The sequence below is a fragment of the Culex quinquefasciatus genome, chromosome 1, assembly GCF_015732765.1.
Source record: "Culex quinquefasciatus strain JHB chromosome 1, VPISU_Cqui_1.0_pri_paternal, whole genome shotgun sequence".
Taxonomy (NCBI): domain Eukaryota; kingdom Metazoa; phylum Arthropoda; class Insecta; order Diptera; family Culicidae; genus Culex; species Culex quinquefasciatus.
In genome coordinates this window covers 6,316,734-6,438,629 of record NC_051861.1, presented here as the reverse complement: position 1 = coordinate 6,438,629, position 121,896 = coordinate 6,316,734, and the positions used below count along the sequence as shown (strand labels likewise).

Below are 121,896 nucleotides of genomic sequence, written 5' to 3'. Positions count from 1 at the left end.
GTCTCTTTTGTGTCTCTGTTCGAGTGCATGGGGTGATTGGTCATTATAATTAAATAATGGCATCAGTAGTGCGGTGCCTGTGTGGACGCGCAGTCCTGTTTTTTCGTGTTATTTTCCATCTCTTTTGTGTCGCTATTTGTGTACATGGGGTGATTGGATTTCTTCTGATTAGTGTTGTTTTCATCTCTTTTGTGTCGCTGTTTGTGTGCATGGGGTGATTGGTCTTCTTCTTCTTCTTTTTTTCTTTATTTTTAGTTCGCGCGTTCGTTGGCCAATGAGTTTCTTTTTGTTCTATTTACATAGTTTTCGATAGAAACGATCCGAATTCTTTTTTTCGAGACAAGCAAGTCGTATTGCTGGATTAAGTCCTTTCTATATCATCTATGATCGGAAGGCACGCCGACGAATATGTTTTAAGGCTTATGATATAAAATCATTTTAATGAATAAAGCCCTTCTTACATCACCGTTGATCGGAAGGCACGCCGACGAAGAATTTCTGGAGGATCGCGGTCGAATTAATACTATATTTAAAATTCTAGATAGCTATCTTTCGGATTCGATTGTGAGTAGCGGGACTTCGCGGTTACTATGCAACGTGTTTTTGGAGTCTTTTATATTTTAAATTTATAAGTCCTTCTTTTATCATCGTTGATAGGAAGGCACGCCGCCGGTTAAGTTCGTTTAAGTTATTGTTTTAATTTCATTACAATCGGTTACGTGGTGTCCTGTTTTCTTTTCGTTTATATTCGTTGATCGTAATAATTTATTCCAACTGGCAGCTTTAGTATTAACTCATCTTCTATTTTTGACATTTGCTCGCGTTATTTTGATTGTACCAACAGTAAAAATATACTGATAAGTCCAGCCCACAGCACTACCGCTCGGTTGGCACGCGTTCGATTAAAACAAACTTTTTAAATAATCAATTATTTATCTTTCCGCAGCCGGCTGCCTAAGATTTAAAATTTCAACCGATAAACAAAATGCTCATGGTCACATCACTGCCACTCGTGAATCCTGACCTCATACCCATCTACTAACCCCCTCAAAACTCATGTGATACTTTGTCGGAGAAGCAGTCGATTGGGCGGTCTCTATCACTCAAGTATCGGACTAACATTCCCATCCACTTCCCCGTGACCCTACCACTGGTCGTGGCCGGCGCCGGTATTGATCAGCATGATAGGGGCCTTTGAGAAGTTGCGAAGCGAGGAAAGATAGCACCCACTCATCTTCCACGGCTCGTGGATGTAACTTCTGGAGGTCCTGGTCAATAACGGAGTAGCAACTGCGGGTGGGCACCTATGCTTATGCTTATGCTTATGCTTTTGCTTAAATCCAAATATACGCATTTTTTGTAAATACAAAAACTAAACAATAAATAAAAAAACACTTCAAAAATGGTATTTCATTATTATGATTCAGAGTAGAAACACAAACAGTTAGTCTTTGGAAAAATAATCAAAAGTTTAACAATACACCCAAAATTCAGAGTCGAGATAATCGTTCTCTCAAAATTTATTGAGGGCTCAGTGCCAAAATCGATAGAATAATGGTACCAACTCACACCATCATAACAAATGAGTTCATTCGTTAGTTGAATCAATAAATCTCCAACAAGTGTCATACATCGACTTCTGACTTCTCCTTGGTCACCAAGCTATGGTGGCCGAGGTAGCTAAGTCATTGGATTGGTTTGTCAAAGGTCTCTGGTTCGATTCCCGTTGTCGATACTTTTGGTGTTTTGTTTGACGGATGAACTTTTTTTGCAAATGAACCTCGAGAGAATAGTTCTATCGCCCATCTCGAGCTGTGTTCTCTGCGTCCGTGAATGGTACCACTATTCTCTCGACTCGAGACCATCATTTTCTCGGACTAGCGCTGCCAGTTTTGGGTGTACTTATAACTTCCATGTTATTTTTTAAATTGGCAAACGTATAGTTTTTGATACTTCGTTTCAACTGAAAATGACAAAAAGTTAAAGATAACTGAACTTAAAATAGCGTTCATTTTAAATCAAAGAATGATTGAAACATAATTGCTGTTATTATTCATTCAAAGGATTTAGAAAAATGTCAAGGAATTCATAAAAAAATGTTTTTGACAAGTTCCCTTTTTAATTTTGTAATTTTTGATATTAAATATTCTAACCAATTTTAATTTATCTAGTGGTCAGTATTTAACTGTTTTTTTTTTCAATGAAAATTAAGTTTGATATGATTTTATGTTTTCCCACTTATTTGAAGCAAAATAATTGAAGAAACAATTTTTTTAAGCAATTTTGCAATAACTAAAAATTTCTTGAATTTTTTTTTGCAATTTCAATATTTTCTTAACGTTTCCAAAACGTAATTTTTTTTTTCAATTTTGGATTTAATTCGATATTTGAGTTTTCCGAAAATCGAAAATCAAGCTTTATCTATGGTAGGTAACTTACCCATACTCACAAAAAAAAAAAGTTCAAGGGCAACATTTGGAAAAAAATATTTTAAACTACTAAATGAATGTAGTTAAACAATTAAAAATATTAACCAAAAAAAACCATTGCCAAACTCAAGTTGGAATCTGTTACCAAATATCCAATTATATGACAAAATGAAATAGAATCATAATTCTAAGCTGGCCATTAGGCTCTTTTTTATATTAGTTTTTCATTAACTTTACCGCTTGTTTGATGAACAAAAATTAAAGCGATCATTTGATTCATAAAAAATATTATGAAAATCTGTGTCAAAGACTCCAATATTCATTATGATTTTGAATGCCTTTAACAGCTTTTCTACACTCAAATATATTGAAATAGTGAAAAGAACCTTAAATTTAAAGTAAGTTACTAAAGCAGAAATTAGTGAATTCAATTTGAAAATTTTACAAAATATTACAAAATTATTCATGAGTTAAAAAATAATTTTCAATCAAGTATGCTCAGAATTCCCGACTTTTCCCGACTTTTTGACAAAAAAACATAAATTCCCGACTTTTTCCCGATTTTTGGCGGATTTTGGCGAATTCCCGACTTTTTCCCGACTTTCCCGATTTCCCGACTTGAGTGGCCACCCTGGGAAATAAATCAGTCTTGTAGTCAGTTTTGGACAGCAAAAGGGACCAATTTCTAGCGCACATCCGAAACAAATATTTTGCAGACGGAAAATTCCGCTTCAGTCACGACAATGGCGCAGTTTATTCCGGATTTTCTCTTTTGAGGTTAGTCAATTTTCTTTTTTGAATTTTTTCAAGCATCCAACATCCGGCAAACAATCTTCTCACCCCAAAAAGAACCAATCCAACCCAAAATTCAGAAAAAATGCACCGACCATACCCAATGTGTGTGTGTCGACTTCCTAGGCTGGTCCGCCCCCTCCTCCCCCTCCCTCGCCCCTCCCCAAATGGGCGAACCAGTCACACCACGACGAGCGCCGGCTTCAGTTGAGGAAACGAATGCTCATCTTCTGCTCGACGTCGGTGCGCTCCAGCGCGCGGCAAAAATCATCGAACGTAATCTTGCCCTGGCCCATCGAGTCCGCCTCCACGATCGTCCGCTCCGCGATGCTGTTCAGCTGGTCCTGGCTAATGTTCGCCCCCACCATCATGTGCAGAATGCTCAGCAGCTCCTCCCGCGAGATGGTCTCGTCGTCGTCCAGGTCGTACATCTTGAACGCGAACCGCAGCTTCTCCTCCCGGCTGTTGAGTTTGTTCTCCTTGCTCGGTTTGATCGGCCGGAAGTGGGCCAGCACTTGGGTAAACTGGCGGAAGTTGACCCGATCGTCGCTGCTGTCCGCGAAGAAGGAGTGCACGATGCGCTCGCACAGCGGGTTGATGGCCAGCTCCGGGATGCGCAGAAAGTCCTCCCGGGACAGGGTTCCGCAATCGCTGCGGTCCAGCGAGGTGAAGCGCGAGTACAGGCGCTCGATCTGGTTCGGGGTGACTGTGGGGAAGGGATTTGAAAAAAAAGCATTTTTCCTCTTTAAAAATCTCAGCAATAAAACAAATAATAATCAAGGCATGTGCGACGAGTCTCCCCCCAATCGCCACCCCGCAGATAAGAGCGCTTTGATAGCGGTAAATGAATTACCTCCTACCTACATTATCAAAGCTAGAAAACTCGTCCAAGTACACGCTTGGCAAACAGAAAAGCACCTTTAACTAGCTCACCGTTTTCAGCGTGAGTTTTATCAAGACGGCGACGTCAACGACGACGCCTCCTCGGTGCTTTATCGGTTCCGTCGCTTTAATTACCTACTTCTAGCTCCTAACTGTAATATTCAACGAGTCTGTTCTATTGCGATGCAATTATCTGTTTAGTGTTTTTTCCTGTAACACCTGCACGAAATTGAAATTCAATTCTGGAGTACATTTTTAAAATTTCGTATGGTTTGTTTAAAATATGTTTTCATTCTCTAAGAATTTCGCCCACTTGAATGTTTGTTATTGAATCGATTCGTTCCCAGAAGGAAAAAAAAACAAGGCCACACACTTACATCCCGTTTCCTCGTGAATTTGCGTAATTTCCTCCTCCCGGAGCAGCAGCGAAGATTTGTTGCCCATTTTGATTTCACGAGTCAAAGCTCAAAGTGCGTTGTTTCCCCAAATTGCGAGACTGGTGTAAATAACTGTTCTTGTTGTGAACGAACCACCTTGACGGAGGCACACACACAAACACACACGCACTCGAGGAAGCACCGGAGGAGTAATCGGAACGGAACAAAACTTTTGCTTCCAGCTCGTTGCCGTGACTTTGGATGAATGACGAGTCAGCCTGAGGAGGGTGGTTTTTTTTACACACACAAACCGCTCAAAAGCAACAACAACAAACGATGACAGCCGCGGCGTGTCTGTTTGTTGACTCCCTTCGGGAGTTTTGCTTTGATTTGCTGGAAAGAGAACAGTGGAATTTTGAATTAGAGTAATTGGTCAAAATTGTTATTTTTTGCATTTTAGGTAATTAGACTTGGATTTTTTATTGGGTCCTAAAATTAAGCTTTAATTTGTGATATTATCAATTCAATTTGTGTTTTTATTAGAATTTAGCAGTTCTGTTCCAGGATGTTACATTTGCAATTCAGAGATTTGGAGAACCAAGGGCATTTCAGTGAGAAACTCTGGGAGTAACTCCGAGTTTCTCAGCTTCCTCAGCTTACTTTGTCTGTGGCTTACTCCAGAGAAATTTGCATTCCCACCTTAATACCGTACCTTGATTTTTGAAAAGTCACTGTCAGGAAATGTTTGCAAACAATAAAAGAAAATTTAATGACAGGCTGTCAGCAGAAAATTTTGGCAATTCGTTTGGAGATAGATCGGTTGTGGGAAGCTATTTCCTTTCTTCTGGGAGCCGCTGTGAGGTCCGAGTTGTAATGAGGAGTAATCGGTAAATGTAGTTCTGCAACTTATTGGTGCCTCACTGGAAAACGCGGCCCCTACTGAGCTGGAGGAGTTGCAACCTGGTTCTCTCTAGAGCGAAGTAGCACTGCACCAGATGTCGTGCAAGAGTTGATGGAACATCTATATTAGTTGCTGAACTAAATCCACCGATTCTTCCCCGTAACAACTCACGCCCAACAGCGACATAAGGCTTTCTAGGCCCCGTGAAAAAATATAATTTAACTCAAAAATGACGAACTCCTCGTCACAGTGTCCTGATGCAAACAATGATTGAGCTGTACACTGGTAAACAGCATTACACTTTTTTCAGTTCACTTTTCACACTTGTATGGGATTTTTCAGTTCAAGTATGATTACACACTTTCGTGTAATCATACTTGAACTGAAAAATCCCATACAAGTGTGTAAAAGTGAACTGAACAGTGTGTAATGTTGATTATCAGTGTAGCTGTCACAGCCCTGCGAAGTATGTTGGCTGACATATCGGGCAGTCAGTCAAAAAACCCAGCTAGAAGTCGCCTGACAAAAAAATTTTGCTAGAAAGAGATAGGAAACCTGATGCAAACAAACGTCCAGCTGTTATGTAAACATACTTTGAATGTGTTGGTAAATTTCTGACTAGAAAGCCTTATTAAAAAGCGATAGGTTTCTACCCATAATCGAGCTCAGTAATCACCACCCAAGGGCTGAGTTCCATCACCGACACTGTCGGTGGTTTAATCTCTTCCCCGGTGGACCTCTACATTTTTCCACAATTTTTCCAGAATTAACGCTGCATGATGAGATCTTGGCGTTTCCCCCTAAAAGACCTCCTGCTATAACAATTGAAACGAAAATATAGTGCTTTATTATTACCAATCCAGATTCAACTTAAAAATAAACTACAAAATGAAGGATTTTTTAAAATGTATTTAACAACTTCACAATTTTAGAAAATGCTGTTAGTGTGGCTCCCCTTTGGTGGCCTGGAAAATATTGATTTCATGTCTAGGTTTGACTTTGAACCGCCTATATGAAGAAACGAGGAGGAGCTGGGAGTCTCTGGACGGTGGCCTGGTCATTCCGGAAGCCTGAATTGCCGGGCACACGATTGTAGTTTCTGTTCCTCCTTCCGCTCATAGACATGGCACCTTTTTTGGGATCGGGATCTGGTTGGGCAGCGGCATCAGGAACAGATTAAACAGGTCAAAAGCGGACAGGTTACGAACGGAAGGACTTGACCTTTGCACGCTTCTGCCATCGGGTTTCTGCAAAATTCCTTGGTGCAACGGTAAACCGATTACCCCTGGCCGTCCACTCATGGCCTGTCTCCACAAAGAACGTGAAAAAGCCCTTTTCCGGCCAATTATGGCTTTTAAATTGTATGGAATACGGGAAGATTTTTTCGAAAAGTCAGTTTCCAAAACAAACAACAGCCCTAGCAACGGCCTCTTGTTATTTTTTCCAAACACAAGATTCAACTATGTAGGTGGGAACGGTGAAAATCAACTGGAGTAACTCGGAGGAACATTGAGAAACTCTCGTTACTCTGGGCAAAATTGAGGAACTCTTTTGCTCACTGAATTGCCCTTGTGGAGAACCTTTTAACTGAGATCAATTGGGTCCTAAAATGAAGCTTAGATTGCTGATATTATTCTTTACAACGATAAAGCTTATTTTTCTGAGTAAAATAACCCTTTGTACGACCACAAAGAGTTTAAAATAGATTTTAAAATCAATTTTGAAAAATTAACCTCGCGGTCCTTCTTGACAGAAAAGGTATTTCTTGACAGCTCGTTCCAAGGGGACCATAGTTGATCCATCGAAAAAATGTTGTCTTGTCAATAACTTTTTTTGCATAAAAATAAAACAAAGTGATCAGAAATGGTATTTAATCGTGTTTTTTACCGTTGTACATAAAAATTTACATAGGGTTTTAGTACCCAATTCATGCATAAGCCTTTGCAAGGAAGGTACACACAAAGAAAAAATACTCTAAATTTAAAAAGATCGTTCGTTGGATTTAAAGTTCACGTTGGTGAATATTCGTAGAAAGTTTAAACTTTTCAATTTAAAAGTTGGAAAGTTTTTGATGCTACCATGCATTTATGGAACAAAATTGGTGTATCGGTTAAAGTGTGTGGAAAAGTGGAAAAGAAACCTTTTATAGCAAGAATAAACAACATTCAATACTACAGTGATAATTTCAGGAAATTGAACTTGATTCTGGGCTTGATTTTATATTTATTTTTAAAAGTGTTTAACAGTATGTTAAAAAAAATACATTTTGTTATTGTATTTAACGCTTCTGGCCAAAATCCGAGTCCAAAAGTTGGAAAGTTTTTGATACTACCATGCATTTATGGAACAAAATTGTTGTATCAGTTAAAGTGTTTTACTTTTAATTGGAAAAGAAACCTTTTAGCGGGCTGGGGGCGGCTTAACTTGTTGTTAACGTGCGACTTGTATGAGGATTTTCGAGGACAGCTGTGGAGGAAAATCATTAGAGCTGGCATACTTCCGGACCTAGAAGTTATATACTTAAATCTAAAAAAATTGAATTGTATAAATGCTTAGCTCAATTTATCATCATGTCAAACATTGACATGTAATCAAATAATTTACGGAAAACCTGACCCAAAAATGTTAAATACAAGAAGCCAAATAAATAGCGCTAAGGAAAAAAAAAAGAAACGTTTTATAGCCAGAATAAACAACATTCAATACTACAGTGATAATTTCAGGAAAATGAACTTGATTCTGGGCTCGATTATATATTTATTTTTAAAAGTTTTAATCAGTATGTTAAAAAAATACATTTTGTTATTGTATTTAACGCTTCTGGCCAAAATCCGAGTCCAAGCTGTACCGATTCTTAGGGTACGCTACCGGCCACTTCCGAAGACTTGGGGTGGATGGTTCCGGATGGACATTTCGATGCGCAACAGCACTCACAAAAAAATACTATGGTAATGACAAAAGTAACTTACTTTGGAATTGACAAGTGGTTAAAATTTGCTACATTAAAAGTGTTTTTTTTTGTTTTGAAAATGAAAACTTTTACTGCTACAGTTTTTGAAAATCTCCTTGCTAACTGATTTAAAAGTTTTAATTTTTAATTAGACTGTATAATTTCTTTCATTTTGTCGTTCTCGTGAAACCGTGTACGTCTAAGTCCAAAATGTAAACAAACGTTTAGGTGATTCCGGTGGTTAGTGAGTGGTGGTCAATGACGTCAATCAAAACAAACCGCGTCCGCAGCCAGGACTTGAACGCGGATACCTTCGAAGGAGGATGGTGCGGAGCAAGGTTGGGGGATTAGAAGAAAGTTGGTTTTCAAAAGGATAAGGCCAGCTTCCTGCCGGATCTGCAGCTGTTTCACGACCGAAATGGTGTTTTATGGCGTTTGTGTTTGATGTTGTTTGTTTTTGTAGGACGCCGTGTATGCGGGTGTGAATTTGCACCGGTTGTATTTGGTGGTGGTGGCCCGGGGTGGGTAGACGAGATTGAAGTTGGAGCAGATTAATACATCCGCTTTCTGAACAAGTACGATAAAATAAATTTTATCGGTGAGGAGAAGGATCCGACGGAAGAGAGAAGCGATTGGAGGTGGTCAGCGCGGATGTTGCACTCGGTGCCGGCGGTTTACGACCACCACCAGCATTATGTGCCGGAAGTGATGACGGGACACTGTGGGATGTCCTGAGGGTTCGCAGTCTATTTCTCGGTGCGGGACATGTTTGACGAGTATTACCGAGTAAAGCCGCAGGTTCTGAAGCTGTCGTACTCGGATTACTTCTAGAGGTTGGAGCGATATCCGACGAACCAGATCAAGAACATCTATCTGGAATACCGAAGAATTCACCGATGAGTTTTGAGAATGTGTTCAGTGTCTAGCCAATTTCATTTACTTTCAAACTCTTTCAGCAACTCCCGCCCGCAAACGCTCAACTCGCGACGGCGCAGCTTCGGCCGGATGAACTGGCAATATCTGTGTCATTCTCGAAGGATGACCAAGTGATCTGGAACTATCGGTTCAGGCGCTTCACTTCCCAGTCGGAAAACGTCGACTTCCTTTCCCGAATCACACCCAATGGCTAACTCCTCCAAGCCTGTCCTGATGATGACCGGCAACGAGACCACCCTGTCCTCTACATCGCTGTCTCGCTCCAAAATGAAGGCCGCGATGTTAAGCAGCATAAGTAGCAGTTTTAATATTATTTAAAAATAAAAATAGAAATAAAATCCATCACATTTTTCGAAAATCATCACTGTAATGTTAAATGTTATTTATTGTTGCCATAAAAAGTTTCTTCTTATAATAAAAGTAAAAAACTTTTACCGATACAACGATTTTGTTCCAGAAATGCATCAACAACTTTCCAACTTTTAAATTAAAAAGTTTGAACTTTCTACGAATATTCACCAACGCGAACTTTTAATCCAACGAACGATCTTTTTAAATTTACAGTATATTTTCTTTGTGTGAAAGTAGAGAACAGGATGGTCACGTTGCCGGCCTTCATCAGGACAGGTTTGGGGAAGTTGACTGTAGATTCGGCAAAGGCCCGAACGATTGTTTTGATAGTGTGCGTAACCGCCGTATAAAAAGTGACAGTTCGTCACTTTTTAGTTTGACTTTGACCAACCAACGGGGTACAAACTAAAAAAGCGTCAAACGAAAAAGTGACCATCCACCGGGGGTTGAGTGTAGAATCTTGCTAGAACGTCGTGAGTTGGGTATAATAAAAAATATCTTCAAAATGATTACTAAATTCGCCACGATTTTTTTACAACTGCTTCCCAAGAAAAAAATGAACGCAATTTGACAATACCTAAATTATTATAAATTTCACGTCCTTTCACGGTATTTTCCAAATTTCACGGCCAACGGCAAATTTTACGATTTTTTTTTTTTTTTTTTTTTTTTTTTTTATCAGTACTGGCCTCTGAAACCATAGTTTGGCTAAGTTTTCTTTTTTTACAATTCATTTTTTTTGTTATAATATAAATTAAATTCATCAGCCGTAGTCCTACGTTATTTTACTGCGTTGAACAGTCTTCTCTTCGGTGTCTTGGGTGATCCAGTGGATCCGCGGTGGTCGTTTCCATTATCGGGTGAGAGTGTGTCGTCATCTTCGCGGCATGTTCTTTTTTCTTCTGATTCCTTCTTTTCGCCATCCAGCAACGGCCTCTTGGATTTGCCCTTCTTCTGAACAGTAGTAAATCCGTCCTTGCTATTGTCCTCAGTGAGAGGAACAACAACTTGAGATTCAACTACTGTTGGTTCGGCTGAAGGCAAAATAATCGGGGCAGGTGGACGAGTTTGAACAGTTTGTTGATTTTTTTCGTTCGTTTTTTTGGCTGCTTCTGTGCAGCTCTTGGAAACGTGTCGTTTTTTCCCACAGCGTCTACACGTGGCAATCTGTCCCGTAAACGTGGCAAGAGTACTATGCTCGCATACAGTTATGTAAGAGGGGACGGGTTTGGAGAGCTTCATTTTCACCACCCGCACCCCGTTAGGAACGCCGGCAAAGAAGTTCCTCCAAACCTCGTCCCTTATGGTAAGTACTTCCCCGTACTCCGTCATGGCTTGGGCGATCTGGACATTTGGCAGGTCCAGCGGGAGATCGTGCACACGAACGTCGACGGTGTTGTCGTCGACGTAAACCGGGATTTTTATGCCGGGGTGTGTCTTGAACGCGTACTTGCAGTGGTTGTCCGATGCTATTTTGGTGGCGGCTGCTGGGTCCGCCATCTCGATGAGCACGCAATGGCGGATGTTGTGCAGCTGGATGCTTTTCAGGTCGGAGGAAGTTATTCCCAGACCTTTCTCGACAAACCGCTGCACGACCTCCAGCTTTGGGCGTTCCGGGAGAACGCTGAAGTCCACGACGAGAATGTTTTTGCGGACAGAACTCATGTTTCAGAGTCTGCCACAATACAAGCGAACAATAGCGAGAGCTCAGTAATGAAACACGTCTAGTGCAAACGAGATGTAATTGCGGCTTCCGTGAAATTGCGAAAAATCATTAGCCCTTATTATGAGTGTTCTCCCTTCAGAAATCATCGCCACATCGGGGGCTTCAAAAACTTCAACCCTGCTTCTTTGAAACTGTCATTCGTGTGCATCTTCTGAACGCGAAAAAAACACGCGAGTGTCTCTTCAAATTTGGGGAGCGGCTTTTTCCATCAATTTCCCGTGAAAATACTCTGTATTTTCCGGCAGTTTACCTTCCCGCTGGTTCAACGACCTACACCGATGGAGGAACCGGCAAAGGACCAACCGGCCGAGGCGTCGCCCGAGCAGAAGAATGGGAAATCTTCCGACTCGGATGAGGGTGAGTTTTTTTTTCGATTTGTTTTATTGTTGGCTTTTGGGTGGAATAAAAACGGTTTGTCGCAAAATTAACACTCTCGGAAGTTCGGTCCGTTTCGCGAGCGCGCGTGCACGTTAGCTTTTAAGACTGCAGTCACACAAAAATACCAACATTTTTGCCGGAAATCTTTCTTTTATTGCAAGTTGAGTTTGAAGCAATGTTTACACTGAGAGAAGTTCGTCCTGTAAAGTCTGCGAAAATGATGGGTGAGTGTGATGATTTTGGTTTGGTGGAAATTAACTGTTAATTTTTTTTTTGTTTTTTTCCTCTTTAGGGCTTAAACGACCTGCTGAGGGTGATCCGGTGCCGGCTCGTCCGGTTAAAGCGCTGCGGCTGGCCGCGAGCCCGTCAAACATCGCCATCAATGGGCGCTACCAGGAGGTCAAGTTTCGGAAGCAGTTTGCGGAAAAGTGGTGTCGGAAGGAGCCCATTCGGGGGGCTGGATACGAGCTGAAGAACGAACCGTTTCAGTTGGGGGTTTTGGAGAATTTTCTGCGGGAGGACGCGGACCAGGTGGAAGTGACGCGGGAGCTGGAGCGGGAGTTTAGCGAAATGGAGTGGCGCCGGAAGCAGATGGATTTGTACGAGTTTTACCAGACGATGGATTTATGCAGCGTGCGGAAGGAGTTCCTGGCGGGGTTTTATCGGAATCTGCGAGAGAAGGTCATGCCGTTGATGCAGCAGTTGACGGGGATTAAGTTGACGCACGTGTCGGCGTCTTGTTCGATGTACAACGCGGGAGATTATTTGCTGGTGCACGACGACCTGCTGACGGATCGCAGAATCGCGTTCGTGTACTACCTGAGTCCGTGGGAAGGTCATCGGGTGTGGACGGAAGCGCACGGTGGCGCGTTGGAACTGTTCCGAGCGGATGAGAACCTGCTGCCGGTTTTCCCCGTGAAAGATAAGGTCTACCCGCGTAACAATCAGCTGGTGTTTTTCAAAGTGAGCGAAAAGTCTTTCCACCAAGTCGGCGAAGTGACCACCTTCGAGTACCCCCGATTGACCATCAACGGATGGTTCCACGGTCCCATCGATCCGCACCACGTGCCACATTCTTCCATCATCATCGACACGCACTATTTCGGACCCGTTCCGGACGAGATCCAACTCTCCGAGTGGGTCAACAACGTCTACCTAATCGACGAAGTCAAGCTCAACATCCAGAAAAAGGTGGAAATGTTTTCCGAAGTCTCCCTCGAAGAGTTTCTCACGCCAGAAATCTTCACCGTCATGAGTAACACCCTCCGCAAAACCCCCGACGTCAACTGGACCATCAAAGGGCCCGCCCACCTGCGCAAGTACGAAGTCCTCGACTTTAGTTCGCTCAAACCCGGCCCCCTCCAGGACCTCTGCAAACTGTTCACCTGCGAAGCAATGTTCCGCCTGCTGCTCGAGTACACCGAACTCGACCTGTCCGGGCCCAAGGCCAAAACGCCCACCTGTGCCATCGAGTTGCAGCGCTGGCAAAAGAGCTGCTACACTGTCCTCGGCGATCCGTCCTCGTACTCGGACTGCGCGCTCGACCTGCTGTTCTTCCTGAACGCCCAGGACAACGTCGGCGTGGTGACGTACCTGGTGCCGGAAGGTGACCAGCGCCCGAGCAGCAACTCCGCGGGCGATGACGATGACGACGGGGATGAGGACGACCCGGTCCTGCTCACCGTTTATCCCAAGAACAACGTGCTGAACGTGGTTTACCGGGCCGAGGGAACCACCAAGTTTACCAAGTACGTGTCCCGGAATGTGTTTCTGGAGCAGGAACAGCTGCAGCTGAAGCAGCAGCAGGAGCAGCGTCGGGAGGAGGATGAGAAGAAGGAAGGCGACGACGACGACGACGACGACGACGAGCAGAAAGCGGGACATCCGTACACGTACATTTTGGCGTGTAGTTACAAGGAGTGAAAATAAATGGTTTCGCATCGGTTTTTCTTGCGCAAAAAGTTAAACTGGTTGTTTTTTTATCTTTTCCCGGTGTCCAGTACGAAATCCCGGTGGTTTTGAGAAACAAAAAGATATTAAGTCACACTTTACCCCTTCTTCCCACTTCTTCAGACACCATCCACATCTACGCGACGTTGGCCTTCATCGTGGTCATCATCGTGATCGGCGTGCCGATGTGGTGGAAGACGACCGAGGTGTACCGGGTGTCGCTGCCGTACGCCGAGATCGAATCCCTCGACGACACCCCCATCAAGGCCACCATCCGGATGGGGCTGTTTGTGGGGTCGTCCCGCGAGCGGCGCGACATTTTGGCCTTTGAGCTGCGCAAGAAGTTTGAGAATAATTGTGAGTGTTTGTTTGATCTTTTGATGTAGAGTCGATCTTAACCCCATCGTTGGTATTGCAGTTGTGTTCAACCTTGAGCTGGAGGACTTTACCCTGGAACCGGAGGTTGTGAAGGCCGCCAAGACTCCGGCAGCACTCGAAGCGGCAATTTTGAAGCGATACCCACTTGGGTTGGGTGAATTCGTTCTGATCGAGTGGCCCAAACTGGGCGAGGACGTTCTGGTGACCTCCGAGCGATCGGCGTTCATATCCGAGAGTGCAAGTGAGTTAATCGGCTTCGTCTAGGTCAAGTACAATCAACTGACTCTTATTTCGCTACAGCTTCCTTGAAAATCTACCAAGTCCTCTCGTCGTGGATCCTCCAAGAGTACAAACTGAAGGCGATCCTCGGCTCGAAGGACATGCAAACCACCAAAGGTCGCCAGCTGCGTCTCAACACGGCCCCGATGCAACCGCACTACGAAGTCCTGATCTCCGTCATCAACCCCGCCCGGACGTCCAACGAGTCCACTGGAACGCCCGCGCCGCCGCAGAAAACTACATCGTCCCCTTCCTCACCGAACTCTCCACGATCGCCAACTTCACCGTCAAGACCCAGTGGGCGTACCAGGTCGAGATCCAAAACTCCCCCCTCAAACAGGTCCAGGACGACACCAAACTCCGCCGCCACTACGCCATCGTGGAGGACGTCCTGCCGCACGTGATCACCTCCTTCGAGAAGAAGCTCGGCAACCAAATCTCCAACGATCCCGGAATCCACCTGGTCGTGTACGTCCCGCCCTGTGAGCTGGCTCCACTTCGAATCTACCGCAAGGACGGGACGCGCGCTTCCGCCGATAACGTGGAGGCGTTCACCTCGGCCAAGTGGGGTGGAATCGTGCTGGCCAACCCGAAGGACGAAACCATTCTGAACTGGTTGAACAGCTCGGAGCACTCGGAGGTGTACGTGAGCTCGCAGGACGTGATGCCGGCGATGTTGTACCAGCTGAGGAAGATCTTCGATCTGGAGAATAATGTGAGTAGCGAGCATCTTTAAAAATTCTATTAATTTACAATGACATAAAAAATAAAAAAATTCAGCAGAGTTGTAGAAAAATCGTAAATTTTAGATTCAATAATTCATAAAAAAAATTTAACAAATCCCAAAATATGAAAAAAAAAACTAAATTTTATATTTTTGTAATAATTGAAAATTCTGAAAACAATTCAAAAATTTTCAACCAATAAACTATTCTTAAAATTCTAAAAATTTTAATAAAAAGAAAAAAAATAATATTCAGAAATTTCTAAAAATCCTAAAAAACATGTTAAATTCTTTAATTTTTTTTATTACAAAAAAAATCTAAACAATTCATAATTTTAAAAAATCCAAAAATCGTAAAATTTCTAAAAAATTGAATTATTATAAAGAAATCCAAATTTAAAAAAAATCTCAATACTCTTTAAACTTTTTATTTTTTCAAATTAAATTCTTAAAATTTTATGATTCTAAAAATTTCAGAAATTCTTTAAATCTAAAAATTCCAAAATTTCTAAAAATCAGAATTTAAAAAAATGGTTTGAAATCTAAAAATTCTAAAAACTTTAAAAATTATTATTTTTAATTCTAAATTCAATTTCTGACATTCTTAAATAAAAACTAATTGAAGAAGTTCTTAAAATTCTGCAAATGCTAAAAATTTTAAAAACTCTTAAAAAAAATTCTAACCACGATTTTGAACCAAACTGCATCGATAACTCAAAAGCGATAAAAATGCATATGGGGCATTTATGCGATCAGGGCAGTAAACTATTCTTAAAGTTCAAAAAAATTTAAATTAAAAATTCAAAAAAATCTAAAACATCTATTTTTTATTTCTAAAAACTTTTTAAAATTCAAAAAAATAATCTAAAAATTTTAATCATTATAAAAAAAAAAAACAATTATATAAATTCTAAAAACCCTCTGAAAATTTTATTTTTTAATTCAAATTCCTAATATTTTATGAAATGCCTAAAATTCTAAAAATCTAAAAATTCCAAAAATTCTAAAAAAAATTAAAAATCAGTAATTTTTAAAAATCTGGTTTGTAATCTAAACATTTTGAAAAAAATGAAAAAATTCAAAATCTCCAAATTTCTAAAAATAAAAATTAATATAAAAAATTGAAATTTTATAAATTATAAACCTCTGAAACTTTTCTTTTTTTATTTAAATTCCTAAAATTTTATGAAATTACTCAAATTCTTAAAATTTTTGAAATAAAAAAAATCTAAAAATTCTAGCATTTCCAAAAATCAGAATTTTTTCTTAAATTGTGTTGTTTTATTTTTCTAATATTTATACTAAAAATATAAAAATTCTGAAATTTTTTTTTTATTTTCAAATTCTTAAAACTTTTGTATTACTAAAATTCCGATTTTTTTTTTAATTCTCAACATTCATGATTTCTAAAAATGCTAAAAACGAAAAAAAATAAGAAAAAATACTCATAGTTCTAAAAAAAGTATGAATTCAAAACAAAAAAGAAAAATTTATCAATTTCAAAAAAAAAATAAAAAATTAATCTAACCTATAAACTATCCTAAAAATTCTTCAAAAAATAATCAAGAAAAAAAATTCTACAGGTTCTAAAATTCTATTTTTTCCAAAAAAATTAAAAATGATAAATTATAAATTATTTTTCAAATTTTAATTTTTTATTTAACTTTTAAAAATTCTTAGTAATTTAAAAATCCTAAGAACTTCTAATTTATTTTTATTCTTAAATTTATTATTATTCGTTAAATTCCTAATATTCCAAAAATTATCAGAGTTTTAAAAATTCTTGGAATTCTTAAAATTCATAAAAAAATAAATTCTTAAATTTGCCTAAATTCAGATTTTTTTTTCAAAATTCTTTAAATTCGTTTAATTTTTATATCTTTTATATTCTAAAACATTTTAAAATTTTTAAAATTCTTAAAAGAATAATTCTTGGAATTCTTCAAATTCTTTAAATTCGTTAAATTCTTTAAATTCTTTAAATTCTTCAAATTCTTTAAATTGGGTACTAAAGCCCTATTTCAATTTTTATGTACAACGGTAAAAAACACGATTAAAAGCCATTTTTGATCACTTTTTTTCATTTTAATGCAATTTTTTTTTGACAAGACAACATTTTTTCGATGGATCAACTATGGTCCCCTTTGAACGAGCTGTCAAGTAGGAGCTTTTCTGTCAAGAAGGACCGCGAGGTTAATTTTTCAAAATTGATTTAAAAATCCATTTTAAATACTTTGTGGTCGTACAAAGGGTCATTGTACTCAGAAAAATAAGCTCTATCGCTGTAAACAATAATATCAGCAATCTAAGCTTCATTTTAGGACCCAATTCTTTGAATTCTTTAAATTCTATCTTTAAATTCTTTAAATTCTTTAAATTCATTAAATTCTTTAAATTCATTAAATTCATTAAATTCTTTAAATTCTTTAAATTCATTAAATTCTTTAAATTCTTTAAATTCTTTAAATTCTTTAAATTCTTTAAATTCTTTAAATTCTTTAAATTCTTTAAATTCTTTAAATTCTTTAAATTCTTTAAATTCTTTAAATTCTTTGAATTCTATAAATTCTTAAAATTCTTTAAATTCTTTAAATTTATCGAATTCTTAAAATTCTTTAAATTCTTTAAATTCTTTAAATTCTTAAAACTCTTAAAATTCTTAATGTTCTTAAAATTCTTAAAAATTTTCAAATGCTTAAAATTCTCAAAATTCTTAAAATTCTTAAAATTTTTAATATTCTTAAAATTTTTAAAATTCTTAAAATTCTTAAAATTCTTAAAATTCTCAAAAATTCTTTAAATTCTTAATTTTTTTTTAATTCTTTTAATTGTTAAAATTTAATATAATTCTAGAAATTTATAAAATTATTAAAAAGCTTAAAATTTTAAAATTTTTAGAATTTTAAACTTTTAAATTTTTAAAATTCTAAAAATTTAAAATTTGATAAATGCAAAAAAATTCAAATTCCAAAATTTAAAAAAAAATCTGTCTTTTTTATTTGGATTTAACAGTTTTTTAATTCCTAATTTCAGTTTTTTTAATCTTATTTAAAATTTCAAAATTCGAAAATCCAAGTCCACAAAATGTCTTAAACATCCCAACTCCTGTTCCAGATCCCCCTGCTGGACGCCAGCCTGTCCCCGCTCAACTCGATCGAACCCCGCGCCTGGGAGGTGGACAACTTTATCCGCGCCAACACGATCTACCGGATCCACTCGGCCACGCTGACGCTGCAGTCGCTGATCCAGCTGCTGGGCGACATCGAGTACATCGTGATCAACGACCAGGTAGGTGCGGCCATCAAGGACGCTTATGGGAGGATTACGGCTGCGAAGCGGTTGCTCGAGGAGAATCGCCTCGGGGAGGCCGCCGCCGAGGCGCGGGAGGCTTACGTTTCGGCGGAGAGGGCGTTCTTTGATCCGAGCATGTTGGCGCTGTTGTACTTTCCGAGCGAGCAAAAGTACGCCATTTACATTCCGTTGTTTTTGCCGATCATGATTCCGGTGGTGTTTTCGTTCAATACGATTTCGAAGTACTTGCGGAAGCGATTTGGAAAGGGCGGAAAGGACAAGACTGAGTAATTTTGGCTCTGCAACAGTATTGAAATCGCATTTCTGGAGCAACATTTGAAAAGGGCGCGTAAGCATTTTGACAGCTTGAACTATTTTGCAAATTCCGAAACAACAGGTAACTATTTAACAAAACTCGCTACGTTAGATGGTAGCTGAGAAGGCCTGCTATTGTTTAACACATCGAGTTTGGTGAAAAAGTTACCTGTTGGCTCGGAATTTGCAAAATAGTTCTAGATGTCAAAATGCTTATCCGCCCTTTTCTCGTGTTGCTCCAGATTTGACGAGAGTGTCGGAGCTGTCATCATTAGCCTACTATGATCATACCAAAATCCCTTAAGCTTTGAACTCCCTAATTTGAACAAGTTTTATTTACAGAACAGAACAATGTCTTAAATCCATATTGATGTTTTGTGTTTTGAAGAAGCCCTTCTTGTCAATCGCGCATTACGTTGGTGTTGGTGGTGTTGGCGATCGCGTAATGTTGTTGATGTTATTATTTTTGTTATTGTTTAGGCGGTGTGCTACGGAAAAACGCAAGTGACGATAACATTCTCTCTATCTCTGTCTCTCCTCCGCTTCCTCTGTCGATGCCAAGTCCTATCCAGTGGCGTGTTTAGTGTTTTCTCGGTCCGAGGGTTGTGGTGGTCGTGGTAGGTTCGGTCGTGCTTAGGCCGCCGGACGGTTGATTCCCGGGGGTCGGTAGTTGGTGTTGAACACCCGTCTAAATGAAAGAAACAAAACGAAAGGAACCTTTAGAATCGAAAGGTCTTGCTTCTTCGAAATGGGTGGATTATCACAGACACTCGGTTGGCCGCCGGAATGGCCCAGCTCAGGATGGCGCCCGGGCTTCGTTTGGTGGAGACGCGCGGAAAGTACATTCGGCCGGCTACATCCTTGCCCTGGAGCAACGGGTCGTCTAAGAGCAGCGCGTCCGGAGCGTCCTTGTTCAGCATCATGTCTGAAAGGGACGGGAGAATCGCTTTGAATGTTGTTTTGATGAGATTTGGGTCGATAATACGTACTTTTGTACCGGTTAACGGTTCGCTTTCCGTACCCGGTCATGCTCACATCGGAGAAGGAATCTAGCGGAGTTCGGTAGAAAACTGAAAAGGTGCAAACATTTTGTTTTTAAGTGAAAACAAGTTCCGGAGTGTTTGGTACGGTATGTCCACGCCTCCTTTCTCCCATGTAAATTCTGTAAAACGTGATCCGTTTAAAGAAGCTTCGAGTGCGAGTTTGTTTGTTTGCCCTAGTGTAATAGCTCCTTTATTGTTTGTGCTGACAACCTGTCATCCCAACAGACTGAAGGAACTATCAGACTATGGCAAACAAACAAACAAACTCGCAAGCAAACAAACCTTTTGTCGGTTTGGCAGGTTGCCTGCTCTGTTTGTTTGCCTGCATTTGTTTGCAGAAACGTCAGTTTGCTACATTTGGCTTTGTTTGCGAGTTAGGCAAACTTTCGCGGATAAAAATGCTGTAAGCGGTAACACTGTGTTGTTGAATTAGACAACATGGAAATGTTTCCAAAATCGTCAACATTTTTCTCGATTTCGCTGCAAATGTTTTCAAAATCGGTTGTTGTCGAATTCAACAACACAGTGTAACCGGATTTGCTTACAGGATTTCTATCCATGTTCAAACACAAAAAAGTACGAACAAAACAAAAAGTTTGCCATAATCTAATAGCTCCTTGACATTTACTAAAATTTGGCCCGACATTAAGCCAACAACGGATAAATAATCGAGCTGGCTTGTTTGAAAGTGACAGCTGTTTGTTTACACTCTACACGCTTAAGCAAAGTTATTTTTTTTTTTGTAAACTTCTTTAGTTTTTAATTAAATTTAGATTCACATACCTAGTTTTGGCTCATCGAAATCTTCCGCACTGAGCATTGCCGCGTAGTCATCTTCGTCGTTTTTTACTCGAAGCATATCTGCGAATGTAATTAGCACAAATTTCACAAAAAAATAGTTTCACTTTTACTAAAACCGCACCTTTGTAAATATTTATCCCATCGGGAGCTCCCAGCACTAGCACCACTAGCTGGAGCAGTCCGGCCCCAATCCAAAAGTACTTCCCAGCAGCCATTTCCGGCGGCTCAACAATCCAAAAAATGATTCCCTAATCCAGACGCGGAAACCTTGACGCTTCACCCAAACTGCTGCACTGCACTGACCTGTGATTCTGCCGGGAGGATTCCTTTTAAATAGGGGAAGACCCGTTACGTATTGTCCTCCTCGGCGGCATTGTCTATCCGCCGATGGGCGCCCACAACAAGCCGTTGCGCGCGTGTGACCTCGTGAATCTTCTGCAACTGACAGTGAGTCTTATTGCATTTCCTTTTTTTTCAAGTGTAGCATATTTCTCTGCGTCACAAACAGTCGTTGTTATTTTGTAGTTAGTTGGGGGTGGGAGAAGCTGAGAAATTAAGGGCAAATTTAGAATTACGTATGAAATTTCAATTAAATCTTGTTTATTTAAAACGTAGTCCTACGTTATTGTTGAATATTTTTGTTTAATTTTGTTTTAAATGTTAATTTTTTCCTCAAATGTTTACAACTTTTAAAAAACGCACAACTTTAGTTATAAACAAACAAATTATATATTCAAAATTTCAAAATCATCCTAAAGTTTGACAGATGAAATGGCGTAGGACTGCGTTATAAAACATTTTGACTTGCATGTCATTAATATTGTCCAAATATTTTAATTGAACATAAAGATGTTGACACAAAGTAAAAAAAAATAATTTACCCCAAGTTCTTCCCCGGAGACAAATGTCATGACGTCCTTGTTTGCTCCTTGACAGCAAAGATGTCGCAACTGTCGTTTGTCACCAACAGCCCGGGAGCATGTTGACAGCTCCCATACAAACTGAGCGTACCTCTTTTTGTGGGCCCAGTGGGCCTAAGATGGCGGCCCTTGGTATTATCTAGCCAAAATTTGGAAAATGGCGTATAGTTTAAATAAATATAGTTTTTGCCTTGTTTCGGTTTAAAACGACAAAATAAGCAGTTTGAAATCATTTTTGTAAAAACTTGCTTAGAGATACGCCTCGTCCAAATATTAGTCTAGAAAAGTTTAAAGGAGAGTGCCACGAAAGCCGTCACGAAAAAAAAGTTTCCCATGCAAATTTTGAGTTGCGTAATTAATGGGCGGATCCGACGAGGCCCACTGGCCATCTGTCGGTGAATACGCGCAACTCACGAAAACTGTCATCTTAGGGTCCGGCTGGTCACCAATGACATTTACCAGCCACGTTGACGTCACGACCTCGCAAGGACTTTGTTCGGAAACAATGAAAGCCAGCCTGCTTTGATAAACGTTTGTTTTCTTTATTACTTCCTCTTATGTCATACATTTCGCTTTCAATAAAACATATTTACAACTGATTTAGACAGATAGAAACAAAAGAAGATTTCACTTTCCTTACATCGTTTTAACCTCAACATCTCGCCTTGAAAGAGTGTGTGTGTGTTTTTATAGTTTACACTAAAGGAATGATGATTTCTCTAAACAAAATAATTTAATCTAACACTTTTTTAAATCGAAATAAATGATTCACGACGGATGACACCGTCCTGGAGATGAAAATAGGGTTACACTCGAGAATACTGGCTTTGTTATATCGATGTCGCAAAACAGTTCCAAAAAAACCAACAACATTTTTGACCGCGTCGTTAGTTTACAGTGACAATCACAATAATGGCAGTAGTTTTGGTTCGCGCATCTTCGCTCTCTCTCTCTCTCTCTCTCTCACGCCCAACTTCTCCTCCTCCGACGTTCGGATTCTTAAGGAAAATCGCGCTCGCTCCGCTAGGTGAATTAATTTAAATTAATTTAAAATCTATACACAACTGGCAGCCGCCCCACAACATGGCGTCCCGTTTTGACAGCTGGCGCGCTTGCACCAACTGTCAAACGTTTGAGGTTATGCCCGCCTGCTAAGCGCTACCGACTTAGTTTTTCTTGTTCTTCTTGTGCGCCGACGTCCGGCCAAAGTCCTCGATGACGTCGTACTCGGGCACGTCCGGGCTGCCGGTGTCGTAGTACGCGTAGTCGTACTCCTCCTTGTCGTCGGCGGGTCTCTTGGTGCTGGTGGCGTTCGGCGGGATCGTTGGGGCCTTGGAGAAGGGTCGGGGGTTTACCCGCTGGTTGGCGTCCTTGGACTGGTGGTGGGCCTTTTTCGTGGGTGCCGGTGCCGTTGGCTTCACCGAGGACGACGACAGGAACTCGTTGATCTTGGCGGCGGCTTGCCGTGCGCGCTCGAGGATCAGATCGTTACCGCTGGCGGCGATGTTCTGCGAGTGGGCCGTCCGGAAGATCTCGTCTTCGTCGCTGGAGGATAGCGATTGGGACACCGGGGTGGACTGCTGGAAGAAGTTGTTCCGCGAGGAGGTAAGTGGATCTTGGGAGTTCTGCTTGCGTTCCTGGTTGAACTTGGCCTTGACGCGGTTCCGGTAGAAGTCCTTCTCGTACAGTTCCGGATGGTACTGGCCGTCGTCTTCGTCGATGTCTTGCGGACGCTGGGTAGTGGTGGTGGTCGTAGTCGTGGTTGGTCGCGTTGGCTGTTGCTGAGGCTGCTGGAAGAAGTTGTTGGGCTGGGGTTGCTTGCGCACTACCGGAGCTTGGGTCGTCGTAGTGGTCGTGGTGATGCTTACTGGAGGTACCGTTGGTACGTAGACCGTGCTCTTGACTGGCGCTGGGGGGACGATCTTGTCCTGCTTTTCGGGCTTCTGGATCACGAACTGCAGCAGAGCCTTCTTGCTGAGCGCGTTCGGTTTGAAGGTCGTCGGATTGTACTGATCTTTGGGGACCAGCGTGGAGAACTTCTTGATGGTCGAGGGGGTGTAGTTGTCACTGGCGCTTCGCGAGATCGTTTGGTAGCGCTGCTCGTTGTTGGACGCTGGTCGCTGAGTGCTGGTGGTGGTCGTGGTGATCGAGACGGAGGCCGCAGTTGAGCGAGGGTCGAACGGGTTCACGTTGAACGATGGCGGATGTTGACGGAGAGGTTGCTGGGGCTGCTGCTGCTGGCGATAGCTGAGTGGATTGTACGTGGACGGTTTGAAGTCGAAGACGGCGGCAGCTGGCGTCGGAGCGACTGTAGTGGTGCTGGTAGTCGTGCTTGTGCGACTTCCCTGGTACTCGTTGTAGTTGAACTGGTTGAGCCGAGCGGGGTCAATGTTGAAGGAGCGAGATTGGGCGCGGTTTCGCTGGGATTCCTGAGGCGTCGTGATGGGTTCGTTGCGTTCGGTGGCTTTGTTCTCGAATCCGGTGTTGTAGAACTGAGGAGCCTGCGTTACTCGGTTGAAGTTCTGCGCTGGAGCTTGAGTTGACGGGTTGCGGTTTATGATCTGCGCTGGAACAGGGGTTGATGGATTCCGGCTGAAGAATTGGTAGTTGATGTTCGGCGGCGGCGTTGTACTCGGATTGGGCGCAAAGAACTGGTTGTTGAAGTCGGTAAAGTGTTGATTGGCTGCCGTAGGTGTACTGGGTGGTTGGTAGCGTTGCTGGTTCAGCGGAACATTCGTCGTCGTTTGGAACTGCTGGAAGTTCTGCGGCCGTGGCGTCGTGTTGACCTGTTGTTGCTGCTGCTGGAAACGCTGCGCGGCAGGAGTCGTGGTTTGGTACTGCTGGGCAATAGATCTAGCGGGTGTCGTGTTAGTTTGCTGTTGCTGGAAGAAAGCGTTCGAGCTTCGACTAGTTGCCGCATTTTGCGTTGGGCGCTGACCACGAGAAAATGGCGCCGGCGTTGATGCCGGTTGCTGATTTTGTTGTTGTTGTTGGCCAAAGTTGATTTTGTTGTCGGTCTGTGGTTGCAGCACCGTAGTAGGCTGTTGCCGGAAATTGTTGTTGTTGTTGTTATTGTTGTGATGGTTGGCGGAGCCCCGGCTAAAGTTCTGGATCTTGGGCACGTCAAAGAAGTCTTCCGGAGTGGTTGCCTGGAGACGCGTTTGCTGACGGGCCGGCGTTGGCTTGGCTTCGCTACGGACAATGTTCAGGTTGTGGGCACGCACGCTACCGCGTCCGCGGTTGCGACCCCGGGTCTGGGTAGAGCGGGTGGCGTTGGTGTTGCTGGGTGTTGCCGGACGAGCGGTGGTTGTTGGGGAAGTGGTGCTGGCGGCCGGACGTCGCACAAAGTCGTCGTCGAAATCTTCCTTGCCGTTGTTGCGGTTGTTGAAGAAGTGGGAGCTGTGAGAACCTCGGAAGATTTCGTCGTCTGTGAGGAAATGGAAGATTAATGAAAGCATAAAATCTTTAAACAGTGTCTGTGGTTAAGCTGAAACGAGGTTGGTCGATGAGGCATAAACTGTTAAACGAGTATAGAACAAAATGGCGTCTTTCGGTCAATAAGGAATGAAAAAAGCAGTCAGACCATCGGTTCTAGGATAGTTACTACTGTTGTCGCTGGTGCGCTGCGTGGGTTGATGGTTGCTGGGGAAGCTGGTCGGTGTCGTTGACCGGAGTTCCTCGGCCTGACGTGATCGATCTGCAGGTGTTGCGGTGGCGGCAGCGGCCGTCAGTTGCCGGTACTGTTGCTGCTGGATCTGCTGTTGCTGGTTGTACGCCAGCTGTTGTTGCTTGTGCTGCTGGTGCTTCTGTTGGATCTGCTTCTGGTACTGCAGGTTACTGGCCTTGTTGAAGTAGTTTTCCGTGGTGCTGTAGAAGGGTGCCGCGGTAGTGCTGGTTGTTGTCGTGGTCGTCGTAGTCGTGACCGGAGACTGCCGGTGATGATGGTGTTGTTGCTGGTGGTGCTGCTGAAGCTGCTGTTGCTGCTGGGGCCGTTGCACCGGAGGAATCTGGTTCGGATTCGAATGTACAGGGGGCTGCTGCGGCTTCGAGCTCTGGTTCACGATGAACTGTTTGCTACGTCTAGCGTCACCTGCGAAAACAAACCCAACTTCAGAACATCTAAAACGACCTCGTTTTGAAGAACACCCACTAGTCTCAGCCCGCTGCAGGTGGAAGGTCGCTTCCTCCTCCTCGGCGAACGGCGCCCGCTTGCTCTCGAAGCCGGACCCCAGCCGGTACAGGTCAAAGTTGTCGCTGCCGTAGTACAGCGTGGCGGCTTCACAGTCGACATCGCCCCAATCGGCACAGATTTGGGCTTCCTGGTCGAAAGCCGTACCATTGGGGCAAAGGAATCTGAAGTCTTGCACCTGTCATGCGACGCCGTGCCGGTTTGCGCAAGGCCACGTGCGTTTTTTTATTTTTTTATTTTCAAACAATTGATCGCAGCAGGCGTGCGGACGCGACGAGAGGTGTCGTTGGGAGAAAAGAGAAGAAAAAGAGATTAATTCGTGAGAAAATTTAAATTGCCTTCGACTTGGTTGTTTTGGGGAGGTCCGTCGCGGAGTCTGGCGTTGGCGTCTTGGAGGGTAGTGTCGGAGGTGCCGCGAGCAGTGCGATTTCTGGGAGTGTGCTGCAGATGTTGGTGGCGGTGGCGGTGTTGTGTTGTTGATGTTGGTTAAGGTCTCTCCGGTCGACGGCGGATCTGGTGGTCTAGTTACCTACAGAGAGACTGGTTGAAAACAATGGTCGTGATTATAAAATGAGGTGTGAAATCAGCCGGGCGCGCGCGCGCCTCTTGGGTCTTTGGGCCTTTGCTGGTGGTGATGCTGGGAATGTTCCGAGAGTTGGAACCGTTGTGGAAGGGTTCTGCAACTTTGCGCAACGAGCGCTGCAATTAAGTGGTGGACTCTCTTGAGGGGGAGGTTTTTATGATCTATGCAGCGCGCGTGAAGAACGCAGTAGGCTGGTTCTCGGCAAAAGGTGGTTGGCCTTCTCAAGGCTAGAAAGCTGATGATGGTTGAGAGATGGTACAGGTCAGGGGTTCGCAAGTCGATATTAAAAAAATATATATATATATATTCAAAACCCAAAAACGATTATTGCTTGACTATTAATAATATATATGAAGATTTTCAAAAAAGCGAAAATTTTACCACTTTCTGGGCAATTTTCACCGTTTTTTTGTAAGACTGTTTAGCATGCCAAACTGATTCAAAAAACGCTGTCAGCTAAACCGGTTTATGTTGATTTACTTTGGTTCAGAAATTGGTAAAATTATTTTAATTACAAAGCATTTAAAGTGATAATGTTTTTTGAAAAGGTTTGAATTCTTTATCTTGATTTTGTTTCAAATGTTTCCAATTCGTCAAATGCGTAATTTTAATAAATTTTCATTATTTTTCCAGCACTACTGCTACAACTAAAAATATACCTTAAATTTCGCAACGGATTTTGTAGCACTTTCCAATCAATTTTTTTTTGTTTTTGTATTGTTACTAATGTGGCACCCCTGACTGCACAATTATACAAAATTATCTTTGCACCAAGGGTTGGTAGCATTAACCAGTAGCGAATTGTAATTTATGCAAATTTAGCATACTTGTATCTCGTTGTCTCAGACACTAATTACGCAATCGTGACTAATTGATCAAGCGTTAAATGAGTTGTTCGCCAGCAGGTGTGTGAGGGCAAATTGGTTCCCAAAAGTAATCCCATGATTGCTACTAGTACTGTCACATAAGTAGGTGACTTGTCCATTTTCAGTCCCAATGTCGTAGGTACAACTGCGCAAGAGGACTTGATCTGAAAAGGTCTTGAAGTGGCTGATGACCACGGTTGATCATCTCACTAAAAGGTCAACCGAATCTCTTGGGAAAAACTCGGAGTTGTGTCGAATCATCGTCGTCGTCGTCTTCGATCGTCGTTGGTGGAATTCCATTGCCGGGGTTTCTGCTGCTCACGGTGATGTCTCTTGGGAGTTTGACGACGATCCGAACGAGAGTCGATCATCGCTGTGGTCGGTACCTAATGAGACCCTAGCCATCAGAGGGGAAGCGAGGTCAACCCATTGGCGTTCAAATGACAATCGATGATGTAAAAGCTGATTAATGGCGCTCGATCGGTAATCGTTCATCGCTTGTTGTAATGGGAAACCTACTCTGCCGCAGCGGTGTGTGTTCAAGTAATCAAGCTTGATGTCTGAATTAGTTGCGAGTGGTGTTTTGATGGTTGATTTCCGAGCTGGGAGCATGGGACTTACGCCTATTCCGGACACTTTGACGCACACGTGGAACATCTGGCACTGGGTCTCCGAGTCGGCGTAGTACCCGCCGAGGATCTTGTCCCGGCAGCTGAAGCTCGTCTTGGGCATGTTGTCCAGGCTGTAGCGGGGCCCGGGCGGAAACTGGCCGCCCGTGCCCGTGATGGCGGTCAGTGTTAGCGTTAGCGCTGGAAGAGGAGAGAGGGGAAAATTTGCACTTCATTATTTTGTATGACACATTTTCTAAATCAATTAATTATTTTTTAGCAATTCCGTCGTGAAACTTCTTACTTTTCCTGTTATTCTTGAACGACGATATAGCCTACTTTTCTGTACCAAAAATAACAGAATCGAATAGCAACACTTTTCAAAATAAATGCTGAAAAGTTCTACTTTTCAGCACTCAAATGGATGCTTAAAAGTTGAACTTTTCAGCACTTGTTTCGAAAAGTAACACTTTTCAACATTTTTTTTTGATTTAAACGATTTATTGACAAAATACATGAAGATTTGACATAAAATTTCACTCAGTGTGTGTTTTTTGGAATTGCAAAAAATGTTGTTTGGAACTCGTTGCAAAACATGTTTTTTTCAGCACTCTTCGTATTTATCCAACTCGGTGAACCTCGTTGGATAAATGTACGACTAGTGCTGAAAAATCCTCTTTGCAACATGTTGCATAAACTACTATTTTGATGTTTTGGGAATGACATATGGAAAATATCAAACTAATATAAATTTAACCCTCTACAACCCAACACTAGAGATCCTAAATAGGGAGACTGGTCGAAGTGAATTTGACGTACCCAAACAGACACGAGTTTGACGTATCCAAACGAGCATGTGCCTTTACGCCCAGCAAAACTTATCAGTGTTGCCAAGCTCAAAACTTACGTTGCCAGATCGATTTAGCCAGCTTAGACCAGTCTCCCTATTTAGGGTCTCTACCCAACACCCCTCCTAGAAAGGCATCAATTAAAAAAGTCCAAAATCAATTTATTAATCAATTCTGAATTCTGAAAATTTTGAAAAAATATAAATGAATTTATGAAAAAATTTCTGGAGTTTTTTTTTTAAAGGTCCAATAAGGCCGATGCAAATATTTAAAAAAGTTTTTGTCCCTCGGCCCTGGCCGGGGCAAAAAAATAAAAAATATAAAAATTAAAATAACAAGCCATAGTCTTCACATTTAAATGAAAAAAGTGTTTTAAAATGCATTTTACACTAGTTCAGTTGTTTTGCAATCATTAGTTTTCAAAAAATCTAAGATCTGACAAAAACAAAAATTGTATCGAAAAAAAAGATTTTGCATCGAAAATTTTCAAAAAATCTTAAGATTTTTTAATAAACCCAAACATGCTAAAAATGATTTTAAACGCAGAAGAATGTATTTTAATTTGATTTCAGCTGGCTGCACTTGAATTTTCATTGAAATTTTGAAGTTTATTGTAAAAATATTTTTTTGCCCCCTGATTTTTCGGGCCAATTTTGAAGGGGGGGGGGGGGTGTGACAGAAACTTTTAAAAATATTTGTACCAGCCTAAACCAAATTTCCACTTTTAGCTTTTTGGGTGTTTCTGAAACCGGCTTGAGCCAGGGGTATTAAAAACATGCAAAAAGCAAAAACTAAAAATTTAGTTTATTGGACCTATTCAAAAAAAAAACCACATTTCATCCCCTTAAGTTTGTCGGTTAAGCATTTTAACAGTTTGAACTGTTTGGCTAATTATTTAACTTCAGGAAACTTTTTTTCACAAAACTCGAAGTGTAAAACAATATTTTAACTGGGCGCTCGATGGCCACTTAGAAAGCAGACAAACGTCAAAAACCCAAAACAAACCGAAATGACCGAGGGGTTAATGGATGCAAAAATAATGTTCAATAAATAAAAAAAAAACATTTTTCAAACTTTTATTTAATTCCAAGTCACAATTAAAATAATATGAAAAGTAAGCACTGTAAATAAATTTGACTAAATTTTATTTTTATATTTCATCAAAAAATACTATGCATCGGTGGTCCCCTCGTTATTTTTCGTTCAGCCCAGTTAGCGAGCAGCATCCCAGTCACGAAATATTCTAGCAGAGCTGGTTCTGTCAGAATCCTGCTAGAACGGTGGAACATTTCTGCTAGAATGCTCTAAGAATATCCAGCTTTCTAAGAATTCTGCTAGAATCCTGCTAGAACGTCGTGACTGGGATACGGTGACTGGGCTACATTCTCAGCCCAATTGGGTTCTTAAATGAAGCTTAGATTGCTGATATTATTGTTTACAGTGATAAAGCTTATTTTTCTGAGTACAATGACCCTTTGTACGACCACAAAGAGTTTAAATGGATTTTTAAATCAATTTTGAAAAATTAACCTCACGGTCCTTCTTGACAGACAAGCTCCTACTTGACAGCACGTTCCAAGGGGACCATAGTTGATCCATCGAAAAAATGTTGTCTTGTCAAAAAAAAATTTCATTAAAATGAAAAAAAAAAAGTGATCAGAAATGGTTTTTAATCGTGTTTTTTAACGTTGTACATAAAAAATGACATAGGACTTTAGTACCCAATTTCGCAACAACTACTGTAGTTACTCATTGTCTTGGAATTTGCACAATAGTTGCTGCTGTCAATCGCCCTTTTCAAATGTTGCTCCAGAAATTACCGTTATTTATAAAACGTTGTATGTTATAAAATATTTCCAAAAAATGTTAAATTTATAAAATAATTAATATGTTGTTGTTTATTGAAACATGGTGACTCACCGAAATGTGGTCATTCGTCACCTATATGTCATGAGGTCTCCTAAAACCTACTCACGACAGAAGCCACCCCAGTAGCAGCTGTACACTGTTTAGCTCAACTAAAAAAAAGGCACATGAAAACAAACTTGACGACCTAAAGTGAAAATAATTAGCCCGAACATCTTCATCGTGGAGGACGCGCGCGGCCTCCCAGCCTCGCAAGTTGGTTTGTTTTTCTTCGCAAGCCCGGGCCCGGGTCATCTAGTAACCTTCGGCCGCGTTCAAAACTCTAAAACTCACCACCACCCCCCCCTAGTGTGAAAGGTCAGGTCAAAGTGGGCACCACTCGAACGCGTGCCGGGCTACTTTGCGAAATTTGCTCTAATGAGTGATTATTTTTAAATGAGAATCAATTGTTTGTTTGTTTTTCGTTTCGATTGGTTTGTATTGGAAAATGAGATCAATCAGCGGCAACAAGTGGGTGAACGTTTGGAAATCCATAAATTTGGACGCATGTTTTATAGAGCACCCATTCATCTAATGTCAATTAATGGTTTTTTTGTTGGCAAATGACAGCTTTTTTCATTAGGGTGATGGGACATTCGTTTTGGGGCTTCGGACCGGTTATGCTCCAATAATTTTTGCAATCAAAAGCAGACGCGTGGAAAATGCCATCTGTGTGACATAACGCGACATTGGCGACCGTCCACGTGAGTTTGTCACGTTGTTGGAAAGGCCTGCACTAGCTTGGAGTGTTTTCCACATTTATTTCTCCGAAAAAAGGAGTTAATTGGATTTTAGGTTAATATTTGAATTATTTCGATAGACTTTCAATGTAGAAATTCAATTCCATTTCCCTGTTAGAAAATAAATAGATATGGCAATAACGCTCTAATTTTTTATGCAGATAATAAGATTAGAAAATTTACTACACAGCAAAAAAAAGTTGAATTTTGAAATGTTGAAAATTTGGTAGGTTGAATATTACCTCTTTTTTGAGTAATATTACCTAAAAAATGTTAATCTGATGAATATTCACCAGAAACTGATGAAAATTCATAATTTTCTGATGTATACGCACTTTTTTGATACAAAATCTCTTACCATAACCTGAAGAATATTGCCATCATTTTTTCTGTGTGATTCTATTTCACTGAATGAAGTTAAATTTAAAACTGATGGTTTTCATTATTTACATTTTTATTAATAAAATCACTCTTCACTTGTCAATAACTTAAATTACACCAAAATTAAGACAATATCTTAAACGCAAAAAAATCTAAACGTCCAAAAAGTGCTGCATAATTTCCGGCACGTCGGAAATCGCAATCTCCACCCCTGGAATATCCGCCGACTCGATCAGCTCTCTGACACAGGCGCTCAGCGTTTCCTCCGGGATGTTTCCCTTGCCTTTCCTGTTTGTTTCCAAAAAGGCCAGCTCCGGGTGCCGCCCGAGAAACAACTTGGTCCAATCCGGCCCCGGCTTATTGTCCGCAAACCGGGGCACCGTTTTGCCCACCTCCGTGAGGTAACTTTTCACCACGAAGCGCAGATCGTGTTCGTTGACCGCCAGTCCCGAATCTCGCATCACGACCAGACAGTCCACAAACAGCTGTTCCTCCTCGTCGGTAAACGCACGCCGTCCACCGACCTTTTCACCGGTTTTCCCCTGAAGTCGGTTGGTGATTGTGGTTCGCGGGATGCCATACATCTCCGACGCCTTCCGGTGGGTCATCCCGTTCTGGATTGCCTTCAGACATTTCTGCAGTGCCGCTTCGCCGTACTTTTGATAGCCTCGGGCATTTTCCGCCCGTTTGTACGTTCGTGGCATCTAAAACATTGAAAATTAAGTTATATCGATGCAAATTTCACTCAATTTTACCCAACTTACCTTCCCCTTGAGAAGTTGTTGTTATTCTCGAATAGTTCTGTCAAACCTACGGCAGGGTTTGTTTTGCTTCTCAGCAGTTGTCTGTGTTCGTGCGCGTGCCTGGCTTGCTGCGAGTGTTTGTGAGGCTTGCTCTTTGCAGTTTATTATGAGCCAAAGTCACCCCTGACCATGCTGGATTTAGTCGCATCGTTGGCGTTAACTCGTAGAGGGTGACTTTGACTCGAAAGATTGGAGTGATTTTGATTGAAATTGAAATATTTTTTAATGATATAAGGCAAACCCAAGTTTTAGTTAATTTTTTTGTCTCCCCTGCAAAATTTTTGAGAAAAAAAAAACTTTGAAATTGATGTTAAAAAAATCATTTTACGTCTTTATTGAATGGTCCCAAGTATTTTTTTAAACTAAAATGCCTTTAAAGCTTTCAGAAACTTAAAAATATCAAAAATTCTCGAGTGTTTCCCAAATCAGGCTTTTTAAATTTATTATTCAATTACGTAGTATAAAATTTTTGGTCTTGTTAAAATGTTAGTCTTGATTCCAAAATTTCAAATTTTTTTTTTTCGAAAAATCATAAAATTTTTACAATTGTTTCATTTTTCAACATTGAAAATTGGACCATTAGTTGCTGAGATATTGGCATTAGAAAATGTGGGAATGTTTGAATGAGACTTAAAAAACTTAATCTTTCTTGTTTCTTTTTCTTATATTTTCTATATTCCTTTATTTCAGCAACCAGGAGGCCAATCTTCATTGTCTCTTAGCCAATTTTGATGGAACTTTAAAAATATATATATATATATATATTTGGATCTCATGGACAATCATGGACAAAGTTAAAATTAAGCTTCAAGTGGCGATATCTTGGAATCGGTGTATTTACCAAAAAATCAGTACTGTACTTTTCGATTGCAAATTTGATTTCACATTAAAAACTGAAGCCAAAAAAATGTTTGATTAAAATTTCACATACTTTTCTATGGCTCAAAATTTGCGGTGTGAAAAATAAAATAACATAGATTTTGGGAAATTGTTTTTTTTTTTTAAATAAAAAAATGGTCCAATAAACCAAATTTTCGGTTTTTGCTTTTTCGGTGTTTTTAATACTCCTGACTAAAGGCGGTTTCAAAAACACCCATAAAGCAAAAATAAACTGGAAATTTGATGTATTGGACCTTTTCAAAAAAAACTCTAGAAATATTTCTTTTTCTGAAAAATTCTCACAAATACCTACAACTTTCCCGAAGACACTAAGTCGATCAGACAATCACTTCAAAAGTTACAGATTTTCGAATATTTATGTGACATTTTTGTATGGATAGCTGTCAAAATTGTATGGGTGAACCAATGAAACAAAATTGCTTCTTTGGTCATAACGAAAGAATTGTGGGGTTTGTTTGGACCAAATCAAAAAATATAAAATCCATTTCCGGTTTAGGTGGAGAATTGCTCATTTTGTTTTTAAAATGTTCTCCATTTATGTCTTTTTTTTCTGAATGCTGATCGTAAAAATTTCTTATCTTTAAAAAAATAAATTAAAATTTCGAATTATTTTTTAATTTGTTTATGTTTTTCTGGTTTGTGCTTTTTTATTTTAGAAATGAACTTATTTTTCAAACCATCGTATTATTTTACAATCTTACCTGACAAAAAAGCAGAGAAAATTAAAAAAGGTTTTTTTTTTGTATCACGGGCAAAAATGTTGAAGATAGTACTAATTCGATTAAAGATTAGTATAAAATGTGATGTATGCTATTTTATAGGTTATTTCATCTTTTATAAAGTTTCGTGTATTTCGTTATTTTCCAGAGTAAAAAATCACATAGCCATATTATAAACGCACAAAAAAAAAACTGTTCAAGATATCATAATTTTCAATTCAAGAATTCGTGATTATTTGTACTCTAGAGTTTCGTCATACTTTTCATGATTTTATGAATCTAAATTTCTGAAATAAATACTATCATTCATTCATGCAATCATCATTTTATAAATAAGTAAACAAGGCGCGACTCCGATTATCAGTTTCCAATCTCAAATTTAAATCTTCTAAGAGGTTTTAAATCAAGAGAGAAACTCAGAAGCTGCTTAAAAGCAGCAAAACTAGAGACAATGTCTCGGGAGCGTGATTCTTGAATAATGCTAAAATTTGCATGAAACATGACGACGACGACAGCAGCCTCTGGAGAGTTCTTCCGCGATGATGATGATGCTACCTCACCGTTTCGAAAAAAAGGCATACTTCTAGCGTGATCTTCTTCTTTTCCCTCCCCCCGACTAAGCTCAGTTCAACCAAGGAATAGGTTACATTTTGACATTCAACTGTCGTGGAGCGCGAGAATCCTTCCGCGTCCTCCTCCAGCCACGATTTACGACAATGTTCGTCGATCCCGCAGCACTAACGTAGCACTATACCAGCACTGCTGGAAATAGCTTCATCGTGCTCGGAGGGTGCATCTTCTTCGCTTTTTTTTCTTTCTTTCAAGCCGAACTGGCATTAAATACCTGTTCGGAGTTGCTTCTGCGGGGCGCGATCGATCGATCGTGACTCCAAACTTTGATGCCGCGAGTGGGTTTTGTTTGCCTGCTTGTCATAACGCCTCGAAAAAAAAGGAAAAACAGACAACAACACGGCAAATGGCATTACCGGTTGGCGGTTCTTGTTGTTTAAGGGAAGGAATGGCGCATTCCTTCAAAGTGCATAATAATAATGAAATTTGTGCACAACAATGAAGAACCGGAGAAGAATTGTTGAGAGGACGTTGCGGGACATGATTTAGGAAGACTTAGATCAAAACACCCATGAAGAAATCAAATTTCAGAACAAATTAATTTATTCAATGCTTGGTTCCATATAACAGACAATGCACCTTTATTTTAATCACTGCTGCCAAACCCTTCCACAACACTGGTCACCAAAGGCAAAAGATGCTTTCGAGTAACTCTTACGTTGCACTGTTGGAAAAATGATCCCTCCATCATAACGTGATCGTGTTTCTTGAACGCAAAATCCGGTGAAACGCTTGAGGTTAATTTGTTCAAAATCTGTAATTTAAAATTGTTTTAATTATTTTCTAAAATGTCTTTTTTAGAGATTTACCTCTTGATGTAACTTTTCGTTGTTAATATTTATAATTCCCAAATCCCTCTGCACGCTGCCATCCGTCACTTTCATACCCATCAGTACGATAACATTTGAGTTGGTTTTATCAGCAAACTTCCGCAAGTTCTCCCCAACTCCATCAAGTTTGATATACTCCTGAACCAAGATCGGATAACCCGGAATGGCAACCGTAATTCTATTCTTCGAAACTATCTTCAAATCTTTCGACAATATCTGCAGCGAATCGAGGCTGGAAACATCACTCCTTTTCGCAACCAGTTCATCAAACAGTTGCTTTCGATACGCTCTAGACTCCGCCACCCCCAGACTACGCTCAATCAGTGCCGCCATTTCATGGTCCAGCGGTCGTGCTCGGTCAGCTTCTGCGGAAAAGTTCACCGTGTCCAGCACGATGGCCCCGTACAAAAGTCTCAGAACTTCTGCATTCCCTCCAGTAACGTCCTTACAAAGATCAACCTGTTCCATCAATTTGGTCACCAGAGTGGCACAAGAACCGACTTGCTCAATAAACTTGTAAGTCCCACCCTCGAGGCCAGAGTTCCCATCAAAGGGTCGATGGTCCACAACGGCTACGACGTTCCATCGAAACCTGGACACGTGATGGTCAACCAGAACGAACTTGGTCTCACTTTGTCCCTCGGGAAGCTCAACTTCATCCCGGCACACCAAATCGGCCAAATCAACATGATTGGAGCGCAGAAAGTGAACGACTTCCGTCTTCAGCGGGAGCTCTTCGCGGGTCACGTTGAGGACTGGCAGCACTGGGTTGTTACATGTCGTGAGGGACTTTATAATTCCAGGGTTTTTCGCTAGATTGAAGGCCAAACAAAGGCAGCACACGGCGGAGTCCAAATCACAACTTTCGTTGCCGAGGACGATTAATTTTGGCAGCTGAAAAAGGTTAAAATAGTAATATTTTTTTCAATCTTCTAAAATGTAGTAAACTTACTTTATTCCCAAGTATTGTCCTGCATTGTTTGAGAAATTGATTCATTTTGGTGAAATTCACAGCCTAAACCGGTCAATAAATACATAAACTCAATAAAAGACAAGTCGAACGAAATAAACAGCAAAGTAACCCGGCGAAAACTGACTGACGTCCCGAGTTGAAGAGAGCTACACGCTGATTTGGTTCTTTGGTCTCAGTGAAATGAGTTTATCGCTTGGAAGCGCGATTGTTAAGCTAAGAACAAGATTGTCCGTTCGACGCAGTGGTGAACGCAAAACGCTGTGCCAGTTCGATTTTTCCATCAACTGTCAGTCGAACAATCTGCAGGGGTTGCTTTGTTCAATGGTCGATGACTGGCAGGCTATGATGACAGGCGCAAAAATTTGCGTTTGCGTTCAGGCCTGACGGACAATCTTGTTCTTACCTTTACTGCTCGATACGTAGACCGAGACGCAGATGGAATGATTCAGTTTAAATGATGCATAATTAATTTATCCATTCAAATACAGTCGACTCTCTGGTTGTCAATATCCAAGGGACCGTCGAGGAAGAGAATCATCAGTTTACAGAACGATGCAAAATGAAGACTCGATTGAAAATATGTTTTTCTTGGTACCCAGCTATGGGAGAGAATCATGGCAACGTCCATCAAACAAAAACAAACTAATGTCAAACACCCTTCAAAGCTTCGTTTCGCAAAAAAATGTCTATGTAAGCCATGAGATAGTGACAATATTGACAACCGGAAGAGATTTTTAAAGCAAACAGAATCCAAGGGACCGTCGAGGAAGAGATCCTTCAAGCAAGAGAAAATATCGAGGAATAAAGTCAAACGTAGTATGCAGTTTGAAGGGACTGAAGAATTCATCGATAGATGGAGCAATATTGATATCGAGAAGATCGACAGCCAGAGAGTCGACTGTATTCATACAATTTTGGTAGCTGTCCATACAAAAATGCTACCGCAGTGTTCAAAAATTAAATACAGTTAAATTAAATGCAACAGTTTAAAATAGAGCAATTCTCTAAGAAATCGGTCTTTTTTCTTCAATTTTAATTTTTGTATTTATTAATCCGGCTGAAACTTTTTTGGAGCCTTCGGTATGCCCAAAGAAGCCATTTTGCATCATTAGTTTGTCCATATAATTTTCCATACAAATTTGGCAGCTGTCCATACAAAAATGATGTATGAAAATTCAAAAAACTGTATCTTTTGAAGGAATTTTTTGATCGATTTGGTGTCTTCGGCAAAATTGTACGTATGGATTCGGACTACACTGGAAAAAAATGGTACACGGTAAAAAAAAATTGGTGATTTTTTTATTTAACTTTTTATCATTAAAACTTGATTTGCATTAAAACACTATTTTTATTTTTTTTTATTTTTTGATATGTTTTAGAGGACATAAAAAGCCAACTTTTCAGAAATTTCCAGGTTGTGCAAAAAATCATTGACCGAGTTATGAATTTTTTAATCAATACTAATTTTTTCAAAAAATCGAAATTTTGGTCGCAAAAAGTTTTCAACTTCATTTTTTGATGTAAAATCAAATTTGCAATCAAAAAGTACTCTAGTAAAATTTTGATAAAGTGCACCGTTTTCAAGTTATAGCCATTTTTATGTAACTATTTTCAAAATAGTCGCAGTTTTTCATTTTTTTAAATTAGTGCACATGTTTGCTCACTTTTGAAAAAAAATATTATTGAAAAGCTGAGAAAATTCTCTATATTTTGCTTTATCGGACTTTGTTGATACGACCTTTAGTTGCTGAGATATTGCAATGCAATGCACAGTGGGCGAAATGGAACCCAAAATCGGACTTAATTGAACGCGGCTGGTTCCCTTAATTGAACGCGGCTGGTCCCTGGTAAATCCGGGGAATCGATTGGTGATGGTTTCATCCACCGCACGAAACGGCAAAGGGTCCACCCAATTCATTTTTAAAAAAATTTTCTTGAAAATCGGTCTGTATTTAGAGCGGAGGCTTTATGCGGCCTTCCAAAATGCACTTAACTTTTGTGAAAATGTCCCAGGAATCCAGTAAAAATAACCACTTGCACCGCAAAAATCATCTAGGGTCCATTTAACCCCAATTCCGCTATAAATGCATTTTTGGCCGTTTTCAAATGTTAGGTCAGATTTAAAAAATCTGAAAATATTTTTATCGTAAAGATCAGACAATTTTACATAAGAATAAAGATTTGCACTTGATAGTTTGACACATTTATGTTGATAAAAATAAAATGTATGTGAAAGGCAGTTTATTCTGCGTTTGGGAAAATTGGCCCAAAAGTGATTCTTCAATCATTTTATTTAGTTTAATTTCTATATCAACATAAATGTGTCAAACTTTCAAGTGCAAATCGTCATTCTTATGTAAAATTGTCTGATCTCTGCGATAAAATATTTTCAGATTTTTAAAATCTGACCTAACATTTGAAAACGGCCAAAAATGCTTTTATAGCGGAATCGGGGTTAAATGGACCCTAGATGATTTTTGCGGAGCAAGTGGTTATTTTTACTGGATTCCTGGAACATTTTCACGTAAGTTAAGTGCATTTTGGAAGGCCGCATAAAGCCTCCGCTCTAAATACAGACCGATTTTCTAGAAAAAATGTTTAAAAATGGGGAATTGGGGCAAAATGGACCCTTTGCCGTTTCGTGCGGTGGATGAAACCATCACCAATCGATTCCCTGGATTTTTTTACATTAGAAACAGTATTATTCATACCAGGGAACCAGCCGCGTTCAATTAGGTCCGATTTTGGGTTCCATTTTGCCCACTGTGCAATGGTTTAAAAACAGGAAAATTGATGTTTTCTAAGTCTCACACAAACAGCCCACCATTTTTCAATGTCGATATCTCAGCAACTAATGGTCCGATTTTCAATGTTAAAATATGAAACATTTGTGAAATTTTTCGATCTTTTCGAAAACAATATTTTGAAAATTTTTAAACCAAGACTAACATTTTAAAAGGGTGAATTATAGAATGTTTGGCCTTTTTGAAAAGTTTACCCTATTTTTTATAAAAAAAAAAATAGAAAATGACTTTACTTGGTATTATTTAATTTTCTTCAAAGTGTTGTTACAATCTTTACACAAAATGGAAAAAAATACTTTCATAGATCTTAAAATCAAATCTGCGCTGAATCTTGCATGAATTGCTAAAAATCCTCAGAACGACCATGAACAATAATTGTAACCATTATGTCATGCTGAATAATGTAAAAAATAATTCTAGCAACAACTCATCACATTGTTCGCAATTCGCTTCACTTTCGAGTTCATGACCTCACTGGTTTCGCACAAAAGAAGACCAATTGGTGGTCTCGCACCGCATAACAACCATCAACCACAGGGATTCCGTCTCTATCAATAACAATCCCATAATGCAAACTTTGTTCGATTTTTATGAGAAGGCATCCCTGCCGGGCATCTACCTCCAGGTCCATAAGGCGCGCGTGGCCCTCAGGCAATCACCATCAGAGACCTCCTGCCGAGCAATAACTTCATTTTGATTGAGTGTATTACTCCTCGGTCCGGAGACTGACCACTGACTGGGCGGACGGACGCGGGTTGGATCGACCGCCGAGCAGGTCATATAATAGTAAAAATTTCAATGCGCCGAGAGTTCACAGCTTGGAGTACGTTTTTACTACCATACTACCTACTATTGCGACTGAATTCAGACTTTGGCGATTCCACAAGAAGAAGCAGTGTGCAGCGCAGCGTTGAGGCCTCTTTTTTTCGCAATCTCCGCGGCCGGTGGCTGCACGCCAAGCTTTTTGTTCAAGCTTTTCAACCGTTTTCAGACCGAACTCTGAAGATGTTGCTGCAGTTTGTGTTTTCTTTCTTCGCGGCGGAGATGTCTGCATTCTGTAGCATTTACACAGGGCTATTTTGTTGCTGGATGCACATTACGAATTGATGATGATGAGACTCTATACTTTGCTTTACTATGCACTAGACTGAGTTCGAGTGTCCGAGAGAGGTTGGTCGACATTGTGATTGGGTGTTGCAACTGATGCAAAAATGTACCAACCTTAACTTACATTTATATTCAGAACACTGAAATATTAAGGACAATTGACGTGCAGGTACAGATCGTAACTCTTTACAACTTCAAAAAAGCATTGTTATTAATACAAAGCATCCACTTCAAACCAGCAGGATCCAGATCGAAAGTGCTTCGGCCTCAAATAATCAGAGTATGTCAACTTGTTACCATCATATTTTGTTTTCAAAATGGTGGTGGAATTTGAAGACCACGTGATTTTGCCATTTTGTCAAAACGTTACTGAGGGATCACTTCTAATTTATGTTTCACCATTTTATAGATCTCAATCAATATGGTTAATTTTCCGCCAAATCGCGCCATCTCAATTGGCAGTTCAATTTCGTACTTGGTACTACCATTCAGTAATCGAAACCCCTAAATCATTCCCTTTGCAAAACGAATTGCTGTCATCAGAACCACTCACCACGCCGTCGTCTACTGAGCAGCAGTCCGCAGACTGTGTGCAACCCTTCTCGACAAATGGTGGACAAATTGAGACTCTCGGTTGTTTTTTTTTTCTTCTACTCTGTGTTCAATCCGTGGCCACTTCTCGTCGTCATCACGGCTGCCCTGGAGGCAAACTGTCTGGCAAGATCAGCCTGGGCCCCAGCTGCAACAACTATTCAGTCTGCGTTTATGATCCATCATCGCGTGCCACCTCGTCGACCGCACCACCCACCCAGGCTCAAGACTCGCGATGCTGACAGGCGTGAGAAAAAGCCCACAGCAGCTCAGCCCGACTTAGAAACGACTTAAGCGCGATTTAAGCGGCCTGTTGGTTGTCGTCGTCGTGGGATGATTATGATACGCGTGAAGGAAAAGAAGAAGAAAGAACGACAACAGAAAAAGAGGGTGGCTCGACCTTGATGAAACCACCTCCTGCAGAGGGGAGGCTCGAGCGTGTCAAAGCGTCTCTTGATTACTTTACTGTGAGTGAGAAGGTACACAGCTAAAAAAGTAGTATTCCAGCTGCGTGTAAAAGGCCTGGGTGTAAAATAAATATTGCATTATTTTATACAATTTTATGTGATTTTACACCCTGAAATATGTAGCCCATCAGTATGGTAAACCTATTTGACCGGAATGTCAAGCTCATATATGCGTTTATCCGAACAGCTCTTCATCGGTCTGATGGCCGAGTGGGCTAAGGCGCCAGTCCTTACTGTTGGTGCTGGGTTTGAATCCTGTCGGTTGCATTTTTTTTTGTGTTTGCAAAAATTGTACATGCAGTGTGTAATATTTAGTGTTTATTTTGACGAAGGTGATGTGCATGCTTTTGCATACGATTTTACCATCGGATTTTTTGCTGTGTAGTGACGAGTTGGAAAATTAGTTTGTGGTAATTTGGATTTGTTTGTTCACGAAAAATGTAAGAATATCGAGAAGCAATGATTTTGGTGTCTTCGGCAAAGTTGTAGGCAAGGTTACCAGGTCAAAATTTGAAAAATCTGGCAAAGTATCTATTAAAAATCTGGAAAAATCTGGCAGACGAAAATCTAACTAATCTGAATGCTAAAAAAGAGGGAGGATATAAATTAATTCAAAAATGTTTAGAGTTCAGATGGTTTAACTGATTACATGGCCTCAAAAATGTTGAATTTGTTTTTTATTTAAGAATTACACATTCTATTCTCAACTATATTCGTTCATTTAAATCAAAAGATTGTTCAAAATGGGCATAAAGTGAAAAATCTGGCAAAATCTGTCAATATCTGGCACAAAAAAATTGCAGATTTTTTAATCAACTTTTTTTCACAAAAACTCAATTTCCCAAAACACGTATTTTTTGATTTTCGAGATTTTTTGATATGGTTTAGGGGACAAAAATCCGCAACTTTTGAGCTATAGAGAAACATGGTCAAACAATCTGCCGCCGAATTATATTTTTTTTTTGAAAAATAGTAATTTTCGGAAAAAAACGAAGTTTCATGCAAAAACAAATTTGACTTAATTTTTTTTATGTAAAATTGAATTTCCAATCGAAAAGTACTTTACAGATTTTTTGATAAAGGGCTCCGTTTTCAAGATATAGCGCCACCGAAAGTTTGATTTTAGCGAAATATTTGCAGTTTTCTGATTTTTAAAAATAGTCACCAAGAGTGACTAGTTCTAAAAATACATTTTTTTAAAGTTCAGAAAATTTGCCATAAAATTGTCTAAAAGACATTGAAGATTGGACCTGTGGTTGCTGAGATACAGTGGCTTAAAGAAATATAAACAGGAAAATTAAAGTTTTCGAAGTCTCACCCAAACAGCCTACCATTTTCTAATGTCGATATCTCAGCAACTAATGGTCCGATTTTCAATGTTAAAACATGAAACATTCGTGAAATTAATTTAAAATTTTTTAAGTCAAAACTAGCATTTTAAATGGGCGTAATATTCACTGTTTGGCCCTTTTAATATGTTAGTCTTGATTTAAAAAAATTCAAAAAGATCGGTAAATTTCACGAATGTTTCATGTTTTAACATTTCATTTTTTTTGCATGAAGTTTCGATTGTTTTCAAAAATCCCTATTTTTTGAAAAAATTAATAACTCGGTGGCAGATTTTTTGACCATGTTTCTCTATGGCTTAAAAGTTGCGGGTTTTTGTCCCCTAACATATAAAAAAATCTCGAAAATAAAAAAAAATACTTATTTTGGGAAATTTAGTTTTTGTGAAAAATATTGATTAAGAAATTATTTTTTTTCCGTGTATCTATTTTTTCTAAATAGTGCTCAAGAATACCTACAACTTTGCCCAAGACACCAAATTGATTAGAAAATTCACTCAAAAGTTACAGCAGTTTGAATATTTACGTACCATTTTTGGATGAACCAATGACACAAAATAGCTTCTCTGGTCATAGGGAAGGTCCCTACAAAGTTTATGCCAAATCAAAAAAATCTAATAAAATCCATTTCCGGTTTTGGTACAGAATTGCTCATGTGATGAAAAGTTTAATTTTTCAACACTCAAATGGACGCTGAAATAGTAGGTAATGCAACAAATTGCAAAAAGAGGATTTTTTCAGCACGAGTCGTACATTTATCCAACGAGGTTTTGCAATTCCAAAAAACACACACTGAGTGAAATTTTATGTCAAATATTCATGTATATTGTCAATAAATCGTTTAAATCAAAAAAATGTTGAAAAGTGTTACTTTTCGAAACAAGTGCTGAAAAGTGTTGCTATTCGATTCTGTTATTTTTGGTACAGAAAAGTAGGCTATTTCGTCGTTCAAGAATGACAGGAAAAGTAAATAGTCGCACGACGGAAGTGCAATTTTTTTTTTAAGTGCAAAAATATATTTTTAGTGGAATCTGCTTGACATGGACCAGCAAGGGTATCCTTCAAAAAATATTTGAATTTTATAATCATGTAAGTAAGGGCGACGCTGCTCATTTTCAAGCCGGACTGATATGCGAACATTTCCTGGATGGGACACGTATAGGGCCATTTTCAAGATGATATGAACTTAGCCGGCGTTGTTTTTAAATTTTTTCTGAACAAAGTTTTGCAACGGGTTGCTTACAACATTTTTTTTGCAATTCCGAAAAACGCTTTTTGAATGGATTTTTTTGTCAAACATCCATGTATAAACTGAATTCACCGTTCAAATAAAAATAATTTTGAAAAATGTTACTTTTCGATACAAGTGCTGAAAAATTCAACTTTTCAGCACACATTTCAGTACTGAAAAGTAGCACTTTTCAGCTCTGGTATTGAAAGGTATTAATTTTCCATTGTTATTTTTGGTAGGGAAAAGTAGGCCGTTTCGTCCTTCGCGAATGACAGAAAAAGTAAATAGTTTAACGACGGAATTGCAAAATAGTAGTTTATGCAACAAGTTGCAAAAAGAGGATTTTTTCAGCACGAGTCGTACATTTATCCAACGAGGTTCACCGAGTTGGATAAATACGAAGAGTGCTGAAAAAATCTAGTTTTGCAACGAGTTCCATACAACATTTTTTGCAATTCCAAAAAACACACACTGAGTGAAATTTTATGTCAAATTTTCATGTATTTTGTCAATAAATCGTTTAAATCAAAAAAATGATGAAAAGTGTTACTTTTCGAAACAAGTGCTGAAACGTTCAACTTTTCAGCACCCATTTGAGTGCTGAAAAATAGAACTTTTCAGCATTTATTTTGAAATGGGTTACTATTCGATTCTGTTATTTTTGGTACAGAAAAGTAGGCTGTTTCGTCGTTCAATAATGAAAGGAAAAGTAAGTAGTTTCAGTAGTGAAACTACTTACTTTTCCTTTCATTATTGAACGACGAAACAGCCTACTTTACTGTACCAAAAATAACAGAATCGAATAGTAACCCATTTCAAAACAAATGCTGAAAAGTTCAACTTTATCAGATGCATATTTCACAAAAAAAATATTTTTAAATTAAGAGGATTATCTGACAAAAACTTTTTTAAATATTTGTACCAGCCTAATTTGAATGATGGAATTTGTGTCATCTTAAACAAAATCGAAAAAAATAAATAATGTTTTTTAAGCAATTAATATTTCTCTAAACAGTCCATATAATAAAAATTCTTTTTTATTTCTGAAAAAATATATGTCAAAAAAATCACCATCACCAAAATTATTGAAATTTCAGCACAGTTCAAAAGTGAATGCCCCTCGCGATCGAGATCAAACAACAAAACAAACTGACATAAAAATCAGAGCACAAAGAGAGTGAGCGGAGAGAGAGAGAACTGTTGCCGCAGGTCAGGTCGGGTCGAAATTTTCGGTATCGATTTAACGCGATCAATTCGGCCTCAAATGTGGACCGACCATCTCGCTCATCTGGCCAACTGATCGATCGTTGAAAACCGAGAAGAAGAAATGAGGCCGATGCGATAATGTTGCCGGCTCGTCCGTCGTTTTGTGCAATTGTGGTGGAGGGGCTCTTTTGTGGGCTTGTCGCACGAGTGCACGAGAGAGCAATCATCAACCGATCAACGCGCGAATCTTCGCCGGTGTTGGCGGCTTTATGGATTTTGCACTGCCTTTGCAAGAGAGCGTGGGAAACTGGCTCACAAAAAGGGGAAGGTGAGGTGACGAGGTTTTGGCCGCGATTGAGAGATGTCGAGAGGATTTTGTTTGTAGTGTGGGGATGGCGGTCTTTTTGAAGAGAGAGAGAGAGAGAGAGAGAGAGAGAGAGAGAGAGAGAGAGAGAGAGAGAGAGAGAGAGAGAGAGAGAGAGAGAGAAGACAGTCCACTTGATAACATTTTGGAATAGTTTGGAATTTGTTCTATTTTATTTTTAGATCATTTTCTAGCAAAATTAGTCATTCGATCCACAAAAGGTATTGCATACCTTTTTCACATAAACCAACAAATCGGTGAGGAAAAACCCCACGTAGGTGAACTTCAAATCCCACTCTCTTGCAGCTCTGCCACGCAACTGAGAATACTGCACTAATCTGCCTCATAACATCTATAATTACTAAATTACGCGAGATCCGCACCCGCGGCATTAACGTTTGACGATGTTGGCGTGCGCGCGCGCGCGTTCAAGCCCTAGCCCAAAAAGTGTCAATAAGGCTTAGCCTACAGACTAAGTCGCTTGAGTCAGCAGCGCCACCTCCCACCGCGCAAGTCCATGATGAGTCCTCACAGCAGCAAACATTAAAATCACATTGAGGTGGGCACTTTTTTTCACGTTTAATTTTTCTATTACTAAACCGCGCATAATCGTTTGATGCGAGCAACACTGCCTTGGAATATGCGCGATGACGAGCGTGATTAAGTGTGATTTATGGTTGGGTAACCGGCAACACAAATATTAGAGGGAATATTTTAGAGTGCATTTTTTTCGGGGCTCATGTAAGTAGGCCTAGTCGTTGTAATGAGTTAGTTTGCAATACGTCATAAAAAACCATCGCTACCCGCGACATTTTTTTATTTTCTATTTAAAATCTGAATCACGCAAAAAAGATTTTCTGATCGATTTAGTGTCTCGAGTAGCAGTTTTTGTCTCCCCCTCCTCGTTCCCTCAAAAACGCTCCGAAAAACAGAGGACAAAAAAGTATTCTAAATTTCAATGTAATTTTAAATTCGAATATTCGAAGGCCTCGGAAAATTTTCACTTCGGATAGCGTCATGATTCGAAATCCGGACACTTAGTACCATATTATTTTTGTTATAGCTGGCAAAAAATCATGTAATAGGTTGGAAATGTAGAAATAAAATCAGGATTTAGTATAAACAGTCAATTTTAAGAGAATACATGCAAAATATGTCTTTTCTATCAATCTTTCTTCAGAATTTGAAAAATAAAATGACTTGTTGTGCTTCGAATCCCGGACACTGTTGAAAGCTGTTTCGAAATCCGGACACTTTTGCTTCGGATTCCGGACACTCGATTTTGCTTATGAATCGCACAAATTTGGACTGAAATGTTGGTGAATGGCCTTCTTTAGGTCTCAAATAAGCTGTTAACATCAAAACAATCGATAGTTTATATAAAAATGGCTAGAATATAAGAAAATCTAAAACATTAATTTCTGGTTTGCCTTTCCGGTGCTTCGGCGCCTATGAAATATTTCCGTTGAAATGTTTTGCATTTTTGGTAAACTTATAATTTTATTTTATTTAATTGTTTTGGCATTAACTACAGCGTTCAAACAAACTTTAAATGAATGTTGATGTTAGAATACATCAAATAACACAGTTTTGACATTCATAATGCGAACTTATATCCAAATAATTGATAAAACAAGTTGAAGTGTCCGGGTTTCGAAGCGTCCGGAAATTCGAATCATGACGTTAATCGAATTTTAGGATAATCGAATCACGAAAAATTATTGTTGTTGTTGCCTTGAAACTCTCGAGATTAAGTATGACCCCAAAACTACTCTAAAGTGATTATACAATTTTAAATTCAAGATGGCGGCATAAATGGCGGTGATGAAATATTGAAAAAAATGCATTTGGTAGAGGTGGGCAAAAAAAGAGCGACCCGCTCAAAGAGCTGGTTCACTAAGAAGAGTGAACGAACCATGGCTCACAAAAAAAGAACCGCGGTTCTTGTTTAAACTCTGGTCTTTTGAAAGAACCGTTCCAAGATAAAATTATTTTTAAACTTGTTATTAATATAATTTATCGAATTTCGAACAAATTGCATCACAAAATTTGTTTTTCAAATTTAAAATGCAATTATCATTCCTAGGGACCTACATAGGGAAATGAAATGTTCTGGGAGAAATTTCAAACACTCAAAGTCATTCAAATTTAAGGTTGAAAAACTTCTAGTTTTTCTTTGGTGCTGGCACTTTTCTTGTACCGAACAAGCACAAACATAACAAAAGCTATCAGATTATCATCAACCACAGTTTTACAATACTTTTGATTGTTATAAGTCTCGTTTTTTTGCCAAAATGATTTTAAATTGATTCCGACCTTGTTCTTACATGACCTTGTTGCTCGATTGGAACCCCGATTTGACAGTTCGATTGGAACCCTGAGAGTGACATTTCGCCTCTCCATATAGGCTCTCTACTCATTCCCACAATTTATTTTTTAATTTAATCCCAAAATAGCATTGCTGCCAAACACCACTTTAAAGTTTTCAAACTTATTCTCAGTCACCTACTTTTCTTTGAAATGCCAAAAGTAAATGATTTTCTAAACAAAATGAAAAAGCTTTTCTTTATTTAACTGATCGTACATTAAAGTATTATCCGAATACAAATTTTAGAATTTAAAATTGCATAGCTTGTTAAATATAACCAAAAATCTACTAAAAAGCTGAGAGATTATGGAAAAAAAATTCTCTTGCCTGATTTAACTTAGTGTTTATAGACTTCATCGATTAAATCAGAATTTAGAAAAGATGTCGCAAAATCACACAATTTTTAAAAATAACCTTTTTATCAAAATTTTGAAAAAGATCGAAAGAGCCGTTCAAAAGAGCGGCTCTTTTTAGTGAGCGAACGAAAATGAGCGGCTCCTAAAAAAGAGTGGTTTTGCCCACCTATAGCATTTGGTAATTTTTAAGGCAATCAACTAGGGGGAGAGGGGGTAACATGCACCCCCTGCTTTTCTTGGTATTGGGAATAATTTTCTTGGGGAAAAAAAAAACACAAAAATTGGAAGCTTAACATTGTAAAACCTTGCTGGAAAAATGTGAGCATCATAGGATAAAAACTGCTAAAGTTATTTGCAAAACTTTAAAATGTTGTGTTTTAATTGAAGAATTCGACGACGTTTTTTTCCGCTAGGTTCGCTGTTGTTCCAGCGGTGTTCGGAATGACAGCCCCCATACAGTTTGAGCAGTTTTTTGGGAAAAATCGCGTTTACAATGAAAAATCAAGCATTTTCAGAAAAGTGGGGTATTGCAAAGTGTGGCAATTTCGCTAACGATCATAATGCGTGGTGATTTGTAGTGATTAATTGTGACTGGTATTTTATTTAAACGATTTTTCTAAAAAGATGATCGATATTTTGGATAATTTGAGTTAAATGTTGCAAAAGTTAAAAGTAATGATGAAATATTATGTAAAAGTGTTTAAACTTTACTTTTCTTCTCGTTTGACCAAAATATTGACCTCAAAAATGCATTTTGGTAATTTTTTGGAAATTTTTGGAAAAATTCGAATGACTAGCAATTTTTTAAGAAAATTATTGTAATTATGCTGTAATATGCCTCTTATAGTTTGTTCTATCAATAATACACACATAAGGAGCATTATCAATCAAATAAATCTTATTTAAATCATTTTTTCAAAAGATCTTTTTGTTAAATTTGAGGAAAAACCATGAAAAATTAACTCAGCCCCTATGATTTATACATCATTCGATTCGTTTATGCGATTGCCACACTTTTCAATAACTTTCATCGACGTTAAAAAATATTTGAAGGAAATAAAAATCAAAAACTGCAAAAAAAAAATATTTCCAAGCACGCTGTCATTCCGAACATCGTTGCGTAGTGCTTCTACTCGCCACCAGGATGCGTGCACGTTTCTGTCGTATCTCTCAATCTCATTAGCATTGAACTTTCAATATGATTTTCGGACAATATGAAAAGCATTTATTGATATTGTAAGTGTTGATTTTTATTCGTTATTCTATAGATAGATGTGCCCAAAAAAAATAAAAAAATGTATTTTTAAGTGAATTTTATGCAAAAAGCGTGGTCGGGGCAAAATGCACCGCTGTGATGCTCCTTTGTAAAAACAGCAGTGTCATCTAGTTGTGACTAGTGAAAACTGCCTTTATCCGGTGTATCTTGCCCCGTTGTTGTAGTGCATTTTGCCCCAATGTTGTGGTTCATATTGCTCCACATGATTGTTTGAACTAAATCAAAAATGTGTTTAGAAATTTACAATTTTTAAATAATTTTGAGCGTTTTCATGATTTCTTTCACGTGGATGATGAAGAATAATAGTTATTTTAGAACATCTAACAAAATACTTGCACAGAAATGCTGTTATGGTTTAGAAATCACAGTTTTCCCTTAGGGGGTACATATTATCCCCTCTCTCTCTATTAAATTTTGACTAAAATGGGGTCGCAGAGTTTGAATATGATGTATAAAGTAAGAGACGAAAAAAATCCCAACATTTTTTTTTCTTCGTGATTCGATTAACCGAAGTCCCATATCTTCGGATAATTGAACTTCGGATAATCAAACCTCGGATAATCGGAACTTCGGATAATTGAGGCTTCGGATAATCGCGTCTGGACTGTATTAGTGAATTTTCGATGTATAGTACCGCAAAACATTTTTTCCCCAATATAATATTTTCACCGAAAATGAGATTTTTTTAAAACTACTAATTGAAATGCCCAATTCAAAAAAATAGTCAAAAACTATTACAAATTGCTTTATACAGCATTACAGTTATGCTTCTGTAACAAATTTGCAAAGTATCAATTAATTCATGAACATATTTTTTCCCCTAAGTTTCACGTCTTTTGCGATCGGTGGTCTCAAAATTCAAAATTTGTAAAAAGTGTTAAAATGCTCTATTTGTTTCAAAATACAGAATAAATCGTAATTCAATGTATCTTCAATAGCTTACAACAGATTGTACAAGTTTATTTTTAACTTGTTGACTTATTGATTTAGGTTCAAGTATTTGGAAGTTTCTATATTTCAGTTGTTTTCATTGAAATTATAAAAATAAATTATTTTTAAAATTCAGAAGAATAACAGAGAAGATCACAAAATCGAACCATCATTGTTATTGACTTGATTATTAGTGGCAAAAAGCATTGAAAAAATGGCACAAAAGCAACGAAGATATTTTGTAAATAAGGCTATCAAGAATATTTGAATAAAATTTATTCATTTATGTTTTTTTTTTAACTTTTTTCCACTTTTGATAACTTTTAATAACGATTGATTTTTTGAGTATTTTTCATGTTCCATACAAGCAAAAAAAAAAAAAAGGTTTATTAGTCCCTCAAAAAATCTGAAAATGTGAAATTTGCTATATTTCACAAAAAAAGCAATCAAGAGGTTGACAATTGAGATAATAAGATCTCACTCCTTGACTGGATATTATGCCAAAGCCCACAACGCTCGCTTAGGGCGCCGAAAATTTACACATTAACTTGATTGACTTATTCCAATTCAGTTCCAACCTTACTAGCCAATTCTTTCGGAATTAAATTAACAATGTTAACCTGTCATAATCTTGGCCACGCATCATAATGTTCCTTGGAATGTAACTACTTTGCAGATACCTTCTCTTTTTTCTCAACAAACCTTTATCAACGCAACTCTCGTTAAACGCCCAAGTCCATCCTAAACGACACCTTATCCCGATCGTTTACACTTCATCTGATCTAAACACAAACACACAAAACTCCTCATTAGCGATCACACACTTCACGGTATCCAATTATCTCCCCCGGTGTGTAAGCACTGCACTCTTACCATCCCCAGCGATAACTCCAAAGGCAGCAGCAATTTATCCCTTCTCGGCAATTAAACCACGGTGTGCACTTTTATAGGGACCTTTATGACCCGTGACCAAAGTGTCCACCTCCTTCAAGTGGTTGTATTTCCCAGACCTTTTTTCCGACACCTTTTTTCTGTGATGCTGCTGCTGCTGCGTTAGGTTAAACTCCCTTCTACTGGAAGGTCCCCACACCACACGACACGATACCCATAAACTAAGAAGGTAAAAACTGTTGAAGCTGTTCACACATGATGATGCATTTTGCCTACCAACCAACCAACCAGAGGCAGAAGCCCGCGCCGATTGCACAATGTGTTGGTTAATTCGTTTTGTCTTAGTATGATTGAAGCATGATGGGGGCAGCACGTCGGCAGATCTTCTCAGGTTGTGAATTGATTTGCCTCGACGCTACAGTGTACATGGTTAATTAACGTTGCCTGCGGCCACAACTAACCGCTTGGGACGTGGCTTAAGCCGATTGGCATGTTTAGCTAATATCTTCAAATTTCCCCTCCTGAATTGGCTACGCGCGCCTCGCGTAATGAGTGTTGCGAATAGTCAATGAATGTTTTTAGACTACGCGTTTATTTTTTTTCGGGAAGTGATGATGATGCAGCCTAATGAGAGGTCGATTGTTGATGTTTACGAAAGCGTTTGTGGGCTCGATTGCATAAAAATTAAGGCAGGTCTATAATGTCGGATTACACTTAAGGCTAATGACGCCGGTCTTTCCTGAACAACTCCAAGAAACAGTTTGAAAGTATAAGGAAAGAACTCAGCTTTTGACAGTGTTGACAGAAGAGTTTGTACTTACCAGAATATCATTTATGCTTACAGTTTCCAAGCTTTCTTCAAGTTGTGAAGAGCTGAAACTGTACTCACTATGCACACTAATCTGTACTTACCAGAATCTGCAAGCAAAGGTATCAATCTACAAGATTACTAACGTACACCTTGAAGTCCGTAATTGAAACGAGCTTTCCCTTCATACGCCCAAAGGTATGCACCGCAAGCACGTGCAAATCAATCAGGAGGTTCCCGACGAACGAACACAAATTACATAACGTTCCCTAAAGTTCAAATGTCAATCGTACATGGGTGCAAAATCGTCTGTTTGTGCCTCTCTTCCGCGTGGCTCATGTTCATGTGACTTTCCCATCGATTGAGCCCCAACCAGCTTTCGCAGGGCGGTTGGCGCGAACAACGACTTTTCTTTCCATTCTCAGCAGTCTTGAATTGGAGCCCGTAATTTTTCAAAACCCATATCTTGAGCGCCGCCACCCCCGAAGTACACGGCGCAAGCTTTAAGCGAGGTGGTGAGATTTGAAATCGTGAACAGATTCGAATCACAGGCCGGTCGGCCGGTTGGTCTGCGCATTTGAGCATGATTTATAAAACGGTAATCCATTAGGAGATGAAATTCCCCTATCATTTATCAAGTGGATCTTTGGAAGCTGCTGGGCTGAGCTGAGCTTCAGTGGCAGAGCAGAGTATGGCTGAACTTATTACCAACAGTCGTGACGATCAATTTCTTGGTCCTGGTTTTGCTATCTGAGGTAGATTGCATAATTGAAAAAAGAAGCTTTTTGCTTCTTCCACAAATGCTTCATTGTGCTTAAAGATGAGCCCCCTGATTATTGGAATGTGGTATTACGAGATGATAACAGCTGTTTAGACTGAATCGAACTATGAACTGTTTATGATGCTAAACCTTTTGTTTTCGATGTTTATTAACTTTCTATATTGGCTATATTTTTGTAAATTTGATACTTAACTGTTTGTCAAAAAGTTTTAAATTATTAAAAAAAAGTGATAATTTTTGTTATTTAGCTTGTTAGGATTTTGTGAACAAAGTTCTAAGGGCTCTATATTCAAAAACAGATTAGGAAATATTCGAAAATTTTTGAATTGAATTGAATTTCCTGATCTGATACCCCTTTATTACAAAAAATGTTATGATAAACCTTAATTTTTTGATTGTTTTTAATTTGTTTCTATTGCGAACTTTTTTAGAAAAAGTGGCGATTTTTGTAAAAAAAATATTTTTGGAAAACTCAGAATACAGTTCAGACTCGATCATCCGAAGGCCTTGGAAACATGTCACTTCGGATAATCGGGTTAAGAAAAAAAATGGTCCTATGTATAAACATATGAAACAAAACAGCTTACTTCTGACTGTTGAGTATGGTAACAAGAAATATTTAAAAAATTTGAAAGTCTAATCCTGACGAGCGAACAGCGATTTAAAGAAGACGTTTTTGTGTGAAATGATTTTTACCAGCAAAAATGTTGGTGGTGAAATATGCATTTTATAAATAGGCATTCAACTAAATATTCAAATTTCACAAAAAATGGATCGCAGAACTCGAATTTGGTCTTTTGTAAAATTTTAGGTTAATTTCTTCGAACATTTTTTTGTTGATTTCTTCGAAAAAAAACTCATTTTTTAAGTATCCATCGTCATCTGAAAAATTCACTTCAATTTTCTTTTTTTGGATATTATGAAAATAAGTTTTTTTTTTTTTTGAGAATTACTCAGTTAGATCTCAATTATCAATCTAAGATATCTTAAAGACTGTTGATTCAAAATTTAATATCAAAAAATTAATATTTCGTAAAATCTGGCAATGCAAATATTTTTCATAGTTTTTACGACGACCTTTAAATAGATTTATTTTTCGAAAACCGAAATCTACTGTGACAAAATTGATAGCGGCCACACGTTAAGATTTAGAGCTTTGGTGTCTTCGGGACAAATGATCAGAGTCAATTGGGGCACCTTTTGGTATGGTGGACATTAGGGTGGTCCAAATTTTAGGGTGGTTCAGAATTCTATGTTGAATATAAATGTTCATTTTGACAAGCTCTACGATTGTCTAGAAGGGCCCAAAAATGTACAAAATGATTTAGTGCTTGTAAAAGAAGAAACAAGTTTTGGCTGAAATATTTCAGGAATTAACAAAATAATTAAATTTATTCCTGAAATATTTCAGCCAAAACTTGTTTCGTCTTTTACAACCACTAGATCATTTTGTACATTTTTAGGCCCTTCTAGACAATTGTAGAGCTGAATGAATGAACATTTTTATTCTTTAAAAATGAATTTTGGTCTATTCTATCAAAAGTTATGGGTAAAAAACGATTTAAAAATGCTCATTTTCAAATTGAGATTAAATAAGTTAAACAAAAAAGACTTCCGAGATATTTTCAGCAAATTTACTCTAGAATTTGTACTTTCAGATGCTTCTAAGAGCGAGGTCAAACTCTACCACCTTTTCGAGTTATTCAGATTTCAAAATGGCGTCTTCTTCGTCGTATTTTGGCTATGACTTTCGTTTAAAAGGTCCGATTTTCGCTCTCTTGAAAGATAAATGTGTGTTTTGATAAGCACTACAAATGTCTAGAAGACACCAACTTGCTACGACACAAGCCTTGGTTGATAAATTTAAAAAAACTCATTTTTTCATAAACACTTCAACCTAAATTAAAAAAATGGCTCTAGAATCTTCCCGTTTTAAGATAGAGCTTTGGTTTCTTCAGCAAAGTTGCTCAGAATTATGTTTCCTACAACTTTTTCAAGACACCAAAGCGCTATCTCGCCATCCCGCCAAAATAAAAATTCTGAACCACCCTAAAATTTGGACCACTCTGATGTCCACCATACCAAAAGATGCCCCAGTTGACCCTGATCATTTGTCCCGAAGACACCAAAGCTCTAAATCTTAACGTGTTGCCGCTATTAATTTTGTTACGCTAGATTTCGGTTTCGGACCAATGTGCACTGTTATTTTTGTTGATAAGTAGGCCATTCCGTCACTATAGGCTGACAGGAAAAAAAGTATTTTTAAATCGGTCACGCCTACTTTTCTCTACTAAAGATAACAGAACCGATATGTAATACTTTTCAATACAAGGGCTAAAAAGTTCAGAGATGAAAACACTGCAATGGGTGCTGAAAAGTTGAACTTTTCAATATAGTTTCGATTTGAAAGGTGAAAGGTGAATTGATTAAAACGTGAACATTTGATTTAAAATTCTATTTAAAGGTCGTTTTTCGGAATTGCAAAAAATGTAACTAGATGCAAATCTTGATTTTTTACTGAACAAATCTTCTTTTTGCAATTTGTTGCAAAAACGACTTTTTGCTCTACTTTAGCTGTGTTTTGACTAACATTATCTATATTTTAAGTCAAAAAAAACGTGCACTATTTTTTCCCCAGGCTGAAGCGTGTAAAAAAGTATAATGAACTCAAAATAGGCAAAAAAAATACAGAAGGTTATAAACACTCTGATTATTTCAGCAAAAATAAACTTAAATCTAATGAAAAACAAATAAAATAAAAACAAAGCAAAAGAAAAAGGGTTTAAAAAATATCGAACAAAATGATCACGGGTAAAACAAAACAAAACAATATTGGGAAAACAAGCAAAAAAATGGGCCATCGAGGCTTAACTTGTTCACGCTGAAGGCTTAAAACAATCAGCGTAAAGACTTCAGATTTTAATTAGCGATTGAAGATTTTTTTTATCAATATAAGTTTACTGATCAAGAGAAATGCGTAAAAATCAAGTATTCCCTCCCTTTTGGGCAAAGTGTTAGTTAATTAAAAAACCATAAGTTTTTCAGGACAAAAGTTGATTTCACTAACATATTCGTTAGGGTGGGTACGGATTTTGAAAAGTTCTCAGATCAAGTTCTGGTGTGGTTCCCCTTGTAGGGTATACCCAAAGGGACTCTCACGCCAAATTTCAGCTCATTTGGTTGAAAACTGGCTTGTCTCAAGGGGTTCAAGTTTACATGGAAATTACTATGGGAAATTTTGAATTTTCGTTCATTCGCTCTACAGGCCTGGGAAAACATGTAGAAATTTCTAGGATGGCCAGAAATGAGCGGAATCGGCTTAGAACAACTTTCCTAAGAGACCAGGTCGATTCGTTCTACCCCATCGAGCTCAACGGCAATACCTCCGGGGTTTTCGGAACCAACGGTTTTCCCCAGAAAAGCATTAAATTTTCCTTAGCATGCTATGAATGTTTGATGAACACCGCGACGCCACTTGTCAAACAGCTACCTAGACTTGCTTGTTTATAACACTTCATCTGCCTATTTAAATTGTTTTGCTTGATTCATTATTCAAACCTAGGAAAACAGAAAATTCTATTGGAAATAAATACCCTACACCCAAAACTGGGCAATGCTAGTCCGAGAGAATAATGGCCTCGAGACGAGACAATAGTGGTACCATTTACGGACACAGAGAACACAGCTCGAGATGGGCGAAAGAATAATTCTCTCGAGGTTCATTTGCAAAAAAGTTCATCCGTCAAAACAAAAAACCAAAAGTGACAACTACGGGAATCGAACCATTGACCTTTGACATACTAACCCAATGACTTAACTGCCTCGGCCGCCCCAACTTAGTGTCTAAGGAGTGTTCAGATGTCGATGTATGACACTTGTAGAAGATTTATTGTATAAATCCACGAATGAACTCATTTTCATGGTGGTGTGAGTTGGTAGAACTATTCTCTCGATTTTGGCGCTGAGCCCTCAATAAATTTTGAGGGAACGATTCTCTCGACTCGGAATTTTGGGTGTATGATATCGTTAATATATAATAATGAAGGATTTTTTTTAAAGGGGTTTCATTCAATCGACAAAAAAAGCAAAACAATGCTCACAATTTTCTCTTTTTTCTCCACTCCTGGAACATCACAATACCCCCCAACAGAGACTAGGTCCCATTCACGAGGCTGACCTTGAACAGTTCACCATCGTCACCTCCAAGCCTCCAAGCCGCTCTAATAACCGTAGAAAAGTGGTCCAAAGCCGCTTGCGCAACCGCGATCTTCCGACAATTAGCTCTCCCCCACAAGCAACGTACACAACCTCCGCTACTTCTTTTTCGTTGTCGCCCGGGGCGGGGGGCCCGGATGATGATCCGGCCGGTAGACGGGCCAACGGTGTTGGCCATTAGTGGTCGTAATTAAACAAATTTACTCCGACGGTGGGCCACCTCGCGGACGGGGCGCCTTCAACCGGAGCCGGCTTGTTCAGTCGAGTTCAGCCACGGGAAGGTACCCTTGTGCTACCGAGTTATGGTCAATTGTTGGATGGACTTTATTTTTTTTTTTTTTTGAAGATCTCCGAAATTGTCAGGTGGAGTGCGCGGAAAGAAGATGAAGTAGCGGGTTTTGGGACGTTTGAAGGCAACTACAGGACGAACTGGGGAGATGAGTCAGTCGTCTAGTTCAATACAAGGTAGGTAAATGTTTTAGCTTTGCAAAGGCCGATGCAAATATTTTTCAAAGTTTTGTCCTTCGGCTCTGGAGGAATATAAATATTATTTTTAATTCGCTGTTTGTTGACAAACATCTGTCTAAGTATTCATTTATTTTATTTAAGCTTTTTCAGAAAAATATTTTCAGAAGTTTTGAAAAAATAAATCAATTTTTTCGCTCTACAGCATTGAAATGGCGTTCTCGATAGCGAGATTCCTACTCGAAACTAAGTTTCCGAAGGCTTGATTGCTGAGACAATTGCAAGCTTAGGTGTAGCTTCCATCTAACCCGGGATTCGAACTGACGACCTTTGGATTGTTAGAACAACTGCCTACCAGCGACTCCACCGAGGCAGGACCCACCGAGACGACTCCTACACCTGGATTGAGCTAACGACCTAACCCTCTAGGTTAGACCGGGGCCAACATTTACTTCCCCGTCCGACGGAAGGCGTGGTCAGATCGAACCGAAAACTAAGGATTTCAAAACAACTGTGCACAGAAAAAAATAATGGTGATATCCATCAGAAATATTGACAGATTTCGTATAAAAAAAAGTGATATTGTTTATTCAACCAACCAATTTTTCAACCTTACAAAATTCAACTTTTTTTTTCTTTGTACACCCAAAGTTAAAGAACGAGAGAATAGTCCTCACGAAAAGAAACGAGAGGAAAGTGCTATTTTGCGAGAGTATAGTCCTCTCGCGTGTTCATTCGTTCATTGGAACAGTTCATCCTATTGAGTGGCTTAAATGGACAAATGACCACCACTTAGTCACCGAACCATGGTGGCCCATACGGCAAAGGCACGGTTCAATATGCCGAAGGTCTTGGGTTCGAGTCTCGGTACCGGTACATTTTTTTTATGAATGAATTTTTTTTGAAGATGAACCCATGAGTAAAGTACTCTCGGTAATTTCGGGATTTATCCTCTCAGTCCGCACACAGTACCATTTTTCTACCGAATCGTGCTCTTTATCCTCTCGTATGCCGATGTGCAGTTCTGGGTGTAGTGTAAAATGTGTAAATCTAGGCTCTTTTTTTAAAAGGGCCTGTAATAATGTTTAAAGGACCTTACAAAAAAAACTATAGAAATATAAAATGCATTTTATACCATTTTTTCATTCAAATGTTGGGTTGTTAGTTGATTAAATTTTATATTTGTTTTATATTTTGCTTTTGCGCTTGAAATGAAATTTTCAACAGGTTCTGCTGAATTTAAAAATTTTACGCATTTTTAGTTTATGTTACTTAAAATAGAGGTATGAACCATATACTTTTAATTAAAAAATAAAAACAAAACAATAGATAATAGAGCAGTGTTTCTCAACCTTCTTCCATAAATTTCCCCCTTGGCTAATTTTCAAGAACTTGATTCCCCTCTTCAATTTGCAACTTATTGCATGGCATCAATGCATAAAAATCATAATCTTGGCCTTAATGTTTGTAGAAAGCGTAAGTTTTAGATTATATAATTTTTTTTCGCAAAAAATACAAAAAAACATTTTTGTTTATTTCAAAGGTATGCTTAAAAGCTTGATAGAACTAGAAACTTCACAATAATAAATAACAGCTCACTTTGAAAAAAAAAGTTAAGTGCAGCATATTTTGTAAAATTATATCAAAAATAATTAAGATGTTTTATTTTTTGTCAACTTTACCTTGTAAAACGACTAAAAGATGAAAGATGAAATCTGAGAAAAATAACTGTAGAAAGTTATCAAAGAAATTCACAAATTTCACGAGAAGTTCAATAATAAGGTATATATTATTTTTTTAAATAAAGTTCAAAAGAAACAGCCTGATAAATATTGAGGATTTTGGGAAAAACGTTTAAAAACATTAAATTTCTATTGCATCCTCATTTCCTCCTAAGAATGGCCAAATTCCCCCCTAGGGGGGAATTCCTTACCGGCTGAGAAACACTGCGTTAGAGAATGAACACCATATTTTTTTACAATTTCATATTTAAATGTGTCAAAATGTGAAACTGATGAAAATTCACCAAAAACTGATGAAATGTATCTGTTCCTACAATATTACACATTTTTGACATAAAATCTGTCATTATTTCCTGATGAAAATTAATATTATTTGTTTCTGTGTATTGATTTATTATTGGAAAATGAAGTTTTTGACTTAAGTGGGTTCCAAATTTCCTTAAAATAAAGCACCTTGAAAAATTTAGTGTTTATTTAATAAAATGTGAGATTTTGTTTCTAGAGAACAATTTTTAAATTACAATTTTTTTTTCGGAATATGTAAAAAAGTAAGGTAAGGTAAGCTTTCATTGATGTTTATTAACTTTTTATAAAAATTATCAAATTTTGAGATTAAAATTAACAAGTTCTATCTATCTAAAGATAACTTCTTTGTTTGTTGCTACCTTAATCACCGCTGGTGGTTGATGCCTTCCAATAACATTGTTTTGGTTTTGGTAAAATAAAAATGTTCAACCTACAAATGATAGGGTTAGCAGATTTTCAATCTTATAGTATAATTTGAAAGGCCTTTTAATTATACAACAAACGATGGATCGCATTATCGATCCGGATATTGCTTTTATCAAAATATCTGTGATCCAATCTTCAGAAAGTGTATAAATAACACTTAAGTACCTATAACTTTTGATAGGGTTATCAGATCGTCGATGTATTAGGCTCATTTGAAAGGTCTTTCAATTATCGAACTAACCATTTTTATCGAAATATCTGAGAAGTGTATACAAAACACTTAAGAGCGAGTCCACGAGCAAAGCATACCCATCTCGCATCGACCTCACCAATCTACCTGAAATTTTCAGGGGTTGTTTGTACATATAAAACTAGCATCTGGCCAAAATATGAGCACTCTAGGTCAACGGGAAGTGGGGCAAATCGGGACACGAAGTTTGAAGGTTCAAAAACGTAAAAAAATCTTAAAAAGCCTATAACTCAGGCAAAATTCAATTTAATTTCAAAATTCAAAATGCATCTTAAAGGGCTTCAAAAATGCAACAAAATGCAGGGTAGAGCATCCCAATTGGTTAATTCTAAAGGGAGTTATTGGCATTTTAGTGAAAAAATAGCATAATTTTCAAACTCAAATAAAAAAGTGTTCCATCCAGATATCAACTTGGATCGACCTGCAGCTTGTAGGAGACATCTGAAACTACTATCTGAGACTGAGACCGCTTTGGGTAAGACAGTTTAACATATTGAATAGACACTTTGACTTTTAGTGAATTTTTTGGTTGTAAATTTTTGCTCGGGGGACCTCTTAGATCCCATTTTATGGTGATAATTTTATCATATTCGTGTTCCTGAGACAATTTTACAATAGAAACATACATAAAAATGTATATTATCATCCATTGTAACCCTTTAAAAAATGAAAGTAAAAAAAAAACTTTGATTCACATTTATTGAAAATCAAGTTCGTTTCCAAGGATACTAGATGACACCAGAAAAAAAGCAGCTTCTTAATTTTTTTATCTTTCATTTTTTAAAGGGATAAAATGGATGATAATATACATTTTTATGTATGTTTCTATTGTAAAATTGTCTCAGGAACACGAATATGATAAAATTATCACCATAAAATGGGATCTAAGGGGTCCCTCGAACAAAAATTTACAACCAAAAAATTCACTAAAAGTAAAAGTGTCTATTCAATATGTTAAACTGCCTTACCCACAGCGGTCTCATTCTTAGATGGTAGTTTCAGATGTCTCCACAAGCTGCAGTCGTCCAGTTGTCTGGATGGAACACTTTTATTTGAGTTACAAAAATATGCTATTTTTCACTAAGCCAATAACTCCTTTAGAATTAACCAATTGGATGTTCTACCTGTTTTGTTGCATTTGAAGCCTAAGATGCATTTTAATTTGGAAATTAAATGAATTTTCCTGAGTTATAGCCTTTAAGATTTTTGCGTTTTGAACCTTCAAACTTTGTGTCGATTTGCTTCCGTTGACTAGAGTGCTCATATTTTGTGATGCTAGTTTTATATGCAAACAACCTGATTCAGGCAGATTGGTGAGGTCCAAACGACGTCCCATACAAAGGGGTATGCCCTGTTCGTGGACTCGCTCTTAAGTGCTCATAACTTTTGATAGGGTTATCTGATCTTCTTTGCGCTCGTTGGAAATGTCTTTTGAATACCTTTCTAAAAATGTATAACATTACAAAACCACCCTTTTAACGATCTTCCGGACATTCCTCAAAATGTTTTTTTCAGCATAAATTTTGAAGTGCTTTACAAAACTTGCTGAATTTAAATAGAGACTTATGGGACCCAAGACGGATCGAATGGCCTTTCCTCAGTAAGGTGAGGGAGGCTAAATTATGACACTTAGAGAGTAATTCCTAATCCCTATTTATAAATCATAAAAATGTAATGTTACCCCGGATTACGGTATCTGAAAATCTATCAAAAATAATTTTTAGTTTTTAAGTTGGAATATTTAAAAAATATATATTTTAGGGGATTATTATAGGAATACAAAAACTTTTACGCTTGGTGTATTTTTTGTACATTTTCACATACTTCAAAATTTAATGTAATTTTGTGCTTTTATTATGAGAAGAAATGGAACATTTTAGTGCTTATGATTAATTTTCTGATGACACTTACCCGCAAACACTAACAGTTTCACAGACGCTTCCATGGTGGCTGTTTGGCGTACTCCAATATTCCACTAATTGTGTGGGAGATTTCTACCAAAGAATTCCAGACTTGAAAACAAAAATTCACTCACTAAATCCTAGAAAATTTCACTTAATTTCAACTTCACAGTCCAGTGTCAGAGTTTTGTCACTTTTAAATTATTTCAACACTCTTCCTCTCGAATCACTTCCATCCCTTTGTGAGGGGAACTTGAATCGTAAAATTTTCAAAATTCATAAAATTACACTAATTGATGTTCAAAGTCCTGAAATGAGAAAAGTTATGTTCACCGAGTTACACCGAGAAATTGTGTCACTAGTCTTCCTTGTTCTTGTTTATCGATCATTTCTCAGTGTGACCCGGCCACGAGTCACACCACGCTACCGTTCTTGGCACCGTCCCGGTCGAAACTGAACTTCCGTCCACGCTGCTAGATCTAGATCTCGCTCGCCTGTCAAACTTCCGACCTGACAGAATTATCACATACACACAAATTTGACCAATTTTCTTCACACTTTAGCATTCATGAATTATTCAGCACTTGGCACCCATGTGGGTGGGAAAATTTCAAGCATTTTTGTTGTGTTATTATGGTTTACACGTTTTTTCTTCTTCTTCTTGTCTAACTTGTAAAAACCATTCTCGAACAATTTGCCAGTTTACACTGAACTGTTAGTGATTTGTGCACTGCTCTCTCACAGCAGCAGTATGATTAATTGCTATTGTTCTAGCCGAGACAACCCCCCCAACTCGCTGTCAGAAACACTTGACTTAACTCTGCAGCAGCGCACCACCGTCAAAAAGATTTCAGCAATATCTCTGTTTTGCACTCAACTTCGTCACCCCCTTCTTCCGAGGGTGGGAGGTTTTCCCGCCAAGAACAATGCACAAATTTCCACTTTTCCAAGGTTCGTTTCCACTTCAAGAACCTTTTGCAGTAATCGACGGAGTCTTGCCAGAGAATATTCCAGAATTTTCCTCTCAAACTACAGAACCCAAAAACTAAAAACTCACGAAACAGCTTTGGATCTCCGAAGCCTGGCTGTGGAGTACCGGAGTTGCGCCACACGCGACGAAATTCCCCGGACGAAGTTGTAAACCCTTTTGCTAAAGGGGAAATTCTAAACTTCAACGGACTAAGTTACGGACACCACGGAGTTCGACTGCACTTTGCTACGGCCAGCGTCGGAATGAGCCCCCAGATGAAAATGAAAGGAAGAGTTAACTCTTGCCGGAGACTTGAGCAAGCGACGAACCCCCGCCGCCGCCGTCGTCGCTGTTTTGGTTCGCGTAGATCGCGCGCGCGAGCTTCTTCGTGAGACTTCGCGGAATTGTTGTTGGGGTTGGGGCTTGCCGGTGGTGGAGAGGAGACCCCAGGAGAACACACGGCGAGGGTTGATTTGGGACACATGCGATGCGGCGTGATGCTGAGGGGGAGTTTAGAATTCTTAAGGTCGGAAATGTTCGCATTTGCGGCTTTTTGGTGGAAATGGTAGGTTGTTCTCACAAACATGTTTTGCGAATTTTCAAGTGATAATTTGGTTGTCATTTAAAAGATTCGTCTATGTTCTTAATGTTAACCCTGTGCTGATTCCATATTATTGAACATTAAAATATATAAAAAAACAATTTGTTGAAACTTGTTAATTGTCTTCAAGATTTATTTTTTAAAAAATTCTCATTACAGCAAATACTAAAGATTTCAATTTTGCAACAAATTTATCAGAAATTTTAAAAATAATTGTTACGTGGTCAAATTCCTCAAAAAAAAATATTTTTTTTCAAGAATGCGTAATTTTGTGAGTAATTTCAACACCTTTGAAAAATAGTAGTTTATGCAACAAGGTGCAAAAAGAGGATTTTTTCAACACGGGTCGTACATTTATCCAACGAGGTTCACCGAGTTGGATAAATACGACAAGTGATGAAAAAATCAAGTTTTGCAACGAGTTCCATACAACGTTTTTTGCAATTCCGAAAAACACCCTTTGAACAGAATTATAAGACAAATGTCCATGCATTGATTCAATGAATCGTTTAAATCAAAAAAAAAATAGAAAAGTTTAACTTTTCCTATAGGATATAACAAGTGCTGAAAAGTTCAACTGTTCAGCATCCATTTCAGTGCTGAAAAGTAGAACTTTACAGCATTTATTTTGAAAAGTGTTGCTATTCGATTTTGTTATTTTGGTACAGAAAAGTAGGCTATTTCTTCGTTCAAAAATGACAGGAAAAGTAAGATGTTTCACGACGGAATTGTAAAAAAAAATTGTACTATTATGCATAATTTACAATCATCTCAGATCAGTATTGCGAAAAAAAACAAACTTAATAATTTGACAAAATTGCTCAGCCTTTGATCAGTATCGGTAAAAAAAGAAAAATACATTTTTTATAATTTGTCTCAATTACTTAGCCCGTTTCAAATATTTTTCAATATTTTTGTTGCAACCCCAACCAATGTTGGCCCTTAAAAATGAAAATAGCTGTTAACTGTTCGGTTTATAATGCATTTTAGAATACTGTTATCATTGAAATGTTAAAAAATACAGTAATTTAAATTTTTCATTTCTTTATTTTTTTCCTAATTTCGATTCTAATATTGATTTGATTTTTAATTAAATTAAAAAAAATCTTTCTGAAAATGTTATCAAAATTTTCAACTCAATTTTAAAAGGGCCTAACCTCACATAGTTGATCTGTATCTTTTTTATTCATTATTTGAGCATATCTCTCAAAATCGATCTTTTTTTGCCTTCCTCACTGAGGTAAGGCTATAATCCTGCTCTAAACATGAACTTTTTATTAAAAGCTCAAAGACCCATCTTCATGTAAACATATCGACTCAGAATCGAAAACTGAACAAATGTCTGTGTGTGTGTATGTGTGTGTATGTGTGTGTGTATGTATGTATGTGACCAAAATTTTCACTGAGTTTTCTCAGCACTGGCTGAACCGATTTTGATCAAACCGGTTGCATTCGACTTGGTTTATGGTCCCATACATCGCTATTGAATTGTTTGAAGTTTCGATAACTAGTTCAAAAGTTATGTATAAAAATGTGTTTCGACATATATCCGGATCTCATTTATATGCATGTAAACGATGTCCGGATCCATCATCCGACCCATCATTAGTTAGGTAATCGAAAGATCTTTCCAACGAGTCCACAACATTGAAGATTTGGCAACCCTGTCTCGAGTTATGATCAATTAAGTGGTATTTATGTACTTTTTTGAAGCCGGATCTCACTTAAATGTATGTAAACGATGTCCGGAACCATCATCCGATCCATCGTTGGTTAGATAATCAAAAGACCTTTTCAACGAGTCCATATAATTGAAAATCTGGCAAACCTGTCTCGAGTTATGACCACTTAAGTGATATTTATGTACTTTTTTGAAGCCGGATCTTACTTAAATATATGTGAACGATGTCCGGATCCATCATCCGACCCATCGTTGGTTAGGTAATCAAGAGACCTTTCCAACGAGTCCACATAATTGAAATTTTGGCAACCCTGTCTCGAGTTATGACCACTTAAGTGATATTTATGTACTTTTTTGAAGCCGGATCTTACTTAAATATATGTGAACGATGTCCGGATCCATCACCGACCCATCGTTGCTTAGGTAATCAAGAGACTTTTCCAACGAGTCCACAACACCGAAGATCTGGCAACCCTGTCTCGAGTTATGACCACTTAAGTGGTATTTATGTACTTTTTTGAAGCCGGATCTCACTTAAATGCATGTAAACGATGCCCTGATCCATCATCCGACCCATCGTTGGTTAGACAATCGAGAGACCTTTCCAACGACTCCACAACATCGTAGATCTGGCAACCCTGCCTCGAGTTATGACCACTTAAGTGATATTTATGTACTTTTTTGAAGCCGGATCTTACTTAAATATATGTGAACGATGTCCGTATCCATCATCCGACCCATCGTTGCTTAGGTAATCAAGAGACCTTTCCAACGAGTCCACAACACCGAAGATCTGGCAACCCTGTCTCGAGTTATGACCACTTAAGTGATATTTATGTACTTTTTTGAAGCCGGATCTCACTTAAATGCATGTAAACGATGTCCGGAACCATCATTCGATCCATGGTTAGGCAATCAAGAGACCTTTCCAACGAGTCCATATAATTGAAAATCTGGCAGCCCTGTCTCGAGTTATGGCAACTTAAGTTATATCTTTGTACTTATTTTTCTGGACCTAAAAAAATAGCTGAAATATGTGTCCAAACCACTCATCCCTAGTAACATTTTTAAACTTACAGGTTTTATCATGGTTCTGAAAACCCTCATACGGCCTAAATAGGCTTTTATGGCCTACTTAAAACCTAAAATGTTACTAGGGATATTACCCATTGTTGGTAAAAAGTGAGGAAGGCATCAACCACATAGGTGGATTAAGTTAGTTTTTAAGTTAAAGCCATTTTTAGGTAACTTTTTTGAAAATAGTTATAAAATTTTAGCAGTTATAAAATTTTTGTAAATTAGTGCCCATGTTTGCCCTTTTGAAAAAATATATATTTGAAAAGCTGAGAAAATTCTCTATATTTTGCATTTTTAAACTTTGTTGATACGATCCCTACTTGCTGAGATATTGCTATGCAAGAATTAAAACTGGAAAATTGAAAACATTTGCGAAATTTTATGATCTTTTAGAAAACATTTTTTTAAATCGACACTATTATTTCAAAAGGGCTTAACATAGAATGTTTGGCCCTTTTAAAATGTTAATCTTCATTAAAAAAATAACTTTTTTTCGAAGAGATCAGAAAATTTCACGAATGTTTCATTTTTTTAAGTTGCAAATCGGATCAACAGTTTCCGAGATATTGGTGATCCAAAATGAGGGCTTATTGGATAACGCTGGGAAAATCTCATTTTCCTGTTTTTAAATCTTCGCATGGCAATATCCCAGCAACTAAGGATTACATCAACAAAGTTCAAAAAGCAAAATATAGAGAATTGTCTTAGTTTTTCAAAAATACTTTTTTAAGAGTTGGCATACATAATTTTGAAAACTGAATAACTTTGACTACATTTTACATTTTACATTTTACATTTTACATTTTACATTTTACATTTTACATTTTACATTTTACATTTTACATTTTACATTTTACATTTTACATTTTACATTTTACATTTTACATTTTACATTTTACATTTTACATTTACATTTTACATTTTACATTTTTTATTTACATTTTACATTTACATTTTACATTTACATTTACATTTACATTTTACATTTTATTTATTTACATTTACATTTACATTTACATTTTACATTTACATTTACATTTTACATTTTACATTTTACATTTACATTTTACATTTTATTTACATTTTGTTTTTTACATTTACATTTCATTTTATTTTACATTTTACATTTCATTTACATTTATTTTTTACATTTACATTTGTTTACATTTACATTTACATTTTACATTTACATTTTACATTTTACATTTACATTTTACATTTTACATTTACATTTTACATTTACATTTTATTTTATTTACATATTACATTTATTTACATTTTTTACATTTTACATTTTACATTTACATTTTACATTTACATTTACATTTTACATTTACATTTACATTTTACATTTACATTTTACATTTTACATTTTACATTTTACATTTTACATTTTACATTTTACATTTTACATTTTACATTTTACATTTTACATTTTACATTCGTGATATTGAATGTAAAATGTTTGGTTTTCCTGATTATTGTGAAGAATAACATTTCTTCATACATCATCTAAGATTCAACTCAAATGTTGCATAACTCAACCGACATTAGTGATCAAAACATGCAAGGAGAGGAAAACACACACCACAGTTAGGGAGGCACCACGTGTCTTTTTCCTCTTCTTTTTTTGCAGCGACATTGCCCGCGCCAAGACACGATGACAACCGCCAAAAGACATGCCACGCCAACCAGGAGGCTGATGCTGCTGTCGTGTGGGGAAGGCGTGTAGGTTTATTGGTTATTGATTTGCGTTGTTCGATCGGACTTACTCTTTTTTGCTTGGCGGCGGCGTGTGGTGTGTCATTTAGCCTAACAAGCCCCCCGGAATTAGTGAGAAGTGAGTTGAGCCACGCCACCAGTGGGTCTCGTGGCGCAGGGGTAGCGGCTTCGGCTGCCGATCTCGATGATGCTATGAGACGCGGGTTCGATTCCCGCCTTATCCACTGAGCTTCTATCGGATGGTGAAGTAAAACGTCGGTCCCGGTTTCTCCTGTCTCGTCAGAGGCGCTGGAGCAGAAATCCCACGTTAGAGGAAGGCCATGCCCCGGGGGGCGTAGTGCCAATAGTTTCGTTTCGTTTTTCGAGTTGAGCCACGAGTTTTTTTTTCTTGTTGAAGGGATCGCAAAATTGTATTTAAAAAAAAGGTTGGCGTTTCTTTTGACGATTGAACATCACGTGTGGGGGATTGTTGGGAAATTTGTCAAATTGAAGCGTAGGGTTCTCTACAAACATAACTCAGTGGAAAGGAAAGGGGAAAAAATCCAGCTTTATTCGATGCTTATTTGGCACCTCGTAAACAACACCCTGAGAGATTCGTGGAAACTGTCGAACCTTTTCCGGTCCCACGGGTATTCGGTAGTGAAACTGCTAATTTGGCATAGTTTCGGTTTAGCTGAAAGAAAAAACTGCTTAATACCGTAGAGAATACGATGGTTCATACATATTTCTTAATATCATTAAGATCAGCTGCAATTCTAGAATCAGTCAATTACTTTTAACAAAATCTGCCAGCATCTACTCAACGTAACAACGTGTTCAACGGTGTTTGCTGATGATGCTGGTGAAGTCTGCAAGTTTCAACACCCTCGTTGGTCCGAGCTGCCCCCAACGAGTCGGGGGCATTACCTGTTGGTTGACTTCGGGCTGATGAGCATAACTTGGCCAGATAATCTTTGCCCATTTCGCGATGGTACTAAAACGGGCGGGCGCGGGTCGTCGCTTAACGCGTACATCACGATATGGAACCGGTCACACTTGGCCTCTCCCTCCCTCATCGAGATGGAGAGAAGAGCCAGAACACGTGTTTTCCTGCTAGCCACGTCGTTGGGTTTGATGGCAATGTTTGATTTCGGTCAGCGCTTGAAGCCATGGTCGTTGCTAGGCCCCAGTATCAACACCCACAGATAAAAAGACAAGATTCTTAAAGAACTCAATACAGCTCGTTTTCTCGACAATGAACTTCAATCCTCGTCCACTTGTCTGTGAAAGACCGGCGCCGCACAGCCAAGAAGTGGTCACCTCCAGCGATTGGTTGTTACCGTGGTTACTAGGACTGCAACTACGTATGTTTACATCATCCCGCGCGGCAGAAGACCTCTTCAATTACGTCAACCGCGTTTATCTTCGAGTGATCCCCAGGCCTGCTGCGCCGCTACTCTTCAGAGTTGGGTGACATTTTCTGGCTTTTGTGATCTCCGTTGGAGCGCGCGCGGGGGTGATCTTTCGCTAACGATTTCGAGGTTCTCGGGGAGAGGATCATCAACAACACAACTCAACGCGGGGTGGAACAAAAAAAACGGTAAAGATCATAAATTCCAAATCGCAAACTGTGAGTGTGGCAAAATGTCATCGAACGACGACAGTGCAAGTCACACAGTTTAGGGATTATTTATGTCACGAGGTTGGCCCTCTATCGCGGAAAAGTCGATGGAAAGGTATCGACTTGCTGGCAGAGTATATGTCATATGGCTTAACATTACCATGTTGAGAGGTGCTTTGGATTTATGACAAATTTGATGGGCTGCCGGGTGAGGTACTGTTGATTTTTGACAATAAATTATGATGCTTATTAGTTGTTACCTCGTTAATGGTCTAAAATGAACTTTGTTTTGCTTGAATTTATTTGAGAACTAATAAAATTAAAATTTTAGAAGTAATTTTTTGATCAGTTTTTTTTTACTTTATTTGCAATTGTTTTTTTAACTTTATTTGCAATTAAGGGTCTCCTTAAGAAAAATCCAGAAAAATCAAGGAGCAACAAAAAAATCTAAAAAGTGTCCACGCTCCATACAAAAAAGATTTTAAAGTGTCCACGTGATTTGTGGATTGCCCCCTACTTAAAATCATTTGTTTCACTTTGTTTACACACATTGCCCATCTACAAAATGTGACAGGTCATATTTCGACGTGTGACGTTACACTTGCAAGTGTAGTAGTGAAAAAGATGTTCCGCCAATAGAGTTATCTACGTGCGCATGTATTGCGTATACGTACACGAAAAAGATTGAGGTTAAATTTTGTACCCGCCAGCAAAACAAATGGTGTGCAAGTGTGCGTGAGAGCGGGCTTAGGTAACTCTATCAGGATGATGATTCCTTTTACCGATCTTTCGTGCGCGAGAGGGGAGAGCATGCTCCCTTCGGAATTTTTCTTTAGAAAAACATCCAAAGATTTTCTTTTGATTCAAATAAAATGTCATCAGTTCTAAATATTTGTCGTCCGTGCTGGCTCGTAGCTGAAAAATTGCCATCTGCCGTCCTCGAAAACAAAAAAAAATAGTTTTTTAAAATCGATACTTCTTTTCAAAGAAGATCAAAAAAGTGTTCGGAACTTGTTTTTTAAATACCAATCTTAGCTGTTCTAATGACACAAAATAATAAACAAAGATTTGTTCGAAAAATAACTGATTCTGTTATCAAAAATTATTACAAGTAAATCCGACAACAGAGATACAAAATATTCCCAACAACTCAATTTGGTTTTGGCAGATATGTTTTTTTTGCTGCGCTAGTAAATAACGAATTTGATATTGATTTCTTATTACAGTCCAGACTCGATTATCCGAAGCCTCCTAAATTTCGGGTATCCGAAGTTCGACTATCCGAAGATTTGTATGGGACTTCGGATAATCAAATCACGAAAAAAAATATTTTTAATTTTATTACTTTAAACATCAAATTCGAGTTCTGCGACCCCATTTCAGTCAAATTTAAATGGTTGATTGCATGTAGAATTAAAAAATACATTTTTGCAATTCCGTCGTGAAACTACTTACTTTTCCTGTCATTCTTGAACGACGAAATAGCCTACCTTTCTGTACCATAAATAACAGAATCGAATAGCAACACTTTTCAAAATAAATGCTGAAAAGTTCTACTTTCCAGCACTCAAATGGGTGCTGAAAAGTTGAACTTTTCAGCACTTGTTTCGAAAAGTAACACTTTTCAACATTTTTTTGATTTAAGCGATTTATTGACAAAAAAATGAAAATTTGACATAAAATTCACTTAGTGTGTGTTTTATTGTATTGCAAAAAATGTTGTATGGAACTCGTTGCAAAACTTGATTTTTTCAGCACTCTTCGTATTTATCCAACTCGGTGAACCTCGTTGTATAAATGTACGACACGTGCTGAAAAAATCCTCTTTTTGCAACTTGTTGCATAAACTACTATTTTAAACTTTTTTTATCATCGCCATTTTGGTCGCCATCTTGGATTAAAAAGTTCTTTATCACTTTAGAGTAGTTTGAGGGTCATACTAAAGCTCAGCAATCAAAAATAAGACATCTAAAAATTGTTGATTTCTTTAGGACGGTATTATCACTAATTTTAAAAATCAACACTCAAATTTTTCACCTTTGAAAAAAATTTTAGTATAAAAACCACATTTCATGGCCGAAATAATGTCCTTGACAAAATTGGTCAAAATTTTCCCATCGTTCTGACCATAACAATTGTCAACATTTTCCCACAGTGAAAGTAAAATTCAACAATTAAAAATAATAACAAATTAGGTTATGACTGATGATTGTTTTTTAAATGTTTTAATATTACATGAATAACGCGATTAAGTGATAAAGCATCAAACAGTATTTTTATAAATTCGTTATTACTATGAAAAATTTTAAGCATAACTGTAAAAATATAAAAAAAGGCTTTGAATTTGAATTATTTTACAACTTTTTAGCCATATAATCAGCACCAGGTGTGAATGTTCTAAAACTGCCATATCGCACCATAATTGATTTGCGACGGGAAATTCCAGCAGTTTTTCACCCTTTACCAAGCACACACCCGAGCGCCGGATGCCGCCAGAGTTGTGAATTGCACCAAAACAGACCAAGTATGGCTTTAGTATGCAGTGTGTTGAAGTTAAACAATTGCTTAACCTGTGCCAGCAGCAGCAGCACCACCACCACAAACCACCATATTTTGCCATTGTTTTCAATGCTTCTCCAACCAGGTCCAATGATTACTGATTTTTTATGTATGCATGGTTGGTTTAGTAGTATTAGTGGACGTTTTTTTCACTCTATCTTTCTTATGCTGATGAATTTTCCCACACTTTAGCGTGATGGCGTTCTGCCGACTCTTAACAGAAGAAATGCCGCACGACTCGTCAACACAATATCCTCTTGCAGTCTTGGTTCAGCTCTCTGCAGCCTAATGACTGACTAATGTCGTGGAACTGATCATTCGCCCCCCATTTGGGGGTCGGTGGGGTTCGCTACTCGATTATCCTAAACCTCGATTATCCAAAGTTTTGATTAGCATGATGAAACTTTAAAAAATATTATAGTTGAATTTCAGTTCAACTTGCATTACTTTAAAACAAACAAAATTTATTCAGTTGGCCCACCAAACCCTACATAACCCTAAAGTGGCCCCACTTTACGTGCCTTACTTGTTCGTGCGGTGACTGCGTGGGGGAGGGTGTGTGGGGGGGGGGGAGTGTCGAGCCACCAAGTCAAGCTTTAGTGCAGACTCTTGTCCGTCGCGGCGGCAAACAATGAATTCTTCGCGTTCTGCTCACCTCACCCCCCCATCAGCGGGTGGGGGTGGTGAGTAATTAATGACTTCTTATGATCAACTCGTGGAGCCCCCAACGTGGCGCAACGCAACTCCGGAAAATTTCCGGCCCCAATTGTTGTCAGTGTTGGCGGGGGATGCCCTTGCCCAGAACCGTCAATTCTGAGATACTGAGCTACTGGTGCTCAAAGTGGACTATGAATGTTGTTAAGCTTTAAGTCGAAAATTAGCTAGATGTCATTAGATAATTTGTACTGGTTTAATGTTGGTTCAAAAACGGCAAAGGCAGATTAATTTCGTGCCACTTGGACATTAATAAAATCACACATTTAGCAAAGGTCGCCCTTTTCAGCGAGTTTGTTGGGGTAGCGCAAGTTATGAATTTGATGAATAAATTTCGCGAATCATTTTTTGTGAGCGTTTCTTGTGCACATAAATTAACTTTTCGTGTTAACAATCCGTTCAATGCAAACGACTAATTGAATAAAACATTTAACAACAATTCACTTTGTTTTCTGAATTTAAAGCATGTATATTTCGTAAGCATTAATGTGCTTGTATGTTATAATTTCGTGTGAACAGTTGGATTGGATTTTTGTCACAATAGCCGCAAAATTAATTAAAATCACGAATGTTTACCTACCTATTAGGAATATACAAACATGCGTTTAGATCGAAAAAAAAACGTATGTCTAATATGCCAAAAGTTTACTTCCCGTCAAACCGGAAAAATTACGCTTATTTAGCGTGGTATTTATCGCCAATCTTAGCGCCTCCCCTCCGAGTTGGCAATTTGACTCATCTTATTATTATCTATGGCCGGGTCGGTGGTGCGCAAATGTTAGCCACCTTGACTTTCAGAGGCTGAGAGGGAGGTGGATCATCAAGTGAGCAAAAATCAAATTAAATTTGCGAGTGCCAACACATACAAAATTACGGCTGGTGCACGGGTGGACAGTCCCGATGGCCACCATCCGGCAGCGGACGCTGCTCACAGTTAAAATTTTGTTGGTGAATTGAGAGACTGACTGACGGTTGGAAAATGTTAATTTTAAAACTAACTTAATCTATCCAGACAATTATCAAAAATTTCGGCCATCTATCATTTTTCGTATTGACCAAATAAACCATTTTGCATCATTTGTTCGTTAATACAAGATTCCTTACAAAAATGGTATCTGAATATTCTAGAAACTCTTTTTGTGCAAATCGGAACAAGTTTTGATTCCCTTTGAAGTGTTTGTCGTTATTTTGAATGCCTAATTTTTTGCAAAGAATTGAGAAAATTCATTTTTGACATTGCAGCAGGGTGGCTATAGATTTTATTTTTCATCTGGGTAAATTTTGTAAAAAATAATTTATTTTCACGTAAAATTACAAATTGATTTAAAAAAAAATCGCAGCACTGCCAAATACATTTTTACCAGCTTGTGTTATGAGTTAAAACTAAGGCTACCAACTCTTGCTGAGCAAAAATCCGTACACTTTGCCGATATGACACCGTGGTATAACAAAAACTGACAAGGAATTATTTGGATAAATTTGGAATTTTCGATAAAAATATAAAACTATGTCGTTTTTGCAGCTAACAAATTTCACTTTGAAATCAGAGTAGCACGTTTTAAAATATTCACAAAATAATTAAATCTTCATGTTCTCCCATTTTTTTAGATCTGACAACCCTAGCAAACGTTTAAGAACTTAACTGCCCATAATTGAAAATTCGGCTGTAATGCCAAATCAAGTATTCCGAGAAAAACGCGTTTCAGTGTTTGTCACCAAATCTCCGCCAAGGCAATTTCCCATAAGAGTGGCATATAAGCCGTTTGGTTTACGTTGGAACATCCTCTACCACCTGGTGCTAATATCTCGTTTTCGCGCAAAGTGGATAGGGTAGAGGACCCAGAAATCGCCAACTTAATAGTGGCGATCTAGGAAATTTGATGAGAATTTAATGACAATTTATGGTTTTTGGTTCTATTTGTTGTAGAACGATGATTTTAAGTTTCCACAAGGTTTTTATCATTTACATGTTCATTTTTGGTAAAATGTTGCGTTTTAATAAAGTGCTCTGAAAAGCCGATTTTCGCCCACCCTTGGAACCAGTTTTCGCCCACGACAAAAATCAAGAAATCAAATGAAATAATGACACAAAGCTAAGCAAATATGGTCTCCTATTGGTACACAACATGTTCCCGAAGCTCAATTTCATTGATGAGCACATTTTTTTGTCGTAAACTAAATTGAAGTTCAAAAAAAATCTATAGGAGTTTTCATAACAGATATCCTACTAATTTTGAGGTTCTTTGTATATTCTAACTAAAACCAAAACATGTTCTCACTCTCACAAAAAAATATGAATAATAGAACTTATGTGTCCCTATTCACCCAAGATAAGGGTACATAGTTACAATTAGCTCCATGTTGTTGTTGATTTTGTTAGAAGAGCTTTAACCCTATGGTTCATTCGTTTCCGAACTGACTCAATATAAAACTTCGAGTACCTCTTAGTAAAAATAATTATGCACATGTGTAACTACTTTTCCATCCTCTGCTTAATTTCTTCTCCTCTGAACCAGCAAACTTTTACTAGGTACATTTGAACTAGGTGTCCCATATCTTAGCTTAGGTTAATTTTTGAACTGATGTTTATACCAAATATGAATGAAAGTAATTAAAATGATTATTTAACCTTAAAAAATAATCTAGAATGTTCCAAATATATTTTAAAGCACATTTCGCTGCGATTAGATAAGTTTTGATGGCAAACGAAAACTGGTTCTAGATAAAATTTGAAAACACAATACTAGATTTCGCCCTGGACGAACATTGGATCGAATGTTTTTTCGCGCACTTTGTTTTATTGAAATAACCTTTGGTAAACGTTTAAAACAGGTAAATCACTAGATTTTCATGAAATTCAGACGTACAGTGAACTAATGAATTATTCATTTACATTATTTTTGTACAAAATGAGTTGTTTTCCCTCATTAACATTATTACCCGCTGTAGTCTAAATTGGCAAAAATATGGCGGCTGCAGTGAGGCTTTTTTTTGAAAAGCTTATAAAAACTTAATAAACAATAGAAATTCATCAGGAAAGCTTCAATTCGTCAGTTGTGTGCTATCTTGTGACAACGACCATTAAGTACTTTTCGAGAAAATCTATTTTTAAAGTTTGTTGGTAAATAATTTCAAAATTGCGTATACTATCGCTTAAAGCATCGTGTAGTGTTTGTTAAGTAGGGGGAGAGGGGGTAATATGCACCCCCGGGGCAAAATGCACTCCCTGCTTTTCTCGGTATTTGGAAGAATTTTCCGGGGGGAAAATCATAGAAATTGGAAGCTTAACACTGCTAAACCATGCTGGAAAAATTTGAGCATCGTGGTATAAAAACAGCTTAAGTTATTTTCAAAACTGTAAAATGTTGTGTTTTCATCTAATTTTCATTGAACTTTCATTATAATTTTTGGACAATATAAAAAGCATTTATAGTTATTCTAAGTGTTGAGGTATATATTTTTTGCCATAATCTTCATTATTCTGAAGATAGATGAGTCCAAAAACATCAAAAAATGCATTTTTAATTAAATTTTCTGCAAAAAGCGTGGTCGGGTCAAAATGCACTGCTGTGAACTGCCCATGTTCGCATAAATGTCCCATATGCAAAAACAGCAAGCTGAGAAAAACCCATTTGAAGTTTGCCCCACACATAAGGCTACGTGTTAACGGAAAAAAAAAACTATAACTATAACAAAGTACTGGATGTTATAGGCTTTTCTGAAAGGGCACACAATTTTGAACCAAACTGCATCAATAACTCAAAAACGATAAAAATGCATATGGGACATTTATTCGATCAGGGGCAGTGAAACTCCTTTGTAAAAACAGCGGTGTCATCTAGTGGTGACTAGTGCAAACTGCTTTTACCCGGTGCATTTTGCCCCATTGTTGCGGTGCATTTTACCCCGTTGTTGCGGTGCATATTGCCCCGCGTGGTTGTTTGAAAGTAATCAAAAATATTTTTAGAAATCTGTTATTTTTAAACAATTTTGAGGTTTTTAATGACTTTTTTCACTTGGATGACGTTGAATAATAGTTATTTATGAACATCTAACAAAATTATTTTACCGAAATGCTGTTATGGTTGAGAAATCACAGTTTTCCCTTAGGGGGTGCATATTACCCCCTGTCCCCCTATAGCAAAACGTCATCATGAACACATTTTCGACCAAAATGGTCTATGTCACAAGATAGCACACAGCTGACGAATTAGTACTAGGAATTAATGAATATGTTAACCTGCATAATAAATTCAACCAAAAATGGTATAAGTTTGCTAAATACAGATTAAATCCAGTCGATGGGCGAAAACTGGAGCAGGGCAAAAACTGGGTCCTCTACCCTATTAGCCGTTTTTTGAATGGTGGGCAGTTAAGTGTTTTGTATACATTTTTTTTTGAGGCTGGATCTCAGATATTTAGATGAAAACGTTGTTCGAAGCTATCATGTGACTCATCGTTGAATGAGCAATCAAAAACCATTCTGATGAGTTGAGAAATTGAAGATCTAGAAACTTTATCAAATGTTATGAGCAGTGATGTAAGTCAGCGATTCTCAACGGGGGTACCGAGCCTACTTGATTTACATGGCAGGGGGTACCAGCCTAGAAGAAGGTTGAGAATCGCTGATGTAAGTTAGATAGAACATTGGAAGATTTAAGATGAATTAACTATAAGTATATATATGGCGCCAACCACCTAAAGGTGGATTAAGTAATGTTTTTTTTTGTTTTTGAAAAGGTCCTATAAACATGTGGAACACAAAAGTTTAAAGGACCTTTTAAAAAACAACTATAGATTTCGCATTCATGCAAAGAAATCAAAAAAGGATATTTTTTACGATACAAAATCGATCAGAGAAAAACCTTGAACAATTTCAGAAAAAGGATTTTTTGTGGTTTATTGATGGCCCCAAATACAAGTTCACAAGATAACTTGAGGGCTACCAGTTAGATTTAATGAGTATATAATAATATAAATGAGTAAACAATTAATTAAAATCTCTGTTTATTTTTTTTACTGTTCACTCCACCGTAGCAAGAATCCTCCATCACCAAAGGTTCTCATGACATTTGCGTCGCCGTCGTCGTCGTCGTCGTCGAGGGGGATCATCTTCTTCATTGAACTTTAATTTCCCGGCTCAAGCAAAGCGCTGTTTGGAGCGTCTTCTTTGCTGTCATTATTGGCACCCCCAATACCAGACGGTGGTGGATCGATGCATATCAGTCGCTGGAGGAGGTCTCTGTGTCTCTCGCAAAAGGGTCGTTAAGTCGCTAAGTGGCGGAAGATAAGTGTCAATTTTCCGTCATGCTACTTTGCGCGCCAAGCGCGAGGAGTTTGGACTTGGTGTCATATGTACACCACTGGGTTCTTCTTCAATAGTTGAAGATGAAGGATGACGAGCTAGATTTTTTTTAATGAGGAAACCTTAATAAGATGTGATTTTCCTCCAATTGAGGCACCCCGCAAACAATGGCACAGCTATCATCCTGTGTCAAGGACTCTTCAACACCACCACCACGATCGTCATTCAAACAAGTTCTATTTTTATAGGCGATGGGTTTTCAGCGGAATTTTATTTTTTGCTGTCTTGCACGGAAGCCACCGAATGTGGCTGGCACGGTGGCAATTAATTAGTTTTGGCGAGGTAATTTGGCAAAACAGGATGTCGTAAATCTTGAAGGTATCATCTCTGACAGCTTGGTCGAGCTGGGAGATGTGTGTGTGTTCTCACGTTAATAGCATAGTCATGGTTCAAAGAATAATGTTGCAAATGAGTATTATTTAGTTTATGGTTTCGCTGAAAATTGGGTGCAAAATTACGACTCAGTATAATTTGCTTATCTGATGAGGAAAAATCTCAAGAGTTGACGGAAATAGGTTATTAAACAAAATACAATGCCATATTTTTGAGAACACGTTTATTTAAGTAGGTACTTCTCGCCACTCGTTGTTCCGAATCTACCATGTGACACATCTTTCCTTTGAAATGAAGATGTCATTAGCCTTGTTAAGAAAATAAATGTCCTGCCCAATGTATTAAACTTTTATCACAAAATTCTATATACGAGTAAGTCCAGCCCAAAACAAGATGGCTTTCAGATATTTTTTTATTTAAATTGGTTTTGCATATAATAATTTAAAAATTGTTGTAACCCGAAGCCATTGCATCGTATCAAAAAGTGGTCAAAGACAACCTTGTAGGAAATTGGACGGGCTTTCTTTAAAAAAATACACTGAAAGAAAAAACACGCCACTTCTATGAGATTTTTGCATTTTTAAGTTGTAAGGTGAAATTTTCAAGTGAAGTCATGATTTATTTTCGTTCAAATTTTTTGTGAATGACTTTTTTGTGGCGTGCAAGATATTGCAAAAAGCCTTACAAAAAATGCAGGGTGCATGTCCCTCCTAAAAAATATTAAAATCATTTACTAAAACTGTTTTTTAAGTGATCTAAACGTCAGCATGTTCAAATGCTGATGTCGAGAATCGATTCTCCAAATAATGTTACATAAAAGTCTCCATACTGACCATTTTCCTAAGTCCTATCCTTGTAAAGATAAGGCGGTTTTGAAAAAAAAAGTTGATAAAACAGGAATTTTGACCATTTTTTTATGAATTTTGGCCATTTCTATAGAACCGACTTGATTTTTGAGTCTCGTAAATATTTTTACCGGAAAACTCGTCCAATTTCTTAGAGGTTTGCCTTTAACGGTACACAGCAAAAAATTGTGTAAATTTTGAAGGTGTAATTTGGGAAGGTTGAATATTACCTCTTTTATGATGTAATTTTACCTCAATTTAGACTGAAAAAGTTACATTACAACAGAAAAGTGGTAAAATTACACATTTTCAGAGGTAATATTACACATTTTTTCTGACATAAAAATGAACCAATTCCCAGATGTAATATTACCATGATTTTTTTTTGTGTGTATTTCATTTAAAATAATGAACATTACTGCATTGATAAAATAAATCAAAAATAAATTAAATCACAGTTGATATTAATCAAAACCATATACTGAAGATTAAGTTATTCGTAGTTTTACACTTATTATTATCATTCATAACAATTTATTCATACGTAACAGAATTTTGCAAAAAAATGAGCCTGTAAATTATAAATAAATTATATTTTTATCTGGATGAAACAAACCCTTTCCCCGATTTCAAAATGTAGAAATTATTTTTAGTGATTAAAAGAGAAAAGTTTTACAATATTTCAATTTTTAACATTGACGATTTCCAACACATCGTGAGTTAAAAAATGAGAGCTTATAAACTGAAAAAAACTAATAGTTCACAACATAAAAAATTTAAGAGGCAAAGTGAAGTGTGATCAACAATTCCAAAACATGTTAGTTTTTTTTTCAGCTTTTCATAGTATTTATACTTCATGAAGTATTTTTGAATTACAAAAAAAAGTTTTTTTTTCGAAAATAAGTGTAATTGACCTTATTTTTAAAAAAATGTTAAATCGTTTTTGATTTTAAAATAAATTATAGAAAGTTTTTTGACAGTATTTTCGATTTTCCCAGAGATTGAAATTTTTCATGAATTTTATATCTAAGGTATACAGTTAAAAAAAATCATGGTAATATTAAATCTTGGAAGGGGTACATTTTCTATGTTAAAAAAGTGTACTTTTTCTGTCTAAATTGAGGTAAAATCACATTACAAAAGAGGTAATATTCATCCTTCCAAAATAAGACCTTCCAAATTTACTAAAAAACAAAAGCTTCAAAAAAAAATCAAGCTTCCGTGGTGAAAATAATCGGGAATTTGTTTCTAAAAAGTCCTAATCTTCTTTCTCGCCAAAGTTTACCGGTATCGTATCAAATTTCATCATCATGATTAAGTACGCACTTCACCAATAAATCGATTACAAAAGTGTCATAACTCACACCGATAGCCTGAAGATGACTGCATGGTTCTCGATGACTTGTACATTTTCTTTGGGTGAAGCAATAACCTCGCTTTAACCTAAATAAACAAAAAAACTGGTTTGCCTCTAACCCTCAATCGCAATCACGAGACCATCTTCTGCTATCGTGCCTCGGAGCAAGGCCTATTCGTCTGCTCAATAAATGTTTCGAAAAAGCGCATACTGCACATAACCCCAAAACAGCAAAAAAAAATGCTGGTTTGCGCTTGCTCATCGCACCTCCTCCTCTCTTTTATGGGAAAATTTATTACCGATAAAACGTGAAATTTGCCGTGCCTGGAGACTGGAATGTCGAGAGCCCTCTCACTTGCCATGTTCTGCGATCACCTCCTGCGTTGGGTTGGGATTAAGTAATCGAAGCAGGCTCCTGCGCAGCTGGGATGCCACTTGGATCTGTTTTGATCTGCTGGAATCATTACTCAGAGCGATTAAACAAAGTGGACGAGTCATCTGTTTTATTTCAAGTTGAAATTTGCTGAAAATTTAATAAATTTTAGCAGACGGTTCATATTTCAACGCCGGAGTCAAGTTCCATTTTTTTTCTTAATAAACATATTCCGAGGCTCTCCTCCCCGAGTTAATTGCACGCCACAATTTCATCACATTAATCATAAGGTTCCGTGCCTGCAAGAGAGGAGGCCGGATTGTATGGAAATTTATGCAGATTTTCTTCACACGCCAAGCCCGGGTTGGTGGCTCGGCAAGCAAAAAATAAATAAAAATACCTCACTACTGAATGCTGGGCTTGGGGTCGAAACATAAAAGGTGCAACAAGCATCAATTTTAGCTGAAAAAGACAAAACAGTAGAACAAAAAGTGCAAACACTCATTTGCACAAAACAAGCCGCGCGCGTTTGTTCGGCATGAGCGAACGTTTCGTAGCAGGCCAGTGTAAACAAAAGACTTGAACGCGTGTTCTGAGGGAGCGCAAGCGACGAACCTTTAACTTTTATTGGGAAAATGATTAAATGTTTGATTTGTTAAAAATTATACCGATAATTTGGTGTCAAAAAAGAACGGCAAAACGTATACAATTTGAAGAGTTTTCCGCGAGGGAGGGTTCTCCACTTGGACACACATTCAACTCAGCATTAATGCCGTTGATGCTCGCCGATGAGAGATTAATGATTCAAGAGGGTCGTACACCAACGATGAGATGACATGGATGCCGGCTACTGACCCTCCCCACCCCCTAGGGTGGCGTTGTCCAACCAAACCGGACCAGCGTGGCCCCTCAGAATGGGCCATCTTGACAAGAACCTACCCCCTCGAAGATGTGGCGATGGTGATGGTTATAAAAATTAATTGAATTAAAATTGCTGAGCAGCAGAAGGTTACGCAAGCCGTGGGAAGGGACCCCAAAAAGACTTTTGCGTGAAGTATCGTGTATGTAAATATTTATTTATGGCGCGGTGAGGGAACAATGGACGACCCACAAAGCAGCGCGCAACCGGGTGAGTTTAGTGTTTATGTTGGGCATGAATGGGGAGAACCGGATGGTGCTTTGATTGGATCAAAAACTCGTGTGTGTGATATCATCTCGTTTTGAAGGGGGATGCATTCCTTGAGCTCAATGAAGCTTTTGAAACCAGAAGCTGCTTCTTTATTGTTGTTTCAACAACGCCGCTTGTGCGAATTTCCTTGAACTGTTCTGCACGAAAATGGATGAGTAATGGGTATGATTCAGCGATGATCTAGAAATGATGTTCTGCCACCAACGACGCTTTAAACATGTTGAAACAGTAGAAAAAGCTTAGAAATTTCATATTTTTTCCAGATTTCCTTAGCAGGAAAAGCTCAACCTGATTCTAAATTCTTAATATTAAGAACATTAAAATACGTTTTGGGACAAAATTCTTTTTTGCCTTTGTTACAAAATAAAGGTGTAAGGTTTGCTTTTGGACAAACGCTTTTTTCAGAAATCTTAAAAAAATCGTGCACGGCAGGGAATCGTCCCAGAAAAAAATCCTATTACTAATTTGAAGGTTTTGATGCGCTCTTTCGGTTGAATTCTGGCCCGAAACCCGGAACTCACAGCCTGATTTTTGAAAGCTCTTTTTCTGAAATACTTGTGCGATGTCTGTATCCGCTCTTAAAAATTTGTGTCAGCTCATTCACGCTTGTGCGTTTTACGCTGCGCGTGAAAGTGTTCTTTCTGGCTTCTGATAATAAATCGACAAAGTGCAATATCGATACATATTTTTTAAAGTTAATCATAGACTATTATTAAAGACTGAGTACCCTTTATTTTTTCCTCATATCCCGAGCATGGCTAAATAACAAGGGAAATGCGTAATAATACCTTTCTCTGGTATCAATACCAAATTTTGGTATTCCTGGACCCTTTAAAATTTGTCTTAAGGACTATGCAAGAGCAAAATGTGGTATCATACCAATTTAAGGTATTGTTTTGATATTGCAAAATTGCAGAATTTGTAAATGGTCGAACACCACATTTTGGTATTCTTTTGGTATTACAGTGTTTTATCAAATTCCTCTGAAACTATGGGAAAATGTTGTCCAATTTTGACAAAATAATTATTTGAAAAAATGATGTCTCGAAACGAATGCCTTTATTGAAAACTGGAAATTTAAAACTTGATTTTAAACATTTTTGATATACCCCCTAAAGAAATGTCTTGAAATTGTGGAAAATTTTCTTAGTCAGGATGGCACATTTTGGTATTATTTTGGTATTAAAGTGTTTTATCAAATTCATCTAAAACTATGGGAAAATTTTGACAAAATAATTAATGTTGCGCTTAAAAGGTGGGGGGAGGGGGGTATCATTATTTTTCTGAAAAAATAATTGCACCAATATATTTGTCGGAGTTTTATCATTGTGTAAGAAAGGCTCTATTTCACCTTAGGTGATGTTAAATCGGTTTTTTTTTTTCATATTTGAAGTCACAAATCATTTTAGCACCTTTTCAAATTTACATTCAAAACTGTTTGTAAACACCGACTAGCAGCAAACCTTTTCCGCAACATTAACGTAAATTTAACGGTCAAATTATTCATAACATGATAATACACTCTAAAAAAGTGTAGTGCTCTATCTACCAACTAAACGACGTAACTCCCCGAGAGCTGCTGTAACTGCTCACTGCCGACGACTGCGAGCTATCCCTTTTTATGACCCTCTAATTGCTCCGAGCCACTCTAAGCCATTCATCAAAACATTCGCCATCGTCGTAACTGACTCTCGGGGGGACCTCCCTCTAAAGAAATCTGGGTTATCGCGTGAGAAAGCATCCAAAATTTCACACATTTCCGGCCGAGCCAAGCCAAGACAGAGACATTAAACCCCCCAAAATTGATTCATTTCGTGACGCGGTTTCTCACATTGCGCAAAAAAAAGTGGCTCAAGTTACGTGCGATGCACGTGGAAGGGCGGTGGCGCGGCCGCCCCAAGTCTGATCAATCTTTTCCCCCCGCATTTTGGGCGGCTCGTAAAAAAGAAAAACAAAAGGTGAAATATTCAGTTTGAAGTGGGCTGATTAAAGTTTGTTTTGCCAAAAGGTTCGCCGGCATTCTTTTGAAGATCTCCGCGATTTGGGTTGGGTTGGGTCGCGCGAACTTTATTGCCAAACTAGCCGGCAATTTTTGGCGGGTCTATAATCGATATCCGAACCATCCGAAATCCCCTCGAAAAATAAAATCGTGAACGCATCGAGGAAAAGGTTAACAATGTGGCCGCTCACTTTTTATTTCGGAAGGCAATTTTCGAAGATCTCTTTTTAATTTGGATGGAGAGGCCTTTTGACGCCCCCTCATTTTGAGGGCGTCGTTGACCATGATTGAAAATGATGACTCTCGTTAGGGGTTTTTTTTTCTTAAACGAGATGCTGCTGACCTCCGAGATGACTCTTGAATCCGGGTAGGGGGGAAAAGGGCACCCTCGACCAATTGATACTTTTCACACCTCTCCGGGGGCGGTGAATGGTGTTATTTTGGACAAAAAATGCTCGAAAATGGTTTGAGCACCAATTTAACACCCCCTTTCGATGAGGCTGGGAAATTGTGGCTTGCAGGGGGTGGGAACATGGGCTCAAGCTTGATTGAAAAAATGTTTTAAGAAACGAAAAATTCTTACTTAAAAAGATAAATAGGGTTATTTAAAATTGTCTAAAAAAAACAAAATTATGATAATGATAACTTATTGAAGAAAATAATACAAAATAATGAGCATCAGCATGAGCAAGAGCATGAGAGACCACCCATGGTTGCCCCTCCGTTGCGGAACGGAACCGTTATATCCTTTCAGCACTACTGATCATAGGCTTCGACGATCTAGTGGTTTTCCCTTATCAACAGCATGTATGAATGCGCCGAAAAGATAAAACACCATGATTCCCAAAACTAGATCAGTTGCGAACAGGTAACAGTCATTGGCCACCAACGGCGCCCGCCATGTCAGTTTGTAGATCTCGATTTTAAGGGACGGGAATGTTAGTTAGCGCAGGATGCTACTAGGGCAGCTGGTTTACCCTGTGATTACACCCCACAAGCGCCAAGAACCTGAAAATTTGTTAGTAGGATAGGGTAGGATAGGTAGGATAGATGATGATGTGACCCAAAATCATATTGTTTGTTTTTGTTGAAAGGTATTATATATTATTCTCAAGGCAAGCAATCGGATGCTGTGGATGAGACATTTCCCGTTTATCTGTTATTAAATTTTAAATGAAATGGTTTGATCTTAGACAGCCGGCTGTGGAAAGAACCAAAATCATTTGTAATTAACGAATGAAGGATTAAACAGTTTAACTTTTAGATTGAGATGTTTTTACGAGTTTTTAATGATTGTTGTTTAGTAGGGCACTGATTAACGAAGCGAACGACGAGTTACGATGTTTATCGAGCTGAGATGGTATGAAAAGGTTTTGTTGTTGCACAAACGCGACCCGACAGAAAGGCATCGCAAATCGGACTCAATTTTACAAATTTTACAAATTTTACAAATTTTACAAATTTTACAAATTTTATAAATTTTACAAACTTTATAAATTTTACAAATTTTACAAATTTTACAAATTTAAAAAATTTTACAAATTTTACAAATTTTACAAATTTAACAAATTTTACAAATTTTACAAATTTTACAAAGTTTACAAAGTTTACAAATTTTACAAAGTTTACAAATTTTACAAAGTTTACAAATTTAACAAAGTTTACAAATTTTACAAAGTTTACAAATTTTACAAAGTTTACAAATTTTACAAATTTTACAAATTTTACAAATTTTACAAATTTTACAAATTTTACAAATTTTACAAATTTTACAAATTTTACAAATTTTACAAATTTTACAAATTTTACAAATTTTACAAATTTTACAAATTTTACAAATTTTACAAATTTTACAAATTTTACAAATTTTACAAATTTTACAAATTTTACAAATTTTACAAATTTTACAAATTTTACAAATTTTACAAATTATCCACATTTTACAAATTTTTCAAATTTTTCAAATTTTACAAATTTTACAAATTTTACAAATTTTACAAATTTTACAAATTTTACAAATTTCACAAATTTTACAAATTTTACAAATTTTACAAATTTTACAAATTTTACAAATTTTACAAATTTTACAAATTTTACAAATTATCCACATTTTACAAATTATCCACATTTTACAAATTATCCACATTTTACAAATTTTACAAATTTTACAAATTTTACAAATTTTACAAATTTTACAAATTTTACAAATTTTACAAATTTTACAAATTTTACAAATTTTACAAATTTTACAAATTTTACAAATTTTACAAATTTTACAAATTTTACAAATTTTACAAATTTTACAAATTTTACAAATTTCACAAATTTTACAAATTTTACAAATTTTACAAATTTTACAAATTTTACAAATTTTACAAATTTTGCAAATTTTACATACTTTACAAATTTTACAAATTTTACAAATTTTACAAATTTTACAATTTTTACAATTTTTACAATTTTTACAATTTTTACAATTTTTACAATTTTTACAATTTTTACAATTTTTACAATTTTTACAATTTTTACAATTTTTACAATTTTTACAATTTTTACAATTTTTACAAATTTTACAAATTTTACAAATTTTACAAATTTTACTAATTTTACAAATTTTTCAAATTTTACAAATTTTACAAATTTTACAAATTTTACAAATTTGATAAATTTTACAAATTTTACAAATTTTACAAATTTTACAAATTTTACAAATTTTACAAATTTTAAAAATTTTACAAATTTTAAAAATTTTACAAATTTTACAAATTTTATAAATTTTAAAATTTTTAAAAATTTTACAAATTTTAAAAAATTTACAAATTTTAAAAATTTTACAGATTTTAAAAATTTTACAAATTTTAAAAATTTTACAAATTTTAAAAATTTTACAAATTTTAAAAATTTTACAAATTTTAAAAATTTTACAAATTTTAAAAATTTTACAAATTTTAAAAATTTTACAAATTTTACAAATTTTACAAATTTTACAAATTTTACAAATTTTACAAATTTTACAAATTTTACAAATTTTACAAATTTTACAAATTTTACAAATTTTACAAATTTTACAAATTTTACAAATTTTACAAATTTTACAAATTTTACAAATTTTACAAATTTTACAAATTTTACAAATTTTACAAATTTTACAAATTTTACAAATTTTACAAATTTTACAAATTTTACAAATTTTACAAATTTTACAAATTTTACAAATTTTACAAATTTTACAAACTTTACAAATTTTACAAATTTTACAAATTTTACAAACTTTACAAATTTTACAAATTTTACAAACTTTACAAATTTTACAAACTTTACAAATTTTACAAATTTTACAAAATTTTTTTTTTAGCATTAGCTTGCAGCTGTAAAAGCACTTTTAGTTCTGAACAGTGATTTGTTTTAGTGCTGGATGGTTATTTGGGTATATTTTTCTCCTCCTTAAATTCTAAATTTGTTGAAATATTTTCAAAAAGCGTTATACTATTTAATATGAATAGTTCACAAGTTTTCTTGAAATGAAAATTGAAATTTTAGTCGATAATTATTTTACTCTGAAGGGACAAAAACTTTTGAATGGCCTAAGTTAAAAATTTAAAAACATCTTTTTGCCTTTAAAAAGCTTCTTATGCATTTATTTTGAAAAATCAGTCACAGTAGGTCGAAAATGATTGTTTAACTAATTGAACACTGGTAGTAGGCTACTTTATTGAAATCATGACGTTTTAAATGCAACATGTCAAAATTACCAGACCGACTGGTCAATCTTCCATAAAAATCGAAAAAATGAAATCTTGAAATCGTTCCAAATTAAAAAATAAACACCAATTTAAAAGAGACAAACTTTTACTTTTTACACTTTAATACTTTAATACTTTCTGAAAAAAATATTCATTAACTTAATTTTTTTAAATGGCAACGGTCTAATTCTTTTGAAAATTTGTCAAAAAACAAATAGTTTAAATATTAAAAATGAACATGTTTTAACTTGAACTTTTGAATGGAAATTTTTCTAATCTAATCTAATCTAATCAGACCCTAGCGCAGCCAATCTTTCGAAGGGATCCTGGAGATTGCCTTAGGTTAGATGACGCCTAGCACTCTTCTTGTCATTTATTAACATTTGTAGTGCGCCATTGCATCGGAATGCATTGAAACATCACAAGCGTTAAAGCGGCCAGGCCTACTGCGTAAAGCCGTATCTCAGAGATGACTCGTAATTGGGTTGAGTTTGAGCACTGAGTGTTCGAACAACAACACAATTCTGAATCGACAGGAGAGGAAGAAGCGTGGGGACACACGACCATACGCTCCGAGATTTTGGTTGTATTCGTTGGGAGCACCATGCTAAGAAGGTTTGGTACTCCGGGACCCTCTGGGATGGGACATTGTATTTCCACGAATGCCCTGGACACTATTTGCCGTGGTTATAGCGCCACAACTCGCTCTCTGTAACAGTATTCCTATTTCCAGTCTACGCTCACCAAGTCGTCATGGCCTAGTGGTTAGCATTTTTGCTTACCAATCCAAAGGACGGGGGATCGAACCCCGCCTCGAGCGACTTTGATTTTTCGTTCATATTCATCATTTCAAATTTATGTGTTCTTAACTTTCTCGTTGGGAGCAGATGGGCATCGAATCCAGAACCATTCACTTACCAAGCGAACACCGTAACCAGTCAGCCACGGCCGCTCCCAAACTTTTGAATGGAAATTTTTAACTTAAAACTTTTCATGAAAAAAAGTGGAATCAACTATATACAATTGAACATTAGTTTTCCGGCGTTTTAGTTGGTTTTGAATCGTTTATGAATATTTTAAATATTAGATAAATTTAGAATTTTTTAACGGTATTTAAAAATATTAAGTCACGCCTTGAAATTTGGTTTATTGTCATTTTAATTTTCTTTTAAAATTTTCCCTAGGCTATTTTAAACAAAATAAAATGTAGTTGAATATAAAAAGTTTTATATTAGTTCATCTGAAAATTTCAATGCAATTGATTTTTAAAAGATAATTTACAGGTTCAAGCAAAATGTTTAGCAATCTTTTAAAAGAACGAAAGTTTGATCAACAATTGGTCCAATAAACTTTAAGAAATACATTGCAGAAAAAAGCTTAAACTACTCGAATGGTGGTGTTCCATTTGAAGTTGTGAACATTTCTAACTAAACTTTTATTTTCGTCAAACCTAATCTCACTGAGTTCAGTTCACCCTCAATACCTGGGACACCTCACAGAAAAAAGTATCTTCTCCTGCTCGACTCTCCGCGCTGTGTGGAATTTCGTACAGATCACCCGAAAAGTTCAAACCCAGAAGTCGTCCCTCGCCAGCAGCAGCAGCACCAGCAAGTAGGTTCCAAATGTCAGTCCGTATATTTCAAATCGCGACGGTTGACTTTCGACTCCTCTGCGAACTTAACTTAAAGTTGGTTGGCTGGTAGGCTTAAGGGGAAGTGTTATTATGTACGACCCTTAAATGGCGAAAAGGAGCAGGCTGAGGGAAGAGAAGCTGCTGCTGCTGCTTTGGTTTGTTCGGGGTGATTGGCTTAAGGAGGCCTCCAAACAATAATCAAATAAATTATGATGATTAACATAAGTTGGCCGTTAAATGGGGGCTTTTCTCTCTATCTCTCTCTCTGTGTCTGTGGTTTCGACTCAGTTGGGTTTGCACTTTTGGAAGCACAGGAAAAGTCTCCTTGGGGTGAGTGATGGAAGAAAGCACGACGACAAAATTGTATACAATTTATGCCTTGTTTGGGGTGGATTGCAATTAGTTTTGGAGAAGTCGACGGGGACGTCTTCTGCGCTGGGCCAATGTTGCAACATAGTTTGACCGTTTAATTTAGTCGTGGGGCATCCTGACCCGGCGCAGTGGTGATGCTTTCGATGTTGTGCAACACAGCGCAGCGTTTGACGGGTTTCGGACTTAAGGTTATGGCTTAATTTGATCATTGTAGCGCGGCGCGTTGATCAGGCCACGTGATTGTGTGATGGACAATGAGGCAGTTCTGCAATGCAACTGGTTCAAATTTGAGCAACTTTGAACACTTTTCGCATTAGATCCGATACGACTGTCCACAGCCATTAACCCTTTAAGTTGATCGGCTTGCATAATCCTGGTAAGAGGTGATGCGGAACACTGAGAAAAATGTTCACATTTTTTCTTTGAAGAAAACTTATTGATATAAATGCTAAAATAACAAAAAATAAAGCGGCAATCTCTACTATGTTGTGTTAACCGTTGAAAGAACTCAAAAAACGTTTCGTTTTTCTCAGAATCTACCGGGAAGGTTGGTTGCGTAGACATACCGCATCAAACGCTCAAATTTTAGATAAATTCCCTGTTAAGTTTTTCTCTATTTATTTTTTTATATTTTTTGAGTCAGTCAATTTTCTCAGTATCTCTGAAACTTAGTTACTTATCGATTAGCAATAGTCGTTTTGTGTCCAAACCAAAAATGGACTAAATACGTTGACTCATTGACGTTCCGATCTATCAGCACATCTCTCACTCTTTACTCTAAAATAGGGCGAGGTTTGCCCAACCAACACCACCACTCGCCGTGAGAGTGAAATTGCACTGCTTTTTGGGTACATGTTATTGTAGACACGGCGGAGACGCTATTGCCAAAGAGGTGATGATGCGACCCGGGGGGATTTGGTTTGTGTCGATCGCGCCGAAGAGACGAACTTATTGATTTGTTACATGACACCCTGCGGCGGCGTCCTCCGAGGTGTCCCAGGGGTCTCTCAGCATCACTTGCACGAGGGTTTTTTTTATTCTGTGCACCGAGTTTCGACAAGCCACTTTGTACTCGACGGGGAGTACATTGCGAGTACGGTGAGGAGGGCCATTGTTGAGGTTCGATCGACGAATCTATTCGTCGTCGCCGGGGCTTATCTATCGGAGAAGAAAACATATTTTTGATGCATTGTGGTTTTGAGGTATTCATAGGTGAATTATGCCTCAATCATCTTGGTGAATCAAAACTCATTACGTTGCACAACCATCCGGCGGACAGTGGCGTAGAATTTTGGGGCAGGGGTTCGTCGCTTAATCGTTGAAGGGTTACTATAACCGATAGAAACTATTATAAAAGTCATGCCGCGCAACGCGTGACTCATCTTTGCATGTTAAGGTGATGACTACCAACATTGTCTTGATTTTTTGTTCAAAATTATAAACTGCCCATGATCGCATAAATGTCCCATATGCATTTTCATCGTTTTGCCTTCCTCACTGAGGTAAGGCTATAATCCTGCTCTAAAAATGAACTTTTTATTAAAAGCTCGAAGACCCACCTTCATATATACATATCGACTCAGAATCGAAAACTGAACAAATGTCTGTGTGTGTGTATGTGTGTGTGTGTGTGTGTATGTATGTATGTGTTCAAAAATCTTGCCAAGTTTTCTCAGCACTGGATGAACCGATTTTGATCGAACCAGTTGCATTCGACTTGGTTTAGGGTCCCATACATCGCTATTGAATTGTTTGAAGTTTCGATAAGTAGTTCAAAAGTTATGTATAAAAATGTGTTTTCACATATATCCGGATCTCAATTATATGCATGTAAACGATGTCCGGAACCATCATCCAACCCATCGTTGGTTAGGTAATCAAGAGACCTTTCCAACGAGTCCTCAACATCGAAGATCTGGCAACCCTGTCTCGAGTTATGACCACTTAAGTGATATTTATGTATTTTTTTGAAGCCGAATCTCACTTAAATGCATGTAAACGATGTCCGGATCCATCATCCGACTCATCGTTGGTTAGATAATCGAAAGACCTTTCTAACGAGTCCACAACATTGAAGATCTGGCAACCCTGTCTCGAGTTATGACCACTTAAGTGATATTTATGTACTTTTTTGAAGCCGGATCTCACTTAAATGTATGTAAACGATGTCCGGAACCATCATCCGACCCATCGTTGGTTAGGTAATCGAGAGACCTTTCCAACGAGTCCACATAATTGAAGATCTGGCAACCCTGTCACGAGTTATGACCACTTAAGTGATATTTATGTACTTTTTTGAAGCCGGATCTCACTTAAATGTATGTAAACGATGTCCGGAACCATCATCCGACCCATCGTTGGTTAGGTAATCGAGAGACCTTTCCAACGAGTCCACATAATTGAAGATCTGGCAACCCTGTCTCATGTTATGACCACTTAAGTGATATTTATGTACTTTTTTGAAGCCGGATCTCACTTAAATGTATGTAAACGATGTCCGGAACCATCATCCGACCCATCGTTGGTTAGGTAATCGAGAGACCTTTCCAACGAATCCACAACATTGAAGATCTGGCAACCCTGTCTCGAGTTATGACCACTTAAGTGATATTTATGTACTTTTTTGAAGCTGGATCTCACTTAAATGCATGTAAACGATGTCCGGATCCATCATCCGACCCATCGTTGGTTAGGTAATCGAGAGACCTTTCCAACGAATCCACAACATTGAAGATCTGGCAACCCTGTCACGAGTTATGACCACTTAAGTGATATTTATGTACTTTTTTGAAGCCGGATCTCACTTAAATGTATGTCAACGATGTCCGGAACCATCATCCGACCCATCGTTGGTTAGGTTATCAAGAGACCTTTCCAACGAGTCCACATAATTGAAAATCTGGCAACCCTGTCTCGAGTTATGACCAATTAAGGGATATTTATGTACTTTTTTGAAGCCGGATCTTACTTAAATGTATGTAAACGATGTCCGGAACCATCATCCGACCCATCATTGATTAGGTAATCGAGAGACCTTTCCAACGAGTCCACATAATTGAAAATCTGGCAACCCTGTCTCGAGTTATGACCACTTAAGTGATATTTATGTACTTTTTTGAAGCCGGATCTCACTTAAATGTATGTAAACGATGTCCGGATCCATCATCCGACCCATCATTGGTTAGGTAATCGAGAGACCTTTCCAACGAGTCCACATAATTGAAGATCTGGCAACCCTGTCTCGAGTTATGACCACTTAAGTGATATTTATGTACTTTTTTGAAGCCGGATCTCACTTAAATGTATGTAAACGATGTCCGGAACCATCATCCGACCCATCGTTGGTTAGGTTATCAAGAGACCTTTCCAACGAGTCCACATAATTGAAAATCTGGCAACCCTGTCTCGAGTTATGACAACTTAAGTTATATCTGTGTACTTATTTTTCTGGACCTAAAAAAAAATAGCTGAAATATGTGTCCAAACCACTCATATTACCCATTGTTGGTAAAAAGTGAGGAAGGCATCAACCACATAGGTGGATTAAGCTAGTTTTTGAGCTAATGATGCAGTTTGGTTCAAAATCGTGTGATCTTTCTGAAAAGCATATAACATCCAGTACTTCAATCAAATCAGGAGGAAATCCCGTTTTTTCACGAAAACTTAACACGTAGCCTTATGTGTGGGACAAACTTCAAATGCGTTTTTCTCAGCTTGCTGTTTTTGCATATGGGACATTTATGCGAACAAGGGCAGTAAACTATGTTACGTTGAAAATATTTTGAGATTTGTTTTGATAACAATTTTCCAAGTTTTTGGCATCTAAAAATCATCATTAAACTAGTAATTATTGCACAAGCTGAATAATTTTGGTGCAGATATTTGATAAAATTAATCAAATACAGAGCAATTTACAGTGATTCATCCTCAGTATTGTGGACGGCTTCACCTTAAACCTAACGAGTCACCACGCGATTATTTAGCCTGAACATTTTTCAGCACACTGCGCACGCTAATCACTTTTCACACCCTTCTTTCCACCCCCTCTTCAGCGAACCCCTCCAAAGAAGGTAAATACAAACAGCTTTTATTAATCACCGATTGCATAACTTTTCGCGGGGAGAGCTCACATGTGTGGGGGCATGTGTGAGCTCAAGCCACGATGAGCACACTCTAATTTGTCACATCTTGAGGTGGGTATTCTTCTTCTTCTTTTCTTGTGACTTTCAGGTAAAAGTCTGTTTGAAATCAATCAGCGAGGTTTTTGTTATTGATTTGTTTGGAAAGGTTGGTTTAGGGTATTCGTAAATATGTTGGTCCTACAAAGACTTTTCTGACGTTTCCGAATATTTATTCAAAATTCATAACTTGTTATTATCTATTTCACAAAAAAATCCATATCAATCCAAATCTTAAAAGCCTCCCCACTCAAAGTCCACTTCACAACGCTTCGACCCTTTCAGACGAAAAAGCTTGAAAAGTTCACGCACCATATTTCACACGAGCCTCTGGGGCGGGCTGGACCGCGTCGTCGAGTGACTTCTGTGTCAAATTCGGACGCTTTTTCGGCTTGGTTGAGCGCAGCTGTCACCTTTCATCTTGTTGGATGTGTCGTCTTGGGAGGTGCCAAAGGTCACGGGCCAGCAGCGTCGGCATGATTTATGACGGTTTGTAACGGAGCGACTCACCGTGGCCAAAAACAACTGAGAAGTTCTAGTTGAGGGTTGATCAGTGACTTGAGATGCATTTTATTGATAGTTAAATTTCAGAAGGAATAATGAAAAAGTCTTGAACTTGAACTTCATTGTGACCTATGACATAGACCTTTCTTAAAAATTGGCTGATTTTATTTTTTAATACAGCCCAGACTCGATTATCCGAAGGCCTCGGAAAAATTTCACTTCGAATAATCGATTTTTTTTACTGTCTTATTTTCGATTGTATTACCTCTAAACTACGCTAAAGTGATTTAGAATTTTTAAATCCAAGATGGCCGCCAAAATGGCGGTGATCAAATATTGAAAAAATCATTTTTTTAACTATACAAATTCGACTAAAATGGGGTCGCAGAACTCAAATTTGAAGTTAAAAGTAAGAAAGTTAAATAATGCGATTTTTTTAATCGTGATTCGATTATCCGAAGTCCCATGAAATCCTTCGGATAATCGAATTAGGATAATCGAAACTTCGGATAATCGAGGTTCGGATAATCGAGTAACAATAAAAAAACACACCAGATTTTCAATTACAGTCCAGACTTGATTATCCGAAAGCCTCGGAAGATTTTCACTTCGGATAATCATATCACGAAAACGTTTTTTTCCCGTTGCACTCGAGAATGACATTTGAGAAGGGCGTAAGTTGTTTAAATATTTTTGTATTTTGTAATTCGAAAATTACTGTATCTCAAAGCCATTTTATCGTAACAAAAAGGGGTCAAACATAAACTTGTGGGAAATTTGACGGGCTTTTTGAAAAAAAAAATATACACTGAAAGAAAAATACACGCCACTTCAATGAGATTTTTCAATTTTTATGTTTAAAAGTTAATTTTTAAAGTGATGTCACGATTTTATTTCGTTCATTTTTTTAAGGAAATAGCCTAAGATGTTACAAAAAGACTCATAAAAATGCAGGATGGTATGTCTCTCCTACAAAAATATAAAAATCATTTACTAAAACTGTTTTTCTGAAAAGTGGTCTAAACGTGTGTGTCGATTTCCCAGACAATTTTACATAAAAGTCTCTATATTGACCATTGTCTTTTGTTCAATTCTTGTAAAATACAGCGGTTTTAAAAATAAAAATGTTGATAAAACAGGGTTTTGGGTGGTTTTTGGACATTTCTACATAACAGACTTGATTTTTCAGTCTCGAAAATATTTGTAACGGAATGCTCGTCCAATTGTTATGGTATTTAACGCATTCCTTCCGAATTAACTCACTGCAATTTTTCCGATCCACACGACCTCGACAAAACGAATTTCGTAACATTTTTTTATTATTTGGCCTGCGATCGCTGCTTTTGGCAAATTCAATTCAACGTGATTTGCTTTATTGGTTTGGAAGTGTCCGCACAATTTGGCAGATGCACTTGGGGCAGTTTGGGAATTGTTGGGTGCGGATCCTTAAAATGGTGTTTTTATTATTTTTTACTAAACTTCTAGTCAATAAGCTTCCAAAATATTTAAACTGTTCAAAACAATCGACAATTTTCCCTCCCTGTCAAAAGAAAACGAAGAAAATTATATAACTAGCATTTCCAAGCTTGCTGTCATCACGGTTTTGCGGAGGGCACCGTTTACCGGCCGCCGCCGGCCAAATTGCCGTTGACCTTCGGAAAAGTACACAAGCAGAGTTAATTTTCACCAACCCTGCTCAAACCATCGCCGTCCGAGGGAAAACCTTCACTACATTTGTGCATTGAGTCTGCTCTACGCAGAGTGCTGAAGGAATGTTAGTCCCGAGTTTGAAGATGTAACAATTTATTAAAGTTGGTTTCTTGTTTTTAAAATAGGCTTTGATCGCTTTAATAATTGTTCGTTTATAAATTTAATTTTACGATATTAATTAATTTTTTTAAAGCACTTTTTACATTCTTCTATTCGGGACATGGTGAAGCGCCCCCTTTGGGACCGAAGAGCACTAGTTCAAACATATTTGCAACCCTCATCGATCTTGCTGGAAATGGCACTTGCGGCGTCTGAATGTTATTGCACGCCGAGATGCAACTCCACACTCTTGAGAGAACTCATTACTTTGAAACTGGCTGATAGTGCAACAACATTGCAGTTCAAGCAATTTATCACAAGAGTGTCTTTTCAATTGAGAAATATGTAATTTTTGAGCTTAATTTACATATTAGTAGACCAAAAAACCAAAACAAACATTTTTCACACACAAAAAATAAAAATGCATGAAAATCCTCAAACCGATATGAACGTGCAAAGTTGTCTCACCCGCCATTTTGACGTTTTGAGAAAAACGCGATTCATTGTTTGGAATAAAAACAAACGCATTCGTTTGGCAAAAAAATGAAGTGCATGCACGTGTGGCAAAACTGCCACGGCTGAAATTCCTTTAGGCAAGCTGTCGCAATTGCAGGGTGTGTCAAAATAGCACGATCTGATCGAAACTACTTCTATCTAAAGAGTGGCAACATTGCAGGTTGAATTACTCAAATTCGATATTTTGGGAGGCCTGGAAAGCTGCACAAAATGGCGTTCTAAACTCGTTTTGGCAGAAAATTGACGTGCAACAAGATAGCACAATCACGACAAAATCTTGAACTGTTTCAACAAAAAAATCCGACTGATTGATTGATTAAGGTCCTCCGACCTTCGCTGATCCAGAAGTCGCTTCGTGATCTACCAGTTTGCTCACCACATGGTAGCCAGCGATCGCTGAATCAACGCTCCACCAGCTGGCCGATGAATATCAGGTCAAAGCTCAGCCAACTCCGGCGCAGTTCGCCGGATCAAGAACTCCTTTTTCCCACCGTCGTCGTCGATGTAAACATCGACGCGGTTCAAACGAACCGATATTGATCGATGGTTTAAGGCATTGCATGGTCATCAGCCCTCGGGCCAACTTATAAAATGTCACCTTTGAATAGCCGAAGGAGACGACGCCCCGCGCCGTTTGATCTTGGATGACCTCTCTTCTATCGCTCTGTGGCGTCAAATTCCCATGACAACCTGCGCTGCAGTGCGTTCAGGACCCATCAAGTTTGCCATGACATCGAGTTTACAGCTGCGCTGTCATATCCGTCAGATCTTTTTCGGACTCCTCGCAAATTTTACTGCGTCTTCGGTGAATGCCATCGCAGATGTTTAATTTTAATTAACCTTTCACCTCTCCGTGGGTAATCGCGCCTGGTCACCGTTTAGCGCCGAATTAGGCTATTCAATTAGTCAAATGGTGCACGCGGCCTGCGGGCGAAATGTCATCATTTATCTGACAGGCGGTAATCAGGGAATCGAGATGCGCCATTGTCATGATCGGCCTACTAGACGATCGTCGGTGCGGTAATCCCGTTTGCGGATGTCTTGAGGTTACGCAACGCATGCTTAGATCATCTTACACGCTGCGAAAGGATGAAAAAAAGCGGATTTGTCACGCATTTTTACCCGTAGATCCCATGAAGCTCAAGTTGAAGAGTCTCAACGATCAGAACGACGCCGCGTCGTCGTGAATTCGTCAGGGTCATCCTAGCAGGCTCAACGAGGCACGATCAGCAGGTCGTCGTCGTCGCAAAAAGGGTTGTTCTAAAGAAGTAATTAGTAGCATCTTTCTGACAGTCGGTGAATGAATCTCATGAGTGAGTGCAGCGATCGCCGGTTGAAGGTCCCGCTTGCAGCAGAGGTTGATGTTCGAAAAGTTATTAAAACTCTACTCACGACAACAGAGGAGATGATGATGGTTTCGCTGAAGTGGCGCTCGCGGGAGAAGCCATTACGGAGCAGATCTTCTCCTTAGTGGGGGTTAAAAAGTGAACTAGATATAGCAGCGACTTAAACGGCACCGGGTCGAATTAAGTGAAGTGCACGAAACGGACATGGCGGTCAATATGGCGATCAAGGTCGGGGTGATGAATGGAGGCGGTAGGGTTTTTTTGTCAAGTTTATGTAAGAAGTTTTTTTTATGTCCACCTGTGTGGATCAAACGGACCGCGCACTGGACTCACAATCCAGAGGTCACTGGTTTAAATCCAGCGGTAGATGCAAACAATTTCTAATGTAAACTAAAGAAACTAAAGAAACTAAAGAAACTAAAGAAACAAAAGAAACTAAAGAAACTAAATAATTCAATAGAAATCTCGACAATCACGTTCAAAATACTTTTTTTTAATATTGAAACTTTATCAAACCAAACTTTGACTGCATTATGTCAGAAAGTTAAACCTGTCTATGCCTGAAACCAAACCCCTTGATAAAGATAAAATTTGGCAGCACTGACAGTAATGCAACGTGTACGTCACGATTTTGCACCTTTCCCGTGGTCATCGCAGCAGCCATGGGGTAAGATGACATCATACGCTTTATCAGACAGAATGGAATGAAGGGAAAAATGAGCCTACTTTGTTGAAATTAAATTGTTACCACCTGTGGCGAGAGTTGGTTGCCATCGGCGTGACTTTCTCACGGGAACCGTTTAAAAGGATCATAGGGTCGAGTCGTTTCAATTAGTGGATTTCCAAAATTCACTTAAAAAATAACATCCGTAAGGTTGCAATTAGTCAGTTATTGATTGAGATCTAGAAGATACGCGTTGATCGAATGACCATCGCACCTGTTCATCAAAATAATTTGCCGCCGATGACCGCCAACTCAACAATGTGTGTTGACCCCCGGCCAATTCGCAAACGACTTAATGGGATTCCCCTCCCCCCGAACAGAGTGCTCACCGCGCGTAAATTGAACGTAATGGCCCAGAAGGATACGACGTCCAACGCAACGCAACGGTGCTGGCTTTTAAATTAATTGAATCAAAGTCAGTTTTTCTTCCAATAAGGTAGCGCACTTAACGGCTTCTTTCTTCCACCACAGTGAAACCCCGCTAGCTGGGCACTTTTCGGGCACTTTCGAGCAACGTCAAACCAGCGGAACTATAGTGTCCACGTGGCACTGTGATGCATCGCGTCGACGTAATTAAAAATCGTTTGACCTTTGTGCGAAGACACAGTGTCTTCAAGTCGAGCCGCCACCGGGGTGGGAGTCGCGCACGAGCATCCACTGTAAACATAATTAAGATTTTCGAAGGTTGCGGATTGCTTCATCATCGTCTCACCGGGGTTGATGCGACAGCGGAGAAGATCTTGATCGGAACTCTCAAGTGCCCATCACCACGCGACGGATCTTGGACGACGGCATCGTGGCACCGGACGTGAAGGTTGACATAATTGAACGAAACGGTTTTGAACGTATCATATTGCGCTGGTGCTGCTGCACCGCCAAATTCCAGCTCACGACGGAGCAATTTTAAGAGCTCAACTTAGAAGGTAATTAGTTATGTTGCACCTCGGGAACTGGAGCTGGGCTTTAATTGCTGGTAGAGATGTGTCTCACTATTGAGGTTAGGTTGAGATTTGTAGGAAGCGAGTCGAGCGATGTGAGCTAGAAGGTAAAGTAATTGTTCTGAGTGATGGTTTGAAGCAGTTGTTACGACATCGGTGGCACAGAACCTTCAGCAATTAGATCATCTTATTCGCTTTAATCTCCAGGAATGTCTGCTCTGCTAACAATTGATCGTCCCAGCAATTACACCGCCAAACGGCTTGTTTTGCCAAACTGACCCCATAGGTGAAACGATCACCACTTTGACTAAACTCTACTTAGCCTAGCAAACCCCAAACCCCCGACTCGACTCACACAGTACTTACGGGGTGGCCAAATGCAGACCTCCTAATGGTACGGTATTAGAAATTGGAGGCATAATTTGAGCGCAAATTAGTCATTAATTTGAAAGTTAACTCTTCTGAGACCATGCGCGCAGCCACCGTCGTGGGATTGGACGACCTTTCCGAGCTCGGTGCCAAATAAGGTACAGCGAGCTTCTGTTTCGCTAGGTGGCTCGAATGATATCAATTACCTGCTGCGGGGGAGCTTCTAGTGTACTGCAGCTGCGCTGCTACTGGACTACACGCCCCCCACGACGGGGGGTTGGGAAGACCCCGGAAGAGGTCACCGTGAATGGCCACCCTCGGCGGGTGGTGGTGGTGTTGGAGGTGCCTTGAAGTCTCGCTGAGCACAGTTGGGGCGTGCAGTGGCTGTGCAGAATCGAAATCATCATAGAGCGCAGTTCGATTCGATGTGGCTTGTTCAGAAGAGGGTGTTCACGGTGAAAGTGAACACATTTTTGATATCAATAGATAACTTAAATCATTTTTTTACTAAAGATCTTTATTTATTTTTTTCATATACCCTGCCATAAAATATCCTGCAATAATATCAAATCCGTATATCTCTGAATATAAAGAAAGAAAACGCTTTTTTCAATTCAATTCAATCAATTTTATTTGTAATTATTCAATTTACAACTTCGTCTTACTTATAACCAATTAGAGTTTTGAAGTTTCTTTCAACTATGATTTGTACTATAATTCATTTTCATGAAATATGTTATTCCAGCAATGTGCAGTGTTCCAGATCGCAAAATTAAGCAAATTTCTGAAAAAAGTTTTGAGTTTTGGTGTCTTGAGAAGAGTTGTTGCAAACGGTGAGAGACAACTTTAGACTTGGTTGAAATTTAGGTAATTGGAATTCATAATTTGAGTGTTTTTTTAGAAAATCTAACTATCCAGGAATATTTTTAGAATTATTTTCTCTTCTAGAAAATTGTTGGGCATGCCAATCCAAGTAACTTTGTCGAAGACTCCAAAATTTATTCTCGCCATCTAAGCCTTCTACAACTAATTTTATAAAAATATCATAAGAGAAAATCATCAAGAATCAGTTTTAGTAAATCGTCAGCTGTGTGCTATCTTGTGGCATAGACCATTTTTTTGAAAATGAGTTGATGATGACGTTTTGCTATACTTAACAAACACTACAAGATGCTTTAACCCGATTTTGGAAATTCACTTCCGTTTCCCGGATATCGCAATACACACTTGTGACATAGACCAATTTATCATCAAAATGATTGTGCACACTTGTTGTTGGAAAATGTTGTTGGAAAATGTGGAAATTTGTCTTGTTTTTCCCAAAATTATGTACTCACATACTTTCTAAAGGCAATGCAACCTTTTGTTTATAAAAATATACTGATTAAGTCGATTAAACCATTGATTTGAGCTTATTTTAGTTTGTATGGGAATTCTGTGCACACTTGTGACACGTAGTACCGTAAACTGGGGTGACTTTGATAGCCCGGGGTGACATTGATAGAAATTTGATTTGCCCACTAATTTTGATAAATCCAATGTAACAGTCATATTTTTGCATATATGCTCGATAATTAGCTATCCCTTAATGTTTGCTTACTCAAAATTCTCAAAAATGTTTAGATATTAATTTGACGGGCATTCGAAAAACCTATCAAAGTCACCCCGGGCTATCAAAGTCACCCCAGTTTACGGTACAATTTTACTTTCGAAACACACTTGTGAAACGTGCTTTTCAGATTTTTGTTTACATTATTTACTGTATCTTTTAACTGGTGTAACCAAATTAGTTGAAACTTGGAGCGTTTGTTAAGCGATAGTATACGGACCGGAAATTATTTACCAACAAACTTTAAAAATCGATTTTCTCGAAAAGTACTAAATGGTCGTTGTCACAAGATAGCACACAACTGACGAAATAGCGAAGTTCTGAGCAACTTTAAGGTTTTTGCGAGCTCTAAATAAACATTTTCGCAAATCCGCTGTAAAACTGTCAACTTTATCTGACCTTCTGGAGAAACGAAACGGCCTACTTTTCCCTACCGAAAATAACAGAATAGAAAATTAATACCTGCTGAAAAGTTGAACTTTTAAACACTTGTATAGAAAAGTAACATTTTTCATTTTTTTTTTGTTTTGAACGGTATATTTACTTAGCACATGGATGATTGACAAAAAATTTCATTCAAAAAGCGTTTTTCGGAATTGCAACAAATGTTGTAAGCAACTTGTTGCAAAACATGATTTTTTGAAAAAGTCGTTTTGAGGTACAGAAAACAAAATCTGATTTTTCCCTCTGAATAGAGGAGAAAAGCAACTCGCGACAACATTTTGAGGCTAGAAATTTTGACAGGTATGATTTTCATAAAGTATTCGCCTCCTTTTCTCTCCCACAGAAATCCTGGGAACGGGGTAGCTGTCAAACTAAGCCAAAATGTTAAAGTCACTCACAAAATGAACTTTGAGTGATTTGAGTTCATTTCTGACGTCACAATTTTCTCCTTTATTGAGCCAAAGTGTAAAAAATAGATTTTTGTTCATATTGTGCGTTTCTATGCACAGTAACAAAAATGATGGCGATATTCATCAGGAAATGGTGACAGATTTTGTGTCAAAAAAGGTGTTTTTTTCCTCGATGGCAGTAAATTTTGAGCTTATGTCTAAAATTGATTTTGTGATGCGAAAATTTTATTTTTCGGGAGTTTCAAGAGTACTCAAACATCACTTTCCTCTTAAACTCAACCAAAAAATGTTGCATTTAACAACTGATTTCTGGTAAAAAAAAAACTTATATATAAAAAATATAAGCTGAAAACCAGCGTTGAAAAAAATATAAGAAAAGCACAAGTTCGTGAAAAACTCACATTCAAAAGCTCGAATAGCCCAAATAATAGTTTAAAAAAAACATGTTGGAAATCTATATAAAAACAAGTTAGTAATTCTCAACGCTTTCGCGAAACAAATTTTCTTTGAATTTTTTTTCGGGAGGAACTTTTATTCCAAATGGAGAGCAATTCTAAACAAATACCTTTTCCCAATTTTTTTTTTTTTTTTAATGTTATTGAAACATTTTTGATGCCTTCCGAATGCCTTGAAAAGCCATTTTCCTTATACATTTGGAAGCTGATTTTACAAAATTGTCATGTAAAAATTGAAAGATCTTTATCTTTTGAAGGAATTTTTTGTTCGATTTGGTTTCTTCTACAAAGTTTATGGTTTAGATGAGGACAACACCGAATCAAATTTGTTAATTTTTCAAATCCCTTTTTTTACTAAAAATTGATTTCCAAAAAATAAATATGTCGTTGATATGTTTTAGGGGAAATAAAATGCTATCCTTTCAGAATATTGATAATAGATCAAAAACTTTTGATTTGAAAAAATGGAAAAAAAACCTTTTTAAATGTACATATCTGGAGTTTTTTTTAAAAGGTCCAATAAACCAAATTTTCAATTTTTGCTTTTTGGGTGTTTTTTGAACCGCTTTGAGTCAGGGGTATTCAAAAACACCCAAAAAGCAAAAATGAAAATTTGGTTTATAGGACCTTTTCAAAAAAACTCCAGATATTTGCAATTTTAAAGCACTGAAGTGATGTTGTGAAAAATTGTACCGTTTTTATGTTCAACCCATTTTTAGATGAATCGTTCTTTTTTAAATTCGGCGATATGTCCATTCAAAAAAACGACCCATTCGGTGAAACGACCTTCGGTGAAATGTCCATTCGGCGAAACGACATTAGGCGAAACGTACCAGATTCTGGAGTGTTTTCCGGAATCGCAAAAGAAGTTGTATTATACTCGTTGCAAAACTTGATCTTTTCAGCACTCTTCTTAAAAATCCAACTCGGTAAACCTCGTAATTAAGGTGTGACTTGTGGTCAAATTTTGTTTTCTTTTGGCCCTTTGCTGCATATACTTTCAAAACTATAGTGGTTGCAAAAAAAATTTTTTGAAACTATTTGGCGCGGAAATTGTCATTGCCGGAAATTTAATTATTGGTTTTTTGTTACTCAAAAAATCACAATCACTCAGTTTTAGCAGTGACCACTCCGCAAGCTGGTCCGTGGTCCGTCCAAGAGTTCCGATTACCTAAGCAACTGTCGGTGCTGATCTGCTCGGGAAGGGGTCGGATTCTGTCTGATGATTATCTTAAATCGCAAAAATTATAAAGAATTACTTTAAAGTCAAGCTCTCCTCCTAAAACATGAATGTAGTGATGAGAACAACTTTCCTGGTATTGAAATATCACATTAATTAAGCAAGCTTAACCCAAGTGGTCGGCATTTCTTCAGCAAGCAAATATCTGCGTGGGACGAAATGTACTCACTATATTTGTTCGTGTGACTCGACCCACTGATCTTTAGCAAAAATAGCCGAATTAAGCAAATGGCTCTGCTGCCACCCTCTATTTGGCCCCATCACTTGGCATGCACACATTTTGCCCGGTTCGAGTTGGTACTTATATTCGGATTGGCAGCACCACCGTGAGATTGGTGGTTTATGACTGATTCAACTTGGGGTGGGCATTTCTAGCCAGACCGCTGCTGGTCATTGCTTAATCCAGCCGTTAGCTGTTAGTTGTTTTTATTTTTTTTTTTCTATTTTTGGGAAATTGGTAATTTGTATTGGATTTTTGGTTTGAGTACAATATATTTCGAAATTGTATAACTTTTTATTGCATCTCTTCAAATAAGAAAGGATCATCACAAAACCTTACATAACACACATCCACTCGGAAAAAATCTCACGTGCACGCGCGCTGCACAACTCAATTAAACACGTGTCCACCACCAACGTCGTCATCGCCGTTATTCGCACTGCTATCAAACCCATCTCAGGCGCATCTAAAACCAAAAAAAAAAAGTTAGCAGATGAGCTTCCCACGATTTCTGCATCACACAGGATTGAGCTGCCTTCTACTACACGGGGAGACGACACATAACACACATCTCATTCCATGATGAGCGGAAAGTGAGAGGATCATCTTCGGTCGCCACTCACTTTGGCGACTCACTTTACTCTGATTTATGACGGCTCACCGCGATGATGATCTTTTGAACTATGAGTAAGGCCTTTGTGGGAATTCTACCACTTTTACATCACTCCGAACCTGATTGATTCTAATTCATTCGGATCAGTTGTATGTTTTTCTGCGCTCATCTGCCTCAAACCGAGCTGGATTGCAAGGGCAGTGATGGACAAATCTTGGAATACATCAACCCTCGTGATGTCTAGTGGGTTGCGATTTTCCCATCCCTGAGCAGCTCTTTATTAAACACTCATTTCGACCAATCAAAGCGCACTAAATCGCTTTTAATTAATTTTAAGCCCTCGCCGACCAACCATACAGAGAGAGAGAGAGGTTAGCCGCGATGGGATTCTCATTTCGACGAAGACGACCTTTTCACTATGTTGGGACTAATCTCGAGCTTTTAATACAAGCCGACCACACTGAGGTTAAGCCAGGCAAGTAGGTCGTACGCGATTCCATTAGTCAGCGTGGAAATTAAACTGCGGCTTGACACCTGCCATACGATCCGGACCCGCGTCTCTCTATGGGGCGCACTATGAATGGCTAGAGTTTGGCCAATAAATCACATCACTTGGAATGGGAGGAATCCAATTCCGCGCAAATATTAGGTACGGAGTGCGGTCCCTCAAACGTGTGGTCATTTTCTTAAATTAAACTTGTCAGCAGGGCTCTGGCACCGGATTGAATGGAAACAAAAGTTGAAGAAGCTTCGGACCCGACCCGCTTTGACCTTCGAGAAGATGATTGGAACAAGCTGTGTGTGTTTTGCCTTGGAAGAAGTCGCTGCGTGAGAATGAAACACAACAAACTAATTCATCAATCAACTGATGAGCCCTTAGGCTGTATGCAAAACAAGTCGGCGGAGGATCTCATTTTTCATTATTTTTTGCTTAAAGACCTTCAATCAGGAAATAGGCCCAACATATATTATTCTTCTTGCTAATAAAGGAGCATCGAAGACTTTTGCAATCGATGAACAATAAATGATAAAAATTAAGAACTGAATTGAACATTCAGGCATTGAAAATCGATCGAACAGTTGCGATCGATCGTCATCGCTTTTAAATTGACACTAAGACAATCATTTTTTTCTGTTTCAATAACATTTGAGTAAAAAATTGCTTGGGACAGAGTTACCAGATCTTCAAAGTTTAGACTCATTTGGAAGGTCTATGGGTCATTAGGATGACAATAAATAAATGGACATCAGAGATACCCCCTGATTCGATTAGTCAAAAATAACTGAAAAATATCTTTTCATACAAAAACGTCAAGGTTAACTAGGATCGTTTGCGGTATTCGACAAAGTTGTTTGTCATACAATCTATACACGCAGAAAAATATTGTGTAGAATCAGCCTGTACGAGGTTTGATCCAACAAATTTTTTGTTGAATATAATCAACGCCGAATTTGCGTTGAAACAACCCTTAGATTTTCTCAATTCCACAAAAATCATTTGTTGTTTTGAAAAAGTTGCTTTGACGTTTAGCGTTGATTCAACAAAAATCTTGTTTTTCAAATCAACAAAACGTTTTGTTGATTCAAATGTTCCTTATTTTTCTGCGTGTATATTAGGGTGTTTCAGCCAAACAAAAAAGTTCTCAGAATACGGCAAACCGAGGTTCCCCTTGTAGAGGATACCCATTGGGACTCTCATGCCAAATATCAGACCATTTGGTTGAGAATTGGCCTGTCCCCAGCGGTTCAAAGTTTACATGTGAATTATTATGGGATTTTTGTGTTTTTCGTTCAATCGTTCCTACAAGTCTGGGGACAACATGGATTCACTCGGAATAAAGACAGGTGTGTAGGGGATGGTCCAAGGAACAAATTCCAGAAGGAATTAGGGTTGTCCATTCTGTCCCCAAGGTGCGCATTGGATCGACGTCCGGTGTCTCCAGAATCAACGATTCACCCTTCAAATGTACGCATTCTCCCTAGTATGCTATGACGGCTAGCTGAAAATTACGACGCCCCATGTCGGACGGGGAACACGTGGCAGAGCATTCATTCAAGTTTTGGCTCAGAAACATACTTCAAAATAATGAAATTATAATTTTTGATGTTCCTGTAACAATTTTAACTATTCTAAATAACGTAACATGATGATTTTGTAATAATAATGCAATTGATGCTTCCCCACGTGTTCACCGTCTGACATGGGGCGTCGTTATTTTCAGCTAGCCGTCACAGCATACTAGGGAGAATGCGTACATTTGAAGGGTGAATCGTTGATTCTGGAGACACCGGACGTCGATCCAATGCGCACCTTGGGGACAGAATGGACAACCCTAAATCCTTCTGGAACTTGTTCATTGGACCACCCCCTACACACCTGTCTTTATTCCGAGTGAAGTATTTTTTTTGTTTGGCCATTAAGGTGACCTACGCCGTGTTATTTTCGTAGTCCCATTTTTTAGGATGTTATGTAAAAATGTTCGGTTAATCCGATAAAATATAGTTCAATACGATGCGTCCGATCGAGGCGGTAATTGTTGCGTTAAGTCCAAGGAAGGTTCTTACGCCAAAAAGTGGCCATTTTGGGCACTCTGGCACCGATTCCGTAAATCTGCAGATTGTATGGGAAAAATAACGTAAAAACAAATTTTGATCACAGGAGGCTAAACAAGCTAAAAACGTCAACAATCGAAAAAAAAACGACAAGACGAAGTTTGTCGGGTTTAGCTTGTTTTACATAAGAATCTTACACTTGACAATGATCCGACACATTTACCGCCACCTTTTGGCGGAATTTCGATTTTTTTGCGGTTCCTCATACAATTTTTTGAATTAACGCTTAGCCCCTAAACGGTTTGGCTCAAAATTGGCACAGTTACTTATTTTTACCTAATCGAGCCAGTGGGTCACCCTAATGGGTCATTCATTCGAACTCCATTAAATCGGAAAAAGTTGCCCGACCTCTCTTAGATTTGCGTGAAACTTTGTCCTAAAGGGTAATTTTGGCTCCTGGTCACGTCCCCAAGCTCAGGGGTGTTCTGACCAGATTTATTTCCAACAAAAAAAAGTGTTTTTCAAAATTAAAAATAAAACTTACCATTCTTAATTTCAATATATTGTTAAAAAATTGAGGGGCATGTCAACAGAATCCAAATTAGGGTGGTCCAAAAAATTGCATTTTGACACATTTTTCAAAAAATAATATCTCCCGAACGGCTGAACCAATTTTAGCTCGCAGCTCAAAAAGATGATAAAGTACCATGTTTCTCCATATAAATGAGTTCCCAGTAAATTTTGCTTGGGACGCGTGGTGTTTTATGTTCAGTTGATGTAAAAAAATCCAAAATAAAAAAAATCTCAAGACAACCCTGCTAATCGATCACTATTTTTGATAAGTTACGTAAAACATCCTGGAAAGTCATAGAAAAATATTTTCAGCTGTGAGTTATTTTGTCCCGAGACCTTCAAATCGGCTAACAATGTTTTAATTTGATCTGTGTATGCAGCTACAATTTTCAAATGTCTTAGTATTTTTCACTCAAATTCCAAGTAATCCCCTTTCTTTTGAAACGTGGTGAGCTAAAATTGGTTCAGCCGTTCCGGAATTATGTTTTTTTTTGTAAATATTATTCTGATGAAAACCCAAAAAAAACGCAATTTTTTGGCCCTTCTATTTCGGATAGGACCACTCTAATCGCCAGATAAAAAAAATACAGGTCTAATTGTTTTGCCCAAGGAACTCCCATATGCCTAATTTGAGTCAAACACAAAACAAAATTCTCTACCAACTCACACGAAATCGGGAAAAGTTGCTGACCCCTCACATTTGTGAAACTTTGTCCTGGGTAATGCTTAATCACGAAACCGAGGTCCGTTTTGATATCTCGTGACGGAGGGCGGTACGACCCCTTCCATTTTGAACATGCGAAAAAGAGGTGTTCAATAATTTGCAGCCTGAAACGGTGATGAGATAGAAATTTGGTGTCAAAGGGACTTTAGTGTAAAATTAGACGCCCGATTTGATGGCGTACTCAGAATTCCGAATAAACGTATTTTTCATCGAAAAAAACACTAAAAAAGTTTTAAAAATTCTCCCATTTTCCGTTACTCGACTGTAAACATTTTTGGAACATGTCATTTTATGGGAAATTTAATGTTCTTTTCGAATCTACATTGACCCAGAAAGGTAATTTTAAGGGAAATTTAATGTACTTTTCGAATCTTCATTGACCCAGAGGGGTTATTTTTTCATTTAGAACAAAAATTTTCATTTTAAAATTTCATGTTTTTTCTAACTTTGCAGGGTTATTTTTTAGAGTGTAACAATATTCTACAAAGTTGTAGAGCAGACAATAACACAAATTTTTGCGATTTTGCGAAAGAAGTTTGTACAACTTTGTAGAACATTGTTACACTCCAAAAAATAACCCTGCAAAGTTAGAAAAAACACGAAATTTTAAAATGAAAATTTTTGTTCTAAATGAAAAAATAACCCTTCTGGGTCAATGAAGATTCGAAAAGTACATTAAATTTCCCTTAAAATGACATGTTCCAAAATTGTTTACAGTCGCGTAACGGAAAATGGGAGAGTTAAAAAAAAAATATTGTTTTTTTCGATGAAAAATATGTTTTTTCGGAATTCTGAGTACGCCATCTAATCGGGCGTTTAATTTTACACAAAAGTCCCTTTGACACCAAATTTCTATCTCATCACCGTTTCAGGCTGCAAATTATTGAAATACACCTCTTTTTTCACATGTTCAAAAATGGAAGGGGTCGTACCGCCCCTCCGTCACGAGATATCAAAAAACGGACCTCGGATTCGTGATCAGGGACAAAAGTTACCCCTTAGGACAAAGTTTCACGCAAATCGAAGAGGGGTCGGGGCAACTGCTGTGTGAGTTGGCGGCGAATTACCCTTTTTTGATTTGGGTATAAACAGTAATTCCTCAAGAAAACAGTTATGTCGAATACAAAAGTGTTCGGATCGGGCTCGAAATTGGTTCTCTGGTCGAAATAATAAGACCCGTGATTATTGTTTTGTTTTGCCATTAGGGTTACCTACGCCCTATTAGGGTGGTCTTAAAAATTGCCATTTTCGTCGATTTTCGCAAAATCAACTTTTTTGTTAAATATCACAACTTTTCTTCGTTTCAACCGATTTTAGCTCTCTTCGACGCAAATGAAGGCATTCAGGAAAAAATAATTTGAGTATCTAAAAATCTTGCCTAAAATTGGAGGCTTGACTATGTCTAAAAATATTTTTATGTGATTCCCCGAGAAAGTTTTACGTAACATCCGAAATTTGGAGAAAAAACAACATTTTTTCACTAAAAAGGCGGTAACTTTAAAGGGATACGGGAAGGTCCGTCATATTGATTCTACGATTCGAATTTTCAAAAACAGTTTTAAAAATGAGGCTGTAACGTAAAAGTGTTGCGTTTGTTGCAGACGAGAAAAACGATAATAGCAAGCAATCTGTCTAGTTCAGAAATCTAATTAAGTTTTTGATCAATTTCCATTTCAATTTGAGTTTGTAATCGTGAAAATACGTATTCCTTGCCTCACTGTTTGGTAGATGGTAAATAAGCGAACAAACTGTCGAGTTAAAAAATAGAAGTTTAGTAATGGCCGACGTCCACTTTCACCTTAAAATTTTAGCGATATCCTATACATTTTTGGGGAACTAAAATAAGCGTAATTGAAATATGAAACTCAGTCCTGATTCGCCCCAGTTGACGGTTATGAAAATTGTTTAGCCTTTCGCTGGATTTGTGATGCATCACCAATTTATGGGAACGAAGTTGAACTCATCTTTTTTATTACTTCCAAGCCACATCTAGATAAATGCAAAACATTGTTCGCGAGACACTTTACGCATCTTTATTACCCTACCCATCACCAAAAAAAAAGAGTAACAATTTTATTGAACATTCTCCGTAACATCTTTCGCGCACATTTCGCCATTCGTCGCACATCAACGCGCCACAAAAACGTCACTCACTGTTTTTTTATGGAGATGTTTACAATCAAAATAGCTGCAGCGCCACAGCGTTTCAGCTGGCTCGTCTTCATTAGTCATTTCACATGATCTAAAGAAGTGTTTTTTTGTTGTTGTTGGTGTTGTTTGTTGCGATCAGCATGGTTGGGTGAATGAGGGCTTTTTTGAAATTATCAACCGAGAGAATCGTTTTTTTGAAAGGGGAAAACAACCAATTTGTTGTTTGTTCATTGGAATGAGGAAAAAGAAGAAATATTCAGATTCAAGAGTTGTCATAAAAATAAGACAAACCTAAAATAAACCACATTCCCCTTACAAAAGAGTGATGACGGTGACGAGCTCGCCAAAAACGGACTTTTCAAGAAGAGATCATAACTTGTGGACGCGAAACCCTCGCCGGTTACGAAACAAGTTCTGCAAAGTCAAGTTTCGGCACAGCCTCTCGTAGAAGGGTTGCGCTGGCCGTTTGTGTCACGCACCGGCTACGGGACGATCTTCAAGTCAAGTGAGCGCGCGCCGCGATGATGATGCCCATCATCACGGTGATGATCGCGGCTAAGCATTTCCATAATCAACGCGTTGTGGTTCATAATCGTCGTGTCTTGTGCGTGTCTTGTAATCTGGAACGATTTAAATTAGATTTGATTCACTGACATTTTGGGGACTCGCAAAACTCTGTTGAGGGGAGAGAGGAGAGTGGTTGAAACCTTTCTAAATTGGGACTATTGTTGTGGGCTTTTTGGTCTAAGCAACCTTTTTTTTTTTTGAAAGGTAATCTGGGAAAGTTTGAAAGACGAGATGATGACACAATTTGGCATAACTAGTTGATTAGGCGGAAATTTTGCGGTGACTGACTAATTCGGTTGAGTAATGCTGCTGCCTGAAACGTTTTTTTAACTGTAATAAAAATGTTTTATTTTACTTTGGATTGATTTATGTTGTTTTTCTTCAGCTGCACTCGACTGATGGATTTTTCTACAATAAATAGCAACCGTAATTCATCACTCTTGTACGGCCCACCTCCCCGGTAGAACTTCTTTCAACATCCCCTCTGTAGTCGTCGTCGCCGGTTTCGCGCTCATTCCAATATCAAGCCATTTAAACTAGCGCGAGTTGTTGATGTTCAGCTCCAGTTGATCCAATGCTGAAATGCGCTCACTCCACGTAGCGATCTGGCAGGGTCTTTTGAACAAAAAAAAAACTAGATCAAAGGCAACATCATTGTAAAATCTTCCCTCCTTATTACAATCCGCAACCTGACCCAACGACCGCGACGTACTTGAACCATTCACTTGTCATGTTCCCCCTTTTGCGAGACGGCCTCGTCCGTCCACCGCCAGAAGTCCAATTCCGCCGATCGTGCAAAGAGACTTCAACGAGCGCGCGATGAACCCCCCCGGATTTTGACATGACGTTTCAAGTCGTAAAGTAAACAACAGTCCACGAGTCAACCTGTACGGCGTACACCGTAATGCGAACCGATGGATGACCCCGGGATGGATCATCTCTGCGCGCGAGTGCGAAGATCCGAAAAAGGTATTCTCGCTCGAGAGTGTGTGTCCTCAGCGATGAGCAAAACGGTGGGTCGCGTTGTTATTGCCGCTGATGAGGAGGCTGGAAGGACAAACTAAACCTTAATTGTGATGTGATTAGTGAAGGGAGAGTTAGACGGTGATTATGGGGTCCGAAAATGGTATGTTTTGCCAGTTGTAATCGGAGGCTGAGCACGATGTCGACAGCAGGTTTGATGATAACTTGTGTGAAGGGGTTATTTCAGTGGATTTGAGGAAATTTTATTATGTTTGAATGTAATTTATATTTTTTACACGTTTTCGCTTCAAGTAATAATTATATGTGGATTGTTAAAATTATGGCCAATACAGCAGGTAATCAAACACAATTTGACATTTTACATCGAGATAAATTTCATGAAATTCGGAACTACGAACAAAGTGTTCAAATCTCATGATGTTCTAATCGTACCATGGAATTTGAACACTTTGTTCGTGATTACAAATTTCATAAACGCTTGTTCACGATTTTGGGAACTGATTTTTCTCTGTGTAACTAAGAGTTTTACTAATATCATGTTTCGAAACTCAGACACTTAATGGCGTGACTGAACTAATTTGCTTGTAAACAGAGTGATTCAAAATATTTATTATTGCAGCACATTCATTGAAAAGCCAATTTTTATAACAAGTCACCATGTTATTATTGAATTCCAGACACTTTAAAAGAAATCCGTTAAACGCTAAACAAGTTTGCTGGCTTGCCTATCTACAATCCGCCTACGTAGCTGACACTTATGACTCTGCCAAATTCGTCAATATGGTATTGACGGAACATCGTAGCAAACTGGGCCTGATGTTTGGTTGACATCCTACAACCTTGTTGACTGTCTAAGTTATGCTGATTGTAGATAGGCCACAACTTTGTCATAGATTTTATAATTAATTTTCAATCATGGCCAACTATGTCCAAAATGGCATTGTTGTGTATTTCACCAGCTAAACTGTCGAATTAAACCGTTTGTTTTAAGAGCGAGTCCACGAACAGGGCATATCCCTTTGTATGGGACGTCGTTTAGATCTCACCAATCTGCCTTAAATTTTCAGGGGTTGTTTGTACGTATAAAACTAGCATCTAGCCAAAATATGAGCACTCGAGGTCCACGGGAAGTGGGGTGATTCGGGACACAAAATTGGAAGGTTCAAAAACGTCAAAAATCTTTAGAAGGCTATGACTTAGACAAAATTCCATTTAATTTCATAATTCAAAACGCATCTAAAAGGGCTTAAAAATACAACAAAATGCAGGGAGAAGCATCCCAATTGGTTAAATCTAGAGGGAGTTATTGGCATTTTAGTAAAAAAAATAGCAAAATTTTCAAACTCAAATAAAAAAGGTGCAGGTGGTTATGTTACACATGACCAGTATGACAAAGAACTTTGCAAGATGGTTGTTAAATTTTCGATTACATTGTCTGGTCCAAATGTTCCCAAGATTCACTGATAATTACGCAAGACAACTCTTTTGTGATCAATTTCGTGGCCCTGAAACAGGCTGTTTGATTTGCAATGTTTTAACGTGAAGATTTCCATCATTGTCATGATATTTCGTTCAAAGATATAAATTTTGCGTTGCTTTCAATATTTTGACAAAATTCCTTCAACAAGTTGTTTAGAATAGAGCCCTACACATGATGATTCCTTTTGGTAACGATTATCCCATTCCTTGTAAAGTCATGGGCATCGTCATTAATCAATGATTGCGAACTCGGGCGTCAATGATTGTTCCACTAAATTATATAAATTTTGAAACACTCCTTCCTTCAGAAGCTTCAAGAAGGCAACAACCGGCACATGCTGATTAATTTTGGTGCCGAAATTCGTTGAATTGAAATTTATACAGAATTTTTGCCTTCCTCACTGAGGTAAGGCTATAATCCTGCTCTAAAAATGAACTTTTTGTTAAAAGCTCGAAGACCCACCTTCATATATACATATCGACTCAGAATCGAAAACTGAACAAATGTCTGTGTGTGTGTGTGTGTGTGTGTGTGTGTGTGTGTGTGTGTGTGTGTGTGTGTGTGTATGTGTGTGTGTGTGTGTGTGTGTGTGTGTGTGTGTGTGTGTGTGTGTGTGTGTGTATGTGTGTATGTGTGTGTGTGTGTGTATGTATGTATGTGTTCAAAAATCTTGCCAAGTTTTCTCAGCACTGGCTAAACCGATTTTGATCGAACCAGTTGCATTCGACTTGGTTTAGGGTCCCATACATCGCTATTGAATTGTTTGAAGTTTCGATAAGTAGTTCAAAAGTTATGTATAAAAATGTGTTTTCACATATATCCGGATCTCAATTATATGCATGTAAACGATGTCCGGATCCATCATCCGACGCATCGTTGGTTAGGTAATCAAGACACCTTTTCAACGAGTCCACAACATCGAAGATCTGGCAACCCTGTCTCGAGTTATGACCACTTAAGTGATATTTATGTACTTTTTTGAAGCCGGATCTCACTTAAATGTATATAAACGATGTCCGGAACCATCATCCAACCAATCGTTGGTTAGGTAATCAAGATACCTTTTTAACGAGTCCACAACATCGAAGATCTGGCAACCCTGTCTCGAGTTATGACCACTTAAGAGATATTTATGTACTTTTTTGAAGCCGGATCTCACTTAAATGCATGTAAACGATGTCCGGATCCATCATCCGACCCATCGTTGGTTAGGTAATCAAGATACCTTTCCAACGAGTCCACAACATCGAAGATTTGGCAACCCTGTCTCGAGTTATGACCACTTAAGTGATATTTATGTACTTTTTTGAAGCCGGATCTCACTTAAATGTATGTAAACGATGTTCGGAACCATCATCCATCCCATCGTTGGTTAGGTAATCAAGATACCTTTCCAAAGAGTCCTCAACATCGAAGATCTGGCAACCCTGTCTCGAGTTATGACCACTGAAGTGATATTTATGTACTTTTTTGAAGCCGGATCTCACTTAAATGTATGTAAACGATGTCCGGAACCATCATCAGACCCATCGTTGGTTAGGTAATCAAGATACCTTTCCAAAGAGTCCTCAACATCGAAGATCTGGCAACCCTGTCTCGAGTTATGACCACTTAAGTGATATTTATGTACTTTTTTGAAGCCGGATCTCACTTAAATGCATGTAAACGATGTCCGGATCCATCATCAGACCCATCGTTGGTTAGGTAATCAAGAGACCTTTCCAAAGAGTCCTCAACATCGAAGATCTGGCAACCCTGTCTCGAGTTATGACCACTTAAGTGATATTTATGTACTTTTTTGAAGCCGGATCTCACTTAAATGCATGTAAACGATGTCCGGATCCATCATCCGACCCATCGTTGGTTAGATAATCAAGAGACCTTTCCAACGAGTCCACATAATTGAAAATCTGGCAACCCTGTCGCAAGTTATGACAACTTAAGTTATATCTGTGTACTTATTTTTCTGGACCTAAAAACATAGCTGAAATATGTGTCCAAACCAATATTACCCATTGTTGGTATAAAGTGAGGAAGGCATCAACCACATAGGTGGATTAGGTTAGTTTTTATAGTGGTGATCAATTTTCTTCGAACATGATCAACGGCTTCACCTTAACACATAATATCAACATCCTATCGAACTAAGGCAGTGTTTCTCAACCTTTTGCGATCCATTCCCCCCTTGACTGATTTGCAAGAACTTCACTCCCCCCTCCTCCCCCCCCCTCTTCCCCCCCCCTTATTTTCAATTTACTGGTATCAATGCACAAACATAATTATTTTTTTTAGGTTTGTAAAAAGATTACAGTTTTCATAACAAAAAAAAACTATAGAAGGTATTTGAAAACGTTTTAATTTAATTTAAAAAAAATAAAAAAGCCACTATTCTGAGTTTCTTTTCGTTTGAATTAAAATAAAAAAATAAAATTATAAAATATGTACAAATATTAAATAAAATTAATAATTATCTGCGGCAAAAGACAGATTACTCTAAAAAATGTGAAGAATTCAAACAAACTTAAATAATATTTGAAAAACTTTTTGTCAACTGCCAATTATTTCATAAAACATTCTTGTTAAAAAGTGTACAAAAATCTCACAGAAACCAACAAATCTGTTACAAAAAAATCTGCTTGAGTCCAAAAAAATATAAATAACGTCATGATTCGAATTCCCGGACGCTTCGAAACCCGGACACTTCATTTTGTTTTATCAATTATTTGGATATATGTTCGCATTATGAATGTCAAAACTGTGTAATTTGATGAATTCCAACATCAACTTTCACTTGAAATTTGTTTGAACGCTGCAGTTAATGCCAAAACAATTAAATACAACAAAATTAGAAGTTTACCAAAAATGCGAAACATTTCACTTGAAATATTTCAGTGGCGTTCGAAGCACCGGGAAGGCAAAGCAGAAATTTATGGTTTCGATTCTCTTAAATTCGAGCAAATTTTTATATAAACTATCGATTGTTTTAATGTTAACAGCTTATTTGAGACCTAAAGAATGCCATTCACTAACATTTCAGTTCAAATTTGTGCGATTCATAAGTAAAATCGAGTGTCCGGAATTCAAAGCAAAAGTGTCCTGATTTCGAATCAGCTTTTGTCAGTGTCCGGGATTCGAAGCACAACAAGTCATTTTAATTTTAAAATTCTGATGAAAAATTGTTAGAAAAGACATATTTTGCATGCATTTTCTTGAAACTGACTGTTCATACTACATCCTGATGATATTTCTTCATTTCCAACTTATTACATGATTTTTTGCCAGCTATAACAAAAATGATATTCTACTAAGTGTCCGGATTTCTAATCATGACGTTACCTCAGAAATATTAAAAAAAAATCATTTTATTGTTTTAAGAAATGTCAAAATTCACAGAAATTGAAACATTAATAACTATTTTTTTGGGAAAAAACATGGCATTGAATTTCTATTGAACCCTCATTCCCCCCCTAGAATGGCCAAATTCCCCCCAGGGGGGAATTCCTCACCGGTTGAGAAACACTGAACTAAGGGGACGAATGTTGCAAGTGATGCTGAAATAGAAATCAAGGTGAAATCAATCGACTTTCCTTCACCGCTCGAAAGTAACCAGAAATGTTTTTGCAAGGCTGTTGCAAGCAATCGACGGCAGCAAAGTAAATTAACAGCAAACATTAAAACAGCCCTTTTCAGGGCTCTAATTGATTACGAAATAGTTTTTAAATTTCAAGAAAAAGATTTTCGCAGCGGAATTAAACAATTTGCAACGCAGCAATCGATTTATTAATTCTTGCCTGAAATAAGCAATTTATTTTAACTGCTTAACTTTTGATAATGATCAAATAAAACTTTTCATAACCAGTATCAAAAACCATAAAGTTTAATACCCATATTGCCCCTACTCCTATGGTTCGGCAAATGTCCCCCCACCGGGGCCTCCGAACAATCCAGGTGGTGGCCAACTCCAATTATCGACTCCTTCTAATGCCGGCTGGCATGGATCAGCCAGGACATCTGCTTTCGGGCCACCAGACCATCTGCTCCTGATGTTGACTCGTCGACGTCCAGCAACAGAATGAATTTTCGGGACCAACCGAGCCGAGTTTTGTTAATTTTGGGGTAATTTTAGATACATCAACCTCACGTCTCACGATTGACTGATTGGGAAACGTTTGTTCGATCAAACAGCGTGTACCTAAGAGGGGAAATTTGCCGAGAGGGGAATTCGTCACGTAACCATTTTCGCTTCGCGAAAATTTTGAATTGACACCACGTATCGAAACCGTAGGACAAAGTTCTTTGTCAAAAGTGTTTCATAAAGGGACCATCCATAAACCACGTGGACACTTTTACTTTTAGTGAGTTTTTTGGTTGTAAATTTTTGCTCGGGGGACCCCTTAGATCAAATTTTCCGGTCATAATTTCATCATATTCGTGTTCCTGAGACAATTTCACAATAGAATCATGCACAAAAATGTTTATTTTTATCCATTTTAACCCTTTAAAAAATGAAAGTTAAAAAAAATAAGAAGCTGCTTTTTCTGGTGTCATCTAGTATCCTTGGAAACGGACTTGTTTTTCATAAAATGTGAATCGAAGATTTTTTTAACTTTCATTTTTTAAAGTGCTAAATTGGATGAAAATATACATTTTTCTGCATGTTTCTATGGTAAAATTGTCTCAGGAACACGAATATGATAAAATTATCACCGGAAAATGTGATTTAAGGGGTCCCCCTAGCGAAAATGTACAACCAAAAAAATCACTAAAAATAAAAGTGTCCAATTAATGTGTTAAACTGCCAAAGTTTTCTCAGTCTCAGATGGTAGTCTCAAATGCCCCCAACAAGCTGCTGGTTTTATTTGCGTTTGAAAATTTTGCTATTTTTTCACTAAAATGCCAATAACTCCCTTTAGATTTAACCAATTGGGATGCTTCTTCCTGCAATATGTTTAATTTTTTAAGCCATTTCAGATGCATTTTTAATTTTGAAAACTAATTGAATTTTGTCAAAGTTATAGCCTTTTTAAGATTTTTGACGTTTTTGAACCTTCAAATTTTGTATCCTGATTTGCCTCACTTCCCGTTGACCTGGAGTGCTCACATTTTGGCCAGATGTTAGTTTTATATGTACAAACAACCCCTGAAAATTTCAGGCAGATTGCTGAGGTCAATGCGAGATTTGGAAACATTTTTGTACTAAACAGTGTAAATTTCTGAAATATAGACTTTGAAACGTCCAGAATTTTAAGAATAACGTTAGTTGTTAGAATTGCAAAGCGAAATGAGTAAAATTAATTATAGTTAAATCTTCTTAACGCTCAACATACTAGAAACACAAGTTATAAATTCAACTTTAGTACGAGCTGAAGTTAAAATGTTGCCATTCTTCAAATAACATTTTCCAGGCAGTGTCGTAACTCATCGCACTCGCTAGAACAGCCCTTTCCTTTTATTTCTAACGTCATCCAGTAGCGCTTTCAAGGTCTAAACTGTGCCTATGAAACGATACAGCGCGAGACCCCTCAGCGTCAACAACACCAACAAATCAGGATCCGTACTAAAGGTCGGTCGGTCGATCGCTTGCGGTTTGAACTTTCGCCTTTGCCAAACCGCTCCAAAGCCGGATAGAGAGGAGCCCACATTTATTTCAAATAAGTATATACAACATATTAGCATTCGCCAGTTCAATCGGGCTCATAAAATCTGCCGTGTCTGGTGGTGGTTGCTGGAATGCGATGGAGGAGTTGAGGTTGAGGGCTGAGAAGTTGCCATTACTACGGTAGACATCAGCCCTCTGCTGCTGCTGCCGAGCTGGGCTGAGAACGACCTTAGGCTGTAAAAAGTCATCACCAGCATCTGAATCGTTCGGCAAGTCGACACCAACGACTTGACGAGGTTCCCGTAAAGATTCCTGAGCATAACAACAACGTGGCACATATTAGGAATTGTTGATGTCTTCGAGACTGACGATTTGCTGATTTCTGAATAATTCTTGAAATGAAATAAGAAAACCTACAAAAATCTTTTTTTATTATTAATACTTATTTGAAAAAAAAAAATGACTTTTTCTAATCCAAAAGAGCACATCCGTGAAGCCGCTTAGAACCTTCTTGTTAGAAGACTCCTCGTGACGTTTTTCTTCAGCGAAAGGGAAGGATAAACGACAAATGTCACAACAGCTCTTCTTGTGCATGGCGGAATGGCGCGAAAAACTTGCGACCGAATAGATCAGAGAGAGAGAGAGGGGACAAGCAACGACAACAACACGCTGCTAGTAGAAGATCTTCGTTGAAGCTGCGCGCGAGCGCGCGTGAAGCTCACCGTCGTCGTAGCAGATCTTGGCACGGATCTTTGCAGAGGTCTCTGGGATTTGCTCAACATTTACAACTACCTTCCCATCATGAATGAATTAGCTGTGCCACGGCGATCGTTTTAATGATCACTGCTACGAGACGACGACTGGATGTTTGCAAACGAAAATTCCAGCAAAAATGCTAATAGAGCTGCTGACAATTGGACCGCGGAATTTACTTGTAATGTGATTGCGGCTATCAAATACAACCGCGAGATACCCATCTTAACTTCTATATTACCTCAGCTTAAAACAAACATCCACAAATCCGTTATGGTCATTGCACTAAAATGCAAATCGCAAAACCTGCTAATTGCATGCCATCAAATGTGTAGCAATTTGGAGAAGAAATTGAAATTGAAGTGATTGCGGGAGGAGTATATATTTGGATGGAACATGACAAAAAGTAAAGTGAATCACGTACCTACCGGACGGTCCTATAATTTTTCTTTGGGCAGAAGCGTTACGTAATCGGAGCGCAGTGTGGGTTGAGTCGCGCCCAATTTTTGAGAGAGACACGCTGGCAGTGATGCCATTTTAACAGTGTTTTTTTGGAAAAATACTGCCTTAAAAAAATTAGAAAATGTCACAAACGTTTAGTTTTCAGCATTGAAATTCAAACCAATACACAGTGGGATAAATTTGGGAAAAAGGTGATTACGTCCACATCTCGGAACGAAAATAGGGGAAATCTACCCTTTCCAATCAAACACCTATCTTCGTCATATGGAGAGTTTGACGCTCGATTAAAGCTCCAAAAACACTATTTGGGCTA

General features: G+C 37.9%; 6 protein-coding genes across 7 annotated transcripts; 1 reads left to right on the top strand and 5 right to left on the bottom strand.

Moving 5' to 3' along the window:
* Positions 1-3,229: 3,229 nt before the first annotated feature.
* On the bottom strand, positions 3,230-4,767 carry LOC6036780 (calcineurin B homologous protein 1). Its single transcript, XM_001846724.2, has 2 exons — positions 4,481-4,767; positions 3,230-3,927 (listed from the first exon to the last, which is right to left on the bottom strand). Exons 1-2 carry the CDS (start codon positions 4,545-4,547, stop codon positions 3,425-3,427), a joined length of 570 nt encoding a protein of 189 aa, XP_001846776.1. The 5' UTR covers positions 4,548-4,767; the 3' UTR covers positions 3,230-3,424.
* A 6,698-nt stretch (positions 4,768-11,465) lies between these two features.
* Positions 11,466-19,008, top strand: LOC6036781 (GPI transamidase component PIG-S). Its single transcript, XM_038258365.1, is given in 6 exon segments — positions 11,466-11,701; positions 13,796-14,029; positions 14,091-14,291; positions 14,351-14,515; positions 14,518-15,044; positions 18,168-19,008. Coding segments are annotated over 6 exon segments (1,674 nt in total). The 5' UTR covers positions 11,466-11,622; the 3' UTR covers positions 18,636-19,008.
* Positions 18,966-20,821, bottom strand: LOC119768046. Of its 2 annotated transcripts, none has more exons than XM_038258373.1 (5): positions 20,625-20,821; positions 20,486-20,563; positions 19,649-19,729; positions 19,424-19,584; positions 18,966-19,347 (listed from the first exon to the last, which is right to left on the bottom strand). In XM_038258373.1, exons 1-5 carry the CDS (start codon positions 20,716-20,718, stop codon positions 19,240-19,242), a joined length of 522 nt encoding a protein of 173 aa, XP_038114301.1. In that variant the 5' UTR covers positions 20,719-20,821; the 3' UTR covers positions 18,966-19,239. The 2 variants fall into 2 exon arrangements, with proteins under 2 accessions (XP_038114301.1, XP_038114309.1); XM_038258381.1 differs by having other exon boundaries at positions 19,428-19,584.
* A 1,122-nt stretch (positions 20,822-21,943) lies between these two features.
* On the bottom strand, positions 21,944-63,450 carry LOC6036782 (myb-like protein Q). Its single transcript, XM_001846726.2, has 6 exons — positions 63,287-63,450; positions 62,240-62,537; positions 27,683-27,870; positions 25,574-25,790; positions 25,028-25,513; positions 21,944-24,850 (listed from the first exon to the last, which is right to left on the bottom strand). The coding sequence occupies exons 2-6, from the start codon at positions 62,271-62,273 to the stop codon at positions 22,590-22,592; spliced, it is 3,186 nt and encodes a 1,061-aa protein (XP_001846778.2). The 5' UTR covers positions 62,274-62,537; positions 63,287-63,450; the 3' UTR covers positions 21,944-22,589.
* LOC119771151 lies at positions 31,596-32,413 on the bottom strand. Its single transcript, XM_038266578.1, has 2 exons — positions 32,308-32,413; positions 31,596-32,247 (listed from the first exon to the last, which is right to left on the bottom strand). Exon 2 carries the CDS (start codon positions 32,245-32,247, stop codon positions 31,696-31,698), a length of 552 nt encoding a protein of 183 aa, XP_038122506.1. The 5' UTR covers positions 32,308-32,413; the 3' UTR covers positions 31,596-31,695.
* On the bottom strand, positions 35,110-36,542 carry LOC6036784 (exopolyphosphatase PRUNE1). The gene is made up of 3 exons (XM_001846728.2): positions 36,378-36,542; positions 35,405-36,319; positions 35,110-35,349 (listed from the first exon to the last, which is right to left on the bottom strand). Exons 1-3 carry the CDS (start codon positions 36,420-36,422, stop codon positions 35,182-35,184), a joined length of 1,128 nt encoding a protein of 375 aa, XP_001846780.2. The 5' UTR covers positions 36,423-36,542; the 3' UTR covers positions 35,110-35,181.
* Positions 63,451-121,896: the final 58,446 nt, after the last annotated feature.

Coding starts and splice junctions, on each gene's coding strand:
- LOC6036780 (XM_001846724.2), bottom strand. CDS start 4,547: ATGGGCAACAAATCTTCGCTGCTGCTCCGGGAGGAGGAAATTACGCAA. Junction 3,928..4,480: donor AATTCACGAGGAAACGGGAT/GTAAGTGTGTGG, acceptor CCTTCCCCACAG/TCACCCCGAACCAGATCGAG.
- LOC119768046 (XM_038258373.1), bottom strand. CDS start 20,718: ATGGCTGCTGGGAAGTACTTTTGGATTGGGGCCGGACTGCTCCAGCTA. Junction 19,730..20,485: donor TTTCGATGAGCCAAAACTAG/GTATGTGAATCT, acceptor GCACCTTTTCAG/TTTTCTACCGAACTCCGCTA. Junction 19,348..19,423: donor CGGCGGCCAACCGAGTGTCT/GTGATAATCCAC, acceptor TCTTTCATTTAG/ACGGGTGTTCAACACCAACT.
- LOC119771151 (XM_038266578.1), bottom strand. CDS start 32,247: ATGCCACGAACGTACAAACGGGCGGAAAATGCCCGAGGCTATCAAAAG.
- LOC6036784 (XM_001846728.2), bottom strand. CDS start 36,422: ATGAATCAATTTCTCAAACAATGCAGGACAATACTTGGGAATAAA. Junction 36,320..36,377: donor GGACAATACTTGGGAATAAA/GTAAGTTTACTA, acceptor AACCTTTTTCAG/CTGCCAAAATTAATCGTCCT. Junction 35,350..35,404: donor ACGAAAAGTTACATCAAGAG/GTAAATCTCTAA, acceptor TTTAAATTACAG/ATTTTGAACAAATTAACCTC.
- LOC6036782 (XM_001846726.2), bottom strand. CDS start 62,273: ATGGAAGCGTCTGTGAAACTGTTAGTGTTTGCGG. Junction 25,514..25,573: donor CCTGCAGCGGGCTGAGACTA/GTGGGTGTTCTT, acceptor TTGTTTTCGCAG/GTGACGCTAGACGTAGCAAA. Junction 24,851..25,027: donor GCGCACCAGCGACAACAGTA/GTAACTATCCTA, acceptor ATTTCCTCACAG/ACGACGAAATCTTCCGAGGT.